The sequence below is a fragment of the Meles meles genome, chromosome 12 (genome assembly GCF_922984935.1).
Source record: "Meles meles chromosome 12, mMelMel3.1 paternal haplotype, whole genome shotgun sequence".
NCBI classification, from domain to species: domain Eukaryota; kingdom Metazoa; phylum Chordata; class Mammalia; order Carnivora; family Mustelidae; genus Meles; species Meles meles.
In genome coordinates, this window is record NC_060077.1 from 2486698 (window position 1) to 2598237 (window position 111540).

The 111540-nt window shown below is 46.3% G+C and overlaps 2 protein-coding genes and 1 long non-coding RNA gene across 4 annotated transcripts; 1 reads left to right on the forward strand and 2 right to left on the reverse strand.

The window, feature by feature from the left end:
• The first annotated feature begins 3327 nt into the window (after window positions 1-3327).
• LOC123953740 (SV2 related protein) lies at window positions 3328-77666 on the forward strand. Of its 2 annotated transcripts, XM_046024058.1 has the most exons (17): window positions 3328-3608; window positions 26255-26339; window positions 26598-26758; window positions 29974-30059; window positions 31314-31412; window positions 35267-35338; window positions 44347-44471; window positions 56277-56340; window positions 58206-58331; window positions 58648-58776; window positions 60204-60277; window positions 63268-63344; window positions 66861-66968; window positions 69928-70039; window positions 70949-71030; window positions 74359-74448; window positions 76003-77666. In XM_046024058.1, exons 2-17 carry the CDS (start codon window positions 26311-26313, stop codon window positions 76207-76209), a joined length of 1641 nt encoding a protein of 546 aa, XP_045880014.1. In that variant the 5' UTR covers window positions 3328-3608; window positions 26255-26310; the 3' UTR covers window positions 76210-77666. The 2 variants fall into 2 exon arrangements, with proteins under 2 accessions (XP_045880014.1, XP_045880013.1); XM_046024057.1 differs by lacking the exon at window positions 26255-26339 and having other exon boundaries at window positions 3330-3608.
• On the reverse strand, window positions 50721-51481 carry LOC123953741. The gene is made up of 3 exons (XR_006820962.1): window positions 51423-51481; window positions 51136-51278; window positions 50721-51022 (listed from the first exon to the last, which is right to left on the reverse strand). It is a non-coding gene; the product is annotated as an uncharacterized LOC123953741 (long non-coding RNA).
• A 2801-nt stretch (window positions 77667-80467) lies between the features above and the next one.
• DAO (D-amino acid oxidase) lies at window positions 80468-100947 on the reverse strand. Its single transcript, XM_046025789.1, has 11 exons — window positions 100828-100947; window positions 95973-96175; window positions 92372-92486; window positions 91070-91146; window positions 90352-90417; window positions 88866-88920; window positions 87509-87613; window positions 86534-86616; window positions 84953-85070; window positions 84183-84281; window positions 80468-82962 (listed from the first exon to the last, which is right to left on the reverse strand). The coding sequence occupies exons 2-11, from the start codon at window positions 96164-96166 to the stop codon at window positions 82831-82833; spliced, it is 1044 nt and encodes a 347-aa protein (XP_045881745.1). The 5' UTR covers window positions 96167-96175; window positions 100828-100947; the 3' UTR covers window positions 80468-82830.
• Window positions 100948-111540: the final 10593 nt, after the last annotated feature.

A 111540-nucleotide genomic window follows, 5' to 3' on the forward strand; every position in this document is an offset into this window, starting at 1 on the left:
TCACCCCAGACCTGCTGAATCAGAAACTCCGGGGGTGGTGCACAACCATATGCATGCAACAAGCCCTCTGGGGGATGCTCGCTCACACTCAAAGGCGGAAACCACTGCTTTAGAAAAGTGTAAGCATATTTCTAAGAAAGAAGAAAAAACATTAATTCTTTAGGATTTTAAAAATACCTATTACATACTAAGTACTATTCCCCCAGTTTTCAGCAGTGAGTGCCTCAAGTCTCCAGAGGGCAGTGAGGGAAGCTAAATGTGTGAAGCCTTGATGAAGCCCTGCAGGCTGCTTGGAAGCATCACTTCCTCGCGGCCAGACAGAAAGGCAGAGCCAGTGGAAGAACACTGCTTCCCCCAAAAGCTGGTGATCCTGTTACATGAAATCTCTCTGTTTAAGTGCTGACAAAACTGGAAGTCGATTTTATTATTTATTATTAAAAATTATTGAAAGTCGTTTTAAAAAACGGCTCTATTAAAGTTTAATTACATGCCACACAATTCACTCTTTTTGTTTTTTCTAGGTTTTTAAAAAGATTTTATTTATTTCTTTATTTGAGAGAGAGAGAGAGCATGAGCAGAGGGAGGAGCAGAGGGAAAGGGAAGGAGAATCTCAAGCAGACTCAGTGCTGAGCCTAGAGCCTCACCTGGAGATCAGTCTCATAGCTCTAGGATCATGACCTGAGCCAAAAACAAGAGTTGGACGTTCAGCTGACTGAGCCACCCAGGCGTCCCCAATTCACTCCTTTTAAGTGTAAAATTTGATGACCACCTGATGAACTTTTGGGTGTTTCTTGATGTTATGAATAATGATGCTATAAACATTTGTGTACAAGCTTTGTGCACACTGTGTTTTCATTTCTTTTGGGTATTTACCTGCAATACAAGTGGTATTTCAGGGTCATGAGGTAACTCTGTTTAAATTTTTGAGAAACTACCCAACTGTTTTCTATAGCAAGTACACCATTTTACATTCCCAGCAGCTGTGTATGAGGGGAATGTCCCGTCTATATCCTCACAACACTACTTACTGTCTGTCTTTTTAATTCTAGCCATTCCAGTGGGTATGAAGTGGCATCTCTTGTCATTTTGATTTGCGTCTCCCTAATGGCTAATGATGTTAAGCAATTTTTTTCAAGTGCTTATTGGCTAGTCGCACATTTTAAAAAAAATGTATTGATTTATTTGAGACAGCACGTGTGCGAGTGGGCAGGCAGGGGCAGAGGGAGAGGGAGAGAATCTCAAACACACTTCCTGCTGAGCGCAGAGCTCTATGTGGGACTGGACCTCACAATCCTGAGATCAGGACCTGAGATGAAATCAAGAATCAGATGCTTAACCAACTGAGCCATCCAGGTGCCACATCTGGTCACACATCTTCTTTGCAGAAATATCTATTCAGGGGCACCTGGGTGGCTCAGTGGGTTAAGCCGCTGCCTTCGGCTCAGGTCATGATCTCAGGGTCCTGGGATCGAGCCCCACATTGGGTTCTCTACTCAGCAGGCAGCCTGCATCCCCCTCTCTCTCTGCCTGCCTCTCTACTTGTGATCTCTCTCTCTCTCTCTCTGTCAAATAAATAAATAAAACCTTTTAAAAAAATCTATTCATATTATTTTTCCATTTTTATTTTTTTAAAGATTTTATTTATTTATTTATTTGACAGAGAGAGACAGAGAGAGAGAGGGAACACAAGCAGGAGAGTGGGAGAGGGAGAAGTAGGCTCCCCGCTGAGCCAGGAGCCCTATGTGGGGCTGGATCCCAGGACCCTGGGATCATGACGTGAGCCAAAGGCAGTTGCTTAAATAACTGAGCCACCCAGGCGCCCCTATTTTTCCATTTTTAAATTACATTGTCTTTTTATTATTGAGTTGTAAGAGTGCTTTAAATTGTTTGAAGTAAGTCTCTTATCAGGTATGTAATTTGCAATATTTTCTCCCATGCCGTGCATTGTCTTTTCACTTTCTTGATGGCGTCCTTTGAGACAGAAAAGCTTTTAACTATGATCCAGTCCAATGTACCTAATTTTTTCTTTTGTCACTTGTGTTTTTGATGTCGTGTCTAAGAAACCACTGCCTAATTTAAGGTCATGAGGTCTATTCCTACGGTTTCTTCTAAGAGTTTCATAGTTTTGAATCTTTACACTTAAAAGTATTCTTGTTAACCCTTCAGGCTACTGAAAACACATCTCTCTGTGGATCTGGCTTATGACTGTCGAATAACCAACTGTCAGGCTTGCCTGGAACTCAGGGCTTCCCAGGACTTGGAACTTCCAGGGCAAAGACTCAAGTTCCTCGGCAAACCAGGATGAGTTGGACACACTACCAATAGACCTCCAACCTGCCAGCTCTAATAGAAATCATTACCCTTCCACCCCATAGCTTAAAATAGATACGAATCCCTACTCACCTGGAATGAAAGATCAGTTTGCTTTCAGTTTAACAAGCATGTATTGAATGTACACAATGCAAAGCCTTGGGGTTGCATTTAGTGGGGAATATTAAATTCCAATTTCAGGGGCGCCTGGGTGGCTCAGTGGGTTAAAGCCTCTGCCTTCGGCTCAGGTCATGATCCCAGGGCCCTAGGATCGAGCCCCACATTGGGCTCTCTGCTCAGCAGGGTCTCTGCCTGCCTCTCTGCCTACTTGTGATCTCTGTCAAATAAATAAAAATAAAATCTTTTTAAAAAAAATTCCAATTTCAGTGTCCATAAATAAAGTTTTATTGTTCTAGGCCCTTGGGGTACATCAGCAAACCTTTACGGAGCTTCAGTTCTAAGACGGCAGACATTCTAACTGGAGGAGGATTGGGAAAACAGATAGGGAGGATTTTGAAGGCGGGGATTTGGTTTTATTAATCTTTGATTCCCCAGTGTGGGTATAGAAATCACTCAATAATGCTTGTTTGTTGAATGAATGAATGAATGAATGAATGACCTTTGGCTTTCTCATACTTAACTTACATCTTTTTTTTCTTGATTCATTTCACTAGACAGCTCCATGATGACAATGACATGTCTAACTTGTCTCGCATATGCCTGGTGCCTATTACAGTGCCTGGCATACAGTAGGTGCTCAATAAACGGTGTTTTAATGCATGCCCACATCTTTGAATTTTTCATTCTCTTTGCTATACCAGCCTGGGTTTCAGGAATATTACACCGGTAACAACATTAATGAATCCCCACAAATAAACATTTAGAGTGGCGTTGTCAACCAAAGAGTGCTCATTGGTACCTCGACAGCCATTTCACAGGCTGTTGTGCCCTATAGGCACCCAGTAAAACATCGCCAATTACAGAGAGCCTGTAAATTCCTCTAACCAGAAGGGCTCTTCCCCGCCCCCTCTCCCCGCGCTGCTCTCTCTGCCCTCCGCCTCCTCCTCTCCGCCCACTCTCCTGGCGGCGGCGGCTTTGTCTCGTGGGCTGGTCCCTGGCGGCTCCCTCCCCCGAGCAGCTGCCACCGAGGGAGGAAGCGGCGCGGGAGCTATCCAGCACCCCGGTGCTGAAACCCTGACCGCCCGTCATCCACCAACACCATGTAAGGGCCATGAAAAGGGCTCGTCCTGGCTCAGCGCGGACATGGAGGAGGACTTATTCCAGCTAAGGCAGCTGCCGTGAGTATCATGGGGGCGAGGGAGAGGAAGGCAGGCTTTCCTTTAAAAAATGAAAACCTGCAGGGGGGCATCTCTGCATGGTTTCTTGAATGTACAAGGAACTGTTGGAGAGGAAAGAATTAGGCCCCAAGGAGACAAGCCATTTTCCTATTCCAGCAGTCCAGCCTCTGTATCTCTGACTCAGTTCTATTTTTCAGATCCGTCAGAATCTGAGCTACGGGTGTTATGTTTTCCCTTTTAATTGCTCTCAGTCCTAAAGGGATTTTTGAGGTCTGTGTTTTAAGAAAGCATTAGCTGCTGTTTTGAAATGTGGGCTGAATTGATGAGTCCATGCAATGACATCGGTTTTTCCCAGCCTTTTCTCCTATGCCGTGAAATTCCCAATTTTTCTGCAAGGTCTTTTGGAAGGGAATGGTACTGCTGTTGCAAAGTGGTTTCTAAAAAGCTGGAATGCCTTCCTAGAGGGGAGGCTTGGACAAAGTCTTGTTTATGAAGTGTGTGAATGAGAGGGCTGAAACCTCTTGCCTTCTTCTGAATGAAAGGTTTTTGTAAGAGCTAGCTAGAGTGAGACTCTGTCTATGGCATCCTTGAGAACATCAGGAATACAAAGCTAGAGGATGGGAATTTTTAGGGGATATCAGATTTGCTCTGAGAATCTTGGAGAAATACAACCAAGCAATGGAAAGGACAGGGGCCTTGTGGAGGGGTTTAAAGATTTCTCCTACTACAAGCCAGTGGTGATTTGTTAAGCAAATCCCAAGACTATGAGATGGGGCATTAATGAGGATTTTTGTTTTAATTTTCAGACGCATTAGCCATTTGGATGGTAAAAGTAGGCACTGTTTGGAGTTGTTGTGAAAGATACATCATTGTTAGTGTGTGTATTTTCTTGACTTAAATTATTTTTCCCCCTCTCTAAGCCATGGAGAAATTCTCCCAAGTGACTTTTAGTGTGATTGATACAGCTATCTGAGGCTCTGAATACTGAAGGGTATTGTAAATGTTTACTTCTCAATCGGTGTAAAAATTAATTTGCATTTTAAAATTTTAATTAAATTTTACTCTCAGGTTTTTATTAATTGATCCACAAATAGCATATCTTATGTAATCAGCATTATTTCACAAATGCCAAAAGATGCTCAGTTATAATATCCAGAGGTCGATGTATGAATACATAAAAATACACATATCTGAGTGTAAATCTCTCGAGGAAAACATACCACTTTCATTGAAAATAATATCATGTTAAAAAAACAGCTTATTATCTCAAAATAAAAAAATAATTCAGAAACTGAAACATGAAATCTAGTACTCAGAAGAAGAATACAATACATATTGGAACTGTAGCTACTGAGATGAATTTTCAAATAATGTCAGAGCATGTGAACTTTGCAGATTACTCAGAGACCCACGTATATTTAATCTATTCAGCTATAGACATGACACTATTGTGACAAGTCCTTCCTTAATTAAAAAGAAGGTAAAAATGATGAGGTTTTTATTAACTTAAATTTTAAAAATTCATTTAGTTTTTTATACTAATGTATATAATATAATGTACCAATATAATCTCTGCATAGAGTAAAGTTCAAAAAGAAGTACAAGAATAAAAACTAGTCTCTCTCTTCCCAAACCACAGGTTAAGTTTCTTGGTTATTCTCATTGATATTCTAACGCATAAATACATGTAATATCTATTAGCGAGGCCAAATTGTGTATTGGCTAAGAGCATTAGCTCTTGAGTAAGACAGACTTGAGTTCAGATCCTGGCTTTGCCACTTTCTGGTTATTTGACTTTGAGCGAGTGATTTAACCTTTCTGAGATTGAGTTTCCCTCGCCATAAAATGGGGCTCACAATCGTCTTTGATTCACAGAGTTATTGTAATGACCAAGTGAGAAAATATGTACTGAATGCCTGGTAGGCATAAAGCATTCAACATATATTAACTAATATTATTATTATCCTTTAAAAATCATTTATAAAAATCTTTAAAAATCATTTAGAAAAATAGATATAGACTCCCTATGTTGGAGTCCTCAAAACTGTAATCTGCAATTTGAATGAAGTCAAAATTAGCCCTGAAACGTGTGGACGTCTTTATAAAAAGGGAGTGAAGTAAAAGGAACAGCCACGTGAATCTGAGTGGGTTACAAATCACGACTTAGATGTTTTTTTAAACCACACCCTCTCTATATTGTGCACAGACTGTAGGCAACAGATTTCCTGAGAGCAATATGGTTTTTTTAAAAAAATCAGAATGCCTTGGAGAGGGTTGGCAAGAGTGGACTTTGGAACAGCCTCAGTCCTGTGGGAAGCCAAGTGTTAATAGATTATAAACCACTAAGTAGGTTACAGGGTTTGGGGAGGGGAAAAGGAGTTGAAGGTGCCTAAGAAAACAGTCCCTCCTTGCACTTGGAAGCTCCTTCACAGAGCTCTAGGATGGTTCATTTTAAGCCCCAAACAACCTCTGACTTCCACCTGTTGTCCATTCAGGTATGGTACCATGTACAGGAGACTCCGGAGGCTAAGATTTTGTACCTAGTTCTGCCTTTTGTGTGACCTTGTACAAGGCAGACTTCTCTGGGTCTTTCCTTTCTAGGATGATTTCTTTTTTTTTAGGATTTTATTTATTTATTTGACAGATGGAGATCACAAGTAGGCAGAGAGGCAGGCAGAGAGAAAGGGAAGCAGGCTCCCTGTTGAGCAGAGAGCCTGATGTGGGCTCGATCCCAGGACCCTGAGATAATGAACTGAGCTGAAGGCAGAGGCTTAATCCACTGAGCCACCCAAGTACCCCTAAGATGATTTCTTGAAAGCAACTTTTGCAGACTGCCTTGGTTAATTGGTTGATTGATTCGTTCATTATATTCATTTGAACACACGGTACAAGGGATTCTGCAACTGAACAATATAGACACGGTCCTTGCCCTCAAGGTAGTCACAGTCTGGAGCTGCAATGGCCAATATGGTCGTCACTAGCCATATGTGGTTATTTAAATTTAAACTTAAATTATATAATTTGGATATGAAATCATTTCTATAGTATAATATACAACATAAAATGTAATTTATAAATAAAATATGTGAAATTTTAAAAAATCATCTTTCTCAATTGCACTAACTGTGTTTTGGGTGCTCAATAGCCACATGTGGTTACGGGCTACCATACTGGACCACGCAGGCCTAAAACATTTCCATAACTGCAGAAAATTCTATTGGACGGCGCTGAACTGGTGCTGGGAGAGGCAGACATCAAACACATACCATTGCCCAATAATTACGAGGATTGTTTTAAGGGCTGCAAAGGACAAGTGCAGGGTACGGTGAGACTAGTACTAGGTGGGGAAGGAGGGGAGGATCAGTGAAGGTTTCCTTGAGGAAGTGACATTGCTGTTGAGCCCCCAGAGATGTGTAGGAGTCATCCAAGGAAAGAGATGGGATGAGGAGTATTATGGACAAAGGGAACTGTGTAGATAAAAGCCCTGAAGGAGGAAAAAAGTGTTGTGTCTCAAAATCAGGCCAGTGGAGGGAGCATACAAAACTAGGGACTTAAGTGAGGCTGCAGAGGATGACCTAGACCAGGCCATACAAGACCCTGTAGTCTGTGACAATGAGTTGGAACTTTATCCTCTGTTGGCCCAATCTTTCTCTCTCCCCACTTTCTTACAAACTTTGTCTTCAAGATGAAACTTAAGCCCATTGTCTCAGTGAATCTCCCCTGACTTTTCCTGGGCTTAATCAACAGCAGGGATAAAAGTGTGGGCTCTGAGGCAGGCAGACCTGGGTTCAAACATCTGGGTGGCCTTGGGCTTGTGACTTCACCTCCTGAAGGCTGAGTGTTCCTCCTTAAAGTCAAGATGACGGCAGTCCCTGCATGACAAGACTGTTGTGAAGATCAAGATAGTCATCATTGGGAAGTTCTTAGCACAGTACCTCCACACTAGACTCGTTTCCCTTAACCTCCAACATTACCTAGAAGCCATGGCCTCCTTCTCCAAACTCTAAGAAAATGTTCCCCAAAAGGGGAGATTCCTGGCCAAGGAGGAGAAGGGGGTTTTAGTATCACTCACTTCGCAGACGAAAAAGAAAAGAAAAGAAAAGAAGAGTTATTTCAATAGCTTAGATCCGGATCCTCAAGGTCAACCCATCAAAACCTTTTAAAACTTCAAGCTCAAAGCTGCTCACACCCCATCATTTCCAACACATGCCAGCCAGCCTCACCTCTAGGGGATATGTGTTTTAGTGACTTAAGTGGAACAATCAATCTGGAGTCCAAATAAATTTCCCTTGCAAAGAAGCAATTGCTTGGGTGATTTTAGGTTTCAGGGAGGATTGTCCAAGGGTCTGCTGGCCCAGAGAGTAGCTTTACCGTCCCAGTCAAACTCTTCTCTGGCTGTCTAAAAGAATTATGCAGATCTGTACGCAAGTCACTGTGTGATCTTAGGCAATGTATTTGCTCTCCTGAGACCTAAGCGGTGCCTGAGCCAACTTTAAAGGCATTTTTAACTTTATGATTCTGAGCTCTCTAGATGAGTGTGCCTGCTACCATCCTGGTTCAGGGAAATTTTCCTGCTGTAATTATTAACTACATCTCTTTTACCTTGTAGTACCTGGTTTCTTGACTTTGACACTCTTCACATTGTAGAGCAGATAATACTTAGTGGTGGGGGCTCTACTGTGCTTTATGGGATGTCTAGCACCTTCCCTGGATGCTTTACCCACTAGATATCACAGCTGTCCCCCCAAGTTGTGACAATCAAAAATGTCTCCTGACATTGCCAATGTTCCCTAGGAGACAAAAATCACGCCCCATTGGGAACCACAACTCTAAAGTATTTTAGCGGAGGCAATGAATTATTCAGTCTCTCTATTTCTAGAGGATCCTTGGGTCTCTCTTTCAACCTCATTTCTCTGACCTTAGTCATGTCAGGACCCTAGTATGTGTTCTGCCGGCAATTTGTGCACCTCCTGCCATCCTCAGTATACCTTTGGTAAAAGATTTTAAGATCCGTGAGGACAAGATCTCGGTCTCACACACAGAAGGTCCTCATGGCATGCTTATTGAATAAGTTACAAAGACAAACTACCCAGAAAGTTGTCACGCAGACCTCTGTCCCCCATCCCCCTCTCCACTGAAGCCATGGCATAGAATGATCAAGTATAGAGGCCTCTCTACTCAAGCAGACCTGGATTCAAATCCTGCCTTTCCTGCTAAATTGGAAGGAAATTTTTTCTTCTCCAGGCCTCAGGTTCCAGTGCTTCACGGAGCTAGCAGCACGTGGTAAGGGCTTCATAAATGCTAACGATTGTTTACTTGTGAGTGTTACCTTTTGTCCAGAATATAAGCTAGTGGTCCACTATCCAGGGAACAAGATCGATGCTCTTCAGGTCGATGGGGGTGGCAGGAAAGTACAAACAAGTAAAATCCACAGAAAATTAAAATCCCCTTTAATGGTGGCCTTCTAGACATTCAGGAGTGGAAGGGACCTTAAAAGCCACTGTATCCAAACCCTCACACCTTGTCTCCCCAAATCCAGAGCAGGAGGGCATCAAGGGGTGCCTATCAAACATCTGAGGCCACCATTAATAGCTTATTAAAATTCAGATCCCTGGGCTCTACTCTTCAGAGATGCACTAGCATTAGGTCAGGGCAATGACCCAGGAACTGGCATTTTAATCACTTCCCTAGGGGTATTCTTGGCCTCAGAGAAGCAGCAGCTAATTGGTTGAGACCACAGGCTATGGGACTACCCAGGCCAGTGACTGTAGTACCCTATTTACTATCTGGGGAACCCGGGTCAATTGGTGTAATATCTGAGCTTCTATTCACTTGTTTATAATTTGGGGATCTTAATGACATGTCTCTCTCTCAGAGTTGAAGAGATTACATAAGAGAGTAAGTAAATATAGCATGTAGGCATATCGAAGTGCTACGTATTAAATACCCTCACCCCCGGGTCCATTCAGATGGACTCCTTCCTCTCCTAGACCATCTCTCATGAAGGGGAGCTCACTGCCTCTGAAAGCAGCCTTTTCCACCTCTGGACTTCTCTGCCCAAGAAGGCTCTCCAGACTGTGTTGAAATCTGCTCCCCTCTTCTCTGAACCCAGAAGCTCAAGCTCTGGTCTCGGGGTCCAAGTTGAACAAGCACCATCCTTCACTTTTCCAGACCTCAAATACTTGAAGACAGAGGTCCAGCCCCCAAAAGGCACTTCTCAAATCACACAGATCAGGGAGTGCCCACGTCTTGTCTTGAAGGAAATAAAAAGCAAGTCCTGTTTTAAGGGACCTTGGCAATTTCCACTGCTTCGGGTCCACAGCCTCTAATCCCATTTGTCAATAGGCCTCAGATTCCAAAGAAGCCCCTGTGTGACACAGCTGAGCTCCTGGGACAAAAACAGAGGGGTGCTGGTCATCAGCATTGCCGACTGTGTTCCCCAGATAAGCGGGCACTTGTCATGCCCAGCAGAAGGGTCTCCCAGGAAAGGTATCTTCTGGGGCCGCCTGGGTGGCTCAGTGGGTTAAGCCTCAGCCTTCAGCTCAGGTCATGATCCCAGGGTCCTGGGATCAAGCCCCACATCGGGCTCTCTGCTCAGCAGGGAGCCTGCTTCCTCCTCTCTCTCCCTGCCTGCCTCTCTGACTAGTTGCAATCTCTATCTGTCAAATAAATAAATAAAAATTTTAAAAAAAGGTGTCTTCTGCCACTGATGGGGGCCGGTGGGAAGGGAGGACAAATGACAAAAGCTTCAGCTCTCTCCATCCTTTCCTCACTCTCGTCCCTCTACCAAGCCACTGTCCCCTCTCACACAGCTGACCACACAGCCTCCTCCCTAGTCTCCCTGCTTCCTTTCTTGCCATCCTTCTGTGTTAAACATTCCTTTTATTTCCTGTCCTCCAGTGTTTTGACATCTTGGGGCTTTGCTGACACTGGGAGGGATTAACCCTCCCAGAGTTAACTGTAATGATTCACCTGCCAGAGTCCGTGCACAGATTAACCAATCCAGAGCCACTCTCCACCTGTTCTCAACACCCCAGGGCCAAGTAGCAGACAGCCCCTGTGCCCCAGAACCCACTGACATTATTCAAACTGGCCAGTTCCCCAGCCTGGTTACCCTGCCTCGCCTCTTCCTTCCTGTGGAAACCAGGATAAGGGCTCTTACCTGCCTTTCCCCCTCCACTCCCTCTGCCTTTTTACCAACTCAGGTGCTTCCCCAAAGGGTGCCTAAGGTGTGGCAGGCTCTTGCACTTGTGATCTAGGAGTGTTACAGGGTATATTTTTCCCCCTGGCAGTCTTCTCTTGATCTGTTGGCCTCGCTATACCTAAATAATAATAAAACCTGCATTTTATTTTATTTTATTTTTTTAAAGATTTTATTTATTTATTTGACAGAGAGAGACGCAGAGAGAAAGGGAGCACAAGCAGGGAGAGTAGAAGAGGGAGACGCAGGCTTCCTGCTGAGCAGGAATCCTGAGGCGGGGCTCAATCCCAGGAGCAGAAGGCAGACACTTAATGACTCATTCAGGTGCGCCTAAAACCTGCATTTTAAAACACTCTTCACAGTCTAGTTCCTCCTCTTGTGGACACATGTGTCTGATGAGTGATCTTCTCAAACTCAGCTCTGATCATCTTCTGTTCTCTCTTGCCTACTTGAAAACTTTCAGTGGCTTCTCCCTGGTCTCAGGAGAATATAGAAAATCCTCACTGTGGTGTCCAGAGCTCTGCGTGATCCGGCCTGTCTCTCCGACCTCCACACCTTGGTCCTGCCTCCGAGCCTTTGCACTGGCCACTTTTCCGGCTGTCTCCCCACCATCTGTACACCACCCTCCTTGCCTTGCCATCTTTATCTCAGCCTCTGTAGGGAGGTCTACTCTGACTCCTCCTTCCTCCAATTGTTCTTTATCTTGGCACCCCTTTTTTTGCTTCTCAAGATCAAAGTGTGTGCAAATCTATTATAATTTCTTCATTTATCATCTCCCCAACTAGAACACCGGCCCTAAGAGGGCAGGGACCACATCTATTATTTTTGTCTCCTTTGGTATCTATCCTAGTAGTCAGCACATAGTCAGCACTCACTCAGTAAACACTGAAATGCTGAACGATTATGCCAGGCTCTGGAGACAATCTGTCAATATCGACTCCTTTTGTCTCCATGGCAAACCTGTGAGGTGGGCATTATCATTTCCATCCAATCAGGGAAGAAATGAAGACTCAGAGAAGTAAAGTAACCCACCCAGGGTCACACAGCAATGGAGGGGCATGAGAAGGGATCCAAACACCGATCAGTCCATTTGCCAAAGCTGGACCCTCTTCTCCCCTAGGGCAGACCACCTCCCTTCATGATAGGACACTAAACACCACCCTGTGAAAATCAGTTAGGAGTAAGCTTCCTTTTCTATCTGATAGATTCATCAACTCAGAGGATTGAAGTCTAGAAGCTCAGATGAAAAGAGAAGAAGCTTCCCTATCTAAAATACCCTAACCGAGCCTCAGACCCTAATTTAAGGTACTGGAGAGAATTACATGATGGTACAAATAAGACCTTTAAGTTGACAGCCATCTCCTCGAGCTCTTCCCTTCTTTAAATAGCAAAATTATGTGAAATAAATGTTCTCTGCTATTTTGGTACATTACATGCTGTATATACACAACAAATGCCAAGAAATTGTGAGCCAACTTGTTTCAGAGCCCTCATACACTTAACGGATGTCCCTTCGATTTTTATCTTTTGTATCACATTCCCCATCCCCCACCTTGGGAAACCTTGGCTCTGGTGGTTGATAGATACTTTCAGGAACCCGACCGAATCAAAATGTAGTCTGGCCAATTTCCGAGTATAAGTTAGTGTCAAAGGTCTCTTTGTACCTCTATCTTTTTTTTTTTTTTTTTTTTTGACAGAGAGAGATCACAAGTAGGCAGAGAGGCAGGCAGAGGGAGAGAGGAGGAAGCAGGCCCCCCAGTGAGCAGAGAGCCCGATGCGGGCCCCGATCCCAGGACCCCAGGATCATGACCTGAGGCAAAGGCAGAGGCTTTAACCCACTGAGCCACCCAGGCGCCCCTGTACCTCTGTCTTAAAACAAGTTTTCCTAAATACAGGTTCCCTGGCTTCTAGTGATATACCAGAGTAGGAATATGAAGAGATCCTGGTTTACAACTGCAGGGAGGTAAGCTGCCTTCTCGGAGTCACATTGCACAAAGGTCCGTATACTCCCAACTCAGGCAGAAAGGTGACTTGAGTTGGGCCAGATCAAGGGAAGCTCAACGCCCACCATCTTCCCTGTAACCTTCATAGCAGTCTTGCAATCCCACTGTCATTCCCATTCCACAGATGAAAACACCCCATGGGGCACCTGGGTGGCTCAGTACGTTAAAGCCTCTGCCTTCGGCTCAGGTCATGATCTCAGGGTCCTGGGATCAAGCCCCGCATCGGGCTCTCTGCTCAGCGGGGAGCCTGCTTCCTCCTCTCCCTCTGCCTGCCTCTCTGCCTACTTGTGATCTCTCTCTCTCTCTGTCAAATAAATAAATAAAATATTTTAAAAAATCCCCAGCATGCTTAGCAGATGCCACATGATCAACAAGAGCTCTGTAAATAGTTGTTATTGTTATTTATATGGGTTACTGAAGGAATAGTTGCGCAGGATAAAAATCACAAACATGGCAGAAAGGTCCAAAATGAAAAGCAAAAGAAAAAATTTTCCTTCCCATGCAAAAAGTCCCCATTCCCAATGCAGTTCTTCTCCTCCCCAGAAGCAACTAGTCTTTGGTTTCTTAGAGATCCTTCCAGAACGCCCAGGACTGTGGAAACATAAGTACTCAGCAGCCGCGCTTCTCAGACTTGAACGCGCACACAGATTGTCTGGGGACCGCCTTAAAATGCGGATGCTGTCTCCAAAGGTCTGGGTCAAGGCCTGGCACTCTGAATTTCTAACAGGCCTGTGGGTGATGCTGGGGCCCCTGATTCAAGACCACACTTAAATCTTAGCAACAAATGATCTAGATCATGGGACCATATGCTAGCATATTTAATAATAAACCCCAGGACACCTGGGTGGCTCAATCAGTCAAGCGTCTGACTCTTGATTTCAGCTCTGGTCACGATCTCAGGGTCATGAGATCGATCCCCACATCAGGCTCTGTGCTGAGCGTGAAGCCTGCTTAAAATTCTCTTCTTCTCCCTCGGCCCCTCCTCACGTCCCCGCTTGCACTCTCTCTCTCTAAAAAAATAAAATAATAAGCCCAACAATCTTTTCCTGTTGGCTCTTACAGATCAGATCGTGTGTGTCTGTGTGTATGTGTGTGTGTGTGTGTACATGTGTGTGCCTGTGTCTGTGTTTATTGTGGTAAAATATACATAAGAGAAAATTTGCCATTTTGACAATTCTAAGCATAATTGTCGAAATGATACATTTTCTCTAAGTACATTCACACTATCCACATCTTTTTTTTTTTTTTAAGATTTTATTTATTTATGTGACAGACAGGGACCACAAGCAGGCAGAGAGGCAGACAGAGAGAGAGGAGGAAGCAGGCTCCCCGCCAAGCAGAGAGCCCGATGCGGGGCTCGATCCCAGGATCCTGGGATCATGACCTGAGCTGAAGGCAGAGGCTTTAACCCACTGAGCCACCCAGGCGCCCCCACACTGTCCACATTCTTGTGCAACCAGCACCACAATCCATCCCCAGAACTTTTCGTCTTCCCCAACTGAATCTCTGTCCCCATGAAACACCAACTCTCCCTTTCCCAAGCCCCTGACAACTTGCCCTTCTTCTTTCTATCCCTGCGAATTGGACTATTTTAGTCCTCCTCACATAGGTGGACTCACACAGTATTTGTCTTTTCAGGTCGGAAAAGATCTGCTTTCATTCTCCTTATTTCATTAAGCAGAATATCTTCAAAATTCATCACGTTGTGCCATGTGTGAGGCTCTCCTCTTTTTTCAAGGCTGCTTAATATTCCATTGTATGTATACACCACACTTTCTCCATTCATCCATCCATGGACACTTGGGCTGTTGTGATACTGTGACACGGATCAACAGACAAAATTTTTTTCCCCACATTTTCCTTCGTGGATGTGTCATAATCTATATACTCATTCCTCTCCTGATGATTGTTTCTGGTTTTGCTGCAAACAGCACCAGAAGGGATTATAGCAAAATGGCTGGCCATGGGGACTCAGCAGGCACGTGGCTTTGCCAGCGTCTGGGTTAGACATGTGCTGTGTGACCTTGGGCCACTCTGGGCATGACTGTCCTCATCTGTAAAATGGAGTTAGCGACAGCAAAGAGGATATAAGGTAATCAATGCAGAGCACAAGCATGGTACTTGGCACATGGCCAATTAACAATGCCTATCAGCCATTGTTCAAATGGTAAGTCATTGCCTACTTATGTCTGTCCCTGCAATGAACTGCCAGCTGCACAATTCTGAGTGAGAGCACAGAGGGCTTAACATTTTGAAAGCTATCACAGAGTACCTTCTCCAAAGTCGTAGCGGTCACTATTCTGTCACGGGGGAGAGGTGTGGAGCTCCAGACGGTCCTTGAGGAGAGGATGTGATGCAAACAGGATTCAGGGAAGATTATCAGCCACAGAGTCATTTCCTTCCGTGAGGTTCCCCTCAGAGTTGAGGGTGATCCATCGACCTTCCCTTCATCCCTGAAAGTGAGAGGATAATGCACATAAATGTCCCTTTCCCTCCTTCCTCCGATACTTCTCTGTATTTCCATCTCCCACGAATACCTTGGGGCTGTTCATGTTTCTGATTGGGGGGTTGGTTCTTGAGGATCGAGAGTCCACTTATTTGCAATTCCTTCTCATTGAATACCACCCCGTACTCAGTGGGCAGCGGAGTGGGCGTGTCACCCCCACCCCCAGCTAGCCTTTCATGACATTTGTTATTTGTAGCATTTCTCACAATGTGCAAGATAGCTATGTTAACACACACACACGTGTGTGTGCGCACGCCTTTTTAAATGTCTGCCCCCCCGGGGCGCCTGGGTGGCTCAGTGGGTTAAGCTTCTGTCTTCAGCTCGGGTCATGATCCCAGGGTCTTGGGATCGAGCCCAGCATCGGGCTCTCTGCTCAGCAGGGAGCCTGCTTCCCCCCTCTGCCTGCCTCTCTGTCTACTTGTGATCTCTCTCTCTTTCTCTCTGTCAAATAAATAAATAAATAAATAAATGCCTCACACACCCCCCCCCCCCACCGCCCCACTTCCCAGCAGCCTAAGTCTGCTTGACTCACCTGGGAAATCCCAGCAGTACCTTGGACTTGCTAGGAGGCAGGTGCTCAATATGTATTTGTTGAATAAATGAACGAGAGAGTTCCAGTAACATCGGTGACAGTATTAAGGGTGGAGAATTTTTTTTTTGGATGGTGAAATACACCTAACATAAATTTATCATCCTAATCATTTGCAAGCGTGCAATTCTGTTGCATGAAATACGTTCACAGTTGTGAACCAGCACCACCATCCTTCTCCAGGACCGTTTCGTTTTCTCACACTGAAGCCCTGGCCCCATTAAACCCTAATCCCATGTTCCTCCTTCCCCAGCCCCTGGCCACTGCTGTTCTATTTTGTGTCTGGAAAATTGACAACTGTGAGCATCTCAAACGCAGAATCATACAGTATTTGTCATTCTGTGACTGGCGTATTTCACTTAGCATGACGTTTTCAAGGTTCGTCCCTGTTGTAGCTCACATCGGTACTTCCTTCCTGTCTAAGACTGAAAAGTATCCCCTGTATGGGTGGACCACATGTTGATTATCTTTCCATTCAGCTACTGATAACCCCCTGGATTGCTCCCATCTTTGGGGCAATCATAAGTAACGCTGCAGTGAACACGGGCATATATTCACAAGGGTGTGTGACCATCACTTCCCTCTGGTTCCAGAGAATTTTCATCACCCCTAAAGGAAATCCTGCACCATTAGGGAGACATTTTCCATCCCTACCTCCCCCAGACCCTGGCAACCATAACTCCGTTTCCTGTCTTTTCTCTGTGCATTTGCCAGTTCTGGAAATTTCACCTAAATGGAATCCTTCAACATGCGACCTTTTGTGTCTGGCTTCTTTTGCTCAATGTCAAGGCCCCTCTGTGTTGTAGCAGGTGTCAGAGGCTAGAGGACTCCCATACAGTGGTGTGCCCCAGACCATTCATACCAGCTCTAAGAGCAGATTGATTGATTGATTGTTAAATGTTTGGAATTTTTGGAGCCCGTTATTTAACCACTGGCAGGTTGAAATTGGTCACATATACACCCTGGATATTGTCCTATGTTACACAACCTCATGGTTTGGGGGTTTTCACTGAGATTCCATTTATAGGCATACCACTGGCTTGAGAACACGCCCATGATCTCCATCAGCAGGCCCCCTAAAGCTGTCTTGGATAAATACATACTCAGAATAAAACCATGTTCTTGTTGGCAAGTGCTGCTCAAGTGAAGCCCGAGACCCCAGCTTCTAACCAGATTTCATCTGTCCCCTGGTCTTTGCTCCCAGGTGACACCTGCCACCAGGGTCTCAGGGAGACCCAGCTCCAGATGGCCGGGACGTTTGTCTGGGTCTCCATCACAGGGGTTCTGGGCCTGTCAGGTGAGGCAGATGAGCTGCCAGCATCCCCCTCAGCCAACAGAGTGGGGGCTCCGTTGCTCAGCACGACAGCTTCATGATCGCCATGGGGCAGGACGACAGCAGAATCGATCGCCTGATGCCCTAAATCAGTCCCCAGATCAGCAAGAGTGGCACCAGCTGGGAATGTGTCCGAAATGCAAAATCCCAGTTCCTGGCTAGGACCTTCTGAATCAGACCTTCTGGGAGTGACGCCCAGACACCAGTGCTGTGACCAGCCTTGTGGGGGGTCTAAGGTTGCATCCAGATCAAAACCCCCGCACCAATGTGATGATCTGCAGAGCTGCCAGCCAGGCTGGGATGAAGCTGTGCCTTTTGATTCCTGCTCCAGAACACACCATTTCCCGCTGTCTGGCAAAATCTCCTACCTAGGCCAGCTCAGTTCAGGCCTCACATTCATTCCCCAGACACAGGTGAATTCTGGGGAGAGAAAGTGATGCCCAGTGATTAGGACCAGGGCTCTAATAGGAAAGCTAACCAGGTTGGTCCTCAGTCCCTTCAACTGTGTGACCTTGGATGAATGCCTTAACCTCTCTGAGCACTTGTTTTCTCATCTATAAAATGAGGACAGATAACAGTATCTAGTTCACAGGTGACTTGTCCGTGTAACAGGAGAGAACGTGAAAGGCTTATACATAGCTCTGTGCATATAACAAGTGCTCAATAAAAATTGATGTATGGCTTGAAAGCTATTATCTAAGAACTTTGAGGGAGGGGAATTCAATGTTTGTACGCTGCTTAAGATTTGTCTGCATCATCACTCTCGAGGGGCTGGTTTGCCATTGGTGTCTGTCCCAGATCCCCTTTACCGGGCTGGTGCGTCTCCCAGGTGCCTCCAGCGCTGGCTGCTGATAGCTCACAGCTGCCATTGGCTTCAGAAAGTTGTCCTTGGGGCGCCTGGGTGGCTCAGTGGGTTAAAGCCTCTGCCTTCGGATCCCAGGGTCCTGGGATTGAGCCCCGCATCGGGCTCTCCGCTTAGCGGGGAACCTGCTTTCTCCTCTCTCTGTGCCTGCCTCTCTGCCTACTTGATCTCTGTCTGTCAAATAAATAAATAAAATTTAAAAAAAAGAAAGAAAATTGTCCTTAGCCCAGAGGAGGTGCCTTACCTGCGGACAACCTGGGAGGTTATGCCCTCCACCCCTGGGCAGACATACCAAGGCCTGACCCATGGGAACCCAGACCCGAGACCTCTGGGAAGGACCATCTCAGTGGCATAATTCACATTCCAGAGCTCCACATCAGATCAGATTCCCCCAGAAACCACCTCCCTATTTAGCTTGTCTCCCCCACCTTGTCCAGCCACCCTCACTTCCCGAGGGAAGTACTTCCTTAATGAATCATTGCACAAGAATCCCCAATCCAGCATAGGGAATATAGTCAGTAATACTATACCAACTCTGTATGGTTAACTAGACTTCTTGTGGTAACCATTTCCTAATGTGTATGGATATCAAATCACTATGTTGTACACCTGAAACTAAAAATAAACAAATATTTTTAAATAAATAAATAAGTTAGTAACACTAAAAAAAAAAAGAATCCCCAACCCATTTTTGCCAAAAGGGAAGACTTTATCCTCAAATTCATTTGGAATCTCAAGGAACCCAGAATAGCCAAAGCAATCTTGAGAAAGAAGAACAAAACTAGAGGCCTCACACTTTGTGACTTCAAACCTGACTACAGCTGATGACAGTGGCCACAAGAAAGACAGAGGCCAGTGGAGGGAATGGAGAGCTCAGAAATAAATCCTCACGTATACTGCCAAGTGATTTTTGAGAAGTGTGCCAAGACCATTCGATGGGAGTGAACGATGGTCTTTTCAACAACTGGTGCTGGGAAATCTGGAATATCCACCTGTAAAATAATGAAGTTGGACCCTCACCTTATACCATATACAAAAGTCAACTCCAAATAGAAAGACCTGACCTTATGAAAAGCTCTTAGAAGAAAATATAAGGAAAAAGACTCGTGGTATTGGAGTTGTCTGGACTACATCACAATCAAAAACTGTGTGCATCAAAGGACACAGTCAACAGTCTTAAAAGACCACCTGCAGAATGGGAGAAAATATTTGCAAATCACGTCTCAGATAAGGGATTGATATCCAGAATTAACCAACAACGGAAATCCCCAAACATCCTGATTTTAAAATCGATGTAAGACTTGAACAGACATTTAGTTCAAAGAAGATATACAAATGGCCAGTAAATACACGATAAGATGCTCAGTTTTAGGGAAATTCAAATCGATACCACAATGAGAACCTTTTCCACACCCATTAGAGTGGATTTTATCCAAAAAAATGAAACGTAGAAATATTGGCAAGGATGTAGAAGCATTGGGACCTTCCTTCACTGGTGATGGGAATGTAAACTGGTGCAGCTGCCTAGGAAAAGAATATGCAGGCTCCTCAAAAAATTGAACACAGAATTATCACATGATTCAGCAATTCCAACTCTGGGTATAGAACCAGAAGAAGTGAAAGCAGGGAATCAATAGACACTCGCACATCCATACTCATAACATTATTCACAACAGCCAAAAGGCAGAATCATCCCGGTGTCCACTGATGCATAAATGGCTTAAAAATTATGGCATATCCATACAATGGAATATTGTTTCATCTTGGAAAGGGAAGGGCATTCTGATGCTTGCTGCAACATGAATGAGCCTTGAGGATTATTCTAAGTGAAAGAAACCAGGCACAAAAGTACCAGTACTGTATGATTCCACTTACATTGAAGCACCTAGAATAGGCAAATTCATAAACAGAGAGTCGAATGGTGGTTAGCAGGGGCTGGAGGGAGAGGGGAATGGGGAGTTAGTGCTGGGTGGGTAGGGTTTCACCTAGGGACAATGCCTTAAATATCTCAAAATAAAATATTTTTTTCTTTTTTCCCGTTTTTTAAATTAACATATAATGTAGTATTTGTTTCAGGGGTACCGGTTTGTGACTCATCAGTCTTACACAATACACAGCACTCACCATAGCACATAGCCTCCCCAATGTCCATCACCCAGCCACCCCATCCTTCCCACCTCCCTTCCCTCCAGAAACTCTCAGTTTGCTTCCTGAGATTAAGAGTCTCTTATGGTTTGTCTCCCTCTCTGTTTTCATCTCGTTTCATTTTCCCCTCTCTTCCCCTATGATCCACTGTCTTGTTTCTCAAATTCCTCAAATAGGTGAGATCTTATGATAATTGTCTTTCTCTGATTGACAAAATAAGATATTCTTATGGAATAAAAATTAGAGTAGGTAGGGAGCAACAGAAGGGTTTGGAGGGGGAGTATCCTGACTTCAGCTGGGAATATAATGGTTTGATCTGACAGGCATCAGGTGGAACCCTGGTTCCATGTCTCTTGAGCTGCGTGACTGGGGGTGAGTCATGAGACGTCTAGGTCCTCAGTTTTCTCGTCTGGAAAGTGGTGGTCATAATCCCAACCTCAGAAGATCAAGTGCATGGAAAACAGCAGCTAGCACAGAGCTAGAACATGAGCTCGATGCTGCTGGACCGCGTTACTGATGCTCGAGGGGATGGAGTGTTAGCTCCAGGCTTCAGTGGAACCCCACCACCTACAAACTCCGCGCTCTGTGCTCCATGCTGTGGTTCTAGCCCAAGGTGAGCTTGATGGCTCCAGCTTTCCAGACCCAGGCTTGTTAGTGAGTGGATACAAGTATTTACAAAATTGCTGTGATTTCTTCTGTTTTTCTCCTCTCCAAGTCCACCAGCAGGCTATGTTTCCCAAGCTTCTGCGATTTGGTTTGCCCTTTCTATGGAGAGCCCCAGTTATTCTTTGGTGAAATACATGGAAGAATGCAAGTTAACTAATAATAGTAATAGTAATAATAATAATAATAATAATACTTCAACAGATAAATGGATAAAGAAGATGTGGTCCATATATATAATGGAATACTACTCAGCCATCAGAAAGGATGAATACCTAACTTTTGCATCAATATGGGTGGGACTGGAGGAGATTATGCTGAGTGAAATAAGTCAAGCAGAGAAAGTCAATTACCACATGGTTTCACTTGTGGAATTAAGGAGTAACATGGAGGACATTAGGAGAAGGAAATGCTGGTGATGGGTATTAAGGAGAGCACGTATTGCATGGAGCACTGGGTGTTATATGTAAACAATGAATCTTGGAACACTACATCAAAAACTAATGACGTATTGTATGGTGACTAAAATAACACAATTTTAAAAATTAATTAATTTAAAAAATAATAATAGCACTATGTTTTACTTAGATATTTCTCTTTTACCTTGTTTGTGTATTAACATATAACATATTATTTGCTTCAGGGCTACAGGTCTGTGAATCATCAGTCTTACACAATTCACAGCACTCACCATAGCACATACCCTCCTCAATGTCCATAACCCAGCCACACTATCCCTCACCTACCACCCCCCACAACCCTCAGTTTGTTTCCTGAGATTAAGAGTCTCTTATGGTTTGTCTCCCTCCCTGGTCCCATCTTGTTTCATTTTTTCCCTCCCTTCCCCCAACTACCACCTGCCCTGCCTCTCAAATCCCTCATTATCAGAGAGATCATATGATAACTGTCTTTCTCTGACTGTCTTTTTTCATTTAGCATAATACCCTCTAGTTCCACCCACGTCATTGCAAATGGCAAGATTTCAGTTTTTGATGGCTGTATTATATATATATATCAATCACGTCTTCTTTACCCATTCATCTATTGATGGACATCTAGTTTCTTTCCATAGTTTGGCTATTGTGGACATTGCTGCTATAAACATTTGGGTGCACGTGCCCCTTCAGATCACTACATTTGTATCTTTAGGGTAAATAACCAGTAGTGCGATTGCTGGGTCGTAGAGTAACTCATTTTCAACTTTTTGAGGAACTTCCCTGCTCTTTTCCAGAGTGGTTGCACCAGCTTGCATTCCCACCAACACTGCAGGAGGGTTCCCCTTTATCCGCATCCTCGCCAGCATCTGTCATTTCCTGACTGGTTAATTTTGTTCATTCTGACTGGTGTGAGGTGGTATATCACTGTGGTTTTGGTCTGTATATCCCTGATGCTGAGTGATGTTGAGCACTTTTTCATGTGTCTGTTGGCCATCTGGATGTCTTCTTTGCAGAAACGTGTGTTCATGTCTTCTATCCATTTCTTCATTGGATTCTTTGTTCTTTGGGTGTTGAGTTTGATAAGTTCTTTATAGATTTTGGATACTACGTCATTTGCAAATATCTTCTCCCATTCTGTTGGTTGTCTTTGGTTTTGTTGACTGTTTCCTTTGCCGTGCAAAAGCTTTTGATCTTGAGAAGTCCCAATAGTTCATTTTTGCCTTTTTTTGCTGCCTTCTGCTCCTCTCTCTCTTTCTTCTTCTGGGATCCCAATTATTCTAATATTGTTTTATCTTATGGTATCACTTATCTCTCAAATTCTCCCCTCATGGTCCAGTAGTTGTTTGTCTGTCTTTTTCTCAGCTTCTTTATTCTCCATCATTTGGTCTTCTATATCACTAATTCTTTCTTCTGCCTCATTTATCCTAGCAGTAGGAGCCTACAATTTTTTTATTGCACCTTATTAATAGGTTTTTAAATTTCAACTTGGTTAGATTTTAGTTCTTTTATTTCTCCAGAAAGGGATTTTATTTCTCCAGAAAGGGATTCTCTAGTATCTTCTATTTTTTTTTTAGCCCAGCTAGCACCTTGATAATCATCATTCTGAACTCTAGTTCTGACATATTACCAATGTCCATATTGATTAGGTCCCTAGCCATTGGTACTGCCTCTTGTTTTTTTTTTTTTTTTTTGAGGCAAGTTTTTCCACCTTGTCATTTTATCCAGATAAGAATAGATGAATGAGAGAACAAAACACTAAAAGAGTAGAAACGACCCCAGAAAAAATATATACTAACCAAATTGGAAGAGCTCTGAAACCAGGGGGAGAAGAAAAGAGAAGGAGAGAAAGAAAGAAAGAAAGATACACATATATACATATATGCATATATATTAGACTGGTGAATAGAACAGAGCTACACGCTTGATTCAGGGTATATCCTGGTCTGTTAGAAGAAACTGCCTCCCAATTTTTTTTTTTTTTTTACAGCGAGAGAGAGAGAGATCACAAGCAGGCAGAGCAGCAGGCAGAGAGAGAGGGGGAAGCAGGCTCCCCACGGAGCAGAGAGCCCAATGTGGGGCTCGATCCCAGGACCCTGGAATCATGACCTGAGCAGAAAGCAGAGGCTTAACCCACTGAGCCACCCAGGCGCCCCCTGCCTCCCAAATTTTTAAAGAAAGAAAACCATATATATACAAAAATAAGAGTAAACACGATGAAGGGATGGAATATGACTGTAAAGATGAAGATTAAAAAAGATTCTAAAAAAAGTTGATTAGATAAGAAGTTGGTTGAAAAAAGGAAAAAAGAGGAAAGAATGTGATCAGGCTGGAGACTAGAACACAGCCATGCACTAGAGTTAGGGTATATTTTGAAATGTTAGAAGAAACTGTATCCTAAATTTTTAAAGAAAGAAAAACCTACATGTATACAGAAAACAAGGTTAAATATAATGAAGGGATAGAATAGAACTATAACAATGAGAATTTTAAAAGATTTTTTTAAATGGTATTGATAAAGGTTAAAATAAGAAAGAGGAAATTTTTTAAAAATAGAATAAGAAAAAAATAAAAAGTTTTTAAAAAGATTTTTTTATTTGCTTATTTGACAGACAGAAATTACAAGTAGGCAGAGAGGCAGGCAGAGAGAGGAGGAAGCAGGCTCCCTGCCCAGCAGAGAGCCCAATGTGGGGCTTGATCCCAGGACCTCGGGGATCATGACCTGAGCCAAAGGCAAAGGCTTTAACCCACTGAACCACCCAGGTGCCCCAAGAAAAACATAAAATTAAAAAAACTTAACTTTGAAAAACTAAATGATCATAGGAGGAAAAGCCATGAATTTTATATGTTGCTTTCCCCTCACTCTGGAGTTCCTTAGTTCTCCTTGATCCGTGAACTTGGTCTTGGCTGGATGTTCTTGCCGATCTTCTGGGGGAGGGGTCTGTTGCAGGAATTCTCAAATATCTTTGCCCATAGCAGAATTGTACCGCCCTTGCCAGGGGCCAGGCTAAGCAATGTGCTCGTGTTCACTCTCTCGGGAGCTTTTGTTCCCTGAACTCTTTTTGTACCACTTTGGAGGACGGGAATGAAGATGGCGGCCTCCCAATCTCAGGCCTGGAGTAGCAGAGAGCTCAGGGCGCCACTCCTCAGTGGCCCTCAGAGAAAAGCCAGCTATCCTTCCCATCTCCCTGGTTTCCGGCCCACTCCAAGCTCACCTGGCCTGCGACTGAGCTTTTCTATCACGCGGGGCCCCGTTTAGAGTCTCCAAACCCAGCAGATTCCTGCCACGCGCTCCCATACTGCTCTTCCCAGAGAAGGAAGGGGAGTCTCCCCAGATCTGCTTTTTGTGGGGTCCCTGATCAAAGAGCAGCCACCCGACTGTGCCTTGGGTCATGGTTTAAGTTAACCCCGGATCTGAGAGCCCCTCCTCGGCTCCGTCTCTGCAGCTGGCTTCCCCGCTCTGATACCTGGGGGCTCTGCCACGCTCAGGCACCCCTGGTCTTTCTGTGACCCCACAAATCCCGATACCACATTATCCCCGCAAGGGCTCCACCCCCCAACCCCCCACCCCCCATTTAGCCTCTGGAACAACGTTCCTCAGGGGAGCAGACTTCTAGAAGTCCCAGTTCTGTGGTCAGCTGCTCCACCGCTCGTCAGGAGCCGCCCCCCAACCCTGCTGTCTATCTTCCCGCATGGCCTCACTTCTCCACACATCCTACCTTCCAGAAAGCAGTTGCTCTTCTGCTCCTAGAATTGCTGCTCTTTTTCTCTTCGAGATCCTGTTGAGTTTACAGGTGCTCAGAATGGTTTGATAACTGTCTCGCTGAACTCCTGGGACCCAGCAACACCAGGTCGCCTACTCCTCCGCCATCTTGCCCCTCCCACCCTCTCACTTTGTTAAAACATTGCCCAAATTTGCCTCCTAGCCATCCCCGATTTCTTTTGTCAAAGCCGTGATAGGAACGGGCATTATTCATTTAATATCACTCTCTGGAGGTGCTTAGTCAGTTAAGTGTCTGCCTTTGGCTCAGGTTGTGATCTCAGGGTCCTGGAATCAAGCCCGGCATGGGGCTCCTGGCTCAGTGGGGAGCCTGCTTCTCCCTCTCCTTCTGTGTGTGTGCTCTCTTGCTCGCTCTCTCTCAAGTAAATAAATAAAATTTATTATTAAAAAAATATCACTCTCTCCTGTGATGGGAGGAACAGGTCTATCCTGTCTCTGCTTTAACCCCAAAACCCAACACAGGGCTGGCAGGCAGCAGGAGCTCTGTGTTTGGGAGTGAGGGAGTTGGAAGGACACAGGTACTTTCACTGTTGAGCCCTAGATGAAGAGATTGCTGCTCAGAGAAACCAAGGTTTGTCCAGAGTAACAAGAGACACCATAATTTGAAGGAATGTACTGCGAAGTGGAGTCCATGAGTCTCAAACTCAAAAGCCTATAAGGTCAGACGAATGGGTAAGTGCCAAGTAAGAGGAACAAGGAGCACACATCAGGCTAAGTGGCAAGAGACCCTCAGGGCTAGAGGTAATTTGGAGGGGAAGAGACTGATCAACCATGGTACGTCCTGTCTATAGGGAGGACAGATCTAGCCACATGGCTCCCTTATAGGAATGCGGGCCCCAGATGACCAGATACTCTACTCTTTTTTTAAAGTAATCTCTCCACACAATGTGGGGCTTGAACCCACAACCTGGAGATCAAGAGTCACATGCTCTATCAACTGAGCCAGCTTGGTCTTCTAGATACTCTACTTTTTAAAGAGACATGAGGAATCTGGTTTTTTACATTCATTTTCCCAATTTAAAAATGTGGGCATCCACTTTAAGTTAAAAAAAAAAAAACTGTGTGGGCAATTTTTTGTGGGCATAATGTAACCCCTAGGTGACCAAATTTTTACCTTTGTTCCATACAGAGAGACAAATCGAAATTCTGAAAATGTGATTCCAAACAGTATTTACATCTAGAACAATGATGTCCTCTTTCATATTGCCTAACATGTAAGTAGGGTCCCCCTGGAGTTGTGCAGTGCCCAACCTACGCAAATGTATGTGGCAGCCCTGATATGTAACTCTTGAAGCTGTCACACCCCCCACCAGTCCAACTCAATAGAAATGCCAACACCTCTTGCCCCACATCCACTCTATTCTCTGGACCATGGGGAAAAGCCTTTCACCTGTCTTGTGCCCAAGAGCTGTGCAGCAGGGCCATCGAAGGGAAGTTCTAGCTATCATGACCAGATTTGCTCTGTCCTCTAGGGTGGTGAAATTCCGTCGCACGGGCGAGAGTGCAAGGTCAGAGGATGACGCGGCTTCGGGAGAGCATGAGGTCCAGATTGAAGGGGTCCGCGCAGGCCTAGAGGCTGTCGAGCTGGATGATGGGGCAGCTGTGCCCAAGGAGTTTGCCAATCCCACCGACGGTGAGAGGGCTCTGCAATTGGGACATCAGCCTGGACCACCGTCAGGGGCTCTGAGGTGCCAGGGTTACCTCCCCAGATCGTGCTCTCAGAGGCATCTAGTGAAGGGGCAGGTAGGAGGGCCCAGAGGTGATGCTGGAAGTGTGGGCTGGCCTACATGGCTTCCTCCAGCAGATAAGGTTACATCGCAATCCCCGTCAGTCAGCTTCATTGCATAACACACAGCTGAGGACCACAGCAACAATGATGGTGATGGTGGTAATGATGGTGGTGGTGGTGTGATGATGGTGATGATGATGATAATGATGGTGGTGATGGTGATGACGGTAGTGGTGGTGATGATGGTGATGACGATGATAATGTTGATGATGATGCCGTTGGTGGTGGTGGTGGTGGTTATGATGATGAGGGTGGTGGTGATGGTGACGATGGTGGTGCCGGTGATGATGGTGGTGATGGTGGTGGTGATGGTGATGATGACGGTGATGACGATGATAATGTTGATGATGCCATTGGTGGTGGTGGTGGTGATGGTGGTGATGGTGATGATGATGGTGATGATGATGGTGGTGATGGTGATGGTGGTGGTGATGGTGCTGGTGGTGATGACGGTGATGACGATGATAATGTTGATGATGATGCCATTGGTGGTGGTGGTGGTGATGGTGGTGATGATGGTGATAATGTTGGTGCTGATGGTGGTGGTGGTGTGATGACAGTGATGATGATGAGGATGGTGGTGATGGTGATGACGGTGATGACGATGATAATGTTGATGATGCCATTGGTGGTGGTGGTGGTGATGGTGGTGATGGTGATGATGATGGTGGTGATGATGGTGATAATGTTGGTGCTGATGGTGGTGGTGGTGTGATGACAGTGATGATGGTGATGACGGTAGTGGTGGTGATGACGGTGATGACGATGATAATGATGATGATGCCGTTGGTGGTGGTGATGGTGGTGATGGTGATGGCAAGGCTGATGACGACTCCGGTAGTGGTGATGATAGTGTAATGATAATGGTGCTGATGACAGTGATGATGACCATGGGGACAGGAACAGCTGACACTGGCTGAGGATTTACTCTGGGCCAGGCACTGTGTGAAGCACTTTACACATAGGACCCATTTAATCTTCACACCGGTTCCAGTTGGAATTACTACGCTCATCTTCCCCATTTTGCAGAAGCGAAAACTAAAGCACAGAAAGACTCAGTATCTTGCCCAGGGACACACAGCTAAAAATGAGCAAAGCTGAGTCTCCAGCCAGGCCATCCAACCTCCGAGTACCTGTGCTAACCCATGACCCTGGGCTCCTCCGAGTAGAGCTGGTCAAACAAGAGACCGGAGGTGGGGCCGTCGGACCTGGTCTACCCTCACACATGCTGCTGGTGGATGGAAACTTCCCATGCATTCCCAAAAGGTTCCACATTCCCAACATGAGAGAGGGTTAATGTCTTCAACCCAAAGCCTGGTTGGGGTGGGAGGGAGATCTAAGGAGGCAGTGGCCGGGGAGGGGACAGAGAGTGGGTGGGAGCAGCAGCTTTACTCCCAGGCTTATCTGGACTTAGCCCCCAGAGCTACAGTGTGACCTCTGGGTGACGCTGGGCAAGGCCATGTCCTCCTCTGTAACACGGAGCTGGGACCAGGCCTGAACTAAGAGCTGAGACAGGGACTAAATGGGACAGGGTACATCAAGATCTTTGTGCAGTGCCTGGCCCACCATCAGCAATCAGACACACACCATTAGTTTACGTATTCCCCTTCTTTTTACCGATGACTCTCCAGGACTCACTCTGCTTTCTCCACAGTATTTTTTTTTGCTGGAGGAAACCAGCCCCTGCTGATATGATAAACACCAGCTTACACTTCGGGAGAAAATGATGATTGATGCGAGAGGCCCATGATTGAAATTCTGCAAAGATGACAGCTCCCAGCAGGGGCTGATGAGAGCCTCAGAAGCAGCCCACAGAAGGGCCACCCAGCGAGCTCTTTTAGTATTTTTATTTTGTAATTAACTTTTTTTGGAAACCCTTGTAGATTTCAGAAAGGTTGCAGACATAGTTCAGAGCTCCCGCACACCCTCCATGCAGCTTTCTTTGCTGGTACCCCTCACCCGGCCACCGTGCGTTTGTCAACATGGAGGAAAGAACACTGGTACCCTGCTGTTGACTAAACCCCAGACTTCATTCAGCCCTCACCAGTTTTTTCCAGCAGCGCTGTTGCCGGACACCGTGTAGCCTACTAGATAGATTGTGTTCGGTCTTTCCATATTTTCCCAAAGCACTTTGTGTATTAATTATATCCTACTTTGTCTGAACACACAAATAACACATGTTCCTTCGGAAAGCATTTCAACACGAGAGAAAGTTACCCAGTGGGAAAGTGAGTGCCAGCCTCAACAATGACTCTGTTAACAATTTGTGGACATTCAGTCTTACTTCCCCTGCACGGTACACGTGCACATGCGCACACAAACATACACACACATCTCATTTGATCGCAAAGACCGTTCTTCATGATGCCTACCTCTCCCCAGTTACCTTTTGACTTCACAATATAACGTGGACAGCTTTCCCTCTGAGTGCAGTGGCATTTAGCTTTTAAAAAATCTCTTTCCCGACTAAGGAAGCAATACATTGTCGAAGAGAGTTGAAATCTCACAGGAGCTCTCCCTTCCTCTCTCCAAAGACAACAAAAATGAAACTGTAAGGTGACGTTTGGTATACATTCCGTGCATCAGCACATACATACATGCATATGCATACACGTACACGTAGGCGTGTACATTTCTGAGAAGAGAGTCATACCATACAGCCTGCACAGATTGCTTTGTTTTTAAAAATTAATTAACAATATGTTGGGTACATCTTCCTATATCTGCACATTCCTTTTAACAGGCAGGTCATATTTCATAATGTGCATATATACATGTGTATATATGACGATGATCCCTATAATAATTTATCTAACCAACCCGTTGACAGATATTCTGGGTTTTTCTGTTTTCCGTTTTACAAACAATGTTGCCGTGGACTTTGTAAGCAAGACATTTCTTCGCATTTGCGGGAATGTTTCTTTGGGATGACATTTCCAGAAGTAGCGTGTGCTGCCTTCACTAAACTTGGCTGTAGACTGCCCCCCCCAGGCCCCTCACATGAAGATAGCTGCGGGATGCACTCATTCCTTCCTCTGCTCTCCCTCTCTCCTTTCCAGATACTTTCATGGTGGAAGATGCGGTGGAAGCCATTGGGTTTGGAAAATTTCAGTGGAAGCTGTCTGTTCTCACCGGCTTGGCTTGGGCAAGTATTCCCAGGGACGGTGACCTCATATTCAGTCTCCGGGAAACCTCGAACTGCTCAACTGGCTTCTGGGGGCCACAAGGAAGGACATAGTTCCCTCCACATGGACCCTTTGCTTGAATCAACAAAAGTTTATGTTCAATGATCCTTGGCGATCATGAAGATCTGCCCTTGGCGGGAGTTTGGGGGTAATCCTCAAGGTGGATTTGAAGCTTCTGGCTAACTTAAGGGGTTCTCAACCATTTGGGACTCAGGGCTCCCATAGGATGATGATGCTGTCTTTGGAGCTCCCCCTAGATAAACATGCACCAATAAAAATGTACCTCCTGCTTCAAGAGGTTCATGATCTCTTGTTAAAAATCCCCTAATCTACCTCTAGCAAGGAACACAGCTAGACCTTTAATACAACTGAAACTGACTTTTATGAATGCTGCAAGACAGTGACCAGACGACCCACTTTTTTTCAAATGGATCTCCAGTTTCCCCATGTCATTGACCACCCCCCTAATTTAAAAAGCCACCTGCATTATCCATCACATTCCCATGGCCGTGCGGGTCTGCTTCTGATCTCTCATTTCTGTCTCATCTCATAAAGGTACCATGATGTGTAATTACTGGAACTTCCTGGTATGTGTTAATATAGTAAAAGGTTGTACTTATTAAATACACTGACAGTTCTGCCTGAGGTTTATAAACCAAAGATAAACCTGTCTTCCATTGAGTTAAAGAGAAAAGATCATTTTCTCTCTACCTCTAACAAAAAGTTTTTCTCAGATTTTAGAAATAGAATATCTCCCCCACTTCATTTGGGGAATGCCCCTATTGTTTTATTTATTTTTTAAAGATTATTTATTTTATTTATTTACTTGAGAGAGAGTGTGTGTGTGTGTGTGTGTGATCACGAACCAGGGGGAAGACTCCTTGCTGAGCAAGGAGCCCAACTCAGGGCTCCATCCCAGGACCCTTGGGATCATGACCTGAGCTGAAGGCAGATGCTTAACTCACTGAGCCACCCAGGCCCCTATGGTTTGAAACGCAGAAACACACACAGAATATTAACTGCCTATTTGTCCATTCCCGCGTGGTACTCATACTGTTTGAACTACTGGACCTTTCAGCGTTTTGATGTGCAGCAGGGCACTCAGCAGCCAGTAGAAGAGGGGGGTGTGCCCTCTCAGGGGTTATGGACTTGGTCACAGCCTGCCCCAGCCCTGGGCAGATCCTGGCCTTACAATGTTTGCTTTGTCCCTGCAGATGGCCGACGCCATGGAAATGATGATCCTCAGCATCCTTGCCCCACAGCTGCACTGCGAGTGGAGACTCCCCAGTTGGCAGGTGGCGTTGCTGACCTCGGTAGGCAGCCCTGCAGCTCTCTCCCGGTGCGCGCGCACATAGCCAGGACCTCCCCCGGGGCGTTCTGTGGGGTGTCTCTCTCTCTTTCTGCTGCCAAGGGCTCAGCAGGAAAGAATGAAGCCCTGATTGGGAATCATGCGACCCCCGCCCCGTGGGGCCCCACAACCTGGGGTCCCAGACCTTCTGCGCAGTTGCTGGAAGTTGGAATCCACCTGCTCATAAATCTCATAACCTCACTTGGCGGCAAAAGGGAGACGCCAGCACGAGTGTGATCTGAGGATTGAAACCACTCCGTTCCTGACCCATAGTAGATGTTCAATAAATGGTGGGGAGCGCTGCTCCCTGAATGAAGACTCGATGGAGAGTGAGGGAGAACCCTCAATATTTGTTAGGGGAGTCCAGCAGCAACCCTCTGCAAGGGAGAGGAATGGCCAGGCTGAAGAAGAGGGTTATAATAATGGCACAAAAGTTAATATTTCTTGAGCTCTTTCTGTGCAAAGGGCTTTACCTATATTGCATGCAATCTATGCATAATAAAGCTTGTGCTCTTTAATCCTGACAACCCTAGGAGGTGGGTACTATTATTAAATGTGGAAAATGAGGCACGGAGAGGTTAAGTCACTCACGAAGCTCACACAGCCTAGCTACTGGCAGAGTACAGTAATTGCTAGCCAGGAGCTCCTCCCAGAATGCTATAACTGTTCTGGAATGGCCTTCAGCAACCAGGCCTGGTATTTGCAGTAAAGCTGTGCAGCCCCGTGGGAGGAATTTTGTAAACACATACTCCTGCCTTTTGTGGTTTAGTCACCTGGATGTGTGTGTGACCTTGAGCAACCTGCTTTATGCTCTATTTCATCTCCTGCAAAATGGGTGTGATGACGCCTGTTTCCCTGCAAACGAGCAACGAAAATATACAGTGCCTAGCACGTGGGAGGGTTGTGTACTTGATACTTCTCTCTGTGTTCCTGATTCTCACTGATACCCCCGAAGCACACCCACAGGGCTGTGTTTTTGCAGTGTGGAACCTTTCTTGGCTCTGACAATCATTTTGTTTGTAACAAACAAACTGTTTACTGAGTGCTTACTATGTTCCAGACTCTGGGCTAAGAGTTTGGCATACATATATTTTTAGACTTCTCAACCCTGGGAGAGGTGCTCTTATCACTCCCATTTCCACAGACAGGGAAACTAAGGCTTGGAGAGGTGTGATGACTTGCCCAAACTCATACAGCCCGTAAGAGGCAGAGGCAGAATTGAAATCCAGATCTGTAAGACTCAGAGTCCCCATTCCCAGCCACTGCCCTGGACTACTGCATTATGGCATAAAATTTGGACTCATGGGCTGAGTAAAGTTATGAAGTTTTGTGGCTAAGCTTCTGTGGAAAAGTTAGAGCACGGCAGGAGTTGCTTTACCTGTATAAGGTACATAAAGAGGATAAGAGAGACCCACACTGTTGTCATAGGAAATATGGTACACGATTACCGTAATGACTATAGTATAAACTGGTATTCTGCTATGCCTAGATCTCTTCCTCCAGGGAGGGAAAATGGGACTGCGTGCTTGTGGGGAATGCTTAATTCTTCCAGGGTGCAGGGATATCCCTTAGTACATGATTAAGACGACACTTCACCCAAAGACACCAACCTTCAGACATTTTTGTTCTAGGTTATCTAGAAAAGAATTTTATGAGAACTATGCAGGTGCCAGGACTCTCATAGAATTCAAAATTGACATTAAATGTCTTTATTTTATTTTTATAACTTTTGACATTACTTGTTCTTATTTTTTTTATTTTTTTAAGTTTTATTTATTTAAGTCATCTCAACACCCAAAGTGGGGCTCAAACTCACAATCCCGAGATCAAGAGTCACACGCTCCTCTGACTGAGCCACCTGGGTGCCCCAGTGTTAAATGTTTTTAAATTGTATGTTGCAGATTCAAAGATTTCTGGCGTATTGACATATTTTAAAAATTGAGTAAAATTCCATGTCACTTTTTAAAATGAGCCAAATGAAATTGAAATATTTATCTGATACCCAATGTCCCACTTTAAAATAACATGAATAAGGTCCTCAGAAGTATTTAGAAATTTTGCCTTGTCTTGTTTTCTTCTTGGACTGGCATTTCCATTCCATATCTCTATGTTACATCATAGCAATGTTTTACTCTACTTGAAAGCACGCCATTTATCACCTGTCAGAATTTTCCAGGACAGAATACATAAATTTTAAATTATTGCTTTTAATTTTCTGAGCTCATAAGGCTCTCCAGTGTTGACATTTTTCTCTTGCACTGAGTTATCATGATAGTTTTTAGTAATATGCAATAGATCAAAATGAGAAAGAATTACTTTTGATAGATAATGGTTAAACACAAGTGAATTTTTATCAGGAGTCTACTTGTAATTAGTGGTGTGCAGCATCTCCCAATTACATCCCATATTCTTGGATGAGGACTTTCTATTAAAGTGAGATAGGGCTGAGCAGCAATCCCTTCCTATTTTTCACTTTTACTTTCATATAAAAAATGAGGGGGAACTGAAGGAGTTTTGTAATAATTCAATAAACTAGTGCTATTTTTTTTTTCACCAACTTCCAAGTTCTATGCTGAAGAGCACACAGCAACTGCTTATGAAAGGTTATTTTTAGGGATCTAATTTGCTGACAGCCTGATTAGGCTCTCTTTCAATTCAGTTAAAAATACTAAAAAGGAATTGGAAGCATGATGACTCCCACAGTGATTTGTAACTTGTCATTGGTGTCCCTTTGGAGGTGTCCTGGAAGGTTTATCCTCAAAGCATTGCCCTGAGAGGTGGAGGCACCGAGAAGCAAGAGGGGATGATTGAGAAAGGAAGAGGGAAGGAAATAGGCAAGCCCTCTAGCCTGTCCTCAGGAAAGAGTTTATATGGAAGTTGAGGACTTGGAAGCTAATTCCTTTAAAATGAGCCATGTCTGGTTGGAGCACCTGCCCGTGTCACCCCCGTTTGCAACCAGCTGCCCCACGACATGCCTGTGGTTTGGGGGGTCAGACAGCACCAGGCAGTGCCTTCACCTCTTTGGGCCTCAGTTGCCTTATCTGCAGAATGGGGATGATAATGGCATTCACCTCATAGGGCCACCGTGAACATTAGGTGAGATGTGAGTACAAAGCATTTAGCGCACTGTCCTGCACTTGGAGAGGACAAGAAGGGGACACAGGGATGAAAGCTCCACTCAGCCTTCCTGGGTTTCAGACCTGACTCTTCCCCCGCTCCCCTGGGGTACTGAGCAGATTTCTTAACCCTCTGAGTCTCAGGCTCCCCATCTATAAAATGGGTATGATAATTCAAACCTCACCGACTCTGTTCAAAAATTAAGACGGTGACAGTGAATTGCGGGGCACACCGTGAGTGTTTCCTCTTACAAATAACTTACGGTTCTCATTCCAACCTTCTGTCTCCTGTTTCTCGCACCCTCCAAACTCTACCTTTGATCTTGTCTTAGCAAAAGGGCAAGACTTTCTTCGGTATGGCGAGAAATTGGTAAAAGTCTAGTTCTGTGGTAATCCTTCCCGATTCCAGCCCAGGTTGTACCGTTCACACCTGTGTGACCCTGGCCAAGGGACGTCCCCTCTGTGGGTCTCCATTTCCTTGTCTGTCCCCTGGGCATGATGATATCCCCACCCCCACAGGATCGTCGTGAGGCTTAACCAATAGCATGAAGCACACAGAACGGCGTTTGCACCTTCACGGGATCCCAGCCAGTGCCGGCTCCGTGGTGTTCCTGGGCTGTGATAGCAGAGTTTCACGACGTTGTTCCTTTTTTCTGTGATGTTCTGTGTCACTGTCTAACACACCCTGTCTTTCCATCCACAGGTAGTCTTTGTCGGCATGATGTCCAGCTCCACGCTCTGGGGAAACATCTCCGACCAGTACGGCAGGAAAACGGTAAGGCAACCTCTCCTCAGTGCATGTCCTCTGGGTTCTCTTCATGCAGCAAAATGGTGCTGCTTAGCATTTGGGAACCCCAATTAGCTCTGTCGAAATGCAATGAGAAGACATTGCTCTGAGGCTGTGGACTCTTGAAATCACATGTGCCTAGTGGGGCCCAAGCATGTATGTTTCAGAATGCAGAAGATTCTATCATCCCTTCCTGGCACTCACTATTCCCTTACACGAGACTGGGGGCGGTCAGAGGCTGGTAGGTAAGGACGTCAACTTTCTTGCCCTAAATGAATCATCTCTTAATCCCAGGAGCATTGAGCTTCACGGCCCACTGTGGGAACCTGTGTGCCTTCCCCACCCCTCCTGGGATCACCACCTAAATAAACTGTTTGTACTAGAATTCCTGTGTCAGGGTCTGCTTTGGGGGAAGTCCAGCCTCAGAGACGACATGAAATGGATTCGTAAAGAAGGAAGAAGGAGGGAACTTACAGGTCTGGCATCGCATTGAGCTCTTACTGTTTTCTTTGTCACTTCGTGGTTCCCTTTGTATTTTACGCTGCTCTTGCTTTGCTAGGCTGCCCCTGGGTTCTTTGAATGCTTCAGCAGGTAAAGCTACAGTCCTCCAAACTACAACTTGGGCCTTATGGGAGAAAAGATCTCTGGAGATCTAGGCAAGCTCTACTTGGTTAAGTACCCTGCTCAGGACTAATTGTGCAATTCTGAGTGATCACACGCCCTGACTGCTTTATCGTTCTCTTTTCTGGACTCCCCTCCTCTGTCTGCAGTTTCTCTGAGGCAGGATGGTGTAGCTGTTTACATGCTGGGGCTCTGGAATCAGGTGGGTCTGGGTACAGTTGCGACCCTGCCACCTCTGGCTGTGTGACCTCGGGCAAGTGAATTGACCTCTCTGAGCATCAGTTTCCTCTTCTGTATAAAGAAAAAAATAAGAGAGTCTCCAGTGGAGGGTTCATTGAGAGCCTAGGTGTGAATGACTTTGCACAATGCCAGGCAGAGCGTAGACACAGGACCCATGTGAGCTGGATTGCAATGATAGCATTTCTGACCCGTCCCCAGGGACTGCCGATGCTGTTGGTCTGGGGCCATACTCTGAGAACTGACGTAGACTAGTGTCGAGATCTAAACAAACTTAGAATTTTGTTAGGAAGGAAGAAAGGAGGTATGGATGCTGAGGGGGTAACAGGTGGGGTCCACTGTAACCAGCATGCCATGGACTGAAAATAACACAGTGCCTTGTATGGCAGGCCCTGCACCAAGCATGATACACGCATTAACTCACCCAAAACCCCAGTACTGTTGTCAATCTGGTTCTACAGAAGGGGAAACTGAGGCACAAGGTGTGGGCACCTTGCCCAAGCCACACGGTTTGTATGTCACAGAGCAGGTCTCACTCCTTCTAAGTCTAAACTCTTGCCTTAACCATGATGCTACTGGCTTGAATCCATAGATGCTCAACCAATGTATGTTGGCTCAATGGATGGATGGATGGATGGATGGATGGATGGATGGATGGATGGTTGAACAGTGCAGTCCTCCTGCAGCCCCTCCCACTGTAACTGGACAGGAAACACATGGGCCAGCAGGCCCCTGGGAGACATTGTCTTATAAAACCACCAAGAAGTGGCTGGGGAAGGATCAGAGGTGACAAGGCTGGGAAAACAGCTACAGCCATTGTAGCACAGGGGCTCTCGGTTGGTTTTAGAGGCTGGAGAGGTTAGTTGGGAAGACCTCTCCAGGCCTCCCAAGGAGACTAGAACCTGGATGACTCTGGTTTTCAGGCCGTAGCTCTCTAAACTCTGTCCATACACCTCCTCCCACCCACTTCCTTTTTCTGGAGGGTGTAAGTCATTGCTTCAGCCATTTGCTGGTTGGAAGATAGAACAGAGCCAGAGCTGGAGAGAAGGAGGGAGGGAGGGAGGGAGGATAGGAAAGGAAGAAGACAGAAAGGAAGGAAAGATGGGAGGAAGGAAGGAAGGGAGGGAGGGAGAGAGGGGGAACCCCTCTTAAAATGAAGCAGAACGATTCTTGGGTGGCTTGAGCATTGAAAACTGTCAATATGTGGCTTAGGTGGAAACTAATATTAGCCTTCGCAGTTTTAAAATAATCGAAGTAGAGGGGCACCTGGGTGGCTCAGTGGTTTAAGCCTCTGCCTTCGGCTCAGGTCATGAACTCAGGGTCCTGGGATGGAGCCCTGCATCAGGCTCTCTGCTCAGCGGGGAGCCTGTTTCTCCCTCTCTCTCTGCCTGCCTCTCTGCCTGCTTGTGACCTCTCTCTCTGTCAAATAAATAAATAAAATATTAAAAAAAAAGGCCCTCGCCAACACCCTCCCAGTGCGACTTCCCGACTCTCTCTCTAAAAAAAAAAAAAAAGAAAGAAAGAAAGAAAGAAAGAAAGAAAAAATAATTGAAGGAGAAAGCTCTTCTGAAGTCTTCACGTGGTCTCTTCCTGCTCATACTGGGCACGGGGTGGACGACGTGTCCCTCCGTCTCTGGCTAAAAACAATTTTTATTTACTTGTTCTTGAGGCAAACATCCATCTGCACACACAAAATATGCAGGAGCCCAGAACAAGGCACTTTACTGTGCCTCAAATCCTCTTACCCCATTGCCGAGTCATGAAGTCGTGAGGAATACAAGGGGGGATTCAGTGAAAACACCCGCATTTGGAGCCTGGGTCTGCCCCTGGGCGAGTAAAGCGAGTTACTCTCCCCTCTTGGGGCCTCAGTTATGTCGGGGGAGATTGGATTAGTAATAGCTGATAGTAACAGCTACCATTTGTTGAGCTCCTGAAACTAAAGGTCAAATGGGTTTGTCGCCGGTTGTGTCTGTTCTAATCATTCCGTAAGGGATGCCAGACACATGGATTGGAGGAGTGGGAAGGCTCAGTGCGCTGTGCCGTGATCGATCAGTGATGTCTGCCAGGGGCAGGAGGGTGGCGAGGTGCGTGCTGTAAACCCCACAGGGACAGTGGCTGTGCCTGTTTTGCTCCCTGAGGTGGCCCTGGGCTCCTGGCAGGGACCTGCCTTATAGCAGACACTCCAAAATACCGCTTGAGTGGCTGAGCTCAGTAGATGAAAATCAGACCTCCTTGTTGCCACTTTCTGCTGCTCTCTCATCCGTCATCAGTAAAGGCACTTTACTGATGAGTGTTCTCTGTTTGCCGAGAAGCCCCAAAAGGTCACTAGCTTATGATTCTGACATCCCTCAGAAGAGTGTGCTCATTCTGCCACTAAGGTCATTCATGCCTACCCTGTTCCCAGGAGGGAGCCCTATAGAATGTAGATGTCTTCGTTTTATGATGAGGAGGAGAAAACTATAGCTCAGATTTTAAAAAGATTCCTAGACGGGTTTTCAGTAACACCATTTACTGAATCTTGTGAGTTCTGAACACATTTTGGCAACTTCTAGAACAGTAGTTCTCACCGGAGGAGGGAGTGGGCAGATTTTTGTCTCCCCATTCCTCCAAGGGGACACTCAGAAATGTCTGGAGATGGTTTTTTTGGTTGTCACAATGGAGGGGAGGTGTGCTCCTGGCATCTAGTGAGTCAGATTCTGCTCGATTTCCAAAAAGTCCGCAGGACTGTCCAAACTATGAAGGGCACCAGGGTTGAGAAACCAGGCTGCAGAGTGAAGGCACAGGTGATACCAATGTGTACTGTAGTGGTGAGTTCATTCTGTACATCTGATTTCGTCACCTGGGACCGCCCCACCCTGATTTCCTATTTACCTCCAGCGCTCATTTGGACAAATACTAACATGCCATCCCTGTGAAAGCATGAACTCTGGGGTCAGACTGTTAAGGTTCCTCCGCAGACAGGCTGCATGACCCTGAACAAGTTTCTCGACGTCCCTGTCCCTCAGTTCCCTCATCTTTTCGTCGGATAGTAATAGTCTCCCTTCCACAGGGGTGTTCTGGAGTCAGTGGGCCTTTGCACAGAAAGCTCTTGGCCCAGAGGACGCGATTCATAAATGCTCATTATTGTTTCTATCATTTGCCAAGCTCATGACAATAATTGGAAATGCCAGTGTTGAAATGCAGGTGTGTCTGGCTGCCGAGTCTGCATCCGTGGCTGTTGAGAGACGTAACTGAACTGTCCCCCCAAATTCAGCTGAGCAGTTCGACATTCATCCATTCCCAACAGAGGAAGCCCGAGAGGATGCCTCTAGAGTGGTCCTCTAGCTCTCCTGACAGGAGAGGAGAAAGCGCCCCTAGACTGCGGGGCCCCCTCCTCCCTGCATGGAATTCTGGCCCAACCGCAGGGAGGATGGATCAGGTTCTAATTATATGGCTTCTGTAGAACTCCTCCAGAAACAGAGGGTGAGCCGGGCAGCTGGTGAGCTTTAGCAAGTGCCAAGAATCTCCTCCTAGCTCCTTGATCTGCCTCCGCCCAGCTGGGAGGCTTCTGGGAGGGCACCCGCTGCATGACTTTGCAAGGGACTCACCCAAGAGGTTAGAATGCTGTGGGCCACTTTGATTCCTACAGAAGTTTCTGCACCCTGAAGGCTTATGGCAACCTCACAAAGGAAGGGCAGCTGTGGGTGTGTGGCCTTGCTGGGATGAAAATTCTCCATCCCCTCTGTCGAGCGAGGGAAACTTAAGCAAGTTGTTTCATTGCTCTGAACCTCAGTTTCTCCATCTGTAAAACTGGGTTGACAAGAGCAATAGTTCAGAGGGTGGCAGGGAGGTTATATGAGAGATGGAGGTAATGCGCTTAGAGCCGTATTTACTGATGTGTGGTTAGCCCATGATCAATGGTAACTAGTATCGGCTGCGACTCAAAGAAGAAACATTTCAGAATATGATCAGGTTACTAGCTAGTCCAAAGGCTATAGGTCCCTGTTATCTTTTGGGAGGGAAAAGGAGGTGGCTGGCAGGCAACAGGACTTTCCTCTCAATATTTTGAAGGTCCCCGGACCGCTTTGTCCCATGACTGTTTTCCCTGTCCTGGGCATGCCTGGAGGACACTAGGCATGAGTCTTCACCCTTCCAGAACTGAGCAGTGCTTATGATGATGACATCATCAGCCCCTTTTGGAGGCTGCAGACCTGGCGCCCAAGTGGTGGCAAGACCCTCAGCTTCTTGGAGCAGAAGGTTGAAGGATTTCCAGGTTACAGGTTGTGAACCAGTGAGCCATGAACTGAACATGGTGTATAGCTGTGTTTTATTTAACCCATGCTGTGCTGTACAGGATTTTGAATCAGGTGCCTCTGCTTCAAAAATGTATTTTGCATAAAAACGAACATTTGTGGCTTTTTTTTTTTTTTAATTCGGCTACCTGGCAACCCGGGGTCCATATTCCGTGATGGCAACTTTTGGCTAGAGCTGAGCAGAGACTGACAAGACAGGCCAAGTTCTCTTGCAGTCACCTGTACCCCCGTCCTTGCCGCACGACACCATCATGTATGTCCTCTGTCGGAGGCAACTGGAGCCCAGGAGGAGGGGAGTGGCTCATTCAGAGTACGGCATTCAGGGTTGGAAGTTCTGACCCCCGGTTTGACTCTGCTGATCCTGGACAAATCACTCAACTATGTTGACCATCACTGTGCTGATTTGTGAAGTAGGAGTGGTAATAGAAGCTTCTTTCCACAGCAGGCTGTGAGGACCCAATACAATGATGGGGCAGTGATTTATGAAACAGGAATGGGAGGTCTGAGGTCAGAGACTATGGCTGTTATCTTCCCTGCGATAGCCCAAGCCGAAGTCCAGAGTTCAGCAAACAGCAGGCACTCAATGTATGCATGGCCAAGGGATGAATGAATGAATAATAGCATCTTGACTGCCAGGCATGTGACAGGTGCTCAATACAGGCATATTGAACAAATGATTGAATGAGTGATGCATATCATTTGTTTAAGCAGGTGTCTGATACATGCATATTGAATGAATGAATATACATAATATTATTTCCAGTGTCTGACATACAGCAGGGTCTTGATATATGTTTACTATTCAATGAATAATTGAGTGAGTAATTTTTAATGAGTGCATAATGTCTAGAGCCTGGAATACAGGGAATGCTCAGTAAATGAATATGGAAGGAAGAAAAGGAGAAAGGAAGAGAAGAAGGTAGGAGGGAGAAGGGACCAACAGTCTGAAAGGCAGGACTGATGTTAGGCAGAATGACAAGTGTGGTTAATGAAAAGCTCAAAAGCCCAGGAGACATTTCTGCAGAGTCCCAAGCAGTGCTTGGATGGGGCTTGCTGTAGTACCCATGCCTTCGCAGTAGCCATGATGGTACTCACCAATGATTGCCGAGTCCCCATTTCCTGGCCTACTGGAAAGCCCCGGGGGCAGCAGACAAATGCAGAACCAGCTGCAGCCTGCAGTGACCCTACAGAACAGGTGACAAGCAGGTCTTTGCTGCCTGGCATAGGGTCATATGAGAACCCCAGTGGGATACCGCAGCTCCCAGGCAGTCCCTGGAGGGAGGCTTAGCTCTCAGGCACCTGTCTGGGGCCCTCTTCTCTAGCCTCTCCTCTCCTGCTCTGTTTTCCCTCTCTTTATTTTCTCTACTGCTAATGATGTCCTTTTTTTTTTAAGATTGTGTTTATTTATTTGAGAGAGAGAGAGAGTGAGCGAGAGAGAGAAGGAGCAGGGGGAGGGGCAAAGGGAGAGGGAGAAGCAGACTCCCCACTGAGCAGAGAGCCTGACCTGGGGCTCCATACTGGGACGCCAGGATCATGACGGGAGCCAAAGGCAGACACTTAAATGACTGAGCCCCCCCCAAAAGCCTCCCCAATGATAATCTATTTCTGATTCAAGGCTCCTTGGGTTCCAAGGAAGCAAACCCCTCTAAGTTAGCTTAAGCCAAAAGAAGAGAAGTAAGTATATGTGCGGCAAGTTACTAATTTCATAGTTACGTGTTTTAGGGTTGCAGAAATGTTGCTTTATTATTGTGGCAATAGATCCAGAGCTCCCTAGCCTTTAATAATTCCTATCCTACCTGTTTTTTTATGTACTTAATATCTATCTTTATACCCATTTCATTAAAAAAAAAAAAAAAAAAAAAACAGGGCACCTTCGGGGCCCAGTTGATTGAATGGCTAACTCTTGATTTCAGCTCAGGTCATGATCTCAGAGTCCTGAGATCAAGCCCACGACTGACAAGTGGAGTCTGCTTGAGATCTGCTCTCTTCCTCTCCCTCTGCCCCTTCCCCACTCCCCCATGCCCTCTCTCTGAAATAAATAAATAGAATCTAAAAAAGAGAGAGAGACCTCAAATGCTTGTTTTTGGAAAAGGAAACTTTATAGAGCCTTAAATAGGAAAACAGTAGCAATTTCCCTAATTAGAAAATATCTGCAAAAATAAATACAATGAAAATAAGACAATGTTACTAATTCTAGTTGGTCACGGTTGCTCCCCTGCCCTGTTTGTGAAACAGAGAGCTCAGTGGGTGTTTAAAAAGGTGTTAAAGACAGACTAGCTCCACATGGATACTTTCTTGGAGATAATCAGAATAATGATTGAAATAAAAAGAAAACACTTTCTTGCAAGCTAATGCAAGTTATTTAAAATATTCTCTCTCCCACTTAAAAACATTTTCCAAAAGACTGGGGACCTCCATATTTCCTCTCTAGTCCCTTTCAATTCATTTTAATTTTTTTAAAGCTTTCTTAAGTAATCTCTACACCCAGCATGGCACTCCAACTCAACCCTGAGATGAAGAGTTGCATGCTCTTCCAACCGAGCCAGCCAGGTGCCCCAGTTCATTTTAATTTTAAAGCTAAAATCAGGATGCTTCACACTTTCCTTCTGAATTGTTCCCAGGGGGACAGGAGAGTGAACTCAAGGTTGATCTGGGAGAATTACTGCAGAAAGAGATCTGCCCAGACACCATGTTGCTGGTCTAAAATTCATGAAAGTTTGTGTTCTACTCCATAATATGTTTGGTGTTGGTTTTGATACAAAAATTACATTTTAAATTACATTCACCCTTAATTTTTTCTCAGTCTCTAACCGGCACTGCAGGAATATGCGTGTTTTGTCTTACAGCATTGTGTCCCTGGTGGTTCTCAGCCCATCAAATGCAATGTTCCTTTTACTTAGAAATTGTAATGAAAACTCTTAATAATGCCCCTCAATTATCCAGGAGTAATTTCAAAACTAAACTAAAGTAGCCACTCACATAATCTCCAAAAGAATCCAGGTATAAAAAAAAATAATAAAATAAATCAGGTAGAATGCCCCAAGTATGATATGATGGAGGATTTTTTCAAAGGAGGCAATTAATTAAATAAGGGCTTTTTTCATATGCAAATATGCATGCACAATTGCCTAGATAATCAAAGGAAGTGGTTAATATTTGTACCTGATTATAAATAAGCTTGTATTTAACTGAATTTTATTGATTTTTTTCTTTATATTTGACATTTTGAAATAGGATTAGTTCAGTCTGTTCATAGATAACACATGGAAACCCAGTGACTGTGTACAGATACTCCGTGACTCAAATACCACATGTAGTGTTGAATTTCACAGTATGGATTTCTGGAATAATGAACAATTTTGTGGAGTTCCGGATAAAACCACAACAGACTTCCTTTGATTTACCTGCAAGTTGCATCCCTGCAAAATTAAGTGTATATTCAAACTATGTCCCTCCCCCAAATCTTATTTCTATATAAAACAGAGTGAAGGTCAAGGTGCAGATAATCCTGGTTTTCACCTGCATGACAGTCAAGTAGAATGTTCCATTTGAGATGGTACAGGATGCAAGACAAGTCTTTGTTGAGTCTCTTGCCTGTCGGGCAACTAACATCTCAGGGCCCTAGGTACTAAATGCTGGTCATCGGGGACGACCAAGAATGTCCCATAACTCTCCCACACCACCAGCCCCAGGGGTTGGCACCATCACATAGAGGATCCCTGGTATTCCCTTGGCTGTGTGTACCACTGTTGAGCATGACCCCATTGATGGCTTTCAACAGGTTCAGGGCCATGTGATCTGGAGGTGCTGAGAAGCCCTGTGACTCGGTGTCTTCCTCCTCTGCAGGGGCTGAAGATCAGCGTGCTCTGGACTCTGTACTACGGCATCCTCAGTGCTTTCGCACCTGTGTACAGCTGGATCCTGGTGCTCCGAGGCCTGGTGGGCTTCGGGATTGGCGGGGTCCCCCAGTCGTAAGTAAACGCCCAGCTCTGGCCATCCAGCAAGACAGCCAGTCAACTATGTTCATGACCTTGGGCCAGATGCGGAGATGGTGCACTAGGGCTTCTGGGGTCAAGGAGGTAGCCAGAGAGGAGTACCATTATCAGTATTGTAATGATTGACGATGCAAAAGCCACACAGTAGGGGCATGTGGCTGGCTGAGTCAGTGGAGCGTGGGACTCTCCATCTCGGGGTTGTAAGTTGGAGCCCCATGTTGGGTGTAGAGTTTACTTAAACATAAAATCCTAAGAGGCACCTGGGTGGCTCAGTCTGTTAGGCATCTGACTCTTGGTTTTGGCTAGGGTTGTGATCTCAGGGACCTGGAATTGAGCCCCGTATTGGGCTCCACGTTCAGTATAGATTCTGCTTGGGATTCGTTCTCACTCTGTTCCTCCTGCTCCTGCTCTCTCTCCTCAGCCCCCCCCTCAAATAAATACATAAATCTTAAAAAAAAATCTTTAAAAAAATGCAGCGTACTAGCTGGAAGGTCATAAATGTGAAATAATCATAAAAATGATAGATTTAGCATTGACTAGGCATTTCTCTGGGACACATCACAGCAGCTCTGGGAGGTACATATTTATCAAGTGATTGCAATCTCCATTTTATAGTTGAAACCAAGATGCAGTGGGGTGCGTAGTGGAACTAAGAACCCGAGTCTGTCTGCCTGCAGCATCCACGCTCTTAACCATCAAGAGGGGCACAAGGCGCCTTACCCCCCTTTAACCTAAGCTCAAGGTGGGGTGGGCCTAACCTATGCAAACCGAGTGTTAGTTTGTTGGTGCTGTTCTTAAGGTACTGAGAGAAGTCACTGTTGCAGAAAGAAGTTACCCTGTCCTGGGAGATTGGCAGACAATGGCACGTGGGCTGTATCCAACCTGCTGAGTCGTTTTATAAAGTTTCATTGGAACATAGCCACATCCATCATTATCCTGTGAACTATGCTCATTATCATATACAGCAACAGAGTTGAATAGTCTCAACAGAGACAATATTTACTATCCAGCCCCTTGTAGAAAAGGTGCATTGACCCCAACCTAGAGGATGATGATGGCCAATATTTAGTGTTTACTAAGAAGCAGGTACTTTTATAAACAGTTTACCAGACTATTTCCTTTAATCCCCCCAAAATTTCCCAGGTAAATTCTATTGTTCATCCCATTTCACAGATATGGAAACTGAAGCACAGAAAGGTAAAGTGACTTGCCCCAGGTGACACAGCCAGGAAGAGGCAGAGCCAGAATCTGAACTCAGACCCTCTAACTCCAGAGCCTAGGCTCTAACCATTGCATTGTACTGCCTTTCTACTAAGGATTGGGAAAGAGTCAACGGCAGATTGGGAATGATGTAGGATATTTCACAGGAAGTGATCTGAATGAAAAGAGGGATGCACAGCTGAGTCCAAGGAAGGCTAAGGGTCCATTCTGGTTAGTTCGTTGGGGTGAGATATGTGAGAACTGAAAGCTGAGGTTGGACGGGTAGACCAGGGCAAGCTTCCTAGAGGTCTTGAATGCCAGGCCAAAGGGATTGCCCACAGGCACTGGGGAGCCACTGAGAGTTCTTGAGCAAGGGAAGTACTTTAAAAGTAGTCATCTGGCAATGGTGGGTAGGATGGGTTGAAGGTAAGGAATAATAATTCCTGTTGCAATACTTTAGGGAAATTACCCACAAGGACTAGTTTATTCATTTATTCAGCCAATATTTCTTGAGTGCCTACTATGGCACTGGCCTAGTACTAGATGCTGGGGATGTAGCAAGCAGTGAGCAAGATAGACATGGTCCCTGTTACAGGTGGGGATCTCACAAAACAGAATGTGAGTTGGAGATGAGTGTGCAAGTGATTATTGAGATCAGCACCGGCAAGGAAATGAGTAAAGCTTGAATGGGCAGAGGGAGGTGTTGAGCACAGCTGACTCGGTAGGAGTTCCAGAACTAGGATGGCTTTTTAAAGTTGTTCCAAAATGAACCATGGGGGCTGGACTTTTGTACCTTCACATCAACCCCATTGGACATGGGCTGCCCTTAAGGAGGGAGCATGACCTTGGGCAAGGCAGCTACTTTTGGTCAAGGCCAGGAACCCAATTCTGAGCTCTTAGCAGGTAACATTCCTGGTCATTCCAGAGGGACTGTGTGCTTCAGTCCTGAAGGGAGTCCAGGTGGTACATCACAGGACCCTCCACAGTCTACCCTCTGCACCTCTTGGATCCCCTTTCTTCATATAATAAACCCATCCCATCTGGGAGCAGTTTCTCCAGGATTCCCCTTGATCTTTTCCCTGAAAAGATTTAAAAGAGGATGGCTAGTGGAATAAACTAAAGTCCCTGTTATTGCTGCTGGCCTCCAGGCTACCCCTGAGGCCCAGTATCTCCCTCCCTTGCTACTCATTCTACATTCCCATCACCTCTGGCCAGCACTTCTGCAATCGAGATGGTTTACCTGGTGGGATGATCCAAACCCCATTCCTGAGTCACTGTGTCCTTCCCAGGCTGTAGCTGGTGCTTGTCCTTTTTAACACCAAAATTGGGCAGGGGGTTACCAAGTGATGTCCACTGCATCACCTGGGTGTCTCGTTAGATGACAGCAGCCCCACCGCTTCCTGAGGCTCAAGCTCAACTCTTCAGACAGAATGCTGACTCTCTTTCTTGAGAGGAACCCAAAGTTACTAAGTGGGAAACTTTGCCTAAAGTCTAATGGGATTCTTCTTCTTCTTCTTCTTCTTCTTCTATTTTTTTTTTTTAGATTTTATTTATTTGACAGATAGAGATCACAAGTAGGCAGAGAGAGAGGAGAAAGCAGGCTCCCTGCTGAGCAGAGAGCCCGATGCAGGGCTCGATCCCAGGAACCTGGGATCTTGACCTGAGCAGAAGGCAGAGGCTTTAACCCACTGAGCCACCCAGACGCCCTGTCTAATGGGATTCTTGCAAGGGAAGCATGCCCTGAGGGAAGCATGCCCTCTCAGGGAACTGGGACCTCTAAGCCCACAGGGGGTGGAAGTACAAATTCCTCCTTCAACCCGTTGACTTCAGAACAATGTATTACTTCTACATTGCACAATATGATAGGCATTGATTTAAGGGTGTGTTATGTCCTGGAAGACGGTATCCCACCCTCACGGAGCATCCTCTCCAAGCTGATGCCTCCGTGCCACCTCCAAGAGGCTGTTCCATTCCCCTGTCCGGCCAGCAGCTGCACGGTATCGTAGGATGTGATAGGACCAGTGGATTCCATGGTTCTATACCCACTGCTGCATCTCCTCTGTGATGTATCGGCTCCCTTGGTCCCAAGCACTGAAGTGTGGGATCTGTGTCAGTGAGTCAAACACCGAAAAGCCCTCAGATCGTGGTGCTGGGTGGGGCCCCAGGGGCAGGAAAGGCAAACCGATACCCAGGATATGTGCCAGTTTCTTCAAGATGAGTCACTGTTCCTCCCACAACGGAAGGATGTCCAGCATAAATAATTCGCCGCCACATGACATGGGATGGCTCCATCCTGGGGGCTCAGCGTTGGCCTCCGTTGGTGGCAGATGGGCTTTGGTGCATGAGGATCTGGCCCAATTGCCTCTGGAGGGTGAACAGTTCACTGGCTGGCTTCTTGAGCCTGTTGAGTGTCGCAGGTGGGGAAGACCAGAAAAGGGCATCTAGAAGGGTAAGGCTAACACTGAAGTAACGTGACGTGGTCACGACTACCAGATTCAAATCCTGACTCTGTCACATAACAGCTGTGTGCCCTTAGGCGAGTCACTAAACCTTTCTGTGCCTCAGTTTGTCTCTAAGATGGGGATAATAGCATACCTACGTCATGGGGTCACTTAGGATACTACATGACAGCACCTGTTAAGTGCCCGGGACGGTGCCTGGCAGAGTGCCCAGGGAACATCAGCACGTGTCGGGTCTGCCAAAGGCCGCGAGACTCGGGTGTCAGCGTGATGGATGTTGGACTCCCTGGGTAATTATGGAAAGAGTAAATGGGGATGGGAGATGTAACCACATGGAGTGAACACGGGAACAAATCCCCAGACTCTTTCTGCCACTTAGAGGCTGGAAGGGCACTGAGTGGCTCTCAGTTCTCCCCAGTCCTTCCTTCCCTATTCATTATCGATCCCTCCAGGGCTCTGTGGAGTAGACATCTGACATACACTCATGGACCTAGGATGGGCTTAAAAACCACTGGAGCTTGAGGCAGAAGCCATTAAGCCAAGCCCATAAATCTGGGCTGGCAGGACCGTGGGGCCAATGTCCTCCACGTCTGGACCAACTCCAGGAATTCCTGCAGACACAGCCACTGTCCCATTCATGGGCCACTCATTGACTAGAGAACAGTTTTCCTCTAGGGGCTGGAAGGAAGGCACTCACAGAAGTACCCATTAAATTCCTTTCCCAGGGAAATGACAGCAGAACCAGCCTCCAAAGAGCTACCTGGATTTTCCTCCCACAAGAGGGAAGGGAAAGGAACTACCTATGCAGAATGTCCAGCGATTCTTTTCTGAAATGGGGGGAATGAGAAGAGCAACTTACCATTTCTTCTTCTCCACAGTGTCTGAAAATGTCATCAAAGGTATAAGAAATAGAGTAGATCTATGACAGTGCTGGGAAACAAGAAAACGGCGCCATCGGCCAACCAGAAATTTTGAGGATCCTCTGGAAGATTGTAGGCAGGTGGCATTCCAAAGGCAGAGTAACCAGAAGAGAGAACACCCACCTCCTAAACCTGCAAAGGGGAGAGATCATCGGGGAGAGAGGACAGGACACCAGGGGGATAAAATTAAGAACACAGAGCAGCTGGGAGGGCCTTTGCCCCTTACTCATCTGTCATGAGAGTCCTCGGCTTGCCTGGCTGCTCCCTACCTCCACCTCCCAAGCACCATGCCTCCCCACTTAGCTTTACTTTACCCTAGCCCAGCCCTTCTGCTTGTTTATGGAGCTATTGTCCACATGACCATTTTAAAACTCTCCAAACCTCAAGACACAGATATTATCATCCCCATTTTACAGATAAGAAAACTGGGGTTTTGAAGATTATGTAACATGCCCAAGTCCATACAGCTAACAAAGGGCAGAGCTAAGTTTTAAACATTTCTTGACCCTGCAAACATATTCTCTTGAATACTCTACTCTATAGCTCTTTTGTCTATGAGGAAAGCAAGTAAAAACAAACAAAATTACAGAAGAAATATTTAGCCACCCAAGAGAGCCATTGGCTTCCCAGAACTTCCACTCCAGCCATTTATGTAAAAATAATCATGGTTTAATTATGCAATGTTCTTAACTAGTTATAAAAATGTCTCCCTTAAGTTCATTATTTGGAAACATTCAGTTGAAGATTTTTTTTTTAGTTGAAGATATTTTTATGTAATTAAATGCGACCAAGAGTTTCCATTCATTTAGGCTTTGCACCCTCAAAAAACCAAATGAGTAAGACTTTGCTGTGTAATTTTTAAAAGTGAAACAAGCAAGAAGTTCTTATAATGAATTTTTAGTATAAATACAAATTATATTACGTAAAATTGAAAATTGTTAAAATTAAATTAAAAACTATTTTTCTTTCAGTTTTATCCGTGTGTAACTGACATCCAGAATTCAAGGTATAGAGCATAATGACTTGACTTACCCATCTTGCAAAATGATCAGCTTAATAAATTTAGTTAATGCACATCATCTTGCCTAGAAACTGTATTATTAGTAAAGAGCCCATTCCTCAGCCCTGATGTGTGCTTTTCTATGTGCTTCCTTCTATCCCTCTTTTTGCAATTTTTTAAAAGATTTTCCTTTAAGTCATCTCTACACCCAGTATGGGGCTTGAACTCACAACCCCGAGATCAAGAGTCAGGTACTCTACTGACTGAGCCAGTCAGATGCCCCATTCCTCTTTTTCTTCTTTCCTTTATTTCTTCCCCTGAAGTGGGTGTTTGTATTGGTCCTTGGTGATAACGACTGTAACATTAATAGTGACGATGATCCTGTCCATTGAGTGCTTACCAAGTGGCAGGCATGATGCTGAGTGCTCTCTTCCCACTACCTCATCTTGTTCACTGACACCTCTCATCCCCAGTTTACAGAAGAGAAAACTGAGGCTCAAAGATCGTTAAGTGGCCTGCTTAAGGCCAGATGGTTATAAAATGGAGCATGAAATTACCTCTTACTTTGTAACAAACCATCCCGACATTTATGGCTTAACAACAATTTATTGAACTCCTGGTTCTGTAGTTGGGCAGTTTGGTTGTTCTCGGCTCAGCAGGGCTTGCTTGTGTGTCTCCAGTCAACTGGCGAATTGGATGGGGGTTGGCTGGGCTAGCATGGCCACAGCTGACTCATCTGTGCTCCATAAGCCTTTCAAACTCCAGCTGGCCAGCCCGGGCACCTGATCACCTGGGCAGAGGGTCCAAGTGAGCAAGCAAAAGCCAAGAATATCTTGAGACCCAAGCTTGGAAAGGGCACGATATCACGTTTGCAACATTCTGTTGAACAAGGGCAAGTCGCAAGGCCCAGATTCAAGGGATAGGGATGTAGACTTTGCATGGAGTGACCTGCAAGGAAGCAAGACACAGGGAGGGAAAACAGTGGGGCACCTGGTACAAACCACCTACCATGTGGAGAAACCAGATTCAAATCCACACCCATCTAATGCCAAAGCTCTTACATCTGAACAGATGTCATGAAAAGATTCTGAGCTTATGTAGTCAGAATGTCCTGGTAAATCGGTAATGTCCACTGGGTCCCTGGTACTGATTGGAAGATGATTCTGGGGATGTAGAACTGGAGGTTCTGAGCGGTTTCTGTTCCCTTTAATTAAGACAGGAAAGAGGAGCACATTTAGGATGCCAAGTGATTACCTTTTCTGTCTATGAAGGAGCGTCAAGAGGGAAGAGACTTTAGCTCAAGAAAAAAAATTAGAAGTAATTTAACTTTTATCATTGTAAGTAATACATTTTTGTTGTAGAAAATGTAGAGGGGCTCCTGGGTGGCTCAGTGGGTGAAGCCTCTGCCTTCGGCTCAGGTCATGATCTCAGGGTCCTGGGATTGAGCCTCTCATCAGGCTCTCTGCTCCGCAGGGAGCCTGCTTCCTCCTCTCTCTCTACCTGACTCTCTGCCTCCTTGTGATCTCTCTCTCTGTGTGTCAGATAAATAAATACAAGCTTTTTAAAAAAGAAAGAACATATAGAAAATGCAGATAAGCATCAAAAAATGACCGTTGCCTCTCGTTGCCAAATAGACACAAAGGACGTGTAAAGAGACATGGTGGCACCGAGCCACTTGTTTATTGTTTCCGAGACAAGGTACTGAGTAGTTCAGCAAAGATGCCCCCGGCTAAGCGACGAGCTGCAACCCCACCCTAACAACTGTCATCCTGCCTGTGTGTTAGCCACCTTCAAGACTAAGACTCCAGTCTTAGTCTGTTCCCCTTAGTCTGTTCCACCTGTTCCACCTTGAAACCTTCTCAGAAGAGTCTCCTGATGGGCGTCTAGGTGGATCTTGCTCACAGCCACGCCCTTGGCACTGCTCTTTCCCCTTCAGACCAAGCAGAAATGCCAAATGGAGATCACAGGTCACTTCTTTCCAAGCATGTGATCCAGACGGCAAATCTCTAATTGCCAAGTGCTGTAAATGTGATTATCTTCAGCGGGAATTTATTGACGCCGGTATCAATGGCTTCCTGTCATTGCTACTTTCAGGGCTCATTCTTTTATGCTTCAGTGTGATTGTCATAATCACCATACTCTGGATGGAGATCAAACAGCTCGTTTTCATCATGAACTGCTATAAATAATGGCCAAGTCGGGGGCACAACAACAACAAGGAAAGGTTTCTTGTGGCAGAGGTGGCAAAAATAAGAAACTGAAAACAACCTAAATATTAATCAACCAGGTGGCGGCGGTTTTAAAATAATGCTGTTGGTCTACATATATTAGTATGGAAAGATCTCCAGACTGCCTTACTGAAAGCAGGTCCTGACACAGAGATGCTAGGGCGCGTAGTTTAGTCCGGGAGATCCTGTAGCATGCATCTCCAGATTGTCCTGTTCAAGGGACGAGGGAAATGTCATTTGTTGAGAGCTGCTCCTGGGAAGTTTAAATTCCTTGGCACTCCTGGTCTGCCACAGAGGTTGGCAGAGTAACCTTTAATAACCAGAGAATGCACGCAGGGGAGAGTTGCAGGTACTGACATTGGAAACTGGACAGGCCTTCATGGAAGTGGCAAGAATTGGGGCATTTGTGTGGGTAGAACATGAACAGTGTGCTGCATGTGTTAGGAAGGAAGGAAGAAAGGAAGGAAGGGAGGGAGGGAGGGAGGGACTAGGGAGGAAGGAAGAAAAGAGGGAAGGAAGGGAAGGAGGGAGGAAGGAAGGAAGAGGGAAGGAAGGAGGAAGGAAAGAGGGGAGGGAGGCAGGAGGGAAAGAGGGAGGACAGGAGGGAGAGATGAAGGGAAGAAGAGAAAATGAAAGGGAGGAGAATAAAAAAGAAAGATATGTTCCTTAAATTTATTTACTTATGTAGAGAAAGGCCTGGAAGTTTGCAAAGCAAACTCCTGGTTGTTATGGCTTTGGGGAAGTGGAATGGAAGTAGGGGCAATGGGGAAGAAGAAGAATTATCAAATACTCTGTTACTTGTACACTGCTTAATTGTTTTACAGTGCAAATGTATTCAGGCACTACTTCTGTAACTAAAAAAGAAAAAAGAAAAGAAGACTGCATGTTACAGCTTCATTATAAAAAGAAATCCTTGCTGTCTAAGGACAGGCATAACTTTGTCCTTAGAATGTGCTGCTGCACGTTTTTGCATGGTTAGTAGTTTAATTTGGGGGAGGAAAGGTAAACATGCTTCTCATTTTATTATTATTTTTATTTTTGATTTTTTAAATCATATAAGCACACCATTTGGAGAATAGCATAACAATATCAAAGAAGTCATCCATGGTAATTGCTGTAATCTCTGTAACCACTATAATCCTGATGCCCCTTCTCAGAGCCGAGTTAGTGACATTCCTAATGGTTTTTGTCGAGAGAGCCACTTGTAGGCACAGGAACTAGGACAGGTTGTTTGGGAACAACTTTGGTATTATATATCAAAGCCTTAAAACTGTGCATGCTCTTCGACACAAATTCTACTTAACAGGAAACCACGTGAAGCAAAGATGTCTTCAGCCTAAAGACGTTTATTGAAGTACTATTTATAATTGTGAAACCATCCAAATAAGGGAAGTGATTGGTAGTCTACAAAAGGTAGACAGATCTGGGTTAGAATTTTGGCTCTTCTAAAACTAACTTACTAGCTGAGGGTTCCTGATCAACTAACAATTTATCTGACATAGATAGATCTAGAGATGAAAATGAGAATCAAACACACACACACATACACACATACACAGAGGATTATAAATAAGTATCTATTCCCCTTGATTTGAAATGTTTGAGTGAGAGGAATCTGGGTGGCTCAGTGGGTTAAGCCTCTGCCTTCGGCTCAGGTCATGATCTCAGGGTCCTGGGATCGAGCCCCGCATTGGGCTCTCGGCTCAGCAGGAAGCCTACTTCCCTCTCTCTGCCTGCCTACCTCTCTGCCTACTTGTGATCTCTGTCTGTCAAATAAATAAATCAAATATTAAAAAAAAGAAATGTTTGAGTGAGAGAATTCATATAAAACATCTCAAAGAATGTTTGGCACATAGTAGGTCCTCAATAAAAAGTAACTATTATTAAGAGAAGTATGGTTCATGCATAGGATAGAATATGTGTGTGAAAAAAAGAATACATGTGTGTAAGAGGATTTTAAATGGCATGGAAATGCTATTTATAAATCAAAAAGTAGGGTTCAAAATTCTTGAGTGTAAGCTCAGCTACAGAGAGAGATCGAGAAAGAGAAAGGGGGAGATTTAAAGACAAAAGATCAAGACAGGAAGAGAGAATATATTAAAATACTTATACCATGAATTAAACTAGGTGAATATTGACTTTCTGTTCATGTTTTTCTCTAAATAGAATATATCTAAACTACTAAAGTCCTGGCCTTTTCACTGAGGCTCCTAAGAAGTCTTCCTTCTTTGGACAGAGTTATCCTTTATCATAACCCTAAGAAGAACTTCTACTGGAGATAGAACTCTTCCTAAATCTCAGTGGTATTGCTAAGACCAACTTTTCAAATGTCAGATGTTATGCAGGGAAAGACATCTTTCTGGTGAGGCAGCTCCAATTTTTCAAAAGCAATGCTAGGAGAAGGTTGTGGGTATGAGCCATTAGTAGCAGCAGCTGGGAGTCAGGCAAACTGAACTAGTAAAATGATCCCAGGAGATCTAGATAGGTCATCAACAACATCTGCCTCAAAATGGTCAATGGACATGAACCTTTCTCTACCCCGTCTCCCTTATGAGGAGCCAGGAGAGTAACATGAAGCCATCTAGTTGCTCAGATGCTTGACTTAGGTGGGAGATGTGGGAAAAAAGAAGGCCTCTTCCTAGCAAAATGGGAGGCAGCATGGAGAAGTTTAGAGGTTTCCTTCTCTTTCTGGCATGGCCACTGGCTGAGGAAGTGAAAGATAGGGGAGGGAGGCATGAATGTAGTAGATGGAAGAGGTGGCCAGTAGAGCTAGGTAGTTAGGGCATTGGTTACATTTAGCTAATAAATGGATTAAGCAAATAAGAAATATACAGAGAATAATGAGGCCTGGGTGTCTCAATGTTGGAGAAGGGAATTACAGTCATGGAAACTGGGGAAGGCTAGAAAGAACCCTAAACTTGAGGTGCCTGGCTGGCTCAGTCAGTGGAGCATGCAACTCTTGATCTCAGGGTTGTGTGTTTAAGCCTACATTGAGTATAGAGATTACTTAGAAAGAAAGAAAGGGCCCTAACATTCTGGTTGTACTAGAATTGAAAGTATCAGTGTGAACTCAATGTTTTTTTAAATACATGTTCTCAGATAGATATAGAAACAGACATAGATGTATGGTGTGCATGTGGAGAAAAAGAAAGAAAGGGACAGACCGAGATAGATAGAGAGATCTCTTAACTGTGTCCTCTGAGAAGGCCTAGAATCAATGGCAGACCAGTAGTAATGAGCACACTGAGTGCTCAGATCTTGGTTTCTAAATACCAAATACCACAAGGAACCAGGACCTCTTAGGCAAAGGGCTGACTTCATTGTTGAGGCAAGGAAAGTACACCATGAGCCTGGACATACAGATGTGCCAGAATGTAAAGAATGATGGAGGCATATAAAAAAAGATACATGGACTGGATTGAAAGATCTTCCAATGGCCAGACTGGGACAGTCTGAGCATTGAAAGAATAGTGGTAGTAGTGGCTTACAACCCACTGAATGAAATAGGAATCCACAGGTCCATAATGATTAAATGAATGAATAGGTAGATAGATAGATTGAAAGACAGACAGACAGAGGTCTGGGATAGGGTCTGGGGATCTAAGCACTCAGCCATTGTCCCAGGAAATTCTGAAGTTAAGTGGTCCACAGACCATCCTCAGAAGAATGTTGACCTAGAAATTCAGAAAGTGGGGTGCCTGGGTGTCTCAGTCAGTTAAGCGTTAGACTCTTGATTTCAGCTCCAGTCGTGATCTCAAAGTTGTAATGTTGAGCCCCATATCCAGGCTTCATGCTCAGTGTGGAGTCTGCTTGTCTCTCTTCCCCTACACACTCACATGTTCTTGCTCTCTCTCAAATAAATAAATAAATGAAATCTTAAAATAACAACAACAACAAAGAAAAGGAAGGCAGAAAGCTGTGGCAATCTTCTCAGTCCTGACCTTATCTCCTTTCCTATCTCTCTGCTTTCCCAGGGTGACACTGTACGCTGAGTTCCTTCCCATGAAGGCCAGAGCTAAGTGCATTTTGCTGATTGAGGTAAGGAAGGTGGTCTGGGTTCCCCCAAGAGTGCTCAGTCTCTGAGCAAGAGATCCTCAGGCGTCCTGAGACTCAGGATAAGGAAATGGGATTTTGTCGGGCTTGTTAATTTGAACTTTGTTGTTGTTGTTTTGGGTTTGGGGGATTTATTTGCTATATGGATAAACTCTTCAACTGACCAAAAAAATCCAGTCTCTTAAACTGGTGGCAGGCAGGTGGTATGTCATTCTTGGACTGGACATGGCTTTTATCTGAGAGTTGCAGCCAAACAGCAGAGACTAGGGGACCAAAACTCTTGCTTCTTGCCCATAGCATCCCCCTCCACCCCATTTGTATCTGGACTCACCTGCATCTTGTGTGAGTGGTCACCTCTGTAGCTGCCTTAAAAGACCCTGGTCTACCTAGTCCCTCTCAAGCCCTCTTTCTGCCAGGGTCTTATGACACATTTTCCAATCATGATCTCGGAAGCTCTCAGGGCAAGTATGTAACTGCCCCCATGACACCATGCAGTAGCAGTAGTGTTTACTTGTCCTTTCTGGACACCGATGTCCAGAGTGATGACTATGATGCCACTCTCTAGTCACCACGACCACACTGACAATATTCATTACATTAACCCCACAGCCCAGTTTACCACCCTGATTGCATCTACCCTTGGCCAGTAAGGATGGTAGTCAGCTGGTCCGCACTGGTATGGATGAACCAACTGTTTAATATTGAGATTGTGTCTGTGCCAGCGGAGCCTGGTCGCTGATTACCCCTCATCACCTGACACACCCTGTCCTCTCAGAGGACCCCCTAGAACTTCCCATGATCTAGCAGCTAAAGAGTTAACTCCTGGCACAGTCATGGAGAGTGTGTGTGTGTGTGTGTGTGTGTGTGTGTGTGTGTGTTGGGAGCAGGGAGTGTATGACCAGTGTCTGGTATCCATTCTGGTTGGTCTGTACTGTATCAGTTTGTTAGACATCTTAGCCATCACCCCTGGTTGTCAGCAACAGAAATAGACCAAGGTTAATTTAAGCAAAAGGGGATTTAGGAAGGCTCTTACAGACTCCCAGAGCTGATGCGCAAGTTGAAGGACCAGGTTTGTCAATGGTCCATGGTTGTAGGGTCCCAGCAGGAACCAGCATACTCAAATTAGAGTAATCTGAAGGGGGTTTGGTAAAGGGACTACTTCTAAGTAGCCCCAGGCTGGAAGTTCCGGTTGCCAGGCAAAGGCAGGAAGTAGTTAGCAGTCCAGAGAGAGAGTTCTATGTCAAGGGCTGTTGGATAGGAGCTGTGCCCTTCTGCTGAGAGATGCAGCAAGCCCATGACCATCCTGCAGAGAGGGAGCCAGAGGCCCACCCTCCCCTTTCATGTAGGGCTCCCCCTTGGCTGCGCCCAATGGGAAGCCAGAAGACAGAGAGCCTATGGCGGCAGTGCCCACAAAGAGCAAGGTGGGGGAAGATGGGGAGTGACAGGCAGAGGCACAGAAGATACTCAGCTCTGCAGGGAATAAGCAATTGCGACAAGGATACTAGGGCCCTAGTAGGCAAGAGAGGTGGATGTCAGTAGATAAAAACCAATGTGTCCATCACCATATTGACCTCACACAAGGTGGTATTGGTCTCCTTACCCAGAGCTGCCACACCGTACACTCCAGTAGGTACCACGCCAATATTAGACCGTGTGCATGGCACCCTCGGGAGATGGACAACATAGTGGCCCTGGCCCAACCACATGGACCACAGGAAAAGTGGTGGTCGTTCCAACTTTGCAGACCCCAAACCTCTTACCCATATTGAGTGTGTCGTCTATCATGACGCTGGCATTGCTCATGCGCTGACCATGCTGCTCCCATCACTGATCCCATTTTCCCATCCCAGGTCTTCTGGGCCATCGGGACAGTGTTCGAGGTCATCCTGGCTGTGTTTGTGATGCCCAGCCTGGGCTGGCGCTGGCTACTCATCCTCTCGGCTGTCCCACTGCTCCTCTTTGCAGTCCTGTGTTTTGTAGGTATCCTTTAAGACATTTCAACCTTTGCCCTCTTGGCCTCCTGCTGGTCACTATATTTCGGTGGGAAGGGGGTGGAGGAGGACACCGTCCTGTAAGGAGTATTTTTAAGATTTTTTGGGGGGGGGGACTCTGACAGCAACACCAATTAATAATAATTATAACAACAGCAGCAATCATAACTATAAGAACCCATCCCCTTCCATTCCTCTGGGTCCAGAGACCCCACCCTTAAAAACTCCACACCTAGATGAGAGTATGTGGCTGGGACCCAGTGTTCTGTGCCACCCTAACCTGTCACTCCTGTCCCCACAGTGGCTGCCAGAGAGCGCAAGGTACGATGTGTTGTCCGGGAATCAGGAAAAGGCCATCGCCACCTTAAAGAGGATAGCAACTGAAAACGGAGCCCCCATGCCACTGGGGAAACTGATCATCTCCAGACAGGTCCGTGCCTGGCCCACTGTCTGTGGCGTGTGTGTTTGTGCACCTGCATGGGAGTGTGTACGTGGGTGGAGTGGGGTAAATCCTGAGACACACAAAAAGAGCAGAAGCAGAAAGCAGACCAATTCTCCAAAAGCCGATTTTCCTGAATTTACTTGGGAATGTATCTTTTTACCAAAAACATGTTTCAGGGATCCTTCTTTTTGAATATATGTAGTAAATAGGAATATATTTTTCCTACTATATATATTAATATATTTATTTCCTCAATATGTTCTTTCTATAAATATATTAATGAGCCTATTTTAAATATATTCAACAAAAACATTCTCAAATATATTCAATTAACATTTGAAGAGTGTTATCTTTTCATTCAAGAATATACTAAAAAATACATTTTTATTCATGAAAGCAATATTCACAGGTAGACTAAACCACATATAGTCCATAATCTGTTTTTATATGTTTAAATAAGCAAGTATGTCTCAAACTAAAAAAAATATATTTGTTAAATATATCTAAGGGGAATATAATCACAGTCATAGAATACGGTTTTTAAAAAGAATATACTTTATAAAAGATTTTATTTATTTATTTATTTGTCAGAGAGAGAGAGAGAGAGCAGGGGGAGCAGCAGGTTCCCCGCTGAGCGGGAAACCCAAAATGGGACTCGATCCCAGGACCCTGGGATTATGACCGGAGCCAAAGGCAGATACTTAACCAATAAGCCACCCAGACTCTATGAGGCATCTCCCATAGAATATACTCTTAAAAAGAATATTGTAGCTTAGCTCAGTCTGTTAACTGTCTGCCTTCAGCTCAGCTCAGTGGGGAGCCTACCTCTCCTTCTTCCTCTCTCCCATTGTCCCTCCCCCGTTCATGATCTCTCTCTCTCAAATAAATAAATAAAATCTTTAAAAAAATTATAGAGCAAAAATTTGATAAATTAGCAAATTATGTGAAATTGGCAAGTGGGTCATTCAACTAATCAATCTTTCGGCACATTGGTTTCTGGTGATTTGATTTTCAGCACATGAGGGTTTGTGATCTTAACCTAGAGCTGGCTTAGGCAGGGCATGAAATGGTTAGACACAGCTTGGATAAACCATCTGCTCCCCAGGTCCATGGGACTACCTGAGAGTCCTCGGGGCATGGAGTCTGCTTCCTGGCTCCAGGATTTCAGGCTGGGGTTGGGGGTTGCAGGATGTCTCCATCTTCGGGGAATCAAGCCTGCAGACGTTGCTGGGTCCTGGCTAGAGGGCCTCACCGGGCTGGGGGACTTTGTGCTATGGGATTGAGTGCTGGGTTCTCGGATCCTGAGCGTGCAGCCCACCAGCAGCCTCCCTCCCAGCCGTGTCCACCAGTCCCAGGCCAATGTCAGCACTTCTGGAGGAGACGAGAGCAAACAGCATGTCCTTGTCTTGAAACAGGAAGACCGAGGCAGAATGAGGGATCTTTTCACGCCCCATTTTAGATGGACAACCTTGTTGCTGTGGTTTATATGGTAAGAGCTGCTTCTTGACTTCTTGACACTTTGATGCCCTTCACCTGGGCCCTGTTTTGGGTTCTGTTTTTATGCAATGCACGGAGAACTCTTTGAACTTAGAATACATTTACAAAATTCGGTGGTTTGAACATCACTTTCCTGATCTCTGCCTTATCCAGGTATAACCTGTACTATTATTTTCTTAGTCTTTTTCTTTAATTGGACTCACTTCCAACTCAGATAACTGTCTGATTTTTAATTAAGTTATTAATTTTATTTCCAATATAGATCACATACAATGTTATGTCAGTTTCAGGTATACAATACAGTGATTCAGCAAGTTTATCCATTGCTCGGTGCTCGTCATGATCAGTGTATCCTTAATCCCCATCACTTGTTTAATCCGCCCCCCCCCCAGCTACCCTCTGGTAACCATCAGTTTGTTCTAATAGTTAAGGGCCTGTTTTTTGGTTTGTCCCTTTTTCTTTTCCTTTGTTTTGTTCCTTAAATTCCACATATGAGTGAAATCATATGGTTTTCGTCTTTCTCTGGCTGACTTATTTCACTTAGCATAATATACTCTAGCTCCATCCACGTCATTACACATGGCAAGATTTCATTCTTTTTATGGCAGAATAATATTCCGTTGTGTGTCTATGTGTGTATATAAATGTGTGTGTGTGTGACATCTTCTATTCCATTCATCTATCAATGGACATGGGCTGCTTCCATAATTTGGCCATTATAAATAATGCTGTGATAAACATAGGGGCACATATATCCTTTTGAATTAGTGTTTTTGTACCCTTTGGGTAAATACCCAGTAATGCACTTACTGGATCACAGGGTAGTTGTATTTCTAATTTTTTGAGGACCCTCCATACTGTTCTCCAGAGTGACTATACCAATCTGCATTCCCACCATTAGTGCACAAGGGTTCAGATAAATATCTTTCAAGAGGCAATTTTATATGTCTGCTTTAAAGGAAAAAAAACCTTAACTGCAGGCCATATATTTTTAAGAGATACACAGTAAAACGTAGCTAGGTGATGATCTGCCGAGGGAGGAGACAAGATGGTGGAGAAGTAGGAGGAGGCACCATTTCAACCTGTCCCCTAAAGTGAGCTGATTACCTACCAAAGAACTCTGATCACCATGACATCAGCCTGAGATTAGAATTATAGACTGATGATCTGCCAAGGCACTGAGCTGCTGTATTTAATAGAGAGACGCAGAGAGAGGGTAGGTGTCAAGGACATATTCGTTAGCAAGTAAGTGAGAGGAAACCATCAAAATACAGTTGACCCTGAACAGTGCAGAAAGGAGGTTAAAGGTATAGACCCCTGAGCAGTCGAAAATCTTTTGACTCCCCCAGAACTGAACTAATAGCCTCCTATTGACCAGAGGCCTTCTTGGCAACAGAAACAGTCAATGAACACATATTTTGTATGCTATATGTATTATATATTATATCTTAAAGTAGGCTAGAGAAAAAGAAAATGTTATTAAAATCACCCGGAAGAGAAAATGCACTTGCAGTGATGTACTGTATTTGTTGGAAAAAATCCCTTTATAAGTGGCCTGTGTGGTTCAAACCCATGCTGTCCCAGGGTTGACTGTGATTGAAAGGAAATGTAAAATGGGATTTTTGTCACAACTGAGATTTAATATTGCCATGTTGCCTTGGATGCCAGCAGTGGCCTGGGGCCTGCCATATTTGGGGAACCATTAATTTGGTCAGCACAGGCCTCCTTAGAACTTTCAGTCCTGATCCTGGTCCGTCTTCCTTAAATATCAGCCACTGGCGGTGTGTGGATGTGGGCAGGATGGAAGGGAGGGATTTGTGCCGAGTAATCCCCTGAAAATCCACAACTAGTTAAATCTCGGCTATTCTTTGAACCTTTTTCTACCAAATCATGTACACAGCATGAACAGTGTGCAGAAGGGGCCTGGCTAACACTCTGCATTCTGGTTTAGCCATTGCTCGCTTTCCCCATGCACCTTTGAGTAGAGGGGCTAATTAGCAGGGGATTGTCCTGAAAAGTGGTCAGTTGCAGGGAAGTGGAAGGGAAAGCTTTGATAATATATAGAACTGGGCTTTAGCTCTGTCCCTGCATTCCTAAGAGCTGAACCAGGCATTTATTAAACACCTGCTGTGTGCCCAACACAAGCGTAGAGTCTGTAGGGTTTTTTAAAAAGGGAGTGGAGATGAGAGTTGAGGGTATCTGTCTTTGCAGGCAGATGATTCAGTTGGGCCGTCACTACCCAAACGCTGAAGCGATTAATTGGAGACTAATTTTTGCACACTATAGAAATTGCTAAACTTGCTAGCGCATATTGCTGTGCAAGGAAATTAATCACTGCTGTCTGGTTATGACAGCTCCCACATAACTGTGCTACAGGATAAGAATGTTCTGGTCCTACACACTTGAGTGTTCTAGTTCCTGGAACAATCGGGAATTAATCAACTGTTTCATTCCGATCTGAAATTTTAGGGAAGTCTGCAGAATCTGCACTTGTACGGGCCACAGAGCAGGTGTTTAATAAATGCTTGGTGAGTTGATTCAGCTCTCAGGAGTTCAAGGGAAGAGCTGGAGCCCACTTCTTGATATTATCAAAGCTTTCCCCTCTTCTTTCTTCATGTTGACCAGATTGGCCCAGAAATCCTGATCAATGTCCTTCATGACTCTGTTCTTCCAAATATTGGTACCCCAAAGTCATTTTCCCTATTGCCAGTTGAATAAACAGCCTTGGGTGTTTTCTGTGACACAATACAGTTCTTAGTCTTTCAAAGGACACAAGATCATGTCCCTTCATCACATCGCTATGCTTTGTACCTGCCATTTTCCTTCTCAAGGGCCCCAGGAAAGCCCCCAAAGGTCCACTGTCACCCATGCCCAAAGACTGGTCTTCACTGCTATGGAAGCAAGCCTTCCTGAGGGGTTGGGGAAAGGGGACTTGCATGTCTTCCATCATTTCTTGACAGCTTCTTGCTTCCTTCCTGGCAGGTTCTCCAATGCGTTTTCTTACTACGGATTAGTTCTGCTCACCACTGAGCTCTTTCAGGCAGGAGATGTCTGCAGCAGTGAGTATCGGACCAGTATCCTCCCCCCTACACAGTCAGATACGCACGCCCACCCCAGGTTCCACCGCTCCTGAGCTTGGCCATGCCCAGATGCCAGTGACTTTACCCCGCTGACTCCCGGGAGAAATTCTCGGCCAAATCTAAGCATAGAAGACCTGGACAGGGGTCCCCAAGAAACTCTGTGGAAAACCAAATAATCCTGAAGTGACATTACAGCAGAGTCATATCTTATGTCACCCAAAGGGCGCAGTGAAGTACAGCACTGTTTGATGGCCATGACCCTGTGCAGCTGTTCTCACGTGCACATGGAGTCCGAGAACCGGGTTGGAACTCAGCCCTCGCCACACAACAGGATCACCTGGAGGAGCTTTTATGTTTTTATTTTGTAAAGATTTTGTTTATTTATTTGAGAGCCCGAGAATGCATGTGAGGGAGCACACGAGCAGGGAAGGAGGGGGGCAGCGAGAGAGGAGGAAGCAGACTCCCTGCTGAGCAGAGAGCCCCATGCGGGGCTGGATCCCAGGAATCCGGGATCATGACCTGAGCCGAAGGCAGATTCTCTCGTACAGCTAGAGGTGGGAACCGCTGGACAAAAGGAACAAAACAGAAAGCAAAATCTCTATGCGGATGTCTGGGCTTTCAAACCATTCTATCTCCAAGAACAGGTTCTTAGCAATGAAACTGGGGTGGAGGATAAAGGGATCAAGTTCCTGCTTGTGTGTGGGATTTGCCCAGTTATCTTTTTCATAAGCCTCTGTAATCTTAGTTAATAGTTCAGTTTATTGGTATAAAGATTGAATGAGCTGGTGACTCAGCTGCAGATTTGGGTTTTGGTATTGAAAGAGTATAAATCTCATGTCCCTAACACGGGACCCACTGAAGCAAAGCTGAAGATTCAGGGGAATATTACAAAGCAGGGGTTGGCAAACTTTTTCTGTAAAGGGCCAGATAGTTAATATTTTAGGCTTTGGTTGCTATACGCCTCTGCCGTTGGAGCAGGAAAGTAGCCGTGGATAACAGGTTAGTGAACAAACATTGCTGGTGTTCTGACAAAACCTTTTTTGTGGATACAAATTTGGATGGCATATCATTTCCGTGTCATGAAGTGCTATTCCTCTTTGATTTTTTTTTTGATTTTTTAAATTTATTTGACAGAAAGACACAGCAAGAGAGGGAACACAAGCAGGGAGAGTAGGAGGGGGAGAAGCAGGCTCTCTGCTGAGCAGGGAGCCCGAAGCGGGGCTCAATCCCAGGACCCTGGGATCTTGACCTGAGCTGAAAGCAGACACTTAATGACAGCCACCCAGGCGCCCCTCCTCTTTGATTTTGAAAAATCATTTTAAAATGTAAAACCCACTCTCAGCATGCAGGCCAGGCAGACACAGGCAGGAGACCAGATGTCAAATCTGCAGGTGGTCGTTTACCAACTCCTGTTTAAAGCTCTCTCTTATACCTGAGGGAGAAAATGGATGAGCCTGTAGCTGAAAATCAGAGAGCCTAGGTTCTAGCACCAAGTAGTTATGAGACCTTGGACAAGTCATTCATTGGATATTTTCTATATGCCAGGTACTGATCTAGGTGTTAGGCTATATCAGTGACTACAAAGGACACATATCCCTACCGTGTAAGCGCATGTTTTGGTAGGGAGACAGAAAAAGAGGGGAAGTAACATAATAAGTCATTAAATAACATAGCGTGTTAGAAGGTGACAGGTGCAGCAAAGAAAAAAAATTAAGAAAAGGTAAACTCCTGCCTCTCCTTCAAATATGGAATGAACAGTTGTCAAAGATTTTATTTTATTGAACTCCTCAATTACTGAATGAACCAGTTAAGAACTGTGAAAAGTCCGAGGATGTACCTCTTTACAAGCTAACAAGTTAGCCTTCCGTAGCTTCTACAGATGCCTGCAAAAGACACAACACTCCTGGGTCAGAGACAAAGGACTTTGTTACTCATAATAATAGCAGTGGCTGGAGTATCAGCACTTCCTTACACCAGCAAGGAGCTCCTGGTCCCACAGGGTGATGTGGAGAGGGGAGACCGCAGCTGCAGAAGCTGTGACTTATGTTACAAGAGAGGATTTCAGACCTTAGGGCGCCTCGCTCTCTTCTACTGGATGATAAGGGTTTAACGCAGGTAAAGCCTGCTCTTGCCCTGCAGGGAGACACTATGTTATCGAAGGCTATAAGCAAACCTGCCCCTTGCTCCAAAGGTAGACTCTTCTGTCAACGTTGTTGGTTGAACCAAGATCCTTGAAAAGATAGTTCAGAACAAAGACCTTTAGTGTCTTTGCTTATAAAACATGCAGAAATGTGAGCAGCTCATGGGGAATTGTCTCCTAATGGCTGGAAGAGGTTTCAACCAGTTCAAAGGAGAATTCAAAAGAATACATGTATATAGGCAATCAGAACTCCTGAAAAGCCTTTACAATGAGAGGCACAACTGGTTAGAAGGCAATTTTCATTTTGATGGACAAGAATCATTTGCATTAATGTCAATATTCTATAATGTGCATAGCTCACAGATAATGAAAGGTGATACAACTTGTAAGCGTGCACCAGACAAAACATTTTGCCCATTTCAAAGTCTTTCATGCTATTTCTTAATAAATGTATGGGGAAAAAAGATAGTCAAGCAGGATAAGGGAGGTCAGGAATGTGAGGCAGAATAAGGGACAGTGGGTAGGTTGAAGTTTTATTTTTTTTTATAATTTTTTTCAATTTATTTGACAGAGAGAGAGATCACAAGTAGGCAGAGAGGCAGGCAGAGAGAGAGGAGGAAGCAGACTCCCTGCTGAACAGAGAGCCCAATGCGGGTCTCGATCCCAGGACCCCGGAATCATGACCTGAGTCAAAGGCAGAGGCTTTAACTCACTGAGCCACCCAGGCGCCCCTAGGTTGAAGTTTTAAATGGGGTGATCAGAATGGCTTCCATGAAGTGAGATTTAAAGAAAGACATAAACAATGTGAGATTAGTCATTGGGATATATAAAGAACAATCCAGGAAGAGGCAGCAGCCAGTGCAAAGGTCCTGAGGCAGGAGTGTTGAAGGAACAGCAAGAAGACCAGTGTAGCTGGTCAAGGGAAAGAGATGGAGAGTGCAGAGCAAAGGAGAGAGATGGAGCATGGGATCAAGGAATGGCCAGATAATATAGGTGGGGATCATAGAGGCCTCCCTGGAGTTTGTCTGCCACCTAGAGTCTGTCTGCCACAAAAACACCTGGTATGTGCCAATTCTGCACTAAGTACATGCATATGCACAGCCTGAGTTCAGGCTCCCAACTACTTTGCCCAGTGGTTTTATTAGCTCCAGGTTTATGAAGAAACTGAGACTTAGAGAGATTAAAGCTGAGCTCTGCTGGTTGGGATTCGGACCTGAATATGTCTGACTCCAGAGCCTGGGATCTTTCCACGGTATCCCAGCTGAAACATACCCAGGGAAGGAGGTGTAGGAGCAGGAGGGTATGATTCAAGGTTCTGTACATGGCTCTTCTTTCTCCCGTCTCCCACCTCCCAGTCTCCAGCCAAAAGAAGGCAGTGGAAGCAAAATGTAGCCTGGCCTGTGAGTACCTGAGTGAGGAGGACTACATGGACCTGCTGTGGACGACCCTCTCGGAGTTCCCAGGTGAGGAGCCTGTGCGAGGTGGGACCGGGACAGCCAAGCCTGGGAACGTGGCAGCTGCTCCTGTGGTGGTTCCAGCTGGTGCTGTCTGGAAACAAATCCCCTTTCCAGGGGAGCTGGAGATTCTTTTTTTTCAACCCTTAGCTACAAGAACTGTGAAGGCTACTCTATTTGAAAGCTAGCAAATGAAGCCAGCCATTGTCACGTTCATTGGCAGAAGACACGAGACTCCTGGGTCAGAAACAAAGACTACTATGCATGGCACAGCCAGCAGCAGGGCTAGTATATTAGCGCCGGCTCCCTTGCTCCCAGATCTCACAGGGATGATGGCGAAGGGTCCAGGTGGATGCTACACGTGCAATGAATTAGTGGGTACAGCTGTTGGGCTCTAACTCTTGTCCTATGACAAGAACTAGCTCATCCAAATGCATGCAAATGCCGATAATGAATGATGGTGGCTCCCTGAGGAATTACCCGAGTGTTCCCTTCCAGGTACCTGATTGATCTACGAACTCCCTACTTTCTTTACCCTGCTTTCCAGTTTTCCTTGCCTTCCCAACATCTTCCTCGATCCCTTTCTCACTTTGCTTCCCTGAGGAATCCCAGGCTTAGGGAAATCAAATCTTCTGTAGTGGGTTCCCAGAAATCTGGCCAGCTTTTGTCCAGAGAGAGACATCATCTTTATTATAGTGGACAGTAAACAGACCTGCCCTTTGCTCTGCAAGGAGACAGTATCTCTCTCTTCCAAGTTTGTTGACTATCCAAATGAAAGGACAGCCTGGAACAAAGGCTTCCTGGAACAAATTGCTTCTAATGCTAGAAATACAAGAGACCCCTGGAGAATTGTCCCCCATGAGCACTCACACTGGAAGGATCAGTGGGGCATCAAAAAATCCAAAGTTGCACATAAAGTGAAGGTGATCTATTTTTTCCTTTAAAAAACCAAATAATTGTTACAACAATGGTAGTATGAGCGCTTACTCAATAAATGAGTGTATATTTGGTCCTATGCTCAGTGTTTTATAGCTATATCTCATTTCGTCCTGTGAAGTACATAATTATCCCCCATTTTACAACTGAAAAAACTAAGGCATAGAGAGGTGTAGCAAAAACTGTTCCTAAACTTTCAGGTGCCAGTCTCTGCATCTTTGTGTCTGAGGGCTAACTCAAGAGGAATGGAAAGCCTCAGGATGCTGAGAAAACTCAGGTTGCTGAGAGTGCCAGGGAGTTAAAAAGCTGGGAGCTGCTTTTGAACAACAAATGCAGGAGTTGGTGGTGTACAAATACCACAGCTTCCTCACTCCTTAGGCAGGAGAATGCTAAGATGCATTTTCCGCACTGGCTCCCAGAACTCCTCAGTGGAATCTGAGAGTAACTGCCCACAGTGGTAACTGTCTTGACAGGCTCTCTTACCTTCCCTTCCCTGTCTTACTTTCCCACCCTCCCACTGGTGCTTCTTTGGGTTACCTCTCAAGTAAACACTTGTACTTGAACCCTTGTCCCAGGGTCTGCTTCTGGGAGAGCTCAGCTAAAACACTCAGTGTCCTACACTGAGTGTCCTACACTGGGAGCTAAGAGTTGGGTCCCACCCCAGAGCCCAGAGTCTTCATTCCTGTATGATCCTGTCTATCTTTCTCTTAAAACCCTTCCCCTCTATGGCTCGGTGGGTAAGACTAGGAACATGGAATTAGACACCACGTTGCCAATAACCATTTCCATGACTTTGGGTACTCACCACAATTTTCCGACGATTTCCATGATGTTGTCTTTCTGAAACTCAGATAATTCTTATTTATTACATTTATGATTTGCTGTGTCTGTTCCCTGACACATCCCGAGGCTCCGAGAATAGTTCCTTTTTAATTTATTAAAAAGTTTAACTTAATTTAAAAATGAGTTCCACTTAATTTTTTGACGGAAGAAGTGTGGGAAATTGATGATTAAGCAAGATAATAGATGCAAAACTGTTGATCCCAGAGTTAATTATTATTAATAAAAACCACCACGCTATACTGCCTCTACTGAAGTAGAGAGTCTTATTTTATTGAGCCCCATTTTACCAGTGAAGTAATTAAGGCTCTGAAAAGGCAAGGGATGAACCCAAGACCACAGGACAAGTCAGAGGCAGGTCTGACTCCCATCCCTGATGTCCATTGCTTGGATCCAACAAACCCCACATCCCTTGGTGCCTATTTCATTATCCGTTGCTATGCAACAAATTATCCCATATTTTAGTGGCTTCAAATAACATATTTATTACTCTCAGTTTCTGTGGGTCAGGAAGCTGGGCGTGGCCTACCTGGGTCCTCTGCTTTGGCGTAACTGACAGGACGACAATGGCGGTGTTGGCCCAACATCTGTAGTCACATCTGGAAGTTCAGCGGGAGCAGGGTCTGTTTCCATGCTCGCTCACGTGCTTGCTGGCAGGATTCAATGCCTCCAAGGGCTGTTGGCCTGAGGACCTCAGTTCCTCACTGGCTGTTGGCCAGAGGCCTCTCACAGGCCCGTGCCTAAGAAGAGTCAGGGGGGCAGAGAATGCTAGGAAACCAGAAAGCACATTCTTTATAACTTCATCTCAGAAGTGACCTCCAGTGTTTTTCTGTATTCTAGTCTTTAGAAGTAAGACTCCCTAGGTCCAGCCTGCTCTCAGGGGCAGGGAATTCTTTTTTTTTTTTTTTTTTTTAGGATTTTATTTATTTATTTGACAGACAGAGATCACAAGTAGGCAGAGAGGCAGGCAGAGAGAGGGGGAAGCAGGCTCCCTGATGAGCAGAGAGCCCGATGCGGGGCTCGATCCCAGGACCCTGAGATCATGACCTGAGCTGAAGGCAGGGGCTTCATCAACACTGAGCCAGCCAGGCACCCCAGGGGCAGGGAATTCTATGGGGTGTGTACCAGGAGGTGGGGGGTGCTGGGAGCCATGTTGGAAGCTGCCTGCTATGGTGTCCCTGCTCTCTCCCAGGTGTCCTCGTGACTCTGTGGATCATCGATCGCCTGGGCCGCAAGAAGACCATGGCCCTGTGCTTCGTCATCTTCTCCCTCTGCAGTCTTCTGCTGTTCATCTGTGTTGGAAGGTGGGTCAAGAGACCGGCTCTCTCGGGCCAGCAGGCTCATGTCTCAGGTCATGGTCAGTGGCTCTTTGGGCCTGTAAGCTGTGGGCTACACTCCTGTCGGTGATCTGAGAGATCACCCCCTGCCCCAACCCCTCACTGGGACTGAGACTCTTGACCACGAGATCAGACTCAGTCTGGGGCCTCTGAAGGGGTAGGACTGGGAGGGCTCCTTGGGCACAGGTTTTGCCCCAGCACTGTCACGTTTAAACTTTTGACGTTGTCTCCCAGTGAGGTCATGCACACAACTGTTTATGTACGGTTTAAAAGCATTCCTTTGTTCGAAGGAAATACTTCAAGGTCCTGTTGTATAATCCCTTTTCTGGCATTTCTCCATTTTCCCATCCATCAAGGACCTCAAAATAGGGAAGGGGCTTGTGTCTCTCTTGACCTCAGAGAGGCCCCAGACCAAAGCTGACGATGAATGTGTGGAAGGTCTGAAAAGGTAGCTTAGACCCTAACATGTTGGTGTTCTTAGGCATTTGGGGGAAAAATGGAACAGGGGGTCGGGGACCAGGATTATCCTAACAATACTGTATAGAAGTTTACTGGCCCTCGCTCAGCTGGCTCCTGACTCTATCAGGTCCCGTCTGGGTTTTCAACGATTTGTATCCCTTCTCTCTGGCCTTGCGACCAACCTGGGCACCACCAATGTTTGCAGCTCTTAGCCTGGAACTTTGGAGAACAATAAACTTATAAAGGCAGGCCTTTCGAGAGGGCACCGGGATTGCGTGCCTGTGTGGATGTGTTGGGTGGGGGTGGGCTGTGCCGATTTCTAGGTTCTAAATTCTGCCTGGGCAGATAGGACTTTGCTGAAACAAGCTGACAGGGGAAAAGAAAGTGCTCATCTTCTTTTTTTATTTCTCTCCCTAGAAACATGCTCACTCTGTTACTCTTCATTGCAAGAGCGTTTATTTCTGGAGGCTTCCAGGCAGCCTATGTTTACACACCTGAGGTAAGAGGGGTGCCTGGGAACAGCTGGGAAGGGGAAGGAGTGGGCTCTGCCTCCAGAAATACCCAGCCTGGGCTCCTCAGAGGGGATTTGTCCAGGGGCCTGTCTGAGCAGTGACTGTGAACTCTTCATTCCTGTAGGCTATCTTCCAATTGTTTTGTTTTTTGTTTGTTTTTTATTTTTTATTTTTTTGCTGCTTATAAAAGCTGATGTCCAATGTAAAAGTTCCAAATGGTATCAAACTGCATAAAACCAAAACTTAAAGGGCCCCACGTTCCCCTTCCTAGACACCACCTTTCTGAATAGTTCAGTGTTTTCTAGGCACATACTGATTTATGTCAGTGCATGTACCGAACTGGGGAAGTGAACAACTATTTCTTAATAAAGAAAGTAATTACAATGGTGTGGGACAAGACTTAGGGAAACAAGAAAACAGTAAAGCAGTGCCCCAGAGCTTGCAGTGGGGGTGGAGGTGGCTCAGGACACAGCTGTCACCTGACGCCAGTGGGATGAGGAGAGGGGAGTGTTCCAGAGTCCCAGGAGAGAGATGTAGAGAGAAGTTGTGGCCCTTAGTTGAGGGACACATGTGGCCTGAGGCAACCTGGAAGGGAAGGAGCAGGAGAATAAATACCCAGACCTCTCTGTCTTCTACCTCCTTCCCGTCTCCCACTGGGGCTCCCATCTTCCCAACCAGAAGCCAGAGGGCCAGGAGCCTATGTGGTCCACATAGGCCAGGCCCAGGGCAGGGAATGAGGTGGGGAATTTTGGAGGAGAAGATTGGAGACAATGAGTACAGGACACATGGATCTACTTTGTTGTTTCCAACCCTTGCTCTACTATGCTATGTAGTAAACAGAGTATAGTATATATAGTATATCCTACACATAATATACTAATGTATACCACATACTATACAGTATACTATATAATATATATATATAATATATATTACATACTATCCATTCACTCCTATATAGTATATAAGTGTATATTATATACTCTATTTTATTATGCTATATTTTATATATACTGTTTATATACTTCACTATATATGTGTATATATATATGTTTATATGTTACACATAGTACATGCCCATAGTATATACTATGGGTATATACTTTATATATATTATGTATATATACTTCACTAAACAGTATATATACTTTATATTGTATACTATATTATACTATATGGCACATATATGCATATATATTATATATTTTACTATACTATATAGTATAGTGTGGGCAAATCATAATTTTATAATAATTCTCCTACTAACAGATATTTGGATTTTTTACAACTTTTCACTATCACAAACAATGCCAAGGTGAACAGCTTTATACAGTCATGTGCGTGTGTGTGCGTCCCTTCGAATAAATGTCAAGATGTGCAGTTGCTGAGTTTAAAGCCTGTAAACATTGAGTGGAACTGAGTGGAATTGAAAGCTCACCCCCTAAAATGTGACACGAATTTACACTCCACCCAGCAGAACCTGAGCATGTCTAATTTCCCACAGTCAGGGATTATGGGTTAATTTTTTTATACCTATTATACTTTATTTCACCTTATTTTAGATAGGAGCAAACGGAGGAGGAGAATATTATGTAACAGATGCTGTGCCAGGGGAAGGAGGGTGTCTAGATGATCCCTCATTCCCACAACACTCCAGAGCCCTCACTCTGAGTCATCATCCTGAACCCGGCTCCCTCCACCCCACCTCAGGCCTATCACCAATCCTGCCTCCTCCAAGGAGGCCTCCCAGATCTCCCCCTCCCCTGACTTGCTTTTGCTGGTCAGTGCCTGTGTCCCTCATTTAATCCAACGTATATGAAACTGTATTAAATTGTAAACTGTGGAATATCCATCACAGAATACAATTGCAGCAGTGAAAGAGAATAAGGTAAATGTCTATAAACTGCTGTCCATAGGATTTTAAGACGTAATGCTGAATGGATAAAGCAAGTTGGACTGGTGAGTATGATATGACACCATTTATATTTTGAAAACAATGCTATATTTTGTGTACACATATGTTTAATGCATCTGGATGGATACCTTCCAAACTTCATAACAGTGGGGACATCTGAGGAATATAGGAAAACCTGGGACAGGTTCTGGGTCAAAGGGAGTTCAGGTGTCTTAATTTCTGATAAGGAGAATATATTTATATATTGCTGTATCATTGGGTGAATTAAAATATCATATGGTATGCACTCAAAAGTATTTGTTGAGTGAATAAATAAATGAATGAATGTCAATGTATCTACAGTCATAGAAAAATCCAGAAGGATATACAGGGAAATGTGACAATGGTTATTTCTGAGTGTTGGGAACGTGCACGAGCTTGCTTTTCCCTGTATACTCATTCTTCCTGAGCTTCCACGCCGAGCACTGTACTTGTTAGAGCTATGCTAGCTGCTGTAACAAAAGATTCCCCAAGTGCAATGTATTGACACAGCAGAAGTTTCTCACTAAGGAAACGGGCCGATGTGGGTGTGCTTTCACTTTCACAGTGTGATTCAGGGACCCAAGCTCTTTTCATCTTGCCAATTCCTCATCCAGTAATTGCTAATCAAGGGTGATTTTGCTCCTCCCCCAGGGGACATTTACAATGCCTGCGGGTTTTTTGGGTCCTCACAACTCGGGAGAGCAGTGCAGAAGGTGCTACAGGCATCTAGTGGGTAGAGGTCAGGGGTGTTGCCAAACATCCTACAATGCGCAAGACAGCCCCACCATGAAGAAGGACCCATCCCCAAATGTCCCTAGTGCTAAGGTTGAGAAATCTTGCCACAGGGCCTCGGAGGCCTTGAGTCCTCCTTCAAGCCAGCAGACTGGGAAAGGGAGTGAAGAAGACATGCCTACTTTTTAATTCCCTTGGCCTGGGAGATGTACAGTGACATCTCACTTTGCCCAAGGGAGAGCGAGGCACGGGGGCCCCTTGGGTACAAACTGAGACACCGTGTAAACATTTCAACCTCTGTCTTTATGAAATGGAGGTCACAGCCCTTCAGAGTGAATGAATGAGAAGAGGCAGGTAGGGTAGGGTCTGGATCCTGAATGTGCACCAGTTCCTGATGGAGCTTTGGGGGACCTCCCAGGGCAGGGAGGACCCCCTCACTGGGTTCCCACCCACAGCTTGTTCTCTTGCCTTCTTTCTCAGTTGAACTTCCTATCCCCCTTGAGATGAGACCCCTCACCTGGTCTCCTACACCTGTGTGACTCACACCAACTTCAGGCCTGCCCACGGGGGGCAGTCCCAGCACTCCTGAGCTAGAGAGGAGGGAGGATCCTACATTTTCTCAACCCACAGGGATGCCTGTGTTTCAGGTCTACCCCACGGCGACTCGAGCGCTGGGCCTGGGCACCTGCAGCGGCATGGCAAGAGTGGGTGCTCTCATTACTCCGTTCATTGCTCAGGTGGGTGTCACCCTCAGATACCGGGGCGGGGCCATGACAAAAGCCAAAGCATGGCGCGTAGCTCCCCCACGCTGAGCCTTCTGCAGAGCCCGTGGTGGTGTGCATCACCTTCTCTGACCCTAATAACCATCCTGTGAAAGGAGTCATATCGCTTGCAAATGAGAAAACAGGCTCGAAAAGGTAAAGAGACTCGTCCAAGGTCACACAGCTGGGAAGCAGAGAAGCTGGGGCTTAGACCTGAGACTTTCCTATGCAAAAGACCCTGGGGGTACCATACGATTTGGCCAAAAACTAATTGGATGAGAACAAGTAAGATGAAAACAAACTGTTGAAAACAACATGATTTGGTGGGAACCATGTCTCAGGCCCTGGTTTCTGAGTTGCATGATTAGGTGTGTTTGCAGAATTTTGTAGCCCCTGTAGGTCTTGGAACATTTCTCTCTACTTCCAGGGATCTTATTTTGAAGTCATTTTGCTTTTTTGATAGCCAATTCATTTTTTTTCCTGTCTTTATCATTTTTATTTTTTTTTTGTACCAAGGTAAAAGTCACAGAATGTGGGGCGCCTGGGTGGTTCAGTGGGTTAAAGTCTCTGCCTTCGGCTCAGGTCATGGTCTCAGAGTCCTGGGATCGAGCCCCACATCGGGCTCTCCACTCAGCGGGGAGCCTGCTTCCCTTCCTCTCTATCTCTGCCTGCCTCTCACCTACTTGTGATCTCTGTCAAATAAATAAAATCTTTAAAAAAAAAAAGTCACAGAACGTAAAATTAACCATTGTAAAGTGAGCAATCCAGTGGCGTTTAGCACATTTCGTAGTCTAGTTCCCAAACATTCCCATCAAATAAAACTCCAGGTCTACGAGGCAGCCATTCACCGTTTCTCCTCTTCCCCAGCCCACCAACGTGCGATTTTTAAAAATAAGCTCTACACCCAACGTGGGGCTTGAACTCACAACCCTGAGATCCAGAGTCCCGTGCCATACTGACCAAGCCAGGCAGGAGCCCCCTGTGCATTCTGTCTGCATGAATTTACCTGTTCTGGATATTTCACATAAATTCCGCCACAAGTGTTAGCCAAGTGTCTCTGTTCTGGGCCGCTGTGTGTAGCCGTTGTGAGTCACTACTACCCGCTGCAGAGGGCCAGCCACGTGCCTGCATGATGCCAAGTCCTTTCGGGTATCCTATCCTCAGGAGGTAGATACTGCCCTATCCATTTGGCAGGTGAGAAAACGGAGTTTAGCTCTGCTGTTAAGCTAGAAAGTAAACAGAAGTACTGCTCTGAGAGAGTGCAGTTTGAAGGAATACAGACTCTTGAGCCTGATGGGGTGTGAGCTCAAACCCCAGGCCCATCCTTCGCGTCTGTGTGAGCTGGAGTATGCTACTTGGTCCTCTCTGAGGCTCAGTTTTTCCGTCTGAAAAATGGGGACAATTCCCTTGCTCTTAGTCGTGGGGACTGAACTGAATGGGATAATCCCACAGAGGGCTTACAAGATGGCCTGGCATTATCCATACTTCCTGAATAATCCCCTCTCACAGGCCCATGTCTCCCTCCCCCAGGTCATGTTGGAATCTTCCGTGTACCTGACCCTGGCGGTGTACAGCGGCTGCTGCCTCCTGGCCGCCGTGGCCTCCTGCTTCTTGCCCATCGAGACCAAAGGCCGTGGACTACAGGAGTCCAGCCACCGGGAATGGGGCCAGGAGATGGTCGGCCGAGGGACGCACGGCACAGGCGTCACCAGGTCGAACTCTGGCTCTCAGGAGTAGTGACCGATGTGGGGCTGAGCTGGTCTTTGAGGCCGTAGAACGCAGGGAGCTGGTGGAGTCCAGCTGGGGCACCGACCCTCACAGCCCACGTCAAGAACTCACCCCGAAGGACAACCTGGACCAACAGGGTTTTGTGTCTTGACTCCGTTTGCTCATATTCACTGAGATCCCCCTGGGGCTGGGGAGGCATTTGCTCCGGGGGCTTCTCTGGAGGTGTGGGGGGAGGTTTGTTAATAACCTGTGGACCTGCATGGGGAAAACTGCCACATTAGGAGTGGCCGGTGTCACCGGTCGCCAACCAGACGCCGCCCAGAGTCAGCCAGTCACACCCTTGGTGAACAACCCCCCACACATCTCTGTAGATACAGTCCAGGCCCAGGGCCCGGTAGAGACCTGCCGCGAGGGACTCAACACCTGCCAACAGGACCTGTTCAGGAGGTTTCTTCTCCATCCCCGGCCCCAGAGTTTTCTTCCTTGAAATTGCAGGTGACCCGGCTGTGGCCTGAACAGCTTCTTCCTGGGTCTGAGAGATGATGTCTCTGAAGGGGACCCTTGGTCTGCCTCCCCAGGGCCTGACTAGTGGAGACTCTGGCATATGGACATGTGTTTGAACTTGAGCCACGTGTCCCCTCCTGGTCCCCTCTGGAGTTGCTCTCTCTGGATCCAGCGGATTTACGGGTCTGTGGGGACGGCTGGGCTTCTACCAGATGACCGCCTCAGAGAGCTGTCGTCCTTCCCCCCCCCCCCCCCAGGAATTGGGGACTGAGGCCAGAGGAGGTGAGGATAAAGTCCAAAGCCAAAGCCGGGGCCTCCTGTTTGGAAACAACGAAGGCCAATGCCAGGGGCTTCTTTTCTGACCCCCTCGTTGGTCTGGTTGGTTGGTGACTTGGAGAAAGAAAATAGTTAACTCAGGTTTCAGTGCTGTGGATGTTGGGGATGGGTAACCGGCTACTCAGGCAAAGAAATGGAAAAGATTCTACACCAACCACCCCCTCCCATCAGGGTCAGGGAACCAGGAATCCTTGCCCACCCCTTGGTTTCTTGTTTCCCCCTGCCATCAAGGGCCGGCTTGGTCTTTGCATAGAGGCAGCTGCCGGGGGTCCAGCAATAGTTCTCTGCCATCAGTGGGGAGGACCGGGAGGGCTCACATGTGTGACACATGTACATTTGCAAAGGAAGAGAGGGCAGTTAGTTGGGTTTTGGGTTGGCCTCGGGAGGAAGGGCTGACGCCATTGTCTCAGCACACAACATACACCTCCAGGATCTGGTTTCCATGAGCCCTTTCCTCATCCTGAAGGCAGGGAACCTAGAGCAGGAGGGTGGAAGCTGCTGGATCCCATCAAAGGCCAGAGAAGACTGACCTTCTGCATAGAGATGCCTGCTTGAAGTCAACAGTTTGAGGAAGCCAAATGTGTACGTTCATCTCTTATTAAAACATGTTGGTGATGGACATTGTAAGGTTTGAAGTTTGTCATGATGTGTCATGATGTCTTAGTGACGGTTCAACTTGCCAACTTTGTCTATTCAAGGTAATCTCAGTGCCTTAATGTGATACTCTTTCCAATAAGGTGGGCAAGTCGCACCACTGGCTGTCAATGTTGTGACCTTGAGCCTGCTGGAGATACTTTCTTCCAATGGCGCGGGTGGGTAACTATTGCAGGTACAGGTCCTGGGTCATTGGCAAACAATCTCACATTCCCAAAATATAGACTATAGCCCCCTCAGCCCAGGCAGCCAGAGAGGAAGCAGCTTAGCAGATCTACCTCTCCCCAACACCCCCATTTCCTTGAGCCATGGTGGCTATGGCTCTAATTCTTTCAGGCCTGTTGAGCTCTTCTGTGTAATAGAAACTTAGCTTGCCTTCCTTCTTTCCTTCTTTCGCTTTCTAGCTAGTCAGACAACGCCGGATGAGTATGTCCATTCCCATCCCCCTCAAATAACCTGGCAGAGCTGGGGGCTGGAGTGGAACAGAAATGCTTGGTGGGAAGGAATGTTTTCCAGGCCCCGGGGTAAAGAGGCTTGCAGTTGAGGGCTTTCTCTTCTTGAGAAAATGAAAGTTTCAATCTCTTTGCCCTCCAGGTTGCCTACCCTTAGAAAAAATTAGTATTATTGAATGATACAAGAGCTGCCACCAAAACTGTCCAAGCTCTGAATTACACAAGGTCTTTAGCTGAAGACATTCGTATCTAATTTCGAACTTTCTAAAAGCTTGTTTCCATTAATGGAAATGTCAGTGGTTTCTCTCAGTGTTAGGAAAGACTTCCGAAAATGTAAAAGATGATCAATGTAGCTAAGACTATGTGGTTTCCTTCTTTCCCTTATTGCGAGTATTCTTAGAACACAGAAGTGAGATGTGTTGGCAATGAAGTGAGAGTACCTTAGGTACGGACTTTGAAATGAATATGGATATTCATTATTTTGGGCAAATGTTAAATAACAGAGAGCCTTGAAGGGTGAGATCGAGAGTCTCCCTTGGTTGCTACTAGTAAATTAGTTTGGGATAACAGGAAGGTGCAAATGACAATAAAAGCAGTCAATAATAATAGTTTACCCATTTGAATATTAATTTCTCATGTAACAACAAGCACCGGTTCAGGCCGTTCTAAGGAAGGTTCAGCAGCTCAAGAATGTCATCAAGAACCCAGCTTCTTTTTGTTTTTCTTCTCCGCCCTCCTCTGCCTGTTGGCCATTTGACCCTATGCATGAAACCTCATGACTCCAAGATGGCTGCCAAGGTACCAGGTATCGGATTTTTTCAAAGGAGGCAGAATGAGAAAGGAACAGTCACAAAAAGTTTTCTTGCTAAAAGATTTGAGTCTAAAAGCATGAGTCTTCCCCCAGAGCTGGAGAAGGAAGGACCTCCTTCCCACAGGATCAAGGGATACCCACAACTTCTTGACCACAAAATTGGGATTCTGTTAGCATGAAGAAAGAAGGATGGTGATGGGGCATGGTCGAGAGGAGCCTTGCTACAGAGCTCTCATCAAGGCTGCTTTAATTGCAAGGAATCAAAATTGGACTGGTGTTCATTCAAACGAAGAAGTACAGCTTTATTATAAGGCTGGGATCGATAATGAATTTCAGGGGACAGCCAGGGAACATAAGTGAGTGGAACAAGTGTAAGGAACAACAGGGAGAGAGAAGAATTGTGGCAGAGTGAGAAGCACAGACCCCCTCCAAGGGGGACATCTATTGCTCACCCCTACCTGATTTTGTTGCATGGTGGGAGCTCCCAATTTTCAAGACTGGAATCTGGCTTTTTATCTGAACTCTCCCAATTTAGTATGTTGGATCAAAAACATTTAAGTGATGTGTGAGCCCATACAATTCACCTGCAGACCAAGTTTCACTGATGGGTTGCCAGTTTGCACCTCAGAGATTAGAAAAAACTCAGAAATAAAGTGCAGCCTTGTTTCACAAATGAAACCAGAACCAGGGAACCACCAGAGCCCAAGGCAGCCCCCTCTCTGGAGCTGTGGCTTGGTTCCACCCTCCTTTACAGACTGGCTTCCTTCTGCCTTCTCACATGACTGCTGTACATGCCTAATCATGTGTATGGTTTCCCTTCACCCTGACTCAGCTCTGCAAGCATATCTGATTCAGTTGTTCAGGGCACCAATTCCAAATTCACAACAGAGGCTGCTGATGGGACTAGATGAATGTTGGTTCTAGTCTTGGTCCAACGAAGTTGAGTCAGGAAGGGGTGGATTCAAGAAGTGGTTTTGACCGGCCCGTTCTGGAACCCACAGCAACAGTATGTCAACTCTTGTGTCTGTTCATTATAACTCCATCATAGATCAGGGCCTGTGGTCATGGCATGTGGTCGGTGTGCATGGAGTATCTACCACATGTGTATCAGGCATGCTACTCAATACTGAGGTTCCGGAAAAAGAAGAAGACATGGTCCTTATCTTCATGCACTCATGGTGCAGTGGGGGGGAAACAGGCATAAACAGATCACTGTGATACAGGACAATGTGAGCCCTAATGGAAGTATGCAGAGAGTTGTGGGAGGCATACAGAATGCCAATCTGAAAGCCCTTTCTCACTCTTCAAAGACTCAGTGGTTTCGATCAGACTTTAGTCATTGGTGGTACAATGCCATATTCTGCTTCCGTGACATTTAAACATACAGACATGTCACATACTCACGATTAATCAAGAATACTCGAGATGAACCACTTCAAACCCCCCTACCCCCACCATGCCAGAGAACAGAACACTTTCTAAATTCATCAGAAAGCAATTCCACTCACAATACTGTCCGAAAGAGTAAAATTCTTAGGGATAAGTTTAACAAAAGGAGGGCAAGCCTTTTACAAACTGCGAAACATTGCTTAAAGGAATTGAAGATTTGAATAAACGGAGAAATAGTCCATGTTCATGGATCAGAAGACTTACTATTGTTGAGGTGTCCATCAATACGCCCCCCCTCAAATTGATCTAGAATTCATATGGAGCTACAAAGGATGCAGGAGAGTTAAAAAAAAAAAAAAGTCCACTTGAGAAAGAGGAATAAACGTGGAAGACTCACCTTCCTCATTGTAAGACTTCTTACAAAGCTACAGTCATCAAGATAGTGTGGTACTAACGCGAGGATAGACATAGATCACATGGAATAGAATTGAAATTCCAAAAAAATACACCCATATAGTTATGGTCAATTGATTCTCAACAAAAACGCTGAGGCGATTCTACAAGGAATGATAATACTCCCTAAATTCATCAAGCTGCCAAGAATTCGTCGAAAAATATGGTCATAGATCACCTTCAGGGAGAGAGCAGGAATGGTAGGTGAAGGGAAGGTGGAGAAATCAAGCATTGCTAAACCTCCTCCAATGTCACGTGGGTTGGGGAATGTTCCCCATGCTCCTTCTGCTCTGAATTTCCAGCAGAATGGAGTGGAAGCCACATTGCAAAGAGGTTCTTACCATTTACAAAGAAAACAGGAAAGGTATAGGGTGGACTTCCGGGTCCCTGTATTTTTTTGTCTGTTCACTGTCTTCTAAGTTCGATGGGGTTCCTGCTGACCACCTAGCCTTGACCAGTACGGGTTTCTCTTCCTTGGGAATTTTAGATTGGGGAAAGTCATCACTTTGGCCCGATACTGAATGCTGTGTTCCACTCCAGGCACAGGGAGATGCCCCCAACCAATCTTGGGCAAGTCCCTAGACTTGACCCAATGAGGCTCTGAGGAGGAGGGAGCGAGTTCCTTCTAAAGGAGTCAAGGGAATACTCAGCAGCTTCCTCCATAGCTGGATCTTCACGTCCCAGCCCGGGATTCGGTATTGTGCACTGGTTAGAAGTGAGGCACTTGAATCACCCAACGTCTGGCTCTCGATCTCCTTCCTACTCCTTCCTAGGTGTTGGCCAGAACTGCCTCTCTGTACCTTGTTCACCAGTGAAATGGGAATGGGAGCTACTTTGTGGGCAGGTGTGTGTGTGACTGCACATTACACGAGTAACGCGTGCAAGAGTTGAGTACCAATGCCCAGGGAGAAGGCAACACGTTTTAGGTATAATAATAATAATGATAATTAATAATTTATTCTTATTCTTATGATTAGGATGGGAACTCTAACAGACCTCGGTTCCCTCACTCTACTTAGCTCAGCGTTGGTCAAAATCATGGCAGATGCTTCATGGAGACCCCAGCAGGTGACACGGCATGGGAAGGAACAGATAGTGATGGCGTGGTTGTAGACGGCAGGACGTGGGCCAATCAAGACCTCGTCACAGCACATAGGGTGCCACGGGCCCCGGGTGCGTGAAGGCTTCCTCCAGGTTCTGGTCTTTCTCAAAAACCCAGACGGATGCAGATTCCACCCCAGAGTCTGATACAGAGAATTAGAGATAAAGATGCTAAGATGCCCTCTAGGTTCACTCAAGGCTTTCAAGAACATCTGGAGGTCTGTTTATCATCTTAGAGGGTACCAGTCAGAACAGAAGAGAGACATTAAATCTGCCCCCAAACAAGGATTATGCTTGGTGAGTTCAGTTCCTTGTGGGATGAAACCTCTGGTGGCCCCTCCTTAGGGATTACCATGGGACCAATCAGCAGGTCGCTGATGCTGTTGGGAATCCCGGATGCTGAATGGGTATCGTGTTGTGAGTTCGATGCCTTCCCTCTTCTGCCTCCCTGCACTCCAGCTCTGCATGTGACTTCCTACAATGAGATCTTTCACAGCCTTCCCTCAAGTGCACTCTGTGGCATTAGTGCTCAGGGCAAAAAGGGTTCCATAGCTAAATAAGTTTAGGTCCAGATGAAAGAACATCAGTTAGATGTCTTTGTTGCAGGACTTTTCAGAACCTTTTTAATATGTTAATGTAACTTGTCCTCAAGTTACCTAACCTCAACTGTCCTCAATTTTCTGCTGGCCCCTTTGATATTCTGAGCTTTCCTTTCTTCTGAGGACTTAGAATGTGACAGCCCCCAGCTGTTCTTTATTCTGTGTAGCCCAGAGTGGGTCCCAAGTAGGGCCCACCTTACCCCTGTCTCATCTTGTGTTTCTTGCAGAAAGGAACCAGGGTAGAAGTGGAGGGTGGGTGACAGCCGGGGGTGGGGGGTAACATTGATTGGTTGGCTGAGGGGCACGGGGAGTCCTTGGGGTGGCAGTGTTTTCAGAGGTGGGGTGGTGGCATCCTGAGCAACTTCCTTTCTTCTAGGATCTTCCCAAAGAGCTTGGCGGCCTCCATGGCACAGCCCCAGTGGATGGTGAGCCCGTAGCCTCCATGACCATAGTTGTGGATGACCTGGGAGAGGCAAAAGAGAAGGTAGCCAGGAGGGCCCTGGAAGACTCAGAAGCTCCCCCCGAAGAGTTCTGGGGAAAGCCAGAGGGCATCAGAGGGCCTTTGAGTTCCCTGGCAGAATGGTGGGACCCCAAGTCCAGTAAGGGGACTGTTCGGGGAGCTGGAGATCAACACCCTAGGCTCTCTTTTGCTTAGAAGATGGACCTGCTTTATACACTCAGCGTGGGAAAAGTAGAGTCATCAAGAACTTGAAGTCGGGGATTCCCTCCCCCAACCAAATTGTTTGACGTTCCCTAAATCACCTTTCTTGTTTCCATCCTGCTCTGGAATGCCAAACCTCTTGTGTTAATAGATAGAATCTTCTACCCACCTCTGGAGGAAAGAAAAGCCAGGGCATCCTACGGGGGCTACTCTGGCTAGCACGCTAATTTGTCCCAGGGACAGAGACAAGACCCCTGGGGCCTCTTTTAAAGCTAAAACCATCAGCAGGGAGTCGGACTCCATATGTGACTCTTTCCTCTGTATGTGTGTACACAGGCAGGCAAGCACATACACATCCCATATACACATATCACATACACAAAATTGTCGTACATACACAGACGCACACACACACACACACACACACACCCCATATGCCCGGCATAAGGGAGGAAGGAGGACTTACACGAGGAGGATGGCATTCCTGTGGCGACCCCAGCTACCACCTGGTCAGGTCAGTTCCCTAAGCCAGGGCATCTGCCACCATCTCAATAAGCCCCTTCTTAGCCCAGAAGAAGGAACATGAAAGAGGAACCCCAGAGAGCTGATGGAGCAGCCGCAAAATGGACATCTGCAAAATGGCTCTGGAGTCAAGTTCAAACCACCTCCCAGCCATGCCCTTCACCAGTTGTCTGATTTCGCCATATGATTTCGGGTCTTAGATCCCCATTATCCTCACCTGAAGCATGGGGAAGCAGTCCCTGCCCCAAAGAGCTGGAGGAAAGATTCAGTGAGGTCGTTGGATCACAGGCTTTGACAAACCAAGGTGCACCCTCTCTGTAAACTTGAACAAGTCCCTTACCATCACTGAACCTCAGTTTCTTTACAGAGGAGGGGAGGTTAGCCAGCATTGCCCTGGCCTGCCAGTAGGCTATGTGAAACCAGGTGTCAGGCAAGACTGGAAATGCCAAAGCCTACCAGGGGTAGGGGAGGACTTGGCTTTCCTTGCCAGGAGAGCATACCTCTGTGTTTAAAGATCCAAAGTGAAGCCGTTCTCTTTCTAGCCGAATCTGGGGGCGTACTGGCCGGAGTCCAGTAAATTCAGCAACAATTTTGGCATCCTGGAAAAAAAGGTGTTAAGAATTCATCTCTGGATTTTTTTTTTTTTTTTTTTTTTTTTTTTTTTTTTTTTGCTGCTGCCATTTTTTGGTGATAGAGTTAGCTTTGGAGTCTCATTATCATCACCAACAAGTACACCATCACTTCCATTAACCATCACTACCATTACCACCTTTATCGGCCGCCAACGTCATTATTGTCGCTCTTACCACACCACTACCGGTTCTATCGATGACCCCATCTCCATCAGCCACCACCACTAGCCACCACCACGACGTCAACAGTCCTGCCCGAATGAGCGCATTCATCACCACCAACACCACCACGGTCCTTGCCACCAACAGGCAAAGGAAAAGACTGAGATTTCAAAACACACAAACAGCAAACACTGAGATTTCTAGGACAAATGTATCTGCTCCTTGTGCAGACAGACTAAAGTGTTTCTAGGGACGTCACCTCGAAAGACAGCAACTCTTAGTCAAGGATCGATTGGGGTCACCAGTTCACAGTAGGACTTCCTTGTGCATTATCAAATTCTAGTGAATTTCACAGTCCCTTGCTGGAATAAATCTGCCCAGTTATCCCAGGGGCAGTGTCTTCCCATCCTCAAGGGGCCTCGTGATCAAGCTGCCGAGACCCTGGTCTGGGGTACCGATACCCCTCCCCGCCTTACCTTCAGTGTGGGCTCCAGTCTGCAGCAGCCTTCCCAGATGGTATTGTGGTCCTGGATGTTGTTTACCTCACTCCAATTCCCCAGCTGGAAGATGCCTCCCAGGGTCACTGCCTGCATCCTAGGTAAAAGTGACGAGGGTCAGTGACGAAGGGAAATGTAGCCTTTGAGATGAACGGGGGTCATTGCTACGTTCACCCTTTCAGCCATCTCGATCTAAGTCCCCGCAACCATCCGCATCGTCATCCTTGCTAACACCACCGTCAACGCCACTGCAACTGCCACTGTCATCGGCACCCGCCACCCTCTCCACCGTCACCGTTAATGCCGCCGTCAGCCTCGTCACCTCTTCCAACGCACAGCATGGCGACTACAGTTAGCAACACTGTATTACATACTTGAAAACTGCTAAGAGAGTCAGTCTCTTTTTTTAAGATTTTATTATTTACTTGACAGAGATCACAAGGAGGCAGAGAGGCAGGCAGAGGTGGGGGGGAAGCAGGCTCCCCGCTGAGCAGAGAACCTGAAGTGGGGCTCGATCCCAGGACCCCGGGACCATGACCTGAGCAGAAGGCAGAGGCTTTAACCCACTGAGCCACCCAGGCGCCTCAAGAGAGTGAATCTTAAATGTTCTCCCTACACACAGGGAAATCATAATTATGTGACGTGATAGATGTCTTAGCTAATCTTATTGTGGTAATCATATCACACAATGTATACAATCATCAAATTGTCACGTACGTTGTAAATGTTCGCCATTCGTCAGTTATACCTTAATGAAACTGGAAAACCGTCATCTATGTCGACAACATCATCTTCACAACTGCCTTCTTTGCTACCATGAAGATGTCATCACCATCAACCCCATCCACCATTTCCACCACCAGCATTCATGTTGCCATTGATAATGTCATCTCTACACCACTAACATTCCCATGAAGATAGCACAGCCCCACTTAGTGTTAGTGTCCCAGTCAACATGAATTAACACTGCCTTTGAGCTTGTCATCTCCACTGTACATCATCGTTGATGGCATCTTCAGTCAGCACCAGATACTGTCTCCACTCCCAATCACTGCCATCATCATCGGCCTCCTCGCCAACACCACACCACCCCATTAATGTTAGCACTCTACCATCCTTGTCCCAATCACCACCCCGTGAACTCTCCCAACAATGACAGTACTATCTCCGCTATCACCACTATCTCGGTGACATTGTCATCCCATCAGCATGACCATCATCTTGACTACCATCATCACCTCTCCCATTAATACCATCCTCACCAACAACCCGGATCCCTATTCCCACCACACTCCTGTTATTTCTGTTATCTTCCAGAGTCACTGCCCTCACACCCACTACCCTTGTCTCCAGGATCACCACTCCTGTTGTCCAAAAGCGTATCCAAGATGGAGTCCAGTTAAGGCTGAGTCCTGCCTTTCCAGGGATTTAATGGCTCAACCTCACTTAGAAAACATTGGAAGAAAAAACCTGCAGGGACTAAGCAAAGGGCCTGGGGAGGGCAGCATGGGGAGGGCATGAAGGTGTCCCTTCTTCTGCCCTAAGATGTTAGATTCTTACCCTGGGATGATGTATGGGGACTGGTAGATGCCTTTCTCTGGGTCATGGGTGAGAATAAAGTGCTTCATCCAAGGGGCATCCACCTGTTGATTGAGGGCAGACAAGTCTCATTAGAGGAGTTGATCACTGGGCGTCCCTGCCCTGCTCCCCTGTCTGCTTAGATGTTCTGACAAGTGTGGCAAAGCCCATTCCTCAGCACTCCACTGACCCCTGTGCTCCAAGTCTGCACTGACTGCTTGACCTTGCAGGAAGAGCCATCCCCGGTCCCTGAAATATCACACATTCTCACTTACATGACCACAGAAAAGCCCAGCACACATGAACCATATGCATACACATCAGCCCACATCAGGAACACACCAACACTCTCACAGGCACACATATACACACATGTCCACAAATGGGCATCCTTCACACACAGGCACACATACACAGTGAGGGGCAATGTGGGATAATGTTTATAAGACACAAGCTCTTAAACCAGGTGGCCAGGGTATCAATCCCAATTCCACAATCCACTACCCATGACAATTTGTGCATGTTACTTAATTCCTCTGTACCGCAGTTTTCCCATCTGTAAAATAGCAATGGCTATATGATAGACCTCATCTCAAAGTGTTCCGGTAAGGATTAAATTAATAACATAATAAAATGCTCACACCTGTACCTGGCACTTAATAAACACTCCAAAATTGTTTGCTCTTTTTATTATAATACAGGAATATGCAACTTCTACATAGATACAAACATATACATGCATGCTTTGCTATATTATGAAAAAAAACCCAAAAGAGAATGTTTGGAGGGATTATGTTGGTCCTTCTTATTTCTTTAATATGTCAATTGCCCCAAATCTGTGAGGCTCCTCTAACAGATGTCCCCAACACATCCTCTATCTTCGGAGAGGAAATAAGCAGGCTGCTACAATCTCTGTCAAGAAAATCAGCAGCTTCCATCCCTCACCTTCACACTCACCTTAATAATTTGTCCCCGGCCTGGCTTCAGTAGAGGGTCTGGCTGCAATGCCCCAGCACACACCCCGGTACAGTTGACAATCACATCAGCACCGTCTCTTGCCACCTGGCAGCAATGAACAGAGCATGTGGCATGGGGGGGAGGGCCCTGGTATCCCCTGCCTCCTCCTTCCCTCCACCCTTCACCCCGCAGCTCTCTGCTCCCTATGGAACAGCAGGGAGGGGACTCAATGAGGAATACAAGGAACAGACTCCAGATCTCCACTCCACCACTTACGTGCTATGTGACCTCAGAAATGTCCCATCACCTCCTCAAGGCTCTTCTGCCTTCCCTATTAAGTAGGGCTGGTAATATCTGTTCTTAGGCTGTGTAAGGATCCAGTGTGACCCTGGATGTGAAAGTGTTCAGGAAGGAGGACTGTGGAGTGGGGGAAAGCTTCTTGGGACCTCCCAGAAGAAGTCAGATGCAGAGATAGTTCTCTTCCTCCTTCTGACTCCTTTTTATTTCATTCTCTTGCCTTCTGCTCTGCTGAGGCATTTTCAGAAGGCATGTGGGAACCCCAGGCTCTGTGCAGGTGTGGGATACTTGACAGTTCAAGGGTATAGCATGATGGGCACCCAACTCCCCAGACCAGTGCCAGGGACTCCCTTCATAGGACAGTCATGGGACATATACATTGCAAGGCACTGTTGTCATTCAAGAGACAGTAGTTGCTACAATGGACTGTGAGCTTCGTGGGAATAAGGGGCTGTCTCTGAATCAACCATGTATCCCAAGTGCCCATTAGGGCTCAACCTGGAGCAGGTACTCATATATAATGCCAGTAGCTATATTTACCAACACCTTCATATGCTAAGAACATTCTAGGTGCTAGAATTGAGTGAAGTCTTGCAAGAAATCTCCTGGTGTTGAGCCAGTGCCTGATGGTGATAGCTGCTACTATCATTGTTATTGATGACGGTGTCACTCTGAAGCCAAGTCAGCTAAGAGCCTTGACTTTGCAGAAACATTAACCCTGATTTATGTAGGAGGCAACCAAGTATCTGGAACTCAAGAGTGGAGTGCAGCTGATACTGGGAAGAGGCAGCTAGCTCTCTGGCACTAAAACCCATGGAGGCTCAGAGGTAGATTAGTCCCTAATGTCCACTACTATCTTACCATCCCTTTGTTCTAGCCACCAACATCAAGACAGAATGTTTGAGTCCCTGTGGGGTTGAAGAAAGGCCTGGAGACAAGAACAGGCCTCAAGGGGACCCTGGGATTCTGACAAGGGGGCCCCCAACCCAGCAACAGGAAGCAGAGGCCTCCCCTCTTCACCTTTCTCCCACATCCGGCCCCTTCCAGCCCTTCAACTCACCTCCTCAAAAGACTCTACCTTCCGGTGGAAGAATTTCACTCCCCTCTCAGTTAACCTGGGGGATCAGACACATCAAAAAGCCCAGTATTCAGTTCTTTGTCCCATCTCTCCAAGAAGATGGCATGGTGGGTGTTCCCTCAAAGAACCTTCTGTGGAGGTTAGTCCCACAGGATGCTCCTTGAGAAAATGGCTGTGTAGTCAGATCAGATCAATTCATAAGCACCTTGATGGACTAATGGTCCATGAAATGTCCCTTAAGAAACCTGAGATGACCCAAGCCCCTTGTCAAGCAGATGGAGATGGGAGAAGAGCTTTGGTGAAGGTCATACAGTGAGTTAATGATGGGATTGGGACTTAGACCCAGACCTCTTAGTTCAAAACTCTTCTTACTACCACCACATTGCTTTGTACCATCAAAGAGAATGAGATGCAGGGTGGAGGAGGGGCAGAGTTGAACCAATGCTAAAAACCCCTTCGTCAGAAGGAAGGCATGAGGAGGAAGGTGAGCTGGGGGCATCCACCCCTCCCTCAAAATGTCCCAGAGGAAAAATAACTGTCATTTTTAGAAATGTAGGAGAAACATGAAAAGAACAGGAAGTAAATCCTATGAAAGGTGAAGCATAACTCCAGGACTATTTCCTAAAGATAGAAAAGGTGAGATTTTTAGTTTAGTTAGAGGCTGGATAGGAGTCATAAGTATCCTAATGTTAGGAGAAATAACTATGATTTAGTGCAATGATTCCCAAATGTGGCTGATAATTAGAATCACTAAGGGAACTTCTTAAAACACAATTTTCTAAGCCCCACCCCAGAGGATCCGATTCAGTAGATGTAAAGTGGGGTACTGAAATCTGCATTTCTAAAACTCTCCTCAGGTCATTTGAAAAAAGCTGCAATCCACTCTAGATTTTTTAAAAATCTTAATAAAATAGTAAAACATAGGAAATATGTGGAATCTTCCTTACTACTCATATCAATATAAATATGTCTCTCAAGCTAGAGTTTGCTAATTTAGAACACTGCAGGATTTCTATTAACATCATGAATAAGACAGAGACAACCTCTATGCCCTGTATTAGTTAACATTGTTCTGGAGGTAGTGGCCATAGCAGTTAGACAAGAAAAAAAAAATGAGGTATAAAAATAAAAAGCAACTTATGTTTTGCAAATGATGTAAATATGTCTGGAAAACTTAAGAGAATCCATTTAAAACAATTACACAAACACTACAGATTTTGGTGAGGTCAATAATAAATATCACATGTCAAGAGTGGCCCAGGTGGTTCTGATGCCCAATCAGATATGGAAACCATGGTTTAGTACACAGAAGTGATCAGAACCAATGATAGCTCCCACCAAGACTGAGTTTTCCTTTAACATTTGGGGTTTATAAATACAAAAACAAAAACAAATCCCAGGAACAATTGTCAGTAGACACCCTGGTCCTTGGGAGGTGCTTTCCTTAAACCAAAGTTGAAATTCTCACCTTTCAGTCAGCCATGGTAGATACCTCCTCCCCTCCACAATCAAGCTTGTGTTGAACCAGCCATAGCTAGAGTCAAAACCAGGCAAGAGAGGTGATAAAGAATCAGAATCAGAATGATATTCAGACTTTCAAATGGAGGTGGGAGGAGTCTCATTTTGGGGGACCCCCAAGTGTAGAGCCAGGACCACTGAGTGAAGTTCAGATGAGAACTGGTTTTCAGTGCAAAGAAAATTTTTTTATCAGAAAACCCATCTCTGACATTGGGGTGTGCACATGGAGACTGGATATGCATTCTTAGAGGGGATTCAGGTATGGGGTGGGGTGAGGGGAGGACCAAAGAGACATCAGACTGCAAGAGAAAGAATAGAGGTATTCGGAGTCACACAGACTGGGTTGGAATCCCATTTTGGTTGCTTTGGTGACCTTGGGATATCAGCCTCGCTGTAGCTCAGTTTCTTCATCTACAAAAGAGGGTAGTGACATGGAGCTTCTGGGCTTCAAATCTGTGACTCCATATCCCCCACCATCTTAGCCCAGGGTCCCGTTGGGTGGGTGGCTTCTCCAAAGAAGCTGAACAGAGCAGCAGGAGTCCAATGTACCAGTGGCTTTTGACTTTGGATGGAACAGTAAACTTGGTGCCTCCATATTCTGCTGCTTTCTGGGCAGATCTGTCTGAATCATGGGACCACAGCCCCTTTGCCCTTGACAACAACCTCACCTATAATCAGGGAACATATCTAACTCTCTGCAGGTCAGCTTCCGAAATCCCAGAACTGTGTCCTTCCAGGAAGGATCCTGCCAAGGGAAGAGAGAGGGAGGCACAGGGATGAGTGGAAGTGAATTGAAAGTTGTCCAATGTGTACCATGGGTAAGGTGCCTTTCCAAGTATGTTACTTATACCTATCCATTTAATATCCCCAACAGTTCATTGAGATACATACTATTATTATCTCCATTTTCACAGATGGGCCAGCTGAGACTTAAAGAGGTTAAGCAACTTGTCTAAAGTCACACCACTAATAAACAATGGAGCTGAACCAACAGTCTGGCTTCAGAGTCCATGGTCTTAACCACGATGCTATATGAAGGCAGGGTAAGGTGAGAATAAGGCTGAAGGCAAGTGATGGGGTAAGAGTCAGAAGTAGGACCGAAACCACTGACCATGAGGGTTATACCAAGGGTGAGAGAGGGAAGCAGCAGAGCATAGAATCAGACAACCTGGTGGAGTTTTGGGCCTCCCCACAGACCACCTTGAATTCTCGGAGACTTCCATCTCTTGTCTGTATCAAGGAGTTAATAATCCTCTTGGTCCCACGGAAGAGAACAGATAATATGGGTGATGCCTGTAGCCCAGTGCTAAACATTGACTCAGCCTTAGAGAGCTGGCCTGGGTTTCTGGGCGCACAGCCAAAACCATCTCCTCCAAGCAACTTGAGAACATCCCCCAAGGCTGTGCCTTCTTAGTACATTGGGCACCATGGGGTCCCAGACAACCTGAGTTCAAATCCCAGGTCTATCATGTAAGAGATTTGTGACTTGAGGAAGTTACTCCATTTCTCTGAGCTTCTATTTCCTCATTGTACAAAGAGGCTAATGATAGCACTTACTTGCTGGTTACTATGAGAATTAAGCAAGTCACTAGTTGTAAAGTAGTTAGCACAGGGCCTGGTACAAAGTAAGACTCCTGTGCCATGATGAGTGTTTTAGTCTCTCTTGGTGAAAAGTCCTGGCATCTCCAGGGGCCCAGGCAACCTTGTGACTTCAGCATGAAATCACCACCACTACAGGACATGTCTGGAGTTGCATCGACAAAAGGCTGGTTCCCCTGGTTCATCAGAAAATTCTTTGGTCTCTGCCAATTTAAGGACAAAATCAGAACCAAAAATAATTTTAAAGCAGAAATAGAATTTAAAGGAAACTTGATTTGAATGTAAGAGGCTGTCGCCTACAAGGCTCAAAGTACTCCCTAGAGTTGGGCTCCCAGCTCTGGCCTGTCTGTGATCAAGGACGCCTCACTCACCGGAAAAGCTTCACGGAAGAGGTTGTAGCCTGAGATTAGGGCCAGGCCCATGTTTGCAGCATTGGGAGAATGGATGTGGCTCAGGAGATAGTCGAAGGTCTGCCGGTTCCAATGCCTGGAAAGATCCCACAGATTCTTGGTCACCTAATACCCCAAGCTGGATGAGAAATCTCTTAGGGTTGGCTTACATTGGGATTGTGACCAGGCTGGTGGGGATAGGTCAAAATTCAGAAACCCACCACATTCCCTTCTGCAATATCCCAAATGCTTATGGGACTTTCTAGTAGTTTTCCCCATTGATAGGAAAGAGAAGGTAGGAAGCAAGGGATGGTCCAGCACAACCATTTGGAGCCCACCTCAACCTTGGGATCATGTAGCTGCAAGTTTAAATGATGGCTTGGGCCTACTTTGAGATCTGTCCCACAATTCAGGCTCACTCCAAGCACTCCCCCCTGCATACAAATGCCAGCAGGAGACCTTGGCTTGCGGCTCCCAAACACTTTCCTCCACCTCTTCCTGGGCACGGAACCTGGCTACATCTCCTCGGCTCCCATGCAGCTGGGTGTGGTCACGTGACTGCACTCTGCCCAGTGGACCCTAAGACTGCGCACATCATCTTCATGCTGTACTCCTTCTAAAACCAAAGCCTAGTGACATCAGAAGGTATGATGACACAGGTACTGTGGCCACATGAGAAGCCACAGAGGAGGACAGCAGAGCTGTGAGATGCAAGGAACCCAGGCCCCTAAATTATCACCCACTGGTTAGGAACATCGGTTTTAGAATTTACGGGAGAATGTAACTTCCGTTTGAGTCTTTACACACTTGGGGATTCTTTCCTGAAGCAGCCAGCAGTTTGCAGTTTCTAAACAGACAAAATAACCTTTGCTACACCAGGTCATCCACCTACCCAAACATCCACCTGGAGGATCCTCAGAAAGTTAAAACTAGCATTACCCTATGATCCGGCAATCACACTACTGGGTATTTACCCGAAGAATACAAAAACACTAATTCAAACGGATACATGCATCCCGTTCATAGCAGCATTATTGGCAATAGACAAGATACAGAAGCAGCCCAAGAGTCCATCAATTGATGAATGGATAAAGATGTGGTCTATATATACAATGGACTACTGCTCAGCCACAAAAGAGAATGAAATCTTGCCATGTGCAACGACATGGACAGAGCTAGAGAGGACAATGCTAAGCGAAATAAGGGAAAGACGAATGCCCTATGATCTCACTCCTATGTGGAATTAAAGAAACAAAACAACTGAGCAAAGGGGAAAAGAGAAAAAGAGACTCTCAACTGTAGAGAACAAAGTGATGGTTCCCAGAGAGGAGGTGGGTGGGGCGTGCGGGATATAGGTGATGGGGATGAAGGAAAACACGTGTGGCAAGCACCAGGCATTCAATCCGAGGAGTGCACACCTGAAACTAATGTAGCCCTGTATGTTACCTAACTGGAGCTAAAATAAACACATTTAAAATTTGTTAAATAAAAATGATTGTCGCAGGCATCTGGGTGGCTCAGTGGGTTAAGCCTCTGCCTTGGGATCAGGTCATGATCTCGGGGTCCTGGGATCGAGCCCCGAATCGGGCTCTCTACTCAGCAGGGAGCCTGCTTCCCCCTCTCCTGCCTGCCTCTCTGCCTACTTGTGATCTTTCTCTGTGAAATAAATAAATCTTTAAAAAAAAAATGATTGTCGCAATGGGCAAATTTGGGGGAGATAGATTTCCAAGCTGTTAAATACAGCCGAGAGACTGTTAGAAATGACAATTGGAGGGGCACCTCGGTGGCTCAGTGGGTTAAAGCCTCTGCCTTTGGCTCAGGTCATGATCCCATTGTCCTGGGATCCAGCCCCTCAGTCCCAGGATCGAGCCCCGCAGTCCTGGGATCCAGCCCCGCAGTCCTGGGATCCAGCCCCTCAGTCCTGGGATCGAGCCCCACATTGGGCTCTCTGCTCAGCAGGGAGCCTGCTTCCCTTCCTCTCTCTCTGCCTACCTCTCTGACTAATTGTGATCTCTGTCTGTCAAATAAAATCTTTAAAAGAAAAAAAAGGCAATTGGAATGAGTTCAAATAAACTGAAAGATCTTTTTATGAATTTATATATGGAAAAAAAATACATCTCCTAGGGCAAAATTGCCCCCTACTGTACCCAGTATCAAGGATTTTAGTGCATTTTGTCCTTCTTTGTAATTATTGCTGGGATTTGAAAGGCTCTGTTTTCTTTTTTTTTAGATTTTTTTTTTCATTTGAGAGAGAAATGAGAGAGAGAGAGCGAGCGAGAGAGAGCACAAGGAGAGGCAGCAGCAGAGGGAGTGGGAGAAGCAGACCCCCCCACTGAGCAGAGACACCCCCCCCCCGCCATGTGGGGCTCGATCCCAGGACCCTAGGATCATGATCTGAGCTGAAAGCAGCTGCCTAAATGACTGAGCCACCCAGGTGCCCCCGAAGGGCTCTGTTTCTTGTTAGCCCTGGGGAAACTGGATGAAAATGACCTTTAAATAAATAAACTAGGAAGAAATATTCAAGTGTTCCTGATCCATCCGTGTACATGGCATCCACAGCCACCGGTTTAGGGGAGGCATGGAGGAAAGCCTCCATTGGCCCGGCATATAGTAGGGCTTACTATTTAGTAGTATTTTCTTCTAAGCCTTGACAAGTTGCTTTTTCTTTTTTCTTTTTTTTTTTTTAAGATTTTATTTATTTGACAGACAGAGATCACAAGTAGGCAGAGAGGCAGACAGAGAGAGAGGGGGAAGCAGTCTCCCCGCTGAGCAGAGAGCCCGATGTGGGGCTCGATCCCAAGACCCTGAGATCATGACCTGAGCCGAAGGCAGAGGCTCTTTTTTTTTTTTAATGTTATTTTTTTCAGTGTTCCAAGATTCATTGTTTATGCACCACACCAAGCGCTCCATGCAATACGTGCCCTCCTTAATACCCACCACCAGGACCTCCCAACTTCCCACCCACCTCCCCTCCAAAACCCTCAGTTTATTTCTCAGAGTCCACTGTCTTTCTTGGTTCATCTCCCCCTCCCATTTCTCCCAAATCACTTCTCCTCTCCTTCACCTAATGTCCTCTGTGTTATTTCTTATGCTCCACAAACAAGTGAGACCATATGATAATTGACTCTCTCTGCTTGACTTTTTTCGCTCAGCATAATCTCCTCCAGTTCGGTCCATGTTGCTACAAAAGTTGGGTAATCATCCTTTCTGATGGAGGCGTCATACTCCATAGTATATGGACCACATCTTCCTTATCCATTCACCCGTTGCAGGGCATCTTGGTTCTTTCCACAGTTTGGCAACCGTGGCCATTGCTGCTATGAACATTGGGGTACAGATGACCCTTCTTTCCACTACATCTGTATCTTTGGGGTAAATACCCAGTAGTGCAATTGCAGGGTCATAGGGAAGCTCTATTTTTAATTCCTCAAGGAATCTCCACACTGTTTTCCAAAGTGGCTGCACCAACTTGCATTCCCACCAAAGAGCTTGTTCTTGCTGATGGGAACCCTGAGAAGGAGCGTCCCCTCTTTGAACTCAGCCCCTCCACTTCCCCAGGCCATCCTCTGGGACCCTCACTCACACTTCCTGTGGGTTGCTGGGGTCCGAGAGGTAGGCCTGACAGAGGCCGGCAGCCACGTCGCTGTTGGTGAGTGGGGTGAAGCGGTCCGCATAGACCCTCACATCCAGCGACGGCAGGACCGAATGGTAACGCTCGTGGACGCACAGGGCAGTGGAGAGCCCAGTGACACCTGCTCCGATCACCACCACGCGCATCGTGCCAGCCTGCGGGGAGGAAAGTTTGCGGTGTGCCATCACCACCATCGCCAGCGTCCCCTGAACGCTTAGAAAGTGCCAGACACCGCCAAGCACTTCTACACCTGATCCTCCTACCGACCCTCAGAAACAGAAAATGGAATCACAGAGAGGCAAAGCAACTTGCCCAAGGTCACACAGTGGGTAAGTGAAGCAGCTGTGGTTGGGGAGCCTTGCCCAAAGACCTTGCCCCAAGCCAGGAACGTAACTAGGACCGGAGAGAGTTTTCTGTCCAGCCGCAGACTGGGAGGCTAGCAGCGAGGACCACGAGCTCCAGCTTCAACGCTGCCTCAACTCTGCCACCTACTGGCCATTGACTTTGGGCGGGATGCTCATGAGCCTTTGCCTTGTGGGAAACAGTGGGGAAAAGGACTCATGCCTTGGAGAAGAGATGGGACTTTTAACTAGATGGCCAGTGTGAAAACCTCAACATAGCATCAAGTGAAAAAGAAGTCGTTGACTGACATTTGTGGAGCACCTACTGGGTGCAACCCCAGTGCTGAGTGCTTCTCCCACGTCCTTAGGAGGCTGGGGCTGCTGTTATTGGCCCCGTTGTTCAGATGAGGAAAAAGAGGCTCAGAGAGGTGAAGTAAGTTACCTGAGGTCACACAGCCAGTAAGTGATGCTGCTGGGATTTCATTTCAATTCAAGAAAACTCAATGTCTACGTACGGCACACCTACTATGTGCCAAGCTGGGAGCAAGTGGGTGCAGGTCTGACTTACAGAACTCAGGTCTTCCAGCACACCCACTCAGGGCCCGCCTCAGGGGCTGGGCTGGCTGGGTCCTCAGAAGTTGAAAAGGCGTAGCAGCTTTTGACCTTGAAGCTGCTTGTGCCCTGCACAGCAGGGAAATACCCCGTGGGCTCCTGCTGAGGCAGAACAAGGGGACTGTTTATGCCCGGAAGGGCCAAATTCAACTTTCCCTCCTCTACACTCACAACCCTCTTCCCACAGACCGAGCCTCCTGGCAACCCCGTGGCCCTGAACGGCAGGACATTCTCAATATGGCCTAGTTTTGTAAAAGGGGAAAACGGCTCCAGCCCACAAGAACTGGACTCCGTTGGGGTTTCAGCAGCCAAGTTGGAGATAAAACCAGGAAACGGAAAGGCATTGCTCATTGTCCTTCCCGCTGTGAGGCTTGGTTGCAGGGGCAGACCCTCTTAAGGACCCCTAGGCTCCTCCCATCCCTCCTCCCCACTACTTTGACTTAAGAGATTCAATATCCTCTTCTGTAAGCTAAGAGTGACCTTGACCTCACAGGGTCACCCTGAAAATGAATACCCTAGCCTGGCGGGAGTTTCTGGCATGGCCCTTGGCACAGAGTAGGCCCTCGGTATGTAGTGACCTCGTTCTGTCCCCCGGCATCTTGAAGATAACAAGGGCAAGAACACCGAGGGAAGGAGAAGAGGAAGAAGGGAGAATCAAACCCAGCTTCACTTCTGACTCTCTGTGTGGCCTTGACCAAGTTACTTCCCCTCTCTGGGCCTTCTGACTCTCTCTGTGAGACTCCGGAGAGTTGACCACTTTTGTGCATTAGCAATAAGAAGGCAAGAATAGAGAGCTTTCCTGTAATTTCCAAATACCCCAAATGAATCCCGGAGGCTGTAGTAACAGCCCAGGCTGGGGGTCAGACATACACAGGTTCATAGCCTGGTGTCTGGTCCACACCAGCTGTGTGTCCCTGGGCAAGTCGCTTAACTTGACTAAGTGAGGGTGACCAATCTCCTCCATTTCTCAGGACTGAGGATGTTCCCAGGACGTGGACTCTGAGAGAGAAAACCAAGGCCGTCCTGGGGCAAACAGGGCTGAGTTGGTCATCCTCACTGAGGACTTCTAAGGGTTAACAAAGCTTCCTGCCCGTTGTCTCCCTACCAGAGTATCAGCTCCAGGAGGACAGGGACATTTCTTTTTTAAAGTTTATTTATTTATTTGAGAGAAAGAGAGTGAGTGCACAAGTTGGTGGGGGCGGGGGGAGTGCAGAGGGAGAGAAGCTCAAGCAGATGCCCTGCTGAGCCCAGGGCCTGTCACGGGGCTCGATCTCACAACCCAAGAGATCATGACCTGAGCTGAAACCAAGAGTCAGACACTTAACCAACTGGACCCTGGGCAGGGGTTTTTATTTACTGCTCTATCCCCAGGACCTAGAATAGTGCCCTGCCTATAGCAGGGATGAATGAATGAATGAATGAATCAAGTTTTTATGAGGATCAAAAGAGAAAATACTGGTTAAGCGCTAGAAAGCTCATAAATTACCACAGTTGATTTTCACCCTCCCAGTTCACAGGTGAGGGAGCCAAGGTCAGAGAGAGGAAGCTAAGTTATTTGAGGTCATAACAAGGATTGGAAGAAAAGCAGGGTGTGAACCCCACTCTGCCTTTTCTGGGGCCTGAGGTTTTTTTTGTTGTTGTTGTTGTTGTTTTCCATTCTCATGCCACCTAGAAAACCAACAAAGGATGGAGAAAAAGAAGCTGCTTCTATAGGGGAGGTTGTGAGGGATGAGGAGAGCGTGAAAACCCTCCAGAGGTTTCTGGGCAGGGAGAAAGAGGCCTCGGACCAAAGCAAAGCAGACACATGGCCTCTCTTTCAATAACCAGGCTGGTCAGGGGTGTCAAAGCCTCTAGTTAGGAGCAGGGGCACGTGCCGAAGAGAAGAGCTTGGGGGATGCCCAGAACAACATCTAGAACCAAATGGCCAAGATGAACAGGGACAGTCACAGCGTGGGACTCAGTTTCTCCAGCACGTAAAGTTCTAAAGATGAGTTAGACGTTGTCATGCAGACGGAGAAACTGAGGCCCGGAAAAGTGGAGGGACTCAACCAAAATGATGCATTTGTGACAAAAGGGTTTCTGTGGTCTTGGGATGAAAAAGTCTCCGTAGGTTGAATCAGGAAAAGAACGGGCCATACAGAGACGGCAATAAGCCTGCTAGCATGTTCCAGTCCCTGCACTAAGAGCTTTACATGCTTTTATATACTTTCATCCTCTGACAACCCTCGGGGTTATCATTATGCCCATTTTCCAGATGAAGCAAGTGAGGTTCAGACACCCGTGAACAGCAGAGCCCGCGTCCCTAAACAACACCAAGAGAAGTTGGCAAATCACACCATTTGAGAAAATATCTGAGGGGCGCCTGGGTGGCTCAGTGGGTTAAGCCTCTGCCTTCAGCTCAGGTCATGATCCCAGGGTCCTGGGATCGAGCCCCACATCGGGCTCTCTGCTCAGCAGGGAGCCTGCTTCCCCCTCTCTCTCTGCCTGCCTCTCTGCCTACTTGTGATCTCTGTCTGTCAAATGAATAAAATCTTTAAAAAAAAGAAAAAACATCTGAGAGCTAAGTAGGTGAAAATAAAGAGACAGTATTTCAGGGTCTTGCGTTGAAAGAACCCATACCATACAACATGCGTGCAAATTCTTAGTGTATTGCTGGTAGGCACAGACTCGAGAAGCAAGAATGTGTTTCCTAAAGCCAATCATCTTCAGCTGTGTGAATCTAATCTGATGCTGATTAGAGCAAATTGTGCGTGTGCATTAAAGCACAATATAAACGCATGACGTTCTTCCACGAAGCAGAAGCCGAGCTGTAGGATCGGACAGACCCAGCCTCCGGTTAAAATCATTCATGCATGTGGATCATGAACTTAGGGACTGGCAAGCACACGGCTCGATTGCTAGGTCTCACTGTTGCTGACATTCCCCTTAGTGTGGCCCTTCTGTGTCTTATGCCATTACTTCAACCAAACATGCTGGGGCGGGGGGGGGGGGGTGGTACGTCCAGGAAGATGCTGAGGTTCTCACATTTATCTGTGTGATAAATTATAATGTCTCCAACAGCGTGGGGGCGGGAGGGGAATTTTGGGCGTCTGCCCCTCGCCAGGCACATGTAGGTTCAGTACAGGTGGTCCTCTTGCTTCTTCCTCTTGACCGCTCGGGGCTGAGATGCAGGGAGAGGAAGTCACTCTGCCAAAGTCACACAGCCAGTGTGGGACAGCACTGGGACCTGGACCCTGCTCTGTGCTTTCCACACCGTGCTAGGTAACTATTAGCCAACAGGCGGTAAGTGGACACCTGACGCTTTCTGCTTGCTTTTTAGTCTCGTGTTTGTTTGCTTATAACCTCCCTTGTCCCTCAAAAAGAATTTAGGGCAGCTTGTGCCTTTGATTGCTATTTGTGTGTAGCAAAAAAAAAAAAAAAAAAAAAAAAAAGGAGACTTGTTACAAAAAAATCGGGCGAGGTATTTGACTGAACTAAATCAGGTTGTCCCATACGGCTACTTCTTCTGCCGCTGATATTTTTACAATTTACCTTTAAAAGGAACAGATTCAATAAATGCTTCACAAGCAGGCTACCAGCCCCCTGTCCCCAAATAATAATGACCATTTACTGAGTACTTGCTACGGGCCCAGTTCTGTGCTAAGCTCTCTCTGTTCATCACCTCTTTTGATATTCAGACTAACCCTATAAGAGGTGATTATGATCCCTGGCTTCCAGAGGAGGAGAAGAAGATCTGGAGAGGTGAGGGCACCTGCCTAGCCACAGAGCTATCACCTGCCTTGGGCTCTGACATGGAGCCTTCTCCTTGGCACTGGGAGGACTTTGAGTCCCGGGACATCGCCACCCCCACTCACCTGGATTTCCAGACTTCTGAAGAGACAGCTGCTGTAGACGCAGGCTCTTATCTCCTGAGGGGAGCTTCCCGATTCTGGGGCGTCCTGTCCTCAGCCCTCTGCCCGCCAACTGGGACTGGAGCTCAGGGTCAAAATCTGGAGTTATGGACAGGGCACAGCGAGGGGCGGGACTTGGCACTGTGCGGCTCACAGGCTGGGAGACCTCCCCTCCTCTCCCCTCCCCTCCTTCTGGTCCCTGAAAAGTTGCCTGACTTTTCTGGCTGATCCCAAGCCCCTGGGGACAGCCCTCGGGGGAGGGAGGGCGGGAGGGCTGATGGGGACAAGGAGGTCTGTCTCTCGGGCCAGCTGGAGGCGATCCTTTCTTCCCTCTTCCTGCTGCCACCCTGGGGGAAGGGAGGGTTGTTCCCTGGACCACTGTGAGCCTGGTCAGCCTGGCAGCCCTGTGGGAGGCCACAGATACAGGACAGGGCCTCCAGCGGCCAGCAGGCCAGCCTAATGCCATTCTTGGATGCTGGATGCATGAGGCCAAGGGGAGACTCAAGGCAACGCCTGTTTGGGCCATAAGGATGCGTGGCTCTTTGCTGCCGTATCCCAGAGACACGGGCGGCAGAACTCCAGGTCCCTCCCCTGCCAGGGCTAGACGTGGAGTTGTGATTATTGGAGCCAAAGGATTACCCGGCGCCTCACTGTGTGGATGGGGAGACTGAGGCCCGGACAAGGACTAAGCAGCCCCAAGTCAGGCATCCTTTGGGTCAGCTTTGAAGATCCAGCCTCCACTTCCCTATCTTCAGCATCATTGAATAAACAAGTGAGGATAAAATAAGAAAATGCATAGAAAAAACTTAGTGCATGGTATTTTTCAATAATAACTTTAATTTTTAAATTTTAGATTTTTTTCTTTATTTGACAGAGATAGAGAAAGAGCAAGCACAAGCAGTCAGAGCAGGGGAGGGAGAAGCAGGCTCCCCAACCAAGAAGGGAGTCTGATGCGGGGCTCGATTCCAGGACCCCAGGACCATGACCTGAGCCGAAGGCAGACACCTAACCAACGGAGCCACCCAGGTGTCCCTATTTTAATAATAATTTTTAAAAAGATGGAGTGAACTTTACTTTTTACTCTATATATTTCTACTTCATTTGATTTTTTTTTAAGATTTTATCCATTTATTTGACAGACATCACAAGTAGGCAGAGAGAGAGGAAGAAGCAGGCTCCCTGTAGAGCAGAGAGCCTGATGCGGGGCTCGATCCCAGGACCCTGAGATCATGACCTGAGCTGAAGGCAGCGACTTTAACCCACTGAGCCACCCAGGCGCCCCTCATTTGAATTTTTAAAATAATAGTCATGTATCACTTTCATATCACATGACCTTGTGTCCCTAATTCCTTGTGCCCCTAGTTCATCATGGGAATATTTAAAATTAACAGTCAATTTAAAGTTAACAGAAATTCACCAGATAGCTTCACGTGCCCCCCAACTCTCATCCCAGCAATGATGTAGATCTTGTAAATTTCAGTATACCAGTTTTATGTATTATTATTTTTTTAATGTATTATTTTTTTTTAAGGGTTTCTTTTTAAGTGATCTCTACACAGGGCTCGAACTCCTAACCCTGAGATCCAGAGTCCTGTTCTCCGCCAACTGAGCCGGCCAGGAACCCCATGATGTGACAGTTTTAAAGACTTTGCCTGGATTATCTCATTAAAAAAAAGTTTATTTATGTGTTTATTTGAGAGATAGTGTTCACAAGCAAGAACATGAGCTGGGGGTTGAGGGCAGAGGAAGAGGGAGACAGAGAGGCAGACTCCTTGCTGAGTAGGGAGCCTGATACTGGGCTTGATCCCAGGAACCTGGGACCATGACCAGAGCCAAAAGCAAATGCTTAATGGACTGAGCCACCCAGGTGCTCTGGATTATCTCATTTAATCTCACAACAGCCCTATACACTAGGGGCTATTATGATCAGCCCTCTCTTCGGTTCAAAAACTTGCTCCCCATGTCCACTTATGCTAGACACACAATTATCCCCATACCCAGGAACCCCGAATCTTACCCCAAGAGAAATTAAAACATGTCTCAACGAAAAAGCTTCTACAAGAACATTCACAGCCCAGAAGTGGAAACAACTCAAATTGTCTATCAGCTGGAGAATGAATGAAACCAATGGTGGAGTTCTTGCACAATTCCCACCATGGAATATTATACAGCGATGAAAAAGTCAAATGTTGCCACATGCAACAGCCTGGAGGAATGCCATAGTTGCTATGTTGAGCAGAAGAAGCCATACAGGAGGAAGCCCATACAGCATGCTTCCATATTTGTGAAATACAAGAAAAAGGCAAAACAAATTAATGGTCATAGAGGATATGGGAAGATCGATTGCCTCTGGGGGAGGCACTGAGGAGAACGGGGCACAAAGACATCTTCTGAGAGGCTGGAAATGTGCTCCTTAATAAGTTGGTGGTTACGGGAATATGTATACATAAAAATTCATATGGTTGCACATTTAAAATTAAGATCAATTAGAAGACGGGGGTGGGACACCTGGGTGGCACAGTGGGTTGGGCCGCTGCCTATGGCTCGGGTCATAGTCCTGGGGTCCTGGGATTGAGTCCCGCATCAGGCTCCTTGCTCAGCAGGGAGCCTGCTTCTCTCTCTGCCTCTGCCTACCTCTCTGCCTGCCACTCTGCCTACTTGTGCTCTCTCTCTGGCAAATAAATAAAATCTTTAGAAGAGGGGGGGAGAGAGGCAGGGAAAGACAGAAGGAAAGAAGGAAGTCTCACAGACTGGAAATAGGGCTCACGTGGTCTCAGTGATCATTAAGGCCCTTAAGAAACTACTCTAAACCCCCAAAGCTCACTGCTCGTGCTGGTAGAAGCTTCAAAGAGCCCCCTAAAAGGACCTCTAGAAGCAATTTCTACATATTTGGGTGGAGCCCTGGGAGTCAAAGATCCCTCTGTTCCAGTGGCTGGTTGACAAACAGCGTGACCTCGTAGCAGCTCTGAAATACTCTTGGTTAAGGCGAGAGAATTCACCGAGAGAATTCCCTGCGGGAGGCAGAGTTCTGCGTCCCGCAGGGAATTCGAGGTGGGGCAGGTGAAGCCGTAGAGCAAGTTAGCGCGTAGCTGCTCTCCCTCAGAGAAACTGAAGTTTTACTTTAACTTTTCTAAGTGTGAAGGTCATCAGAACTCTGTAAACGTGTTCAGCACTGGAGGGGTAAAGAAGAAAGGGCTCATCACCTGCCGCCAATCCCACCGCTAGGAAACAGGGGCCATTAATGTCGAATGAATAAAGGCGTCTGCGTGGCTCAGTCGTTAAGCATCTCCCTGACTCAGGTCATGATCCCAGGGTCCTGGGATCAAACCCCACTTTGGGTTCCCCACTCAGTGGGAAAGCCTACTTCTCCCTATCCCTGTGTCTCTCTCTCTCTCAAATAAATAAATAAAACCTTAAAAAAAAAATGTCGGATGAATATCCGGGTGAAAAAATGGGATCGTGTTCTACGTTGCCGTGTCTCCTGTTCACTTATCAGTGGTAGGTCCTGGAATAGCTCTCTGAGCAGTTAGGGAACAACAGCATCCATCTCGCACAGGGTACTAGTGTCTACGGATGTAACAGTTTTTCAAGTCAGTCCCTATGGGGGTCTGTCCCTATACTTATTTTTTTTAAGATTTTATTTATTTATTTGACAGAGAGAGATCACAAGTAGACAGAGAGGCAGGCAGAGAGAGAGAGGGAAGCAGACTCCCCACTGAGCGGAGAGCCCGATGCGGGACTCAATCCCAGGACCCTGAGATCATGACCTGAGCCGAAGGCAGCGGCTTAACCCACTGAGCCACCCAGGCGCCCCTATACTTTTTTTTTTTTTGATGTTACAAAGAAATGTCCTGAACATGTTTCTTGGCACTCTCATCTAATTATTTCCTTAGACTCAATTGCTAAAAATGAAATCATTGTGCCAAAGAGTTTTCATGTTTAGAATGTTGCTCCAGAGATGCCTGGGTGGCTCAGTGGGCTAAGCCGCTGCCTTCAGCTCAGGTTGTAATCCCAGGGTCCTGAGATCCAGTTCCGCACGGGGCTCCTTGCTCGGCAGGGAGCCTGCTTCTCTCTCCAACTCTGCCTGCCTCTCTGCCTGCTTGTGTGCTCTCTGTCTCTCTCCTTCTCTCTGACAAATAAATAAAATTTTTAAAATAATAATAATAATAAAATGTTGCTCCAGGGACACCCGGGTGGCTCAGTCAGCTAAGCGGCTGCCTTTGACTCGGGTCATGATCCCAGGGTCCTGGAATCGAGTCCCGCATTGGGCTCACTGCTCAGCAGGGAGCCTGCTTCTCCCTGTACCTGCTGCTCCCCCTGCTTGTGCTCTCTCTCTCTCTCTCTTTCTCTGACAAATGGATAAATAAAATCTTTAAAAATAATAATAACAAAAAATAAAATGTTGATCCATTTTGCTAGATGGCCCTCCAGAAGGTCTCTATCAATTGACAAATTTAAGGAGATGCCCACCCTGTACTTGCACCTTCCCAAGAGTGAAAGCCTCCTAGGTTTTGCCCAGCCCCCACATAGCACAGGCCTCAGCCTCTGTCCAGCCCAGCTGGTGACATTGCAAATGATGGGCCCTTTTGGATCCCTTCCTTCCTTATCTACCTTCCTTCCTTCCTTTTTTTTATTTATTTATTTATTTATTTATTTGACAGAGAGAGACACAGCCAGAGAGGGAACACAAGCAGGGGCGGGTGGAAGAGGGAGAAGCAGGCTTCCCATTGAGCAGGGAGCCTGATGCGAGCCTGATGCAGGACTTGATCCCCGACTTGAATCAAAGGCAGCTGCTTAATGAATGAGCCACACAGGTGTCCCCCTTTTGGATTTCTTTACCAAGTGCCTATGTCGGTATGTTTGTATGTACTCATGCATTTATGTATGTATTTATCATTTTTCTCTTGAATTGAGCTGGCTATTTTTCCTGCTGAATTGTAAGAATTTCTGTTGCAAATATTTCCCCCCAATTTGTCATACAAAGATTTTAAAACTTTTTGCTATCAAATCTACTCATCTTTTTGTTTTCCTTCATGGTTTCTGCCATTAACGTCATATTCAGAAGCCTGCTTCCCCCCTTCCCTCCCTGCCCCTTATTATAAATTACTTGCACAGGGGCACCTGGGTGGGTCAGTGGGTTAAAGCCTCTGCCTTCGGCTCAGGTCATGATCTGGGGTCCTGGGATGGAGCCCCGCAGAGCTCTCTGCTCAGCAGGGAGCCTGCTTCCCTTCCTCTCTCTGTCTGCCTCTCTGCCTACTTGTGATCTCTGTCTGTCAAATAAATAAATAAAATCTTTAAAAAAAAAATTACTTGCGGGACGTCTGGGTGGCTCAGTTGGTTAAGCGGCTGCCTTCGGCTCATGTCATGATCTCAGCGTCCTGGGATCGAGTCCCACATCGGGCTCTTTGCTCGGCGGGGAGCCTGCTTCTCCCTCTGCCTCTGCCTGCCACTGTCTGCCTGTGCTTGCTCTCTCCGACTCTCTCTTTCTCTCTCTGACAAATAAATAAATAAAATCTTCTTAAAAAAATAAAATAAAATTTAAAAAATTACTTGCACAGACTTTTAAGAACCTCTGAGGGATTTTTTTTCATTTATTTATTGACTTTTAAAGATTTTATTTATTTATTCGAGAGAGAGAGAGAGAGAACGGCAGTGGGAGAGTGAGAGGGAGAAGCAGGCTCCACTGAGCAGGGAGCCTAATGTGGAGCTCAGTTCTAGGACTCTGGGATCGTGACCTGAGGCGGAGGCGGGCACTTAACCACCTGAGCCACCAGGTGCCCTTTTTGGTTTTTTTACACTTAGATATTTGATTTCTTTGAAATTAATTTTGGAGACTAGAAGCGGGGTATGGAGCTTGCTGTACTGGCTGGCTAATGGCACAAAAACCATTGGGTAAGTCACTTAGATTTTCTTTACGGATACCTACTTGATTTTATCATTCACTAAACTCCTCATGTGTTTGGGTCTATTCCTGAACTCTCCATTGATCTGCCTGTGGCTTTCTAACCCAGTGTCCATTCTGTTTCAATTTCTGCAGCTTCATCATGTATTTTAATATCTGGTAGAACAGACCCCTTCTCTTTACTTTTCCTTCTCAGAGTTTATCCCTCCCTCTTCACCCACAGTTACCCTTCCAGGGGTGGGGAGATGTGGGCAATGATTAAGGTCATGGACTCTGGAGTGCAACAAGCAGACTCAGTTAGCAGCCCAGCTTTGCCCTCTCTACCTGTGTGGTCTTGCACTGATGTTTAAGGAAACCAGAGCACCATAGAGCACGGGACTCTTAATCTTAGGGCCATGAGTTCAAGCCCCACATTGGGCCTAGAGCTTCCTTTAAAAAAAAAAATCATCATAATAAATGCCAACTATGAAATTATTCAAAAGAAGGCAAAAAGGAAATCAGAGCACAATTGGGAGGCACACGGCAGGAGGTCCAAGAGCACATGCTTTGGTATCAGACAGGTCAACCCCCAGCTCCACATCTATGGTCCTCCCGATCTCCAGCCAGTGGCCCCCTCCCCCGCCATGCTTCGTGTGGAATAGGGGAGGGGCCGGGGAACTGCTCCTTATTATTGGAAAAATTACACAACTAGGGACTTTCTCCTACTGTGGAATTAAGACGAATAGCGATTGTCAGAGGATGCAATGCACAGTATGTGTCCAACAAACATTCGCTTGTTCTGTTAACTCTCGTCAGGACCCCTTACACCCCCCAAAAATTAGGCTGAGATTTTCACTGGAATTGCATTTGATTTAACAGAGAGAGAGATGGATAATCCTACTACAATAAGTCTTTTCAACAAAAACAGGCAACCTTTTCCCGGGAGCCTAGCTGGCTCAGTCAGTGGAGCACGTGACTCCTAATCTCGGGGTTGTGTGTTCAAGCCCCACACTGGCATAGAGATTACTTAAAAATTATTATCTTGGGGGCGCCTGGGTGGCTCAGTGGGTTAAGCCTCTGCCTTCGGCTCAGGTCATGATCTCAGGGTCCTGGGATCGAGTCCCACATCGGGCTCTCTGCTCAGCAGCGAGCCTGCTTCCTCCTCTCTCTCTGCCTGCCTCTCTGTCTACTTGTGATCTCTCTCCCTCTGCCAAATAAGTAAACAAAATTTTTTTTTTAATTATTTTTTTTTAAAGAAAACGTTTCCATCTCTCCATGTATGTCTCCTTTTTTGTTCTTTGGTAGCTTTCTAACTGCTCATACTTTTCTTCCAAAACTGGGATCCTGTCTTATACTATATGGTGACCTATTTCCTCTCCCCAACTGCCGACTTCATATTTTAGGAAAATCTTTCTGCAGTAGTGCATTGTTTTATGACATATTTTTCTTTTTTTTTTTTAAAAAAGATTTATTTATTTATTTGACAGATAGAGATCACAAGCGGCAGAGAGGCAGGCAGAGAGAGGGGGAAGCAGGCTCCCTGCTGAGCAGAGAGCCCGATGCGGGGCTCGACCCAGGACCCCGGGATCATGACCTGAGCCGAAGGCAGAGGCTTTAGTCCACTGAGCCACCCAGGTGCCCCATGACATATTTTTCCATGGCTGCTGTATTCATTTTCTGTGGCTATATAACAAATGACCTCATAATTCAGCAGCTTACAACAATAAACATGTATTATCTAACTTTTCGGTGGGTCTGGAGTCTGGGAACAGCTCTGCCAGATGGTTCTGGCTGCGTCTCTCTCTCAAGGCCTATCCGGATGTTGGCAATGGCTCTAGTCTCACTGAGGGTTTGAATGGGGCATGAGGAGCCACTTTCAAGGTGGTTTGGTCATGTGGGTGGTAGGTGGGTGTTGGTCGTTAGCCTCAGTTCCCTGCTCTGAGGACCTCTCTCCATAGGGCTGTTGGAGTGTGTCCTCATGACGTGGCCGCTGGCTTCCCTGAGAGGGAGTGATCCAAGGGACAACAAGACGAAAGCCACAGTGTCTTGTATGACCTCGCCTGAGAAGTCACACACCGTCACAGCTGCGATGACGCAGGTCAGCCCTATTCATTGTGGACAATGTCCCACAGAGGAGGGAGTACCAGGAGGTGGGGACATGGAGGGCCTTCTAGGAGGGCCATCATGTGCAGGTACCCTCATTGACCTAACTAATGCCCTCCTGGGAACATTTAATCCTTCTATCTCACAAGCTGAGGTTCCAAGGCCCAGGAAGGGTCAGCATGGACATAGAGGGTGTTGCCTGTGAATGGCACACTGGGGAGCCTTGGGGATGCCTGGAGGCAAGCAGGGCCTCCCCACCTAGCAGGGAAAACCCATAGGTTGAAGCAGGAAGTAGGTGGAGGAAGGGAGCCTTTAGCCAACATCCAGGAACACTGGACTCTGAGGCTGCCTGGCCGCTGGTGCCCATCAACCCACCCAGAGAGACTCCTTGACCAGGAGTGCTGGATACCACCCATTGCCGGATCCATCCCTGGACACCACACCCCGTGACTGAGGCTTTGGGTCTCAGAACACCATTCCCTGCACAGGGGAGCACATCCCAACTGTGACCTCTTGGGCTAGAAGGGCTGACAACCTGTACATGGCCCCTGGGGACTGGTTGGCCTAGGTTCAAAGACCAGCTCTGCTTGGAGCTTCAGTTTCTGCACCCAAGGAAATGACAATATTAGATGTATTCGTTTCCTCGAGCTGCTGCCACAAAGAACCACAGGCCACGTGGTTTACACAACAGAAATCTGTCGCCTCGTGGCTTTGGCTGCCAGACATCTGCAATCAGGCTGTTGCCAGGCTTGGCTCCTTCTCAGGTCCATGGGAATCTGTTCTCTGCTCCTCTCCTAGTTTCTGGTGGTTTGCTGGGGACCTCGGGGTTTCCCTGGCTTGCGGCAGCATACCTCCAACATGGCAATTTCCCTGGTGCCTCCCTCTGTGTCTGCATTTCCCATTTCCGTAAGGACACCGTCACATCGGATGAGGGCCCACCCCAAGGACCTCATCGTCATTTGATCATCGGCAGAGACCCTGTTTCCAAATCAGGCCATATACGCAGGTCCTGACGGGGAGGACTTCGACGTCTCCCTGGAGAGGACAGAGTTCAACCCGCTACACGAGGTAAAATGAACAAGAGGAACACCTGCCTGTTCCTTTGATGCAGCTGGTGGGGTTCAGTCCTTACAACCAACCCGTGAAATAAATGAGTGCTGTCATTCTTATCCCCATGTTACAGAGGAGGAGGGTGAGCCTCGGATGATGGATGTGTCTGATCGGGAGCTCTGTAGCTCCTAAGTCAGGACGCTGGGTTGAACCCAGCAGATTCCAATGTCTCTATACCTCCTCAGTGGGCTTGTCATGTGTTCCTTCTCCCCAAATGTCACCTTGTCCAGAGCTTTCCCTGACCACTTGCCTAAACAGCCGTCCCCATCACTCTTCTCCCCTTGGTCTGCTTTCTTTTTCTCTCAAACCCTTTTCACTACTTGACATCCTATTTCATTTATCTGACCTTTATCTGTACCTGCCTTAGGCTAAGAAATTTGCTGATATTTACTTAAGCAAGAGATATTTCCCATGTATTATAGCGAATATATTTGTTTATATATTGTTTGACTCTATCCCTTTCCCCAGCTTGACTGAACGCCCTCAACACACAGTGACTGTTCCATTCACTTGTGGACCCCAAACTCCTATAGACAGCAGAGACACTCCTGCACGCCTGTTGAATGAACTGAGTGAATGAAATGAGAAAGTGATACAATATCCAGAAAGTGTTTGGTATACACTGGATTATGACATTATAATGATTTTTTTTCTTACAGTATATATGCAGGTAAGTTTTTATATTCATTGTCTATGACTGCTATCCCCAATTACCAGAAACATAGTGGCTTAAAACAACAGGAGACTTTTTTTCTCTTGTAGTTCTAGAGGCTGGAAGTCTGAAATCAGGTAGGCCTGAGTTCTTCCAGAGACAGTGAGTGGAGAATCCATTTGCTTGCCTTTTTTGTTTTTTTAAAGATTTTATTTATTTGACAGACAGAGATCACAAGTAGGCAGAGAGGCAGGCAGAGAGAGAGAGAGTGGAGGAAGCAGGCCCCCCGTCGAGCAGAGAGCTCGATGAGGGGCTTGATCCCAAGACTCTGGGATCATGACCCAAACCAAAGGCAGAGGTCTTAACCCACTGAGCCACCCAGGCACCCCTGCTTCCCTTTTTCTGCTTCTAGAGGCCTTGGCTCAGGGTCTTGCTTGCATGCCTCCAACTTCTTCCTTTTGTTGTTAGGTCTCCTTCTGCTCACTCCGATCCTGCTACCTCTCTCTCTCTCTTTTTTTTTTAAGATTATTTATTTATTTATTTGACAGACAGATATCACAAGTAGGCAGAGAGGCAGACAGAGAGAGAGAGAGAGAGAGGAGGAAGCAGGCTCCCTGCTAAGTAGAGAGCCCGATGCGGGGCTCAATGCGGGGCTCGATGCGGGGCTCGATGCGGGGCTCGATCCCAGGACCCTGGGATCATGACCTGAGCCGAAGGCAGAGGCTTTAACCCACTGAGCCACCCAGGCGTCCCCTGCTACCTTCTTCTTAGAAAGACCTTTGGGATTATATTGGGGCCACTTGGATAAGCCAGGATACTCTCTCCATCTCAACAGCCTTAATTTAATCACACCTGCAAAATCCCTCTTACCAGGGTCAGGTAACATATTCACAAGTTCCAGGGATTGGGATACAGACATTATTTTTTTTTG

Coding starts and splice junctions, on each gene's coding strand:
- LOC123953740 (XM_046024057.1), top strand. CDS start 3,574: ATGGAGGAGGACTTATTCCAGCTAAGGCAGCTGCC. Junction 3,609..26,597: donor TTCCAGCTAAGGCAGCTGCC/GTGAGTATCATG, acceptor TCTGTCCTCTAG/GGTGGTGAAATTCCGTCGCA. Junction 56,341..58,205: donor AGTGCATTTTGCTGATTGAG/GTAAGGAAGGTG, acceptor TTCCCATCCCAG/GTCTTCTGGGCCATCGGGAC.
- DAO (XM_046025789.1), bottom strand. CDS start 96,166: ATGCGCGTGGTGGTGATCGGAGCAGGTGTCACTGGGCTCTCCACTGCC. Junction 91,147..92,371: donor TCTTCCGTGAAGCTTTTCCG/GTGAGTGAGGCG, acceptor TTCCCTTGGCAG/GATCCTTCCTGGAAGGACAC. Junction 88,921..90,351: donor CTACCATGGCTGACTGAAAG/GTGAGAATTTCA, acceptor CTGATCCCCCAG/GTTAACTGAGAGGGGAGTGA.